The sequence below is a fragment of the Salmo salar genome, chromosome ssa13 (genome assembly GCF_905237065.1).
Source record: "Salmo salar chromosome ssa13, Ssal_v3.1, whole genome shotgun sequence".
NCBI lineage: Eukaryota > Metazoa > Chordata > Actinopteri > Salmoniformes > Salmonidae > Salmo > Salmo salar.
The window spans coordinates 10,653,070-10,784,082 of record NC_059454.1 but is presented as its reverse complement, the minus strand read 5'-3'; the positions used below and the strand labels follow the sequence as shown (position 1 = coordinate 10,784,082).

The 131,013-nt window shown below is 41.8% G+C and overlaps 8 protein-coding genes across 21 annotated transcripts in view; 6 read left to right on the top strand and 2 right to left on the bottom strand.

Annotated features, from left to right (window-relative positions):
• The window catches only part of LOC106566409 (myelin transcription factor 1), a 137,147-nt gene extending 131,209 nt beyond the window's left edge, over positions 1–5,938 (bottom strand). For 2 of the 7 annotated variants that reach the window (XM_045692923.1, XM_045692921.1), the window contains exons 1-2: positions 5,816–5,938; positions 4,100–4,214 (exon numbers count right to left, since the gene is read on the bottom strand). In XM_045692923.1, coding sequence (XP_045548879.1) covers positions 4,100–4,214; positions 5,816–5,821 — 121 coding nt within the window. In that variant the 5' untranslated portion in view covers positions 5,822–5,938. Of the gene's footprint in view, positions 1–4,099; positions 4,215–4,725; positions 4,867–5,815 lie in introns of those variants that run through there. The other 5 variants (XM_045692922.1, XM_045692925.1, XM_045692919.1 and 2 more) reach the window with 4 other exon arrangements.
• A 3,412-nt stretch (positions 5,939–9,350) lies between these two features.
• On the top strand, positions 9,351–40,907 carry LOC106566410 (TBC1 domain family member 22B). Of its 3 annotated transcripts, XM_045692930.1 has the most exons (14): positions 9,351–9,636; positions 10,045–10,089; positions 11,394–11,450; positions 12,112–12,473; positions 12,668–12,835; positions 12,950–13,020; positions 14,338–14,466; positions 15,414–15,479; positions 15,641–15,755; positions 39,169–39,275; positions 39,388–39,463; positions 39,635–39,762; positions 39,885–39,980; positions 40,236–40,907. In XM_045692930.1, exons 1-14 carry the CDS (start codon positions 9,581–9,583, stop codon positions 40,362–40,364), a joined length of 1,605 nt encoding a protein of 534 aa, XP_045548886.1. In that variant the 5' UTR covers positions 9,351–9,580; the 3' UTR covers positions 40,365–40,907. The 3 variants fall into 3 exon arrangements, with proteins under 3 accessions (XP_045548886.1, XP_013989888.1, XP_013989889.1); XM_014134413.2 differs by lacking the exon at positions 10,045–10,089; XM_014134414.2 differs by lacking the exons at positions 10,045–10,089; positions 11,394–11,450 and having other exon boundaries at positions 40,236–40,905.
• A 3,832-nt stretch (positions 40,908–44,739) lies between these two features.
• On the top strand, positions 44,740–50,560 carry LOC106566411 (zinc finger protein 271). The gene is made up of 2 exons (XM_014134415.2): positions 44,740–44,900; positions 47,328–50,560. Exon 2 carries the CDS (start codon positions 47,343–47,345, stop codon positions 48,843–48,845), a length of 1,503 nt encoding a protein of 500 aa, XP_013989890.2. The 5' UTR covers positions 44,740–44,900; positions 47,328–47,342; the 3' UTR covers positions 48,846–50,560.
• Positions 50,561–51,202: 642 nt separating this feature from the next.
• On the top strand, positions 51,203–56,797 carry ruxg (Small nuclear ribonucleoprotein G). The gene is given in 4 exon segments (NM_001141108.1): positions 51,203–51,288; positions 52,067–52,089; positions 56,360–56,484; positions 56,610–56,797. Coding segments are annotated over 4 exon segments (231 nt in total). The 5' UTR covers positions 51,203–51,256; the 3' UTR covers positions 56,661–56,797.
• A 781-nt stretch (positions 56,798–57,578) lies between these two features.
• plpbp (pyridoxal phosphate binding protein) lies at positions 57,579–71,877 on the top strand. 4 transcript variants are annotated; one of them, XM_014134401.2, is made up of 9 exons: positions 57,617–57,698; positions 58,692–58,797; positions 63,013–63,120; positions 67,813–67,848; positions 67,941–68,016; positions 68,197–68,337; positions 70,258–70,400; positions 70,498–70,596; positions 70,763–71,734. In XM_014134401.2, exons 3-9 carry the CDS (start codon positions 63,070–63,072, stop codon positions 70,916–70,918), a joined length of 702 nt encoding a protein of 233 aa, XP_013989876.1. In that variant the 5' UTR covers positions 57,617–57,698; positions 58,692–58,797; positions 63,013–63,069; the 3' UTR covers positions 70,919–71,734.
• tmed4 (transmembrane p24 trafficking protein 4) lies at positions 71,811–75,766 on the bottom strand. 2 transcript variants are annotated; one of them, XM_014134417.2, is made up of 5 exons: positions 75,514–75,766; positions 75,075–75,175; positions 74,635–74,760; positions 73,989–74,135; positions 71,811–73,457 (listed from the first exon to the last, which is right to left on the bottom strand). In XM_014134417.2, the coding sequence occupies exons 1-5, from the start codon at positions 75,650–75,652 to the stop codon at positions 73,308–73,310; spliced, it is 663 nt and encodes a 220-aa protein (XP_013989892.1). In that variant the 5' UTR covers positions 75,653–75,766; the 3' UTR covers positions 71,811–73,307. The 2 variants fall into 2 exon arrangements, with proteins under 2 accessions (XP_013989892.1, XP_045548873.1); XM_045692917.1 differs by lacking the exon at positions 71,811–73,457 and adding an exon at positions 73,531–73,860.
• Positions 75,767–80,839: 5,073 nt separating this feature from the next.
• si:ch211-207e14.4 (interleukin-17 receptor D) lies at positions 80,840–90,798 on the top strand. Its single transcript, XM_014134418.2, has 12 exons — positions 80,840–81,254; positions 82,340–82,424; positions 85,995–86,153; positions 86,454–86,572; positions 86,842–86,965; positions 87,188–87,226; positions 87,333–87,493; positions 87,576–87,650; positions 87,756–87,822; positions 89,266–89,400; positions 89,520–89,689; positions 90,169–90,798. Exons 1-12 carry the CDS (start codon positions 81,084–81,086, stop codon positions 90,703–90,705), a joined length of 1,842 nt encoding a protein of 613 aa, XP_013989893.2. The 5' UTR covers positions 80,840–81,083; the 3' UTR covers positions 90,706–90,798.
• Positions 90,799–92,671: 1,873 nt separating this feature from the next.
• On the top strand, positions 92,672–107,969 carry LOC106566414 (SRSF protein kinase 1). 2 transcript variants are annotated; one of them, XM_014134420.2, is made up of 16 exons: positions 92,672–92,974; positions 93,680–93,734; positions 97,491–97,627; positions 98,051–98,159; positions 98,348–98,435; positions 98,602–98,796; positions 99,351–99,516; positions 99,656–99,681; positions 99,830–100,064; positions 100,368–100,517; positions 100,611–100,883; positions 101,122–101,222; positions 101,465–101,572; positions 102,168–102,237; positions 105,372–105,464; positions 105,743–107,969. In XM_014134420.2, exons 1-16 carry the CDS (start codon positions 92,962–92,964, stop codon positions 105,925–105,927), a joined length of 2,004 nt encoding a protein of 667 aa, XP_013989895.2. In that variant the 5' UTR covers positions 92,672–92,961; the 3' UTR covers positions 105,928–107,969. The 2 variants fall into 2 exon arrangements, with proteins under 2 accessions (XP_013989895.2, XP_013989894.2); XM_014134419.2 differs by having other exon boundaries at positions 100,368–100,883.
• The last annotated feature ends 23,044 nt before the right edge of the window (positions 107,970–131,013 follow it).

Here is a 131,013-nt window from a genome sequence, read left to right as displayed (position 1 = left end):
CAAAGTCAATACTTTGTAGAGCCACCTTTTGCAGCAATTACAGCTGCAAGTCTCTTGGGGTGTCTCTATAAGCTTAGCACATCTAGCCACAGGGATTTTTGCCCATTCTTCAAGGCAAAACTGCTCCAGCTCCTTCAAGTTGGATGGGTTCTGCTGATGTACAGCAATCTTTAAGTCATACCACAGATTCTCAATTGGATTGAGGTCTGGGCTTTGACTAGGCCATTCCAAGACATTTAAATGTTTCCCCTTAAGCCACTCGAGTGTTGCTTTAGCAGTATGCTTAGAGTCATTGTCCTGCTGGAAGGTGAACCTCCGTCCCAGTCTCAAATCTCTGGAAGACTGAAACAGGTTTCCCTCAAGAATTTCCCTGTATTTAGCACCATCCATCATTCCTTCAATTCTGACCAGTTTCCCAGTCCCTGCCGATGAAAAACATCCCCACAGCATGATGCTGCCACCACCATGCTTCACTGTGGGGATGGTATCCTCGGGGTGATGAGAGGTGTTGGGTTTGCGCCAGACATAGCATTTTCCTTGATGGCCAAAAAGCTCAATTTTAGTCTCATCTGACCAGAGTCTTCCATATGTTTGGGGAGTCTCCCACATGCCTTTTGGCGAACACCAAACATGTTTGCTTAGTTTTTTCTGGCCACTCTTCAGTAAAGCCCAGCTCTGTGGAGTGTACGGCTTAAAGTGGTCCTATGGACAGATACTCCAATCTCCGCTGTGGAGCTTTGCAGCTCCTTCAGGGTTTTCTTTGGTCTCTTTGTTGCCTCTCTGATTAATGTCCTCCTTGCCTGGTCTGTGAGTTTTGTTGGCCGGCCCTCTCTTGACAGGTTTGTTGTGGTGCCATATTATTTCCATTTTTTTAATAATGGATTTAATGGTGCTCCGTGGGATGTTAAAAGTTTCTGATATTTTTTTATAACCCAACCCTGATCTGTACTTCTCCACAACTTTGTTCCTGACCTGTTTGGAGAGCTTCTTGGTCTTCATAGTGCTGCTTGCTTAGTGGTGTTGCAGACTCTGTGGCCTTTCACAACAGGTGTATATATACTGAGATCATGCACACACCACTTTTCCATTTTTTATTTGTAAAAAGTTTTTGAAACATTTTTGAGAATTAATTTTATTAATTTCACTACACCAATTTGGATGATTTTGTGTATGTCCATTACATGAAATCCAAATAAAAAATTCATTTAATTACAGGTCGTAATGCAACAAAATGTCAAAGGGGGTGAATACTTTTACAAGGCACTGTAGAGTACAGTACCACATGGGGGAGCTGAGCCTTGGTCGTCGTCGACCCCTTGCCAACACACACACACACACACACACACACACACACACACACACACACACACACACACACACACACACACACACACACACACACACACACACACACACACACACACACACTCACACACACATACTCACACACACTGATTTATGCAGCGTGAGAGAGAATGCCATCCAAGGGCACTGAGGTGCGAAGCACCACTCACTGCCTTCAACCTGATCTGGAGTCAGTCAGACACCTAAAGTCACCAACACAGTGAACTCACAGCTGGAGCTGACCAGGGGAATTCACCTAGCTATATGTAACACTAGTTTTGGGATACCATCTTATCTATACATAATTCATTTTCAGCCCAAATGGAAACGGAACAAGCAAACACACGTCAGCAGCACACTATGTTCTCCCTCTCTAATACCAGTAATGATGTTATTATGACTGTAGGCAAAAGGCCTCTGAGATAATCCTGTCCTTTAGATTCATCCTGTCCTTTAGAGTCATCCTGTCCTTTATAGTCATCCTGTCCTCTATAGTCATCCTGTCCTCTATAGTCATCCTGTCCTCTATAGTCATCCTGTCCTTTATAGTCATCCTGTCCTCTATAGTCATCCTGTCCTTTATAGTCATCCTGTCCTTTAAAGTCATCCTGTCCTTTATAGTCATCCTGTCCTTTATAGTCATCCTGTCCTTTAGTGTCATCCTGTCCTCTATAGTCTTCCGGTCCTCTATAGTCATCCTGTCCTCTATAGTCATCCTGTCCTTTAGAGTCATCCTGTCCTCTATAGTCATCCTGTCCTCTATAGTCATCCTGTCCTTTATAGTCATCCTGTCCTTTATAGTCATCCTGTCCTTTAGATTCATCCTGTCCTCTATAGTCATCCTGTCCTTTATAGTCATCCTGTCCTCTATAGTCATCCTGTCCTCTATAGTCATCCTGTCCTTTAGATTCATCCTGTCCTCTATAGTCATCCTGTCCTTTATAGTCATCCTGTCCTCTATAGTCATCCTGTCCTTTAGATTCATCCTGTCCTCTATAGTCATCCTGTCCTTTATAGTCATCCTGTCCTTTATAGTCATCCTGTCCTCTATAGTCATCATGTCCTCTATAGTCCTCCTGTCCTTTAGATTCATCCTGTCCTTTAGAGTCATCCTGTCCTTTATAGTCATCCTGTCCTTTAGATTCATCCTGTCCTTTATAGTCATCCTGTCCTCTATAGTCATCCTGTCCTTTAGAGTCATCCTGTTCTCTATAGTCATCCTGTCCTCTATAGTCATCCTGTCCTCTATAGTCATCCTGTTCTCTATAGTCATCCTGTCCTCTATAGTCATCCTGTCCTTTATAGTCATCCTGTCCTTTATAGTCATCCTGTCCTTTAGATTCATCCTGTCCTCTATAGTCATCCTGTCCTTTATAGTCATCCTGTCCTCTATAGTCATCATGTCCTCTATAGTCATCCTGTCCTCTATAGTCATCCTGTCCTCTATAGTCATCCTGTCCTCTATAGTCATCCTGTCCTCTAGAGTCATCCTGTCCTCTATAGTCCTCCTGTCCTTTAGATTCATCCTGTCCTTTATAGTCATCCTGTCCTCTATAGTCATCCTGTCCTCTATAGTCATCCTGTCCTTTAGAGTCATCCTGTCCTCTATAGTCCTCCTGTCCTTTAGATTCATCCTGTCCTTTATAGTCATCCTGTCCTCTATAGTCATCCTGTCCTCTATAGTCATCCTGTCCTCTATAGTCATCCTGTTCTCTATAGTCATCCTGTCCTCTATAGTCATCCTGTCCTTTATAGTTATCCTGTCCTTTATAGTCATCCTGTCCTTTATAGTCATCCTGTCCTTTAGATTAATCCTGTCCTCTATAGTCATCCTGTCCTTTATAGTCATCCTGTCCTCTATAGTCATCCTGTCCTCTATAGTCATCCTGTCCTCTATAGTCATCCTGTCCTTTATAGTCATCCTGTCCTCTATAGTCATCCTGTCCTTTAGAGTCATCCCGTCCTTTAGAGTCATCCTGTCCTTTAAAGTCATCCTGTCGTATATAGTCATCCTGTCCTCTATAGTCATCCTGTCCTTTAGAGTCATCCTGTCCTTTAGAGTCATCCTGTCCTTTAAAGTCATCCTGTCGTATATAGTCATCCTGTCCTCTATAGTCATCCTGTCCTCTATAGTCATCCTGTCCTTTAGAGTCATCCTGTCCTCTATAGTCATCCTGTCCTTTAGAGTCATCCTGTCCTTAATAGTCATCCTGTCCTCTATAGTCATCCTGTCCTCTATAGTCATCCTGTCCTCTGTAGTCATCCTGTCCTTTAGAGTCATCCTGTCCTTAATAGTCATATCTTGTACATTTAAAACAATTTTAAAAGTCATTTAGGAGACGCTCTAATCCAGAGCAATTAGGGTTAGGTGCATTGCTCAAAGGCATTGCTCAGATTTTTCACCTTGTCGGCTACGGGATTCAAACTAGAGATCTTTCGATTACTGGCTCAATGCTCCTAACTGCTAGGCTAACTGCCAGCCTATACCAGTGTCATACTGTAAACACATAAAAGGCAATGGCTTATATAATTAATGTTAGAGAATAGGAAATTTGGACAGATGAGTCAACTAATTTCCACCCACAGAAAGAATACTTATACTTGACACACACATACAAGAAGAGGTCAATACGGTAATATTCAAGTTTTTTTCTTTTTAACCATTTGGGGTTGCAGCTCTTTGTCAGGAGAAACCTATTACCCTATGATCCTTATTGTTGGGTATGTTTACAGTACATCAGCACAAGGATCCTACCTTTCTCTGAGAATTCACAGACCTCCATGACCTTGGCTGAGTCTCTCCGTAGTGTTACAGCTGACACCATAACCTCTAAATCAGACCACTGACTCGGCATCACCGACCGAACCGCCTGATGAGAAGACACGCAAAGTTACCCTACCTCTTCAGTAAACAGTATCTTAAATAAGACATCTCAGTGCTATCCCCCACCACACAACAAAGAAACTGCACTTGTATTTTACTACTACCACTAACTTTGCTTGTAACTTCTTTATTGAGGAGAAATATACTTACTACTTACTGTGATATGTGGTTGTCTCACCTAGCTGAATGTACTAACTGTACAAGGCTCTGGATAAGAGCGTCTGCCAAATGACTAAAATTAACAAATGTAAACATTTAACTCTACTGTTCACAACACCCAACACTGCCACTAATGTGAGTTCTCTGTTTTAAAAAAAAGCGTTCACTTTCTAATACCAAACAAAATAACATGAAAACATCTGACAGTGCCCCCTTCGCCCGAAAAAAATACATTACACTTACAGTAAACATTGTTGAAGTTTAGCATTAAATGTTAACCGAAGGATGTGTCTGTAACTAGATAAAAATAAATGTAACCTTTTGATAAAAAAGCTTACCTCAGCTGCAAAAAAAGAGTTCAAAATGTTATGTGATTTCCTCACTCTTTCTTTACAGTTAACTATTGCTTACAACATGCAGTGTAGTAGCCTAACAGGATAGAAGAAGAAAACGTTCCTATTTCCTGAAAGAATGCTGTCGGAGTGGTTTTGTTGCTACTTAAACATTCATGAAGAAAAAGTCACAATGCTTTTCTTTCAGAGGGGAGCGCCAGAGTAAAACAAGGGGGTCACACAAACCCAAATATGTCTGGGGGCTGTAAAGCTCTCCTCAAAGAAAAAAATATACAGAATACACCTCATTATAGAAGACCAAACACAAATCCCATCCCAAGTCCCAGGGTTTGTCCAAAGTCCACAACCCTGGCTGAACTACACAATAAAATGTGTAATTTAGCTGAGCATGTAACAACTGCTGGTACTGTATCGATTTTTGTCTCTAAACCTCAAAAGAAGATTTGAAAGAACACATCTTGGTTGTGATTCTATGACATTTATGGAACTTTGAAAGGCTTACAAAGGCCTGATTGTTCACATTATATTATACATGTAGGCCTAAATATGTTCTCATAATATGGTCAAATGTCACAGCCCTTTAAAAAATAAGCAGCATGAGTAATATGTCCTCATATTCTTCCAAGACCGTTATAACACATATCCTGTATCCCTCTGAAGTTCAAACTGACTTAGTACGGAGCCTCATTCTGCCTCAGGCACCACTAAAAGTCCCTAATTTCAGAAAACAGAGTTACTTATTGTCATGTCTTGTGACATTCTTCCCAACCATGTTTTTGTTAAGTCAACCCATGCCAAAAGAAAAGAGGGAAAAAGATCACAAGACCTGTTTGAGAGAGAAAAAAAAGTTTCAGAAAGTTTTCAAAAAGTTTACCCAGTTGATTTACATAGAGAGTAGGCTACTGAGTCAGGTAGAGGCACAGTCAAGAAGGATACATAAATTACCCTAAAACACACATAACAAACACATGAGTATTTTTGTTTGCAGGCTACATTAGCTACTCTTCTCACTGTGTACGAGAAATAAAAAGTTATTACAGAAAACATAATACAGTAGGTAGTAAAAACAGTCTACCTGCATTTTGCCAGTTGAAGTTCGTCAGCAGAAGAAAGGGAAGAAGAGGAAGATTGCAGTGATTTCCCTAAGCAACTAGACAGAGGAGTCTACCTGACATTTCCCTAAGCAAACAGACAGAGGAGTCTACCTGACATTCAAATATAAGGTGATGTGGAAAGACCAGCTTATTTATGTATGCGCAATTCTCATTTCCCTACATTTAAATATAAAAGAGCATTGTAAATTACATGTTTTGTGAAAGCTATTGACAAACAATATGCTGTATTAAAGGCAATCGAATAACAATATCCTACAACTCTGTGTAACACTAATCTACACACTATTTACTTCCACTGGCTTCCACTGCTATGATCTCGAGCAAACAAAATGAAGTGTGTGACGACTGAGCTACCCAAGCCAAAACAAATCTACAAATGATTTGGCATATCAACAATTTACAGTAAATAGAGTGGTTCAACTGGTTTCTAGAAAGCTCACAGCTATTTACCATCAGTAAATGTCTGCCCTCTTGTGGAAATAAGAACACAATGCAGAACCTGGAAATGGGGAACAAGGTCAAGAAATTAGTGTTTTTGCTTTGCAATAATCAAAGTCAATGCAACTGATGCTCAGTGTTTCCCCTATATTAACTTAGCAGCGGAGGCCCACTGCTGCCAAATTGTTGCCCACTGCTGTAGAATAATATCATGTACTTTTTAGAAAATACAGTACCAGTCAAACGTTTGGACACCGTTTTATTTATTTTTATTATTTCTACATTGTAGAATAATAGTGAAGACATCAAAACTATGAAATACCACATATGGAATCATATATTAACTAAAAAAGTGTTAAACAATTCAAAATATATTTTTGATTTTATATTCTTCAAACTAGACAGCCTTTGCCTTGATGATGGCTTTGCACAATCTTGGCATTCTCTCAACCAGCTTCATGAGGTAGTCACCTGGAATACATTTCAAATAACAGGTGTGCCTTGTTAAAAGTTAATTTGTGGAATTTCTTTCCTTCTTAATGCGTTTGAGCCAATCAGTTGTGTTGTGACAAGGTAGTGGTGGTATACAGAAGATAGCCCGATTTGGTAGAAGACCAAGTCCATGTTACGGCAAGAACAGCTCAAATAATCAAAGAAAAATGACAGTCCATCCTCACTTTAAGACGTCAAGGTCAGTCAATACGGAAAATCTCAAGAACTTTGAAAGTTTCTTCAAGTGCAGTCGCAAAAAAACATCAAGCACTGTGATGAAACTGGATCTCATGAGGACCGCCACAGGAAAGGAAGACCCAGAGTTACCTCCAAAGCAGAAGATAAATTCAGTTGAGTTACCAGCCTCAGAAATTGCAGCCCAAATAAATTCTTCACAGAGTTCAAGTAACAGACACATCTCAACATCAACTGTTCAGAGGAGACTGTGTGAATCAGGCCTTCATGGTCAACTTGCTGCAAAGAAACCACTACTAAAGGACACCAATAAGAAGAGACTTGCTTGGGCCAAGAAACACAAACAGAGTAGGTGGAAGGATGATCTCTGCATGTGTGGTTCCCACCGTGGAGCATGGAGGAGGAGGTGTGATTGTGTGGGGGTGCTTAGCTGGTGACACTGTGAGTGATTTATTTAGAATTCAAGGCACACTTAACCAGCATGGCAACCACAGCATTCTGCAGGGATACGCCATCGAAGCTGGTTTGTGCTTAGTGGGACTATCATTTGTTTTTCAACAGGACAATGACTCAACACACCTCCAGGCTGTGTAAGGGCTATATGACCAAGAAGGAGAGTGGAGTGCTGCATCAGATGACCTGGCCTCCATAATCACCCGACCTCAACCAATTGAGATGGTTTGGGATGAGTTGAACCGCAGAGTGAAGGAAACTCTGCCAAAAAGTGCTCAGTACATGTGAGAACTTCTTCAAGACTGTTGGAAAAGCGTTCCAGGTGAAGCTGGTTGAGAGAATGCCAAGAGTGTGCAAGGCTGTCATCAAGGCAAAGGGTGGCTACTTTGAAGAATCTCAAATATAAAATATATTGTTTACTACACGATTCCATATGTGTTATTTCATATTTTTGATGTCTTCACTATTGTTCTAGAATGTAGAAAAAAGTAAAAAAACAAAGAAAAACCCTGGAATGAGTAGGTGTGTCCAAACTTTTGACTGTTACTGTATATATTTGTGCCAAGACACACTTTTAAATGGATAGCCGTTGGCTCAATGACAGCTAGCATGTCATTGCGCTAACACTAGTAACAATGCACCCCCCTACCCCACCCTAGCTGGCACAGCTAAAAAGGCATAAAATCTTTTTTTTTTTGTTGCCCTTGCCACCACTGCTGAAAGAAATCCTAGGGGCAAGACTGACACTGTTTTGTTTCTGTTTGGAAAAATAACACCATCCCTTACAAAGTAATAACTATGTAGCATAAAGTATCATCTTATTAGTGATAGAACTAGAAGTAATAGCCTTGTATCTCTATCAATTTCACAATCTAACTTCCCAAATCTTACCAAAACAAATCTGATAAACCTATTTAGACTTTGGCAGAATGAGGCAATGCATGATGTAATAACTTCAGTGTGAGCTATATCTGATCTTCATGTACACAGTGGGCCTAGCAGATCACATAGTCATTAGCCCATAATAAAACTCTTCACAGGTTATTATCCCAAACTGTGTACAGTATGAATGGACGGTAGACCTACGGACAGATTCAGACATGACGTAGTCAGAAAATGTATTGGTGATAACTGCGGTGTAGGGACACTGGCCGAGGGTAGGCCTCAGTAGGCTAGCTCGTTTAATATTATTATACAGTAATAATAACAAAGCCAAATGTTTGTTTCCCCCTTTATCTAAACTGTTGCATGTTTAAGCAATAATGCCCGAGGAGGCGTGGTATATGGCCAATATACCACGGCTAAGGGCTGTTCTTATGCGCAACGCAACCCGGAGTGCCTGGACACAGCCCTTAGCCGTGGCATATTGGCCATATACCACAAACCACCGAGGCGCCTTACTGCTATTATAAACTGGTTACCAATGTAATTAGAGCAGTAAAATACATGTTTTGTCATACCAGTGGTGTACTGTCTGATATACCACGGCTGTCAGCCAATCAGCATTCAGGGCTCGAACCATCCAGTTTATAATGTAATTTAAAAACTGGGGTGGTACGAGGACCTGAATGCTGATTGGCTGAAAGCTGTGCTATGCCACGGGTATGCCAAAACATTTATTGTTACTTTTCTAATTACGTTTGTAACCAGTTTATAATAGCAATAAGGTACCTTGGGGTTTGTGGTATATGGCCAAGGTACCACAGCTGAGGGCTATATCCAGGCACTCAGAGTTGCATTGTGACAAAGAACAGCCCTTAGCCATGGTATATTGGTCATAGACCACAACTCCTCGGGCCTTATTACTTTATTATAACATGTTGGAGGAGGCGTGTTCAGACAAGGTTGACTTCCTTTCACTATAGTATTCCTATTGGTAAGTGTCTATGCACCTGTTAAACCCGTCCGCCAATCACACGTCCATGTCAATGTGTCCAAGATGGCGACCTCCACCGTTCTGTATTATACGGTATCGGCAATTGCAACAAAAGGACATTATTGACACACGTCAAAACTTTGTTGTTGGTTGCTGCAAAGACAATCCGGTTTAGTATATCGGATCTGAAACGCTAAAATCTTCTCCAATGCTTTGTACATGTGTAGAAGTACGCGCGGTGTTAGACTGAGGGGATTTGCATTAACCGAGCATGGCCACCGACAACATAATTCATTTCTGGAGGAAAAACGCAAAGGTTCCAGGAAGGTATGTTTCAGTTCTCCCAGTTCTCATCTTTCCTGATTTTTAAGATTATAAATGTGTATTCTGATAATGAGTTAACTCTGTATTTTAGTGGGAATAATAGCGTTGGTTTTGCGTAATTACAGTGTCATTAAATGTTAATAAAACATATGCTTAACCTTGTTTGCTAGATAGCTAGTTTATGAAGCCGTTATGCGCAGGTTATCATTTTTCGTTTTAAACCTAACCACACTGCTAAGCCGAATAACGAACCCTAACCTTAAATTAAGACCAAAAATCTATTTTCTTCTTTTCATAAATTATAGCAGTACAGTATAGCCAATTTTGACTTCGCAGCTGTTCTATGGAGATATCGCTCAGTTCTGCATCCAGGACAAGACTCATGACAATAAACATAAACCTTCCCTTTAGGCAATACGGAAGTGGTGGTCTTTGTTGCACATTGGAGCTCATGAGGTAATCTTCATGCCTTTGTCTTGGCTACCATATGTCCACACAACATGTCAGGAGGTCTGTAATGGGTGAATGTTGACATCTAGGATAAGCAGGAAAGACTGAGAAAGTACTTCAGAAACGTCCCCAATACAGTATTACCAAATAGATTGGCATATGGCCTTTCTTGTTGAACTCCTTTATGGCTGAGAAAATTGACACAATTGACAGAAATTGACACAATGTGTCTTATCTCTGGAGGAGCCAAGGTAATGTGAGTGGTCTCTAAGGATTGGGTGTTGTCTTTGGTGGTAGCCACAATGCAAACAGGAAGTAACATTGGTCCCAATCCCTGACAGAAGAAGCTATGTAATAAGCTGTTATGAGATACCAACCAGACATGATAGGGTATTGCCATTGTACCAATGAAAAGGTTACTAGGTCATGTCGATATCCTACAATATCCTCCTAAGACCCAGCTGATGAGCCACTTTACTACAACATGAGCTATTATTGTGTTAAAGAGGCAATCCGCAGTTTCTACATATATTCAAGGACTGACAATCCATGATATCGACATTATAGTTTTAACCATGAGGCAATACAGTTTAATGCTATATATATATATATATATATATATATATATATATATATATATATATATATATATATATATATATATTGCCTCATGGTTAAAACTATAATGTTGATATCATGGATTGTCAGTCCTTGAATTTAAGAGTGGTTACATTTCTCCAGCCCAAATCCCTCATCTTTTTACCGAAACAGTGGCGGGGAAGAGGTTTTGTTCTTGTTTCAATTGCTGATTGCCGTTTTAAAGACTCAGTAACTTGACTAATTTAGTCATCTACAACAGTAGGGCTATTTCCTCTCCACCGAGCTTGGTTCCCATCAGAAACACCAAGAGAGACAGACACACGAGGGCCGTTGGACTGTGTTGCAGGTCACAGGTCTTGTAGCATCATCAGATCGGTGGTGAGCGGCTACTCTCCATGCGGTGTCAGTAAGGCTGTCGTCTCCCGTCACATAAGGTGTTACAGCTGTACGCCTACTGTACGAACAACTATTATCCAAAACCCAAACAGAAGAGGTTCATATTTTAGGGGGGGGGGGATAAGAGAAAATGAAGTCCTCTGTCTGCCCATAATGGTTGCTCTGGGGAGTCTATGCTTTATGAACCTGTTGTCAAATTCGTAATGAGTCCACTATAATAGCCAACATTGTCAATGAAACATGAAAAGAGGCCTCAATGAGCCCACGTGCTCCCAGTGAAGTGCTGCTAGGCCACTGCTCTTTCTCCTCTACAGTATACAGCCAGTTTATGGAGCGCAGCATCCTCCCCTTGACCCCAGAATACACCGCACGTAAGTGCTCTGCATGCAGCCCACAGGGATTCTTTTTTCACCCTTCATTCAACATTTATTTTTGTTGTTGTTGTATGCTTACTTTAGATCGTGGATGTTCGTGTCTATATTGCCAAAAGCCCTTGAACATGTTGTGGATGAGAATGGTACTGTTGGTTTGATTGTTCCACGTTAACGCTTCCAAACACATCGACAGCGTCATTGCATTTTGGTACACCAGAATTACATTCATTTCCAATGAAACGCTGCGTTTGTCTTGCAGCGTTACGTTGCAGAGGCAGTTGCAGTGCGCGTTCGGTGTGGTGCATACGATAGATTTATCGAACTTGGTATGCGTCAATCTGTCTGCTCTACGCGGCTTGACAGAAATGGTAAACAGAAGGTGAATGTTGGAACTTGTGTTGCAGACACATCCAGATGATGCGTACTAGTTTGCGTAACGACGCTGTCGGTGTGTCCGAAGCGTAATACATTGGTCTTTCTTTTTACGCTATTGTTTTATTGGCCTTTTTATGCCATTTGGTCAGCTGTTCCTTTTTATATTGTTTGTTGTCAATGTACCATCTTGTCTTTACCACGAGAGTGCTGTAGCTACTCAATGGTATCTTCATTGTATCAGTGACACGTAGATTACATTTTTGTCCCCTTTTTCTCTCTGCAGGTTTCCTAAAGACACTCCCAAGGGAAACAATCTCAAGTCTAAAAAAGCGTCTAGTTTCCACGAATTTGCCCGTAGCACCAACGATGCCTGGGACATTGATGACGAGAACGATGAGGACTTCTTAGCTCCCATTCACCCCTCATCTCTCCCGCCCACCCTGCACTCCACGCACCAGGTGCCTCCTCTTCCTTTACAACAACCCAGTGACACCACCAGGGAGCCAGACACGGGGCCTGCAGACCGGCTGGCTCCCCCAACAGCAGAGGGCTGTCTTCAGCAGGAGGAGGACACAGACTGTGGACAGATCAATGGCAGAGTGGTGGTGAAGTCCAGCAGTGAGGCCCTGATCAACACCAATACAGGTAATGTGGACATTGGACACTAACGTCACGGGGGTGGGGTGGATTTTAGGGAACATGTCTTTGCATTTAGTCTTCATATCCCATGTGGATGTATTAAAGATATTTCTCATTATCAACTAAAAACTGATATTGTTGATAGTCTACTCTCTGCGACTTGCTCCATGATCCTCCACTCTGGGTCTCTTCCTCCACAGTGCGCTCCACCCTGCAGAAGCAACAGTCTCTCCCAGTTCGTCCTATCATCCCGTTAGTCGCCAGAATCTCTGACCAAAATTCCTCGGGGGCCCCAATCATGACACTGCGAGACAAGAGCCGATTGGACAAATTCAAATACCTTCTGTCCTGTCCTAACACCGACCTTGGTGAGAATAAACGCCACCTTATAGATTGAAATAGCTAATGCAAGTAGGCCAACGTTGTGTTTACAATGTATGTACTGTATTCTCATTCTATCTCCTGGTCCTTGTGATCCACAGAGGAGCTCCGGAAGCACAGCTGGTCAGGTATTCCACGAGAAGTGAGGCCCATCACATGGAGGCTCCTCTCTGTATGTACCTTGATGACCTTTGACTTGCTCTCTGTATGTACCATGATGACCTTTGACTTGCTCTCTGTATGTACCATGATGACCTTTGACTTCCTCTCTTTATGTACCATGATGACCTTTGACTTCCTCTCTGTATGTACCTTGATGACCTTTGACTTGCTCTCTGTATGTACCATGATGACCTTTGACTTGCTCTCTGTATGTACCATGAAGACCTTTGACTTCCTCTCTGTATGTACCATGATGACCTTTGACTTCCTCTCTGTATGTACCATGATGACCTTTGACTTCCTCTCTTTATGTACCATGATGACCTTTGACTTCCTCTCTTTATGTACCATGATGACCTTTGACTTCCTCTCTGTATGTACCTTGATGACCTTTGACTTGCTCTCTGTATGTACCATGAAGACCTTTGACTTCCTCTCTGTATGTACCATGATGACCTTTGACTTCCTCTCTGTATGTACCATGATGACCTTTGACTTCCTCTCTTTATGTACCATGATGACCTTTGACTTGCTCTCTGTATGTACCATGATGACCTTTGATTTCCTCTCTGTATGTACCATGATGACCTTTGACTTCCTCTCTGTATGTACCATGATGACCTTTGACTAGGCTGGAGATCACACACAAGGAGTATGACAATTGACCCTCAGAGTATCACCTTTTGCCCTCAGAGCAGTCTCAATTTGTCAGGGCATGGACTCTACAATGTGTCGAAAACATTCCACAGGGATGCTGGCCCATGTTGACTCCAGTGCTTCCCACAGTTGTGTTAAGTTGGCTGGATGTTCTTTGGGTGGTGGACCATTTTTGATACATACGGGAACCTGTTGAGGGTGAAAAACCCAGCAGCGCTGCAGTTCTTGACACAAACCGGTGCGCTTGGCACCTACTACCATAACCAAAGGCACTTAAATAATTAGTTTTGCCCATTCACCCTCCGAATGGCACACATACACAATCCATGTCTCAATTATCTCAAGACTTAAAAATCATTCTTTAACCTGTCTCCTCCCTTTCGTCTACACTGATTAAAGTGGATTTAACAAGAGACATTAATAAGGAATCATAGCTTTCACCTGTTCAATCTATGTCATGGAAAGAGCAGTTTTCTTAATGTTTTGTACACTCAGTGTATTATATATGAGAACTGCACACACATTGGTATTTGTTGTGATATGATCTACATAATCTTGACTGTAGGATTGACCCTTGACTCGTATCACTCTTCTACCCTGTTCCGGTACTGTTCACATCTTCAAGAGAATATCCTCTTTTCTTTCATTGTCGTCCTCTTTGTCATGGTAGGGTTACCTCCCAGCCAACATGGAGCGCAGAGACCTGGTGCTGAAGAGGAAGAGAGATGAGTACTTTGGCTTCATTGAACAGTATTACCACTCCAGGACAGACGAGACTTACAAAGACACATATAGACAGGTAATACATGAGTCACCAAAGTACTAAATCCTAACAACCAATGTTACCCACTCTGGTGAGTCAGAGTTTAAGTAGCCCTGCCTACTGTGGTGAGTCAGTGTTTAAGTAGCCCTGCCTTCTGTAGTGAGTCAGTGTTTAAGTAGCCCTGCCTACTGTGGTGAGTCAGTGTTGAAGTAGCCCTGCCTTCTGTAGTGAGTCAGAGTTTAAGTAGCCCTGTCTACTGTGGTGAGTCATTGTTGAAGTAGCCCTGCCTACTGTAGTGAGTCAGTGTTTAAGTAGCCCTGCCTACTGTAGTGAGTCAGTGTTTAAGTAGGATATGCCTTCTGTAGTGAGTCAGTGTTTAAGTAGCCCTGCCTTCTGTAGTGAGTCAGTGTTGAAGTAGCCCTGCCTACTGTAGTGAGTCAGTGTTGAAGTAGCCCTGCCTTCTGTAGTGAGTCAGTGTTTAAGTAGCCCTGCCTTCTGTAGTGAGTCAGTGTTTAAGTAGCCCTGCCTTCTGTAGTGAGTCAGTGTTTAAGTAGCCCTGTCTACTGTAGTGAGTCAGTGTTTAAGTAGCCCTGCCTACTGTAGTGAGTCAGTGTTTAAGTAGCCCTGCCTACTGTAGTGAGTCAGTGTTTAAGTAGCCCTGCCTTCTGTAGTGAGTCAGTGTTTAAGTAGCCCTGCCTACTGTAGTGAGTCAGTGTTTAAGTAGCCCTGCCTACTGTAGTGAGTCAGTGTTTAAGTAGGATATGCCTTCTGTAGTGAGTCAGTGTTGAAGTAGCCCTGCCTACTGTAGTGAGTCAGTGTTTAAGTAGCCCTGCCTTCTGTAGTGAGTCATTGTTTAAGTAGCCCTGCCAACTGTAGTGAGTCAGTGTTGAAGTAGCCCTGCCTACTGTAGTGAGTCAGTGTTTAAGTAGCCCTGCCTTCTGTAGCGAATCAGTTTTTAAGTAGCCCATGCTTTGTTTTCACAGATCCACATCGACATTCCGAGGACAAACCCGCTAATTCCACTTTTCCAGCAGCCCGCTGTGCAAGAGGTGAGCTTCTCTCTCTCAGCTCTTCATACTAGTTGCCTGGCTTGGATGGACCAATTCCACTTTTTGATATTCTGGAGAAAGGTTTTGTTAACGCGTAATAGACATGGCATATCACTTTGGATTGAATCCTGTCCTGTCTGTGCCTTCATGTGTTCAATCAGGTGTTTGAGAGGATCCTCTTCATCTGGGCTATCCGCCATCCAGCCAGCGGCTACGTCCAGGGAATCAACGACTTGGTCACTCCATTCTTTGTAGTCTTCCTCTCCGAATTTGTTGGTAGGTCGGCTGGAGGATAATGTGTGTGTGTGTCAGAGGAGGCTGGGAGGGGCTACAGATGTAGGATAATAATTTGAACCAGTTTACTACAGCAGGAAAATAATCCTGCAGCAACAGGACATGTGGATTATAATTAATGGACATTTTTTTTGTAGGGTTTGATACATTTTTTTGTTAGGGCAAATCAAGTCTGACATTTTAAAGTGGAAATTACAAACTTTAGAAGTCATTTTAAACCACAAATAAATACACTACAAGTTTGCATTTCCTCCTGTGCAGTAAACAATTCTCAGCAACAAAAGCGATCAAATTAATATGCTATACCTGTAGAGGAGGATGGGCTCAGTATAATGGCTGGAATGGAATAAATGGAATGGTATCAAACACATCAAATCTATAGAAACCATATGTTTGACTCGGTGTCATTAATTCCATTCCAGCCTTTACAATGAGCATGTCCTCCTAGAGCTACTCCCAACAGCCTCCTCTGGTGTGTGTCATAGATTTCTGTCCAACCAGATGAGGCTTGTCCATATGAAAGGAAAATGGCCTCTGAATCCTCATACAGGGTGTCCAATAATCTTGTCTTATATTACATACGGAAGGATTAATGCATACATTTTTCCTGTCTGGTTATTTGTCAGCATTACAAACCAGTCTGCTTCCCTTAGTGCACATGTCAAACTCAAATATATCAATTTTCTTATCAAACCACCCATGGGGCGAATTTAATTGGGTTTGAGTAGTACTTTTTTTTGTATCCCTCCCGGGAAAACGATCTCAATCGACATTGAAATGACTAAAACCAAATGGGAACTGTAGAACTGATAATGGAGCTACATTTACAGTCTCTTCACTCTGTCCAGCTAGATAACAGTCATCTATAATCTCTTCCCTCTGTCCAGCTAGATAACAGTCATCTATAGTCTCTTCCCTCTGTCCAGCTAGATAACAGTCAACTATAGTCTCTTCCCTCTGTCCAGCTAGATAACAGTCATCTATAGTCTCTTCACTCTGTCCAGCTAGATAACAGTCATCTACTGTCTCTTCTCTCTGTCCAGCTAGATAACAGTCATCTATAGTCTCTTCACTCTGTCCAACTAGATAACAGTCATCTATAGTCTCTTCACTCTGTCCAGCTAGATAACAGTCATCTATAGTCTCTTCACTCTGTCCAGCTAGATAACAGTCATCTATAGTCTCTTCACTCTGTCCAGCTAGATAACAGTCATCTATAGTCTCCTCACTCTGTCCAGCTTCCTAACAGTCATCTATAGTCTCTTCACTCTGTCCAGCTAGATAACAGTTATCTACTGTCTCTTCTCTCTGTCCAGCTAGATAACAGTCATCTATAGTCTCTTCCCTCTGTCCAGCTAGATAACAGTCATCTATAGTCTCTTCCCTCTGTCCAGCTAGATAACAGTCATCTATAGTCTCTTCCCTCTGTCCAGCTAGATAACAGTCATCTATAGTCTCTTCACTCTGTCCAGCTTCCTAACAGTCATCTATAGTCTCTTCACTCTGTCCAGCTAGATAACAGTCATCTATAGTCTCTTCCCTCTGTCCAGCTAGATAACAGTCATCTATAGTCTCTTCCCTCTGTCCAGCTAGATAACAGTCATCTATAGTCTCTTCCCTCTGTCAAGCTTCCTAACAGTCATCTATAGTCTCTTCACTCTGTCCAGCTAGATAACAGTCATCTATAGTCTCTTCCCTCTGTCCAGCTTCCTAACAGTCATCTATAGTCTCTTCACTCTGTCCAGCTAGATAACAGTCATCTATAGTCTCTTCCCTCTGTCGAGCTAGATAACAGTCATCTATAGTCTCTTCACTCTGTCCAGCTAGATAACAGTCATCTATAGTCTCTTCCCTCTGTCCAGCTAGATAACAGTCATCTATAGTCTCTTCACTCTGTCCAGCTAGATAACAGTCATCTATAGTCTCTTCACTCTGTCCAGCTAGATAACAGTCATCTATAGTCTCTTCCCTCTGTCCAGCTAGATGACAGTCATCTATAGTCTCTTCACTCTGTCCAGCTAGATAACAGTCATCTATAGTCTCTTCACTCTGTCCAGCTAGATAACAGTCATCTATAGTCTCTTCACTCTGTCCAGCTAGATAACAGTCATCTATAGTCTCCTCACTCTGTCCAGCTTCCTAACAGTCATCTATAGTCTCTTCACTCTGTCCAGCTAGATAACAGTCATCTACTGTCTCTTCTCTCTGTCCAGCTAGATAACAGTCATCTATAGTCTCTTCCCTCTGTCCAGCTAGATAACAGTCATCTATAGTCTCTTCCCTCTGTCCAGCTAGATAACAGTCATCTATAGTCTCTTCCCTCTGTCCAGCTAGATAACAGTCATCTATAGTCTCTTCACTCTGTCCAGCTTCCTAACAGTCATCTATAGTCTCTTCACTCTGTCCAGCTAGATAACAGTCATCTATAGTCTCTTCCCTCTGTCCAGCTAGATAACAGTCATCTATAGTCTCTTCCCTCTGTCCAGCTAGATAACAGTCATCTATAGTCTCTTCCCTCTGTCAAGCTTCCTAACAGTCATCTATAGTCTCTTCACTCTGTCCAGCTAGATAACAGTCATCTATACTCTCTTCCCTCTGTCCAGCTTCCTAACAGTCATCTATAGTCTCTTCACTCTGTCCAGCTAGATAACAGTCATCTATAGTCTCTTCCCTCTGTCGAGCTAGATAACAGTCATCTATAGTCTCTTCACTCTGTCCAGCTAGATAACAGTCATCTATAGTCTCTTCCCTCTGTCCAGCTAGATAACAGTCATCTATAGTCTCTTCACTCTGTCCAGCTAGATAACAGTCATCTATAGTCTCTTCACTCTGTCCAGCTAGATAACAGTCATCTATAGTCTCTTCCCTCTGTCCAGCTAGATAACAGTCATCTATAGTCTCTTCACTCTGTCCAGCTTGGTAACAGTCATCTATAGTCTCTTCCCTCTGTCCAGCTAGATAACAGTCATCTATAGTCTCTTCACTCTGTCCAGCTAGATAACAGTCATCTATAGTCTCTTCACTCTGTCCAGCTAGATAACAGTCATCTATAGTCTCTTCACTCTGTCCAGCTAGATAACAGTCATCTATAGTCTCTTCACTCTGTCCAGCTAGATAACAGTCATCTATAGTCTCTTCCCTCTGTCCAGCTAGATAACAGTCATCTATAGTCTCTTCACTCTGTCCAGCTTGGTAACAGTCATCTATAGTCTCTTCCCTCTGTCCAGCTAGATAACAGTCATCTATAGTCTCTTCACTCTGTCCAGCTAGATAACATTCATCTATAGTCTCTTCCCTCTGTCCAGCTAGATAACAGTCATCTATAGTCTCTTCACTCTGTCCAGCTAGATAACAGTCATCTACAGTCTCTTCACTCTGTCCAGCTAGATAACAGTCATCTATAGTCTCTTCCCTCTGTCCAGCTAGATAACAGTCATCTATAGTCTCTTCACTCTGTCCAGCTTCCTAACAGTCATCTATAGTCTCTTCACTCTGTCCAGCTAGATAACAGTCATCTATAGTCTCTTCCCTCTGTCCAGCTAGATAACAGTCATCTATAGTCTCTTCCCTCTGTCCAGCTAGATAACAGTCATCTATAGTCTCTTCCCTCTGTCAAGCTTCCTAACAGTCATCTATAGTCTCTTCACTCTGTCCAGCTAGATAACAGTCATCTATAGTCTCTTCCCTCTGTCCAGCTTCCTAACAGTCATCTATAGTCTCTTCACTCTGTCCAGCTAGATAACAGTCATCTATAGTCTCTTCCCTCTGTCGAGCTAGATAACAGTCATCTATAGTCTCTTCACTCTGTCCAGCTAGATAACAGTCATCTATAGTCTCTTCCCTCTGTCCAGCTAGATAACAGTCATCTATAGTCTCTTCACTCTGTCCAGCTAGATAACAGTCATCTATAGTCTCTTCACTCTGTCCAGCTAGATAACAGTCATCTATAGTCTCTTCCCTCTGTCCAGCTAGATAACAGTCATCTATAGTCTCTTCACTCTGTCCAGCTTGGTAACAGTCATCTATAGTCTCTTCCCTCTGTCCAGCTAGATAACAGTCATCTATAGTCTCTTCACTCTGTCCAGCTAGATAACAGTCATCTATAGTCTCTTCACTCTGTCCAGCTAGATAACAGTCATCTATAGTCTCTTCACTCTGTCCAGCTAGATAACAGTCATCTATAGTCTCTTCACTCTGTCCAGCTAGATAACAGTCATCTATAGTCTCTTCCCTCTGTCCAGCTAGATAACAGTCATCTATAGTCTCTTCACTCTGTCCAGCTTGGTAACAGTCATCTATAGTCTCTTCCCTCTGTCCAGCTAGATAACAGTCATCTATAGTCTCTTCACTCTGTCCTGCTAGATAACAGTCATCTATAGTCTCTTCCCTCTGTCCAGCTAGATAACAGTCATCTATAGTCTCTTCACTCTGTCCAGCTAGATAACAGTCATCTATAGTCTCTTCACTCTGTCCAGCTTCCTAACAGTCATCTATAGTCTCTTCACTCTGTCCAGCTAGATAACAGTCATCTATAGTCTCTTCCCTCTGTCCAGCTTCCTAACAGTCATCTATAGTCTCTTCACTCTGTCCAGCTAGATAACAGTCATCTATAGTCTCTTTCCTCTGTCCAGCTAGATAACAGTCATCTATAGTCTCTTCACTCTGTCCAGCTAGATAACAGTCATCTATAGTCTCTTCACTCTGTCCAGCTAGATAACAGTCATCTATAGTCTCTTCACTCTGTCCAGCTAGATAACAGTCATCTATAGTCTCTTCCCTCTGTCAAGCTTCCTAACAGTCATCTATAGTCTCTTCACTCTGTCCAGCTAGATAACAGTCATCTATAGTCTCTTCCCTCTGTCCAGCTTCCTAACAGTCATCTATAGTCTCTTCACTCTGTCCAGCTAGATAACAGGCATCTATAGTCTCTTCCCTCTGTCGAGCTAGATAACAGTCATCTATAGTCTCTTCACTCTGTCCAGCTAGATAACAGTCATCTATAGTCTCTTCCCTCTGTCCAGCTAGATAGCAGTCATCTATAGTCTCTTCACTCTGTCCAGCTAGATAACAGTCATCTATAGTCTCTTCACTCTGTCCAGCTAGATAACAGTCATCTATAGTGTCTTCACTCTGTCCAGCTAGATAACAGTCATCTATAGTCTCTTCACTCTGTCCAGCTAGATAACAGTCATCTATAGTCTCTTCACTCTGTCCAGCTTCCTAACAGTCATCTATAGTCTCTTCACTCTGTCCAGCTAGATAACAGTCATCTATAGTCTCTTCCCTCTGTCCAGCTTCGTAACAGTCATCTATAGTCTCTTCACTCTGTCCAGCTAGATAACAGTCATCTATAGTCTCTTTCCTCTGTCCAGCTAGATAACAGTCATCTATAGTCTCTTCACTCTGTCCAGCTAGATAACAGTCATCTATAGTCTCTTCACTCTGTCCAGCTAGATAACAGTCATCTATAGTCTCTTCACTCTGTCCAGCTAGATAACAGTCATCTATAGTCTCTTCACTCTCTATAGCTTCCTAACAGTCATCTATAGTCTCTTCCCTCTGTCCAGCTAGATAACAGTCATCTATAGTCTCTTCACTCTGTCCAGCTCGATAACAGTCATCTATAGTCTCTTCACTCTGTCCAGCTAGATAACAGGCATCTATAGTCTCTTTCCTCTGTCCAGCTAGATAACAGTCATCTATAGTCTCTTCCCTCTGTCCAGCTAGATAACAGTCATCTATAGTCTCTTCACTCTGTCCAGCTAGATAACAGTCATCTATAGTCTCTTCACTCTGTCCAGCTTCCTAACAGTCATCTATAGTCTCTTCACTCTGTCCAGCTTCCTAACAGTCATCTATAGTCTCTTCCCTCTGTCCAGCTTCCTAACAGTCATCTATAGTCTCTTCACTCTGTCCAGCTTCCTAACAGTCATCTATAGTCTCTTCACTCTGTCCAGCTAGATAAAAGTCATCTATAGTCTCTTCCCTCTATCCAGGTAGATAACAGTCATCTATAGTCTCTTCCCTCTGTCCAGCTTCCTAACAGTCATCTATAGTCTCTTCACTCTGTCCAGCTAGATAACAGTCATCTATAGTCTCTTCTCTCTGTCCAGCTAGATAACAGTCATCTACAGTCTCTTCACTCTGTCCAGCTAGATAACAGTCATCTATAGTCTCCTCACTCGGTCCAGCTAGATAACAGTCATCTATAGTCTCTTCTCTCTGTCCAGCTAGATAACAGTCATCTACAGTCTCTTCACTCTGTCCAGCTAGATAACAGTCATCTATAGTCTCTTCACTCTGTCCAGCTTCCTAACAGTCATCTATAGTCTCTTCACTCTGTCCAGCTAGATAACAGTCATCTATAGTCTCTTCCCTCTGTCCAGCTAGATAACAGTCATCTATAGTCTCTTCACTCTGTCCAGCTAGATAACAGTCATCTATAGTCTCTTCACTCTGTCCAGCTAGATAACAGTCATCTATAGTCTCTTCCCTCTGTCAAGCTTCCTAACAGTCATCTATAGTCTCTTCACTCTGTCCAGCTAGATAACAGTCATCTATAGTCTCTTCCCTCTGTCCAGCTTCCTAACAGTCATCTATAGTCTCTTCACTCTGTCCAGCTAGATAACAGGCATCTATAGTCTCTTCCCTCTGTCGAGCTAGATAACAGTCATCTATAGTCTCTTCACTCTGTCCAGCTAGATAACAGTCATCTATAGTCTCTTCCCTCTGTCCAGCTAGATAGCAGTCATCTATAGTCTCTTCACTCTGTCCAGCTAGATAACAGTCATCTATAGTCTCTTCACTCTGTCCAGCTAGATAACAGTCATCTATAGTGTCTTCACTCTGTCCAGCTAGATAACAGTCATCTATAGTCTCTTCACTCTGTCCAGCTAGATAACAGTCATCTATAGTCTCTTCACTCTGTCCAGCTTCCTAACAGTCATCTATAGTCTCTTCACTCTGTCCAGCTAGATAACAGTCATCTATAGTCTCTTCCCTCTGTCCAGCTTCGTAACAGTCATCTATAGTCTCTTCACTCTGTCCAGCTAGATAACAGTCATCTATAGTCTCTTTCCTCTGTCCAGCTAGATAACAGTCATCTATAGTCTCTTCACTCTGTCCAGCTAGATAACAGTCATCTATAGTCTCTTCACTCTGTCCAGCTAGATAACAGTCATCTATAGTCTCTTCACTCTGTCCAGCTAGATAACAGTCATCTATAGTCTCTTCACTCTCTATAGCTTCCTAACAGTCATCTATAGTCTCTTCCCTCTGTCCAGCTAGATAACAGTCATCTATAGTCTCTTCACTCTGTCCAGCTCGATAACAGTCATCTATAGTCTCTTCACTCTGTCCAGCTAGATAACAGGCATCTATAGTCTCTTTCCTCTGTCCAGCTAGATAACAGTCATCTATAGTCTCTTCCCTCTGTCCAGCTAGATAACAGTCATCTATAGTCTCTTCACTCTGTCCAGCTAGATAACAGTCATCTATAGTCTCTTCACTCTGTCCAGCTTCCTAACAGTCATCTATAGTCTCTTCACTCTGTCCAGCTTCCTAACAGTCATCTATAGTCTCTTCCCTCTGTCCAGCTTCCTAACAGTCATCTATAGTCTCTTCACTCTGTCCAGCTTCCTAACAGTCATCTATAGTCTCTTCACTCTGTCCAGCTAGATAAAAGTCATCTATAGTCTCTTCCCTCTATCCAGGTAGATAACAGTCATCTATAGTCTCTTCCCTCTGTCCAGCTTCCTAACAGTCATCTATAGTCTCTTCACTCTGTCCAGCTAGATAACAGTCATCTATAGTCTCTTCTCTCTGTCCAGCTAGATAACAGTCATCTACAGTCTCTTCACTCTGTCCAGCTAGATAACAGTCATCTATAGTCTCCTCACTCGGTCCAGCTAGATAACAGTCATCTATAGTCTCTTCTCTCTGTCCAGCTAGATAACAGTCATCTACAGTCTCTTCACTCTGTCCAGCTAGATAACAGTCATCTATAGTCTCTTCACTCTGTCCAGCTTCCTAACAGTCATCTATAGTCTCTTCACTCTGTCCAGCTAGATAACAGTCATCTATAGTCTCTTCCCTCTGTCCAGCTAGATAACAGTCATCTATAGTCTCTTCACTCTGTCCAGCTAGATAACAGTCATCTATAGTCTCTTCACTCTGTCCAGCTTCCTAACAGTCATCTATAGTCTCCTCACTCTGTCCAGCTAGATAACAGTCATCTATAGTCTCTTCACTCTGTCCAGCTAGATAACAGTCATCTATAGTCTCTTCCCTCTGTCCAGCTAGATAACAGTCATCTATAGTCTCTTCCCTCTGTCCAGCTAGATAACAGTCATCTATAGTCTCTTCACTCTGTCCAGCTAGATAACAGTCATCTATAGTCTCTTCACTCTGTCCAGCTTCCTAACAGTCATCTATAGTCTCTTCACTCTGTCCAGCTTCCTAACAGTCATCTATAGTCTCTTCCCTCTGTCCAGCTTCCTAACAGTCATCTATAGTCTCTTCACTCTGTCCAGCTTCCTAACAGTCATCTATAGTCTCTTCACTCTGTCCAGCTAGATAAAAGTCATCTATAGTCTCTTCCCTCTATCCAGGTAGATAACAGTCATCTATAGTCTCTTCCCTCTGTCCAGCTTCCTAACAGTCATCTATAGTCTCTTCACTCTGTCCAGCTAGATAACAGTCATCTATAGTCTCTTCTCTCTGTCCAGCTAGATAACAGTCATCTACAGTCTCTTCACTCTGTCCAGCTAGATAACAGTCATCTATAGTCTCCTCACTCGGTCCAGCTAGATAACAGTCATCTATAGTCTCTTCTCTCTGTCCAGCTAGATAACAGTCATCTACAGTCTCTTCACTCTGTCCAGCTAGATAACAGTCATCTATAGTCTCTTCACTCTGTCCAGCTTCCTAACAGTCATCTATAGTCTCTTCACTCTGTCCAGCTAGATAACAGTCATCTATAGTCTCTTCCCTCTGTCCAGCTAGATAACAGTCATCTATAGTCTCTTCACTCTGTCCAGCTAGATAACAGTCATCTATAGTCTCTTCACTCTGTCCAGCTTCCTAACAGTCATCTATAGTCTCCTCACTCTGTCCAGCTAGATAACAGTCATCTATAGTCTCTTCACTCTGTCCAGCTAGATAACAGTCATCTATAGTCTCTTCCCTCTGTCCAGCTAGATAACAGTCATCTATAGTCTCTTCACTCTGTCCAGCTAGATAACAGTCATCTATAGTCTCTTCACTCTGTATAGCTTCCTAACAGTCATCTATAGTCTCTTCACTCTGTCCAGCTTCCTAACAGTCATCTATAGTCTCCTCACTCTGTCCAGCTAGATAACAGTCATCTATAGTCTCTTCACTCTGTCCAGCTAGATAACAGTCATCTATAGTCTCTTCACTCTGTCCAGCTAGATAACAGTCATCTATAGTCTCTTCCCTCTGTCCAGCTAGATAACAGTCATCTATAGTCTCTTCACTCTGTCAAGCTTCCTAACAGTCATCTATAGTCTCTTCACTCTGTCCAGCTAGATAACAGTCATCTACAGTCTCTTCCCTCTGTCCAGCTAGATAACAGTCATGTATAGTCTCTTCACTCTGTCCAGCTAGATAACAGTCATCTATAGTCTCTTCACTCTGTATAGCTTCCTAACAGTCATCTATAGTCTCTTCACTCTGTCCAGCTTCCTAACAGTCATCTATAGTCTCCTCACTCTGTCCAGCTAGATAACAGTCATCTATAGTCTCTTCACTCTGTCCAGCTATATAACAGTCATCTATAGTCTCTTCCCTCTGTCCAGCTAGATAACAGTCATCTATAGTCTCTTCCCTCTGTCCAGCTAGATAACAGTCATCTATAGTCTCTTCACTCTGTCCAGCTTGATAACAGTCATCTACAGTCTCTTCCCTCTGTCCAGCTAGATAACAGTCATCTATAGTCTCTTCAGTCTGTCCAGCTAGATAACAGTCATCTATAGTCTCTTCACTCTGTATAGCTTCCTAACAGTCATCTATAGTCTCTTCACTCTGTCCAGCTAGATAACAGTCATCTATAGTCTCTTCACTCTGTCCAGCTAGATAACTGTCATCTATAGTCTCCTCCCTCTGTCCAGCTAGATAACAGTCATCTATAGTCTCTTCCCTCTGTCCAGCTAGATAACAGTCATCTATAGTCTCTTCACTCTGTCCAGCTAGATAACAGTCATCTATAGTCTCTTCCCTCTGTCCAGCTAGATAACAGTCATCTATAGTCTCTTCACTCTGTCCAGCTTGGTAACAGTCATCTATAGTCTCTTCCCTCTGTCCAGCTAGATAACAGTCATCTATAGTCTCTTCACTCTGTCCAGCTAGATAACAGTCATCTATAGTCTCTTCACTCTGTCCAGCTAGATAACAGTCATCTATAGTCTCTTCACTCTGTCCAGCTAGATAACAGTCATCTATAGTCTCTTCACTCTGTCCAGCTAGATAACAGTCATCTATAGTCTCTTCCCTCTGTCCAGCTAGATAACAGTCATCTATAGTCTCTTCACTCTGTCCAGCTTGGTAACAGTCATCTATAGTCTCTTCCCTCTGTCCAGCTAGATAACAGTCATCTATAGTCTCTTCACTCTGTCCTGCTAGATAACAGTCATCTATAGTCTCTTCCCTCTGTCCAGCTAGATAACAGTCATCTATAGTCTCTTCACTCTGTCCAGCTAGATAACAGTCATCTATAGTCTCTTCACTCTGTCCAGCTTCCTAACAGTCATCTATAGTCTCTTCACTCTGTCCAGCTAGATAACAGTCATCTATAGTCTCTTCACTCTGTCCAGCTTCCTAACAGTCATCTATAGTCTCCTCACTCTGTCCAGCTAGATAACAGTCATCTATAGTCTCTTCACTCTGTCCAGCTAGATAACAGTCATCTATAGTCTCTTCCCTCTGTCCAGCTAGATAACAGTCATCTATAGTCTCTTCACTCTGTCCAGCTAGATAACAGTCATCTATAGTCTCTTCACTCTGTATAGCTTCCTAACAGTCATCTATAGTCTCTTCACTCTGTCCAGCTTCCTAACAGTCATCTATAGTCTCCTCACTCTGTCCAGCTAGATAACAGTCATCTATAGTCTCTTCACTCTGTCCAGCTAGATAACAGTCATCTATAGTCTCTTCACTCTGTCCAGCTAGATAACAGTCATCTATAGTCTCTTCCCTCTGTCCAGCTAGATAACAGTCATCTATAGTCTCTTCACTCTGTCAAGCTTCCTAACAGTCATCTATAGTCTCTTCACTCTGTCCAGCTAGATAACAGTCATCTACAGTCTCTTCCCTCTGTCCAGCTAGATAACAGTCATGTATAGTCTCTTCACTCTGTCCAGCTAGATAACAGTCATCTATAGTCTCTTCACTCTGTATAGCTTCCTAACAGTCATCTATAGTCTCTTCACTCTGTCCAGCTAGATAACAGTCATCTATAGTCTCTTCCCTCTGTCCAGCTAGATAACAGTCATCTATAGTCTCTTCCCTCTGTCCAGCTAGATAACAGTCATCTATAGTCTCTTCACTCTGTCCAGCTAGATAACAGTCATCTATAGTCTCTTCACTCTGTATAGCTTCCTAACAGTCATCTATAGTCTCTTCACTCTGTCCAGCTTCCTAACAGTCATCTATAGTCTCTTCACTCTGTCCAGCTAGATAACAGTCATCTATAGTCTCTTCACTCTGTCCAGCTAGATAACTGTCATCTATAGTCTCCTCCCTCTGTCCAGCTAGATAACAGTCATCTATAGTCTCTTCCCTCTGTCCAGCTAGATAACAGTCATCTATAGTCTCTTCACTCTGTCCAGCTAGATAACAGTCATCTATAGTCTCTTCCCTCTGTCCAGCTAGATAACAGTCATCTATAGTCTCTTCACTCTGTCCAGCTTGGTAACAGTCATCTATAGTCTCTTCCCTCTGTCCAGCTAGATAACAGTCATCTATAGTCTCTTCACTCTGTCCAGCTAGATAACAGTCATCTATAGTCTCTTCACTCTGTCCAGCTAGATAACAGTCATCTATAGTCTCTTCACTCTGTCCAGCTAGATAACAGTCATCTATAGTCTCTTCACTCTGTCCAGCTAGATAACAGTCATCTATAGTCTCTTCCCTCTGTCCAGCTAGATAACAGTCATCTATAGTCTCTTCACTCTGTCCAGCTTGGTAACAGTCATCTATAGTCTCTTCCCTCTGTCCAGCTAGATAACAGTCATCTATAGTCTCTTCACTCTGTCCTGCTAGATAACAGTCATCTATAGTCTCTTCCCTCTGTCCAGCTAGATAACAGTCATCTATAGTCTCTTCACTCTGTCCAGCTAGATAACAGTCATCTATAGTCTCTTCACTCTGTCCAGCTTCCTAACAGTCATCTATAGTCTCTTCACTCTGTCCAGCTAGATAACAGTCATCTATAGTCTCTTCACTCTGTCCAGCTTCCTAACAGTCATCTATAGTCTCCTCACTCTGTCCAGCTAGATAACAGTCATCTATAGTCTCTTCACTCTGTCCAGCTAGATAACAGTCATCTATAGTCTCTTCCCTCTGTCCAGCTAGATAACAGTCATCTATAGTCTCTTCACTCTGTCCAGCTAGATAACAGTCATCTATAGTCTCTTCACTCTGTATAGCTTCCTAACAGTCATCTATAGTCTCTTCACTCTGTCCAGCTTCCTAACAGTCATCTATAGTCTCCTCACTCTGTCCAGCTAGATAACAGTCATCTATAGTCTCTTCACTCTGTCCAGCTAGATAACAGTCATCTATAGTCTCTTCACTCTGTCCAGCTAGATAACAGTCATCTATAGTCTCTTCCCTCTGTCCAGCTAGATAACAGTCATCTATAGTCTCTTCACTCTGTCAAGCTTCCTAACAGTCATCTATAGTCTCTTCACTCTGTCCAGCTAGATAACAGTCATCTACAGTCTCTTCCCTCTGTCCAGCTAGATAACAGTCATGTATAGTCTCTTCACTCTGTCCAGCTAGATAACAGTCATCTATAGTCTCTTCACTCTGTATAGCTTCCTAACAGTCATCTATAGTCTCTTCACTCTGTCCAGCTTCCTAACAGTCATCTATAGTCTCCTCACTCTGTCCAGCTAGATAACAGTCATCTATAGTCTCTTCACTCTGTCCAGCTATATAACAGTCATCTATAGTCTCTTCCCTCTGTCCAGCTAGATAACAGTCATCTATAGTCTCTTCCCTCTGTCCAGCTAGATAACAGTCATCTATAGTCTCTTCACTCTGTCCAGCTTGATAACAGTCATCTACAGTCTCTTCCCTCTGTCCAGCTAGATAACAGTCATCTATAGTCTCTTCAGTCTGTCCAGCTAGATAACAGTCATCTATAGTCTCTTCACTCTGTATAGCTTCCTAACAGTCATCTATAGTCTCTTCACTCTGTCCAGCTAGATAACAGTCATCTATAGTCTCTTCACTCTGTCCAGCTAGATAACTGTCATCTATAGTCTCCTCCCTCTGTCCAGCTAGATAACAGTCATCTATAGTCTCTTCCCTCTGTCCAGCTAGATAACAGTCATCTATAGTCTCTTCACTCTGTCCAGCTAGATAACAGTCATCTATAGTCTCTTCCCTCTGTCCAGCTAGATAACAGTCATCTATAGTCTCTTCACTCTGTCCAGCTTGGTAACAGTCATCTATAGTCTCTTCCCTCTGTCCAGCTAGATAACAGTCATCTATAGTCTCTTCACTCTGTCCAGCTAGATAACAGTCATCTATAGTCTCTTCACTCTGTCCAGCTAGATAACAGTCATCTATAGTCTCTTCACTCTGTCCAGCTAGATAACAGTCATCTATAGTCTCTTCACTCTGTCCAGCTAGATAACAGTCATCTATAGTCTCTTCCCTCTGTCCAGCTAGATAACAGTCATCTATAGTCTCTTCACTCTGTCCAGCTTGGTAACAGTCATCTATAGTCTCTTCCCTCTGTCCAGCTAGATAACAGTCATCTATAGTCTCTTCACTCTGTCCTGCTAGATAACAGTCATCTATAGTCTCTTCCCTCTGTCCAGCTAGATAACAGTCATCTATAGTCTCTTCACTCTGTCCAGCTAGATAACAGTCATCTATAGTCTCTTCACTCTGTCCAGCTTCCTAACAGTCATCTATAGTCTCTTCACTCTGTCCAGCTAGATAACAGTCATCTATAGTCTCTTCCCTCTGTCCAGCTTCCTAACAGTCATCTATAGTCTCTTCACTCTGTCCAGCTAGATAACAGTCATCTATAGTCTCTTTCCTCTGTCCAGCTAGATAACAGTCATCTATAGTCTCTTCACTCTGTCCAGCTAGATAACAGTCATCTATAGTCTCTTCACTCTGTCCAGCTAGATAACAGTCATCTATAGTCTCTTCACTCTGTCCAGCTAGATAACAGTCATCTATAGTCTCTTCCCTCTGTCAAGCTTCCTAACAGTCATCTATAGTCTCTTCACTCTGTCCAGCTAGATAACAGTCATCTATAGTCTCTTCCCTCTGTCCAGCTTCCTAACAGTCATCTATAGTCTCTTCACTCTGTCCAGCTAGATAACAGGCATCTATAGTCTCTTCCCTCTGTCGAGCTAGATAACAGTCATCTATAGTCTCTTCACTCTGTCCAGCTAGATAACAGTCATCTATAGTCTCTTCCCTCTGTCCAGCTAGATAGCAGTCATCTATAGTCTCTTCACTCTGTCCAGCTAGATAACAGTCATCTATAGTCTCTTCACTCTGTCCAGCTAGATAACAGTCATCTATAGTGTCTTCACTCTGTCCAGCTAGATAACAGTCATCTATAGTCTCTTCACTCTGTCCAGCTAGATAACAGTCATCTATAGTCTCTTCACTCTGTCCAGCTTCCTAACAGTCATCTATAGTCTCTTCACTCTGTCCAGCTAGATAACAGTCATCTATAGTCTCTTCCCTCTGTCCAGCTTCCTAACAGTCATCTATAGTCTCTTCACTCTGTCCAGCTAGATAACAGTCATCTATAGTCTCTTTCCTCTGTCCAGCTAGATAACAGTCATCTATAGTCTCTTCACTCTGTCCAGCTAGATAACAGTCATCTATAGTCTCTTCACTCTGTCCAGCTAGATAACAGTCATCTATAGTCTCTTCACTCTGTCCAGCTAGATAACAGTCATCTATAGTCTCTTCACTCTCTATAGCTTCCTAACAGTCATCTATAGTCTCTTCCCTCTGTCCAGCTAGATAACAGTCATCTATAGTCTCTTCACTCTGTCCAGCTCGATAACAGTCATCTATAGTCTCTTCACTCTGTCCAGCTAGATAACAGGCATCTATAGTCTCTTTCCTCTGTCCAGCTAGATAACAGTCATCTATAGTCTCTTCCCTCTGTCCTGCTAGATAACAGTGATCTATAGTCTCTTCACTCTGTCCAGCTAGATAACAGTCATCTATAGTCTCTTCACTCTGTCCAGCTTCCTAACAGTCATCTATAGTCTCTTCACTCTGTCCAGCTTCCTAACAGTCATCTATAGTCTCTTCCCTCTGTCCAGCTTCCTAACAGTCATCTATAGTCTCTTCACTCTGTCCAGCTTCCTAACAGTCATCTATAGTCTCTTCACTCTGTCCAGCTAGATAAAAGTCATCTATAGTCTCTTCCCTCTATCCAGGTAGATAACAGTCATCTATAGTCTCTTCCCTCTGTCCAGCTTCCTAACAGTCATCTATAGTCTCTTCACTCTGTCCAGCTAGTTAACAGTCATCTATAGTCTCTTCTCTCTGTCCAGCTAGATAACAGTCATCTACAGTCTCTTCACTCTGTCCAGCTAGATAACAGTCATCTATAGTCTCCTCACTCGGTCCAGCTAGATAACAGTCATCTATAGTCTCTTCTCTCTGTCCAGCTAGATAACAGTCATCTACAGTCTCTTCACTCTGTCCAGCTAGATAACAGTCATCTATAGTCTCTTCACTCTGTCCAGCTTCCTAACAGTCATCTATAGTCTCTTCACTCTGTCCAGCTAGATAACAGTCATCTATAGTCTCTTCCCTCTGTCCAGCTAGATAACAGTCATCTATAGTCTCTTCACTCTGTCCAGCTAGATAACAGTCATCTATAGTCTCTTCACTCTGTCCAGCTTCCTAACAGTCATCTATAGTCTCCTCACTCTGTCCAGCTAGATAACAGTCATCTATAGTCTCTTCACTCTGTCCAGCTATATAACAGTCATCTATAGTCTCTTCCCTCTGTCCAGCTAGATAACAGTCATCTATAGTCTCTTCCCTCTGTCCAGCTAGATAACAGTCATCTATAGTCTCTTCACTCTGTCCAGCTAGATAACAGTCATCTATAGTCTCTTCACTCTGTCCAGCTAGATAACAGTCATCTATAGTCTCTTCCCTCTGTCCAGCTAGATAACAGTCATCTATAGTCTCTTCACTCTGTCAAGCTTCCTAACAGTCATCTATAGTCTCTTCACTCTGTCCAGCTAGATAACAGTCATCTACAGTCTCTTCCCTCTGTCCAGCTAGATAACAGTCATCTATAGTCTCTTCACTCTGTCCAGCTAGATAACAGTCATCTATAGTCTCTTCACTCTGTATAGCTTCCTAACAGTCATCTATAGTCTCTTCACTCTGTCCAGCTAGATAACAGTCATCTATAGTCTCTTCACTCTGTCCAGCTAGATAACAGTCATCTATAGTCTCCTCCCTCTGTCCAGCTAGATAACAGTCATCTATAGTCTCTTCCCTCTGTCCAGCTAGATAACAGTCATCTATAGTCTCTTCCCTCTGTCCAGCTAGATAACAGTCATCTATAGTCTCTTCACTCTGTCCAGCTAGATAACAGTCATCTATAGTCTCTTCACTCTGTATAGCTTCCTAACAGTCATCTATAGTCTCTTCACTCTGTCCAGCTTCCTAACAGTCATCTATAGTCTCCTCACTCTGTCCAGCTAGATAACAGTCATCTATAGTCTCTTCCCTCTGTCCAGCTAGATAACAGTCATCTATAGTCTCTTCACTCTGTCCAGCTAGATAACAGTCATCTATAGTCTCTTCCCTCTGTCCAGCTAGATAACAGTCATCTATAGTCTCTTCCCTCTGTCCAGCTAGATAACAGTCATCTATAGTCTCTTCACTCTGTCCAGCTAGATAACAGTCATCTATAGTCTCTTCACTCTGTCCAGCTAGATAACAGTCATCTATAGTCTCTTCCCTCTGTCCAGCTAGATAACAGTCATCTATAGTCTCTTCACTCTGTCAAGCTTCCTAACAGTCATCTATAGTCTCTTCACTCTGTCCAGCTAGATAACAGTCATCTACAGTCTCTTCCCTCTGTCCACCTAGATAACAGTCATCTATAGTCTCTTCACTCTGTCCAGCTAGATAACAGTCATCTATAGTCTCTTCACTCTGTATAGCTTCCTAACAGTCATCTATAGTCTCTTCACTCTGTCCAGCTTCCTAACAGTCATCTATAGTCTCCTCACTCTGTCCAGCTAGATAACAGTCATCTATAGTCTCTTCCCTCTGTCCAGCTAGATAACAGTCATCTATAGTCTCTTCCCTCTGTCCAGCTAGATAACAGTCATCTATAGTCTCTTCACTCTGTCCAGCTAGATAACAGTCATCTATAGTCTCTTCACTCTGTATAGCTTCCTAACAGTCATCTATAGTCTCTTCACTCTGTCCAGCTTCCTAACAGTCATCTATAGTCTCCTCACTCTGTCCAGCTAGATAACAGTCATCTATAGTCTCTTCCCTCTGTCCAGCTAGATAACAGTCATCTATAGTCTCTTCACTCTGTCCAGCTAGATAACAGTCATCTATAGTCTCTTCCCTCTGTCCAGCTAGATAACAGTCATCTATAGTCTCTTCCCTCTGTCCAGCTAGATAACAGTCATCTATAGTCTCTTCACTCTGTCCAGCTAGATAACAGTCATCTATAGTCTCTTCACTCTGTCCAGCTAGATAACAGTCATCTATAGTCTCTTCCCTCTGTCCAGCTAGATAACAGTCATCTATAGTCTCTTCACTCTGTCAAGCTTCCTAACAGTCATCTATAGTCTCTTCACTCTGTCCAGCTAGATAACAGTCATCTACAGTCTCTTCCCTCTGTCCAGCTAGATAACAGTCATCTATAGTCTCTTCACTCTGTCCAGCTAGATAACAGTCATCTATAGTCTCTTCACTCTGTATAGCTTCCTAACAGTCATCTATAGTCTCTTCACTCTGTCCAGCTAGATAACAGTCATCTATAGTCTCTTCACTCTGTCCAGCTATATAACAGTCATCTATAGTCTCTTCCCTCTGTCCAGCTAGATAACAGTCATCTATAGTCTCTTCACTCTGTCCAGCTAGATAACAGTCATCTATAGTCTCTTCACTCTGTCCAGCTTCCTAACAGTCATCTATAGTCTCTTCCCTCTGTCCAGCTAGATAACAGTCATCTATAGTCTCTTCACTCTGTCCAGCTAGATAACAGTCATCTACAGTCTCTTCCCTCTGTCCAGCTAGATAACAGTCATCTATAGTCTCTTCACTCTGTCCAGCTAGATAACAGTCATCTATAGTCTCTTCACTCTGTATAGCTTCCTAACAGTCATCTATAGTCTCTTCACTCTGTCCAGCTAGATAACAGTCATCTATAGTCTCTTCACTCTGTCCAGCTAGATAACAGTCATCTATAGTCTCCTCCCTCTGTCCAGCTAGATAACAGTCATCTATAGTCTCTTCCCTCTGTCCAGCTAGATAACAGTCATCTATAGTCTCTTCCCTCTGTCCAGCTAGATAACAGTCATCTATAGTCTCTTCACTCTGTCCAGCTAGATAACAGTCATCTATAGTCTCTTCACTCTGTATAGCTTCCTAACAGTCATCTATAGTCTCTTCACTCTGTCCAGCTTCCTAACAGTCATCTATAGTCTCCTCACTCTGTCCAGCTAGATAACAGTCATCTATAGTCTCTTCCCTCTGTCCAGCTAGATAACAGTCATCTATAGTCTCTTCACTCTGTATAGCTTCCTAACAGTCATCTATAGTCTCTTCACTCTGTCCAGCTTCCTAACAGTCATCTATAGTCTCCTCACTCTGTCCAGCTAGATAACAGTCATCTACAGTCTCTTCCCTCTGTCCACCTAGATAACAGTCATCTATAGTCTCTTCACTCTGTCCAGCTAGATAACAGTCATCTATAGTCTCTTCACTCTGTATAGCTTCCTAACAGTCATCTATAGTCTCTTCACTCTGTCCAGCTTCCTAACAGTCATCTATAGTCTCCTCACTCTGTCCAGCTAGATAACAGTCATCTATAGTCTCTTCCCTCTGTCCAGCTAGATAACAGTCATCTATAGTCTCTTCCCTCTGTCCAGCTAGATAACAGTCATCTATAGTCTCTTCACTCTGTCCAGCTAGATAACAGTCATCTATAGTCTCTTCACTCTGTATAGCTTCCTAACAGTCATCTATAGTCTCTTCACTCTGTCCAGCTTCCTAACAGTCATCTATAGTCTCCTCACTCTGTCCAGCTAGATAACAGTCATCTATAGTCTCTTCCCTCTGTCCAGCTAGATAACAGTCATCTATAGTCTCTTCACTCTGTCCAGCTAGATAACAGTCATCTATAGTCTCTTCCCTCTGTCCAGCTAGATAACAGTCATCTATAGTCTCTTCCCTCTGTCCAGCTAGATAACAGTCATCTATAGTCTCTTCACTCTGTCCAGCTAGATAACAGTCATCTATAGTCTCTTCACTCTGTCCAGCTAGATAACAGTCATCTATAGTCTCTTCCCTCTGTCCAGCTAGATAACAGTCATCTATAGTCTCTTCACTCTGTCAAGCTTCCTAACAGTCATCTATAGTCTCTTCACTCTGTCCAGCTAGATAACAGTCATCTACAGTCTCTTCCCTCTGTCCACCTAGATAACAGTCATCTATAGTCTCTTCACTCTGTCCAGCTAGATAACAGTCATCTATAGTCTCTTCACTCTGTATAGCTTCCTAACAGTCATCTATAGTCTCTTCACTCTGTCCAGCTTCCTAACAGTCATCTATAGTCTCCTCACTCTGTCCAGCTAGATAACAGTCATCTATAGTCTCTTCCCTCTGTCCAGCTAGATAACAGTCATCTATAGTCTCTTCCCTCTGTCCAGCTAGATAACAGTCATCTATAGTCTCTTCACTCTGTCCAGCTAGATAACAGTCATCTATAGTCTCTTCACTCTGTATAGCTTCCTAACAGTCATCTATAGTCTCTTCACTCTGTCCAGCTTCCTAACAGTCATCTATAGTCTCCTCACTCTGTCCAGCTAGATAACAGTCATCTATAGTCTCTTCCCTCTGTCCAGCTAGATAACAGTCATCTATAGTCTCTTCACTCTGTCCAGCTAGATAACAGTCATCTATAGTCTCTTCCCTCTGTCCAGCTAGATAACAGTCATCTATAGTCTCTTCCCTCTGTCCAGCTAGATAACAGTCATCTATAGTCTCTTCACTCTGTCCAGCTAGATAACAGTCATCTATAGTCTCTTCACTCTGTCCAGCTAGATAACAGTCATCTATAGTCTCTTCCCTCTGTCCAGCTAGATAACAGTCATCTATAGTCTCTTCACTCTGTCAAGCTTCCTAACAGTCATCTATAGTCTCTTCACTCTGTCCAGCTAGATAACAGTCATCTACAGTCTCTTCCCTCTGTCCAGCTAGATAACAGTCATCTATAGTCTCTTCACTCTGTCCAGCTAGATAACAGTCATCTATAGTCTCTTCACTCTGTATAGCTTCCTAACAGTCATCTATAGTCTCTTCACTCTGTCCAGCTAGATAACAGTCATCTATAGTCTCTTCACTCTGTCCAGCTATATAACAGTCATCTATAGTCTCTTCCCTCTGTCCAGCTAGATAACAGTCATCTATAGTCTCTTCACTCTGTCCAGCTAGATAACAGTCATCTATAGTCTCTTCACTCTGTCCAGCTTCCTAACAGTCATCTATAGTCTCTTCCCTCTGTCCAGCTAGATAACAGTCATCTATAGTCTCTTCACTCTGTCCAGCTAGATAACAGTCATCTACAGTCTCTTCCCTCTGTCCAGCTAGATAACAGTCATCTATAGTCTCTTCACTCTGTCCAGCTAGATAACAGTCATCTATAGTCTCTTCACTCTGTATAGCTTCCTAACAGTCATCTATAGTCTCTTCACTCTGTCCAGCTAGATAACAGTCATCTATAGTCTCTTCACTCTGTCCAGCTAGATAACAGTCATCTATAGTCTCCTCCCTCTGTCCAGCTAGATAACAGTCATCTATAGTCTCTTCCCTCTGTCCAGCTAGATAACAGTCATCTATAGTCTCTTCCCTCTGTCCAGCTAGATAACAGTCATCTATAGTCTCTTCACTCTGTCCAGCTAGATAACAGTCATCTATAGTCTCTTCACTCTGTATAGCTTCCTAACAGTCATCTATAGTCTCTTCACTCTGTCCAGCTTCCTAACAGTCATCTATAGTCTCCTCACTCTGTCCAGCTAGATAACAGTCATCTATAGTCTCTTCCCTCTGTCCAGCTAGATAACAGTCATCTATAGTCTCTTCACTCTGTCCAGCTAGATAACAGTCATCTATAGTCTCTTCCCTCTGTCCAGCTAGATAACAGTCATCTATAGTCTCTTCCCTCTGTCCAGCTAGATAACAGTCATCTATAGTCTCTTCACTCTGTCCAGCTAGATAACAGTCATCTATAGTCTCTTCACTCTGTCCAGCTAGATAACAGTCATCTATAGTCTCTTCCCTCTGTCCAGCTAGATAACAGTCATCTATAGTCTCTTCACTCTGTCAAGCTTCCTAACAGTCATCTATAGTCTCTTCACTCTGTCCAGCTAGATAACAGTCATCTACAGTCTCTTCCCTCTGTCCACCTAGATAACAGTCATCTATAGTCTCTTCACTCTGTCCAGCTAGATAACAGTCATCTATAGTCTCTTCACTCTGTATAGCTTCCTAACAGTCATCTATAGTCTCTTCACTCTGTCCAGCTTCCTAACAGTCATCTATAGTCTCCTCACTCTGTCCAGCTAGATAACAGTCATCTATAGTCTCTTCCCTCTGTCCAGCTAGATAACAGTCATCTATAGTCTCTTCCCTCTGTCCAGCTAGATAACAGTCATCTATAGTCTCTTCACTCTGTCCAGCTAGATAACAGTCATCTATAGTCTCTTCACTCTGTATAGCTTCCTAACAGTCATCTATAGTCTCTTCACTCTGTCCAGCTTCCTAACAGTCATCTATAGTCTCCTCACTCTGTCCAGCTAGATAACAGTCATCTATAGTCTCTTCCCTCTGTCCAGCTAGATAACAGTCATCTATAGTCTCTTCACTCTGTCCAGCTAGATAACAGTCATCTATAGTCTCTTCCCTCTGTCCAGCTAGATAACAGTCATCTATAGTCTCTTCCCTCTGTCCAGCTAGATAACAGTCATCTATAGTCTCTTCACTCTGTCCAGCTAGATAACAGTCATCTATAGTCTCTTCACTCTGTCCAGCTAGATAACAGTCATCTATAGTCTCTTCCCTCTGTCCAGCTAGATAACAGTCATCTATAGTCTCTTCACTCTGTCAAGCTTCCTAACAGTCATCTATAGTCTCTTCACTCTGTCCAGCTAGATAACAGTCATCTACAGTCTCTTCCCTCTGTCCAGCTAGATAACAGTCATCTATAGTCTCTTCACTCTGTCCAGCTAGATAACAGTCATCTATAGTCTCTTCACTCTGTATAGCTTCCTAACAGTCATCTATAGTCTCTTCACTCTGTCCAGCTAGATAACAGTCATCTATAGTCTCTTCACTCTGTCCAGCTATATAACAGTCATCTATAGTCTCTTCCCTCTGTCCAGCTAGATAACAGTCATCTATAGTCTCTTCACTCTGTCCAGCTAGATAACAGTCATCTATAGTCTCTTCACTCTGTCCAGCTTCCTAACAGTCATCTATAGTCTCTTCCCTCTGTCCAGCTAGATAACAGTCATCTATAGTCTCTTCACTCTGTCCAGCTAGATAACAGTCATCTACAGTCTCTTCCCTCTGTCCAGCTAGATAACAGTCATCTATAGTCTCTTCACTCTGTCCAGCTAGATAACAGTCATCTATAGTCTCTTCACTCTGTATAGCTTCCTAACAGTCATCGAAACGAAAGCTAGGCAGCCAGGGAGCATCAAAAATGCCAAAACTCTTCTTTTTTTTTTTGCACATTTTCACGGCAAAGAAAAATAATCAACTTTAAGTGCAGCCCCCAGGACCTCGGTGAAGACCAAATACGGCCCGCAGGGAACTGAGTGACACCCCTGCCTTAGTGAATTGGAAGTAGGGTTGTGTTTCGCTGACTGATCGTTTGGGTTTACATCCACAGAGGAGGATGTGGAGAATTTTGACGTAGCGTCCCTGCCTCTTGACACCCAGAGGAACATTGAGGCAGACAGTTTCTGGTGCATGACCAAGCTGCTGGATGGAATACAGGTTAGTAATGTTAGTCAGTTATTTTTCTCCATCTGCTCTTATGGTCTTACAATCACAAATAAAATCCTCCTCGTGATGTGTTGTTGATATTATTGTTGTTGTGTCTGTACAGGACAACTACACTTTTGCTCAGCCAGGGATTCAGAACAATGTGAAAGCTTTGGAAGAATTGGTCAGCAGAATCGATGGTGAGATATGATCTCCTCATGTTGTTACCGTATCTGAGGTAAGATCTTACCTTTTAATTCATACGAAAATAGATCTCGAGTCTCCCATTATTTTCAGATGGCCTCAGGGTCAGTTTTCATCTCTCTGTGTTTTCTCTACTCACTGTGTGACTGCGTCCTTTTCTCTCACAGAGGACATACACAACTACTTTAAGAGGTATGAGGTGGAGTACCTGCAGTTTGCGTTCCGCTGGATGAACAACCTGCTGATGAGAGAGCTGCCTCTACGCTGCACCATCCGCCTCTGGGACACCTATCAGGTGACACACAAACACATAGATATTTGCATTGAACCTTTGTGTTTAGTTCTGAATGTCTGTGTGATTTACAGAGCTGGTGTGTACGTGTTCTTCACATGCTGACCTGTTGTGTGTCCCTGCAGGCTGAACAAGAGGGCTTCTCCCACTTCCACCTCTACGTCTGTGCTGCTTTCCTGATCGAGTGGCGCAAAGAGATACTCTCCATGGTCGATTTTCAGGTACAATTCATTCTATCCTTTCTTGATTTGTTTGAGTGAACAATACTCGAGTACTTTCCATTTGAAAATGTGTTACTTTTTTTGTATGACCTGACCCCTTCAGTGAAAAGCTTTCATTAAAAAACAAATCTGCATATTTCAATGTTCATGACACTACAGATTGTGACAGAGGCCCACCAGGGTTTATTTACACACTTCCACCCATCCGGTTCCAACATGGTATTAATGTCATCAAATGTGTCTCTGGCTTTCCAGGGTCTTCTCATGTTACTCCAGAACCTTCCCACAATCCACTGGGGGAATGAGGAAGTGGGCCTTCTCCTGGCTGAAGCGTACAGACTCAAGTACATGTTCGCTGACGCGCCCAATCACTACAAGAGATAGGCTTCTATGCAATGGTGTAAAACAGATTCTGATATACTGTCAGGAGGAACGGAAGGTTTCATTCCTCTCTTTGATATGACTGACCGACATATAGCTTGCACACAGGTACAGAATAATTCACTCAAAATGGGAACCCTCGAACCCTATTTCTACAATAGTTTTCTTGCAGGTTCTCTCTGTTTGTTAAGACTTGTATTGGCAAGTTTCATTCCACTGACACTGCAGCGTATTATCTCAGAGCCACTGGCTTAGACATCTCAATAGTAGTCTGTTACAATTCATGCGGTAGGCATCGAGTAGGTTCTGGACATACAACACAGCTAATCCTCAACTGACTAGGTATCCCCCCTTTCCCTTTCCCTTCAACCTAACTCCTATTAACCATAACCTTATATGAGTTCTGGTATTGGAACTCTATACTGTTCTGGTATTGGAACTCTATACTGTCCTGGTATTGGAACTCTACTGTTCTAGTATTGGAACTCTATACTGTTCTGGTATTGGAACTCTATACTGTTCTGGTATTGGAACTCTATACTGTTTTGGTATTGGAACTCTATACTGTCCTGGTATTGGAACTCTATACTGTCCTGGTATTGGAACTCTATACTGTCCTGGTATTGGAACTCTATACTGTCCTGGTATTGGAACTCTATACTGTCCTGGTATTGGAACTCTATACTGTTCTGGTATTGGAACTCTATACTGTTTTGGTATTGGAACTCTATACTGTCCTGGTATTGGAACTCTATACTGTCCTGGTATTGGAACTCTATACTGTCCTGGTATTGGAACTCTATACTGTCCTGGTATTGGAACTCTATACTGTCCTGGTATTGGAACTCTATACTGTCCTGGTATTGGAACTCTATACTGTCCTGGTATTGGAACTCTATACTATTTTGGTATTGGAACTCTATACTGTCCTGGTATTGGAACTCTATACTGTCCTGGTATTGGAACTCTATACTGTCCTGGTATTGGAACTCTATACTGTCCTGGTATTGGAACTCTATACTGTCCTGGTATTGGAACTCTATACTGTTCTGGTATTGGAACTCTATACTGTTCTAGTATTGGAACTCTATACTGTTCTGGTATTGGAACTCTATACTGTCCTGGTATTGGAACTCTATACTGTCCTGGTATTGGAACTCTATACTGTCCTGGTATTGGAACTCTATACTGTTCTGGTATTGGAACTCTATACTATTTTGGTATTGGAACTCTATACTGTTTTGGTATTGGAACTCTATACTGTTCTGGTATTGGAACTCTATACTGTTTTGGTATTGGAACTCTATACTGTCCTGGTATTGGAACTCTATACTGTCCTGGTATTGGAACTCTATACTGTTTTGGTATTGGAACTCTATACTGTCCTGGTATTGGAACTCTATACTGTCCTGGTATTGGAACTCTATACTGTTCTGGTATTGGAACTCTATACTGTTCTGGTATTAGAACTCTATACTGTTCTGGTATTGGAACTCTATACTGTCCTGGTATTGGAACTCTATACTGTTCTGGTATTGCAACTTTTTACAATACTGCATAAATGAATGATATTTTAGTCCAGAGGGGATAAATACTTGGCCATCGGTTTATGGTCTTTTACATTCAAATTCATACTGGCATTAATCAGTATTGGTTGTCTCAGAAGTTTTAACATACACTTGAAAGAACTCTGAATGGATGATGAATGTTTAAGTGATCATCGTTCAAGTTTCAGAGAGAATATATTTGAGTTATTTCGTTTTTTGACTAACAGAGTTTTGTGGTAAAGCTAGTCCACATATTTTACCACTTTGTCCCCAGTTGTTCTCTTCATGGCTATATTGAGTCCAGTAAAAGGCCAGTCTGAATATCTACTGAAGAAATTGTCCAATGTAGTACAACATGATACAGGAGGTGTCACAGCTGTTACTAATTGCCGCTCTGTAGACCAGGAAAAGGTACTTTATTTCAGGGCTTATCTATAGTGGTGCCATATTGAATCCCAAGGCCTCAATGTGAATAGGATGAGAATGGGGACCGTGTGTTTTTAGATGGTGTATTATTGTAGCTACATTTTCAGTTAAACATAACCTAAGCTCCAGATTATCTCAACTGATTACTAGCTATTTTGCTTTGTAATTCTCAGGCTTAATTTTCACATTCAGATTAGTCACACTTTCTTTTTAGATTATTTGAAACTGTGGCACATATGAAAATTGCTAAGTTGTTTTAAAATTAAGTTGTCATTTGAAACTGATGAGACCTGTTTACCCTTCAAGTAGTGTACATTTAAGAGTATCTGACACTTTACCAAATGTATATTTTGTATGTTTGCGGTGTCCGTAACATGCGCTGAAGGTTTTGCATTGTCTATTTCCTCTTTCTGAAGATATATACAAAGCAACCAGTGCAATCTAAATCAACAATCTGCAACGCAATGTAACGACCATCCAGGAAGTTCTTCAGATAGTAGAGAAGATGACTGTTGTACTTCCCTGTCTGTTGTTTGCAACAGCATCTACTCTTATTTAGTATGGTTAACTTAAACAGTTGTCTGTAAACTTTAATAATATAGAAGTGAAAATTGTGTATATTAAGAATTCAAATGTTTGTTTTTCAGTAAATGAATGTGTTTTGACTTGCCTTTGAGGGTTGTCTGCTAATGCTAATGTTGATATTCAAAGGCATCTTTTAGTAGCCCTCCCGAGTCCCTACACAGTTACTTGATCTGTTGGAAACTGTGATATCAACACAGCTGTATTTCAAGTCTGTAATGATGCCTTTGTTATAAGCATTTGTAAATGCACTTTGACTAGCATAGAAAAGCTGAAATGTTATCATTTGCCCTGTTTTGTTTGTACATCATTTGTGTTTCAATGTAAAATATTGGGGTTATGTAGTAGCTTACCTGCTGTGACCTCACTTAGGTGACGTAAAGCAGGAATAGTAATTACATTTAAACAATGGAATGTGAATATTTATGTTATTATTTCACCAACCTTCATAACCATTTCTCTGCTATGGTACGAAAGGTTTGACAATCATTATTTAGATTTTATAATTATTGTATTGGCATTGAGGTTCAAGTTTGTGAAATTGACATGTGGATATGGCATTGAACAATATGGAGTAAATTTGTTTTGTCAGGTTTTAGTGACCCTATGACAACCTAAAAAAAAATAATGTTTTAACTGAAGTTCAGTTTTTTTTATAATCAGTACTAGGACAGTGACCTTGGTGGTATTAGACCTGTAATGATATGAATTAACTTCATGATACTGAGGAAACAGAAATGCCATAACTTCCGTACCAGTATTATTTTCATATTGGTTTTCAAGATCAACATGTAGTTCAATTAGGATTTTTCTGCAATTTAATCATCTAATTTAATCATTCAACTTTTGATTTCTGCATGTTCCCAGTGCACATTTTACCATGTCTTCTCAATTCAGTTCTCAATTCAGGGTTTTTGTAGGACAAATTCAGACTCATGTTCGTTGTTGGCATTTTCAAATATATAATGATTACTTTGTGTATTTTAATATTTACCTTTCAGCCTTAAAGTAAACTATGCTCCGTCCACATGTGTTTATTTGCTCCCAAAAATGTATGACTTTATTATTTCAATTGAATTCATTCTACGATTGTATTATTCAATCCATGTCCCATGTTGTTTTATGGTCATTCAAAGATTTCACTGCATTTTGGTTTTAAAAACAGGATGTACAGTAACAGGACTACGAAACCTGAATTCATTGTCTGAAATTCATCTGTAGTCATTCAGTTTTCATTTTCTTATCTTCAATGCCAAACTATTTGGCCAATAATGTTTTCATTCAGTTCAATGCTTCTGTAGTCAATACTGGTTTTAGCCTTAAATGGAGGAAATATTACAGTAATCTGCTGTATATAAACGTTTTGTTTATATTAAACGATTGTTACCCTTTGTTTTGACTGAGTCATGGTGTTGTGCATAAGGGGGGTTAGTGGGAGAGGATGCATACCTCACCTCATTGAAATACATGTGATAAACTCAGATGGATGGAGGTAAGTGAGCAGATTTTTTTGTTGTTGCATTAAATGCCCACATTGATTTCCACATACAGAGCAGAGTTAATTTGAATTGCCATGCTAAATCTGATCCTTTGCAACACTTTGAATGTACATACTAAATCTGGTGTTTTTATATACTCTCTGGAAAAATCTAATATTTTAATATTTTACTGTCCACTTCATTCTCTAATCATATAAACCATGGGTTTCAACTCTACCATTATTACCAACTTTCCTGAAGCCGTTTGTGTTCTTGAATGTCTCATTGGTCGAAAAAGAAAGTACCAGAATGCAAAGTTTTGTAGTCCTACCAAAGCTTAAAGTACACAAACAACTTGGCTTCACTTTGGAACACATGGCTACGGTGCTGCAGGGAAATGAAAACAACGTTTTGGTATCCAAGTATTTATCTTTAAAAATTACTTCCATTAACTGGTTGGAAACTGACATGTCGCCAGTATTCGGATTTGTTTGACCAAAAAAAAGGTAGGCTAATTTCGTTGCATGTTTTAACATTCTGTCTTGTTTTAGCTAGCTAGTTAGCCGATGGCTAACAGTATCGTTAGTGTGGGCGGACTGGAGTTCCCGACGTCACGAAATGTTTTTATTAAAGAAAACTACTGATTTGAGCACCAAAAGAATAGTCCGCAATTACGAATAATAATGTCGTGTGTAATTGCCGGCTATTCTTTGTGTGCTCAAATCAGTAGTTAAATTTTTTTTTTAAAAGATAAGTATACAAACGTAAATTTGTGACATCCTAAATCGTGGAGTTGAGGTTAATAGCTGGTAGCAATAGCGATTTCCTGCATAATGTTTCATTCGATTTGCTTCATTACCACGTTATCACTGCATGTCAGCCTATTTTGCTATACAGGCGGTAAATCTTTTCAGTCGTTTTAGAAATGGGGGAAATGCCTACACTCACCTACCACACAGTTAGCCATTACATTACACACAAGTCATTGGACGAAGGCGTTTCTTTAAGAGCCCCGACGCTCGGTCTGAACATTATAACGCATCGCTTTTGGAAACATAAGGTCCTTATCTTTCATGTCAGGGAGAAATCATAAAAATAAAAAAAACGAAAGGATAAATTGATAACACACCATTTTTATAGGGTTCCGACACGGTTATATTTCCGTTTTTATAGCACTTGTTGACAGAAAACAGACTGAAGAAAGTGGACTACCTGGACTAATGAACTATCTACGTCTCAGAACACCTGTGTGTTATCAGAGTATGTTCTTCACAAATGTGTTGACACTGAAAAATACTGTCGGCTGCAACGCTGTTAAAACAGTTTACAACAAGTGTGTATTTTGCGTTTGTGAAATTATTTTGATGGAATATGAAAGTAGAAGGATTATGTTTCTAGAGCCGTACCGCAATTGACAATCAATTCACATTTAGATGAAGTATTTGGCAGTTTTGGCATTGAGTAAATTCGCCTTTAAACAAAACATGTAATGGTCTTCCACTATAAGGAGTAATGTTAGACTAAAGAAGACTATCATTGGGCTACCACCCAGCTAGCCACATTTGCAGTGGCAGCTGGGATTACATTTTTACCTTGTGACAAACAATGTCAGTAGCTATACAACAAGTTATTGCTCACCTATACCCTTGAATCATATCTCAGTGGAAAGCTTAGATACACATTTCCAGAATGTTCAGGTCAACAGAAATGTAACTGTTGATCTCTAGGGTACATATCAGAATTACCTGTATAAAAATGGCTTTAAAAACGGAAACCCTGATACACTCCTTCCGATGGGTGTCAAACCCTTGTTTGACAAGTGGTTCTAACTTCTGAAATTATATATAATATAACCAACTTTGAAAGCATCCGCTACAATAATTGTTTAAAAATCAGCCCCATATTGTGACATTAAAATGTTGGATGCTTAGCCATAGAATTCCATGTAATGGGGAAGCTATATTTTTTGGAATTTCAACTTTGGTCACAGAGGCACCAGATTGCGCTCACAGCTAGAACAGAGGTTTAAAACGATTTGTAGATATAGGGCCATCACAGAATTCACCCATTAACGTTCCCTTAATCCCACAGAAGACTTTTCCCAATATGGCTGCCAAACATCTCAAGGGGGTCTTATTGGATAATTTCACATGACCATACCTGTATGAAATATAATTGTAGTATGCACAGAATTTCTTAATGTTCATATAGTGATGTAGAATACACAACCACATGAGCCAGGTATGCCAGATATATAAAGTTATCAAATTATTCACTGAATTAGTTTTTTTCTTTGAGGACTATAAACCATGCCCCGTACATTCCATTGCAATGTACAGTAGTAAAATCCAATGTTGGGCCTGTTGAGGCCAATAATATTACTTTTAGTATTGTAGTAACAGACCTATCTGCTATGCCCCCATAGTAAGAATACGTTTTCATTTAGACTAACTATGTGTAATGGTTTGCTGCTCTTACAATCAGATGAAAACTTATTGGCATTACTATGGATTTTTACATTGTAATCTATGCAGCAAATTTCTAGTCCTCTGCCTTTTTTGACACATTCTTACCAGAATTCTGTGAATAATTTAACATCCTTAAAAGTTGGGGTTCTGGCTTATGGACTAGCATTGGTAGCTATGTGTCAAGGAGGAATATACCATTTAGCAGACGCTTTTATCCAGAACAATTTAGTCACGCGTGCATAGATTTTACGTATGGGTGGTCCCGGGATTCGAACCAACTATCCTGTCGTTGCAATAGCAACTGAGCTACAGAGAGGGTGACAGATATACAGCCTGTCTCTGCAGCCAACCATTGGTGCTATAAAAAAAGAGGCCAGGGAAATGTTTTGTAGGCTATAGCTTAAGTTTTTCCCTCATCAGAATGATGAACATGTCTAATAGACTGCCCTCTGTACCTCCAAATAGGTGCCTTGGTTGAAGATGGATGCAGTACCTTGCCGTTGGAACACCACAAGAGTTCAGGAGTCGTTTGCTCAGACTAAGCCTGCCTCAGACACTCTAACAAAGCTGGCAAAACTTGTGGCACAAAAGCAAGAGAGTCAAAGCCAGAACCAACTACTGCCTGATGTGTGCCCGTGTGTGTGCGCAGAGTGCAGCCAGGGATTCTCTGACATGGCTGAGTTATTGCACCACCAGCAGGGGGAACATGCCTTACGTAAGTGTCATCGCTGCCTTTCCTGTGGCAAAGAGTTTTCTCTCCTATCCTCTTTGCAGTTGCACAAGTGCATTCATGATGCTGCTCCTTGTCAGCTCTGTTGTGGTAAACCACAGCTAGGTGCTCCATGCAGTGCATGCAAGGCTTCAACCTCAGACTCTCAGAGTGTCCAGGATAAGTCCCTTCATCACCAGTCCCACCATCATGATAACAGATCATATGCCTGTGCTCCGTGTGGTAAAAGCTATAGCCAAAAGCAAGCTTTGCTTCACCATCAGCAGGCTGGCTGTAGTAAATCTGCCTCACGAACTGCAAAAGTTGTCAGCCCTCCCGCTGACTCTCCCTCGCCGGAATCTGCCATCTTGGACTCCTCTCCCTCTGACTCTCCCCCCCCTGATGCCACTAGTGCCCCAGATCCTGACAGGCCAAGCCAATGCCCACTTTGCGCCAAGAGGTTTCGCTCAGGGGCTGGCCTTGCATGCCATCAGCGATCCACCCATCGGAAGGAGTGGATCATCTCTAAGTATCCTCTACTAAAAGGAGGATGCACAAATGGGGTTAATAGATTATCGAAGCAGATGGCTGGGCCATCCCAACCAAAAAGAAGAGGCAGAAAGAGCCAGCTCCTCTCCTGTCGTTCCTGTGACAGGGTCTTCCTAAGCACTGCCAAGCTGTACTTGCACAGACAAGAGTCCCACAGCAGAGAGAAGGATATCAGAAGCGATCCAAGGCCACTGATTAGCAAGCGGAGGAAAAGAGAGACTTACCCATGTGACGTTTGTGGTAAAGTGTTCTTGCACCACTTGTCACTTAAAGCACACGTCAAGAATCATAGTCAAGAACCACCAAGCCATGTGCAGCAGGGTGGGAAAGCAGCCAAGGAGACCAAGTTAGGTGAGAAGATGCCAAAAAAGCCTAACAGCAACCTAGCACGGAAGATGGGAGGAACATTGGTCAAGGCTAGCAGGGGGAGACCAAAGAAAGTTCCAGAAGAAGAGGGAGAGTTTCCTTGCCCGTCTTGTGCTGAGGTGTTTTCTTTGCAGTCTGCCCTGAAGGAGCATGAGGAGCTGCATCAGCCTACAGGGAGTATGAGACAGTGCAGCGTGTGCAGTCAGGGCATGGGTATCTCTAAGAAGCCTAGGGCCAAGCTTCGGAGGTCCTACCATTGTGTTCCCTGCTTGAAGGCTTTTGTAACACTGGACACTTTCTTACAACACTGCCAAGATCACCTTGTTGTCAGTGGCGATGAGGAAGGGAGAAATGTATGATCCTGACAGCAAAATGTGAGATGATGTACTCTAACTTTTTTTTTTTTAACAAGCTGTACTGAGTTCCCAAGAGAAATGTGTTCATGTACATTTAAAAATATGTTTAGACCACTCACCAGAATAGCTGTTTGAATGTAATTCATATCAACATGCGATTCAAGTTGCAACATTTTTTATTTTTTGTGTGTGCGGTTTGATACCATTAATTTTGTGACTGACCAACAGTGGTACGCTGTGAAAGCAGTACAGAAACAGTCTTACTAGGCCTAAATCCTCTTGATCATAAATCCTCTTGATTTTAGACCTTTTATATATTCCTTTACAAATGTTGATCGGATCCAACCATCCCATTTGTCGATATGGTTTAAATTAAATGAATATACGCAATAACTAATTTAGTATGTTGCTGCAGCATTAAAGGTCCAATGCAGCATTTTTTTTTTTATTTATCTCAATATCAAATCATTTCTGTTTAAATTAAGTACCTTACTGTGATTTGTTTTCAATTCAAATGGTCAAAACGGAAACAAAAAATTGCTTCTTAGTAAAGAGCTATTTCTCAAGCAAGAATTTAGCTCGGACTGTCTGGAAGTGGTCTGAGTAGGGAGGGGAAAACTGAAAGCTGTTATTGGGATTGAGGTTTGAAACTCTTTGTTATTTGCTAATTAACTAATTTACTCCACACAAATTTACTCCATGACACCAAAATAGACATTTCAGGCTGTCTTTTCAAACAGCTCTTACACTAAAAAGGCATTATCATAATTTTCAAAATTTCACAGTATTATTCCAACCTCACAGTGTGGAAAGATATACTGAGTATAACGAACATTATGAACACCTTCCTAATATTGAGTTGCCCCTCCCCTCTCCTTTTGCCCTCAGAACAGCCTCAATTCGTCAGGCCATGGAATCTACAAGGTGTTGAAAGTGTTCCACAGGGATGCTGGCCCATGTTGACTCCAATGCTTCACACAGTTGTGTCAAGTTGGCTGGATGTCCTTTTGGGTGGTGGACCATTCTTGATACACACGGGGAAACTGTTGAGCATGAAAAACCCAGCAGCGTTACAGTTCTTGACACAAACCGGTGCGCCTGGTACCTACTACCATTTTGTGACAAAACTATTGGTAGAGTTGAAAATGCGGTGGAAACGCATTGAACTTTTCAATTTTTTTTATTTGTTAGAGGATTTTTATTTTTTATTTTTTTTTAACTCTTGATGACATTTGACTTATGTAAGTGTGACACTGATTTAGCATTAATTTCCTAATTATTTATCTCTGTCTGTTTGTGTGTGAGATGCATACTCATGGAGCCAGTTAAGACAATGTGATGTAACATAACATGGATATTATGCAAAACAAGCAGTGATTGCAACCTTGCTGCTACTGTTGGTTAGAAATGAGTTTACCAGGTTATGCATTTTCTGCGGTTTAGTAAACCAAAAACAGAAGAACATTTAAAAAAATAAAAGACTTAAAGGTAGATCTTGTGCTTCAACACTCTCTTAGTTGTTTTGGAAATTGACTCACTATTCTGTTTTACTTTCTGCATAACATTGTCATATCGCTGAGTCTACCTTTTTAAAAGAAAGTCATATTTTATTTTGGGGGAAAAAAGGTTTTTAAGTTTCTATTTCAGGGAAGTGCCTTTTGTGTCCGAGTTAGCAACCTTTTCTTATAACATACCTCATTAAAAGTATTCTCCCATGATGTTTTGTGTTGACTCCATTAATCTTGTTACAGAAAACAACAACATTGCTATATTATTAAATTGACACAACACTATCTATATATACACAATAACCATTACAACATAAGAAATGATCTTGGGTTTGAAGAGTTGTTCATATGTGGAACTGCCCTGCAATCGAAAATATGATTTGTTGATTTACGTGGCACATTTTTACACTGATGCAGATTGTGAAACTACCCTCAAATCAATAAATAATTCAGATTTATAGAGAGAAATGTTATGACAACGTAAATAGGCACACATTTCGAAAAACTTTTCTGTCAAGGTAGTTCTGCAATTTATATGAGAGAGAGAGAACTCCTCAATGATCTACTCCCATACAGTAGAGCAGCGACGTGCCCGCTTATGTTAGAGGAAGTTTGCATGACGTTCTCCGGTGTATGGTCATTGAGGTTTGGGGGATGGGAGAGGTTATTTGAAGTACAGAGTTAGTTCGGAGGATTTAGAAATGCGGAGCTACTGTTGTAAACCGCAATTGACCACACACTCCAGCACAGTAGGTGACGGCATGCACCTTAAACGTTAGTTTGCGGAACGCCATTATATCGTAGAAGAAGAATACTGTTTCCGGATCCGCTCGTTGCGCGTGCTTTCCGCTTTTTTTCACAAAAGGAAGTCTCACGAGCTGAGGGCCCGAAACAAAAAGAAGAAACATGAGTAAAGCACACCCACCAGAGTTGAAAAAGTGAGTTATTAAAAAAGACATTCATAGTTGGTCTTCGATCCAGTGTAATTTCTAATATTTCGCTGTTCATTTTAGATAATGTGGATAGCAAGCTAACATAGGTAGCTACGCGCTAGCACAAAGCTACCGGTAGTCGGTAACTAGTTAACACTGTTGTGGCTAGTAAAATTGCTAGCTAGCTATTGAATGAAACGGTTAGATAACCAAACCATGTATTCATTGTCATTTAATTTATGTACGAATATCATGAAGTGTCAGTTATGAACGAAAGCGATTTGAACGGCTCGACGACAACGAGTTGCCTCTGCGCTCTGTCGCATTAAAATGTTAGAATGGAGAACTTCTCTATGCTCAAAAGAAGTGATCCACTAAGTTATGCTGATAGCCACATTTAGTTTCGCACTGTTGTGGGAGCAAGAATGCTAACTTTCGGTTTCAACAGCCAATCTAGTTGGGTCTGGAAGCTATGTCGCGGTGTATTTGAATAATGTTTAGTTTATTCCAATTTTCTCAACGGTTCCCAAGCGCACTTCGCTTCCTTTATTGAAAATTAATGGCATTTCCGTTTTCATCGTTCCCAACGTGCTATATGGATCTCTTGTGTAAAAATTGCCATTTAAAAAACTTTTGATGCTTTAGCGAAAAACTAATTCTGGTCCAGCTCCTAGTGAAAATCAGAGGCATGGACCAGAAACAACCCGTCTCTGGTATAGCCATACAATCGGTGGCGTTGCGATCTCTAATAGCAACTAATAATAACATTTTTGTTTCATTTCAGGTTCATGGACAAGAAGCTTTCGTGTGAGTACTGATTCTGAATGTTTATGGTTCTGCTGAGTTGAACGGACAAACCTCATCTCTTTGCTTGCAGAGTTGAGACTAATGTTGACAAACCAAATTAGGGCTGGGCCAAATGGTCTTAAAATCATATCTAGATTATGGGCAACTCACAATATACACTATGTGGACACCTGCTTGTCGAACATCTCATTCCAACATCACAGGCATTAATATAGAGTTGATCCCCCTTTTTGTTGCTACAACAGCCTCCACTCGTCTACTAGATGTTGGAACATTGCTGCGGGGACTTGCTTCCATTCAGACACGACCATTAGTGAGGTCGGGCACTGATGTTGGGCAATAATAGGTGTTCCAAATTATCCCAAAGTTGTTAGATGAGGCTGATGTCAGGGCTCTGTTAAGGCCACACTGATCTTGACAAAATATTTCTGTATGGACCTCGCATTGTGCACGGGGGCATTGTCATGCTGAAACAGGAAAGGGCCTTCCCCAAACAGTGGCCACAAAGTTGGAAGCACAGAATCATCTAGAATGTATGCTGTAGCGTTAAGATTTCCCTTCCCTGTAATTAATTTAATTTTAATTTAATTTAACCTTTATTTAACTAGGCAAGTCAGTTAACAAATTCTTATTTTCAATGACGGCCTAGGAACAGTTCAGGGGTAGAACGACAGTTTTTTTTTTTACCTTGTCAGCTCGTGGATTCGATCTTGCAACCTTTGGGTTACTAGTCCAACATTCTAACCACTAGGCTACCTGCCGCCCCACTAAGGGGCCTAGCCCGAACCATGAAAAACATCCCAGACCATTATTCCGCCTCCACCAAACTTTACAGTTGGCACTATGCATTGGGGCAGGTAGCGTTTTCCTGGCATCCGCCAAACCCAGATTATTCTGTCGGAATGTCAGATGTTGAAGCGTGCTTCATCACTCTAGAGAACGCGTTTCCAATGCTCCAGAGTCCAATGGCTGCGAGCTTTACACCATTCCAGCCGACACTTGGCATTGCGCATGGTGATCTCAGGGTTGTGTGCGGCTGCTCTGCCATGGAAACCCATTTCATTAAGCTCCCGACGAACAGTTCTTGTGCTGACTTTGCTTCTAGAGGCGGTTTGGAACTTTGTAGTGAGTGTTGCAACTGAGGATATATGATTTTTACACGCTTCAGCGGTCCCGTTCTGTGTGACCTACGCTTCACGGCTGAGCCGTTGTTGCTCCTAAACGTGCTGTTGTTGCTCCAGAGTGGCGTGGCGGTTTAAGGCACTGCATCTCAGTGCTAGAGGCGTCACTACTGACCCTGGTTCAATTCCAGGCCGTGATTGGGAGTCCCATAGGGCGGCGCACAACTGGCCTAGCGTCGTTCAAGTTAGGCTTTGGCCGAGGTAGGCTGTCATGGTAAATAAGAATTTGTTCTTAACTGACTTGCCTTGTTAAATAAACGTTTCCACTTCACAATAACAGCACTTACACTTGACCGGGGCAGCTCTAGTAGGGCAGAAATCTGACTAACTAACTTGTTGGGAAGGTGGCATTCTATGACGGTGCCGCGTTGAAAGTCACTGAGCTCTTCAGTAAGGCCATTCTACTGCCAATGTTTGTCTATAGAGATTACATGGCTGTGCTCGATTTTTATACACCTGTCAGCAACGGGCGTTGCTGAAATAGCCGAATCCACTGATTTTGAAGGGGTGTCCACATACTTTTGTATATGTAGTGCATCTACATAATTTTAAAAAATTAATAAATTGTGCAACAAAGCTTATATAGAGAATAAAGGTCAAACAATCAAGAATAATCTAATGAATGAAATCAGGGCTTGTAGAATTATACCTAGGCTAAATATAAGCCTTCTACAACCATAAGATAAGACCCACTAATAATTTTATCAAAATAGTTTACAGGGGTTGCATTAGCTTTCAGAAATCTGCATTTTCAAAATGCAGGCCTATTTTTAAAACATTAATTTTTTTTATGAAATTCACCTGCATTTTATATAAAGTCAGTGTTATTTAATTTTTTTTTGCTAACAATTGAGTGATGAGGGGCGAGCAACTATATCGTTTTTCTAAACAACTCACTGAGAAGAGTATTTTCATCAGATGACAACAGAAGTGCATCTCTGTTTGGCTTGCATCTATACAGGAGGATATTGGCTTACAGTCAATGTCTCCTGTCAATTCAATGTTCCCTCTAAGCTGCACACCTCCCCCGCCAATTCAATTTTCCCTCTAAGCTTCGCTGGGCTGCCTGGCATAAGAAATAGCATCCTGTGCAGAGAAGCACAAGGTTGAACTCCTCAACTTTCTAGAGTTTTCTCGGTTAACACTATCAACGTTTCCCTTTACTGTGGGTTATTGTGATCAATTCAACGTAATATTAGCCACTTTAAATGCAGCATAACAAAACAAACTATGCATGAGATTTTGTTATAGGCACAATGCATTGGAGTATGATTCTACACAGACCAGTGCGGCATAACCAATCAGAGCTGCAGTAGCCCTATATGCAACTAGACCATTGCCAAATATGGATCTGTGCCGTTCACTTTGAACTGGACTGTGGTTACAGCATGAGCGGTTGTGAGTAGATGCGTGCACATTTGTTCATATCCTTTGCTAGTAGTGAGTTATTAGCCCAGTTATAGATAATATCCAGTCAGCAATGGAGGAGTGATTGCATCGTACATGTTTTGTACTCTTGTAAATGTCTAGACATCTTTAAAAAGCGAGTCCCGTAAAGAGCATTTATTTCTGTCTTAAAGGGACAGTGTTGTATTTTGAGACGGGCTTGAATAAGCTATGTAGCCAATAGGCAGAGGGAGCCATAATTTGTCTGATAATCTGTAATAATGTTATGTGAATAATGCATTTTATAAAGTGGTTTCTTGCATCAAACAACACATTTTCAGTCACCTTGTCTGAAGGACAAGTGGATAAACAGGTTAATGTCAAGCCCTGCATGTTTTTTCAGAAATCTCATGGCATGTAGGCTTACATTGAACACCACACATTGGCTGCTACTGTCGGCTGAATGATAGAACAGCTATTTCCATGTTAAAATGTTATGGGATGCATTTTCTCCATTGTTTCTTATGGTAGGCCACTCTGTTAGGTCTACATTATGATCAAATAGCCACTGTAGCTGTTAACTGTAACTTAAAGGGGGTACAGCTTCAGTGTTCCCAGTAAATGCGCACTGAATTTTCACATTCAAGTTTGAGCTCTGCAGACCTGAAATTTGCCCAGTGCAGGAAAAAATGTGGGAGCATTGCTTACAATGAAAAGGCACGTTTTTTAAATTTATTTAAATGTATACATTTGAATTTTTTGCAAAAATGGTCAGGCCATCATATTTCTAATGTTTATCACAAAGAATGTAGCCAGCTACATTTCCTAATGTTTCGCTTGAAGTTAATTTTGCATTTTAACTTGCTATCGGAAGAAAGTACTGGAGAAAAAATTCCCTACACATCAGTCAGAGCACTTTCTGGTGATCCAATGATGAGGGCAAAGATAAGTAGCATGAAATGTGTCCGTTTCCATTCATGATTTAGCGCGAACTCTGACTGAATCCGAGCAAAATGTACAATAAGAAGCATTTTAGATCTGCCTTTCCTGTTTTGGAAAAAAAATGCAAAAAAACCTTCGTCAACAACGAACCCTGCTTTTTAACCCGCTTTTTGCAATCACTGATCTGGCTTTCAAGTCTGTCTACGAAAATGCTCTTTTTGTTACACATTTTACCAGAACTATAACAATGACTAACTTCTGGTAGTAGGTATTCTAGAACATTAACACTTCTCCCTGCACTCAGCCCCTCCCAAGCTTCATTATGGTACCCCTCATGTCTCTTTTTATAACTAATGATTAATAATAATTAAAGCTCAAAACCAAACCTATCACAACGTAATTGGAGCAGTTAAAATGTTTTGTCATACCCGTGGTATACAGTCTGATATATCATGGCTGACAGCCAATCAGCATTCAGAGCTCGAGCCACCCAGTTTAGAATGACAAATAATTTGTAGACTGCAAGAAGCCCAACAGATATGTTTGACCTAAAAAAAGAATCATTTTAAATCTTGCTTACATTGGTATACAATCACGTGTCTCTCTATGCTTGGGAATACTTGGAACAGATTTCTTAAATTAAAATCACTCGAGCTCATTTCCTGGTGTTTTTACAGTCTTATGTATATAAAGCCGCCAGTTTGGGAACCCTGCCTTACTGCCTCGACTGTTGTTACAGTTATATATATTTCTCCCTCCAGTGAAGCTGAATGGTGGCAGGCAGGTCCAAGGAGTCCTGCGAGGTTTTGACCCCTTCATGAACTTGGTGATGGATGACTGCTTGGAGATGGCCCCTGGGGGAATACAGAACACGATAGGCATGGTGGTCAGTACCAACAGCTTTGTTAACTACACTATCTCTTGGGACAGACATTTTGCTTTTATTCTCAATGTTATCACATACCTTGTTTTTGCAAGTAAATCAAATGTGTTTTTTGTTGCTATCTGTAGGTAATCCGAGGAAACAGTATCATCATGCTGGAGGCCCTTGAGAGAGTATGAGGGGTTGGGGTGGCAGAATCATCTTCAAGAAAGTGGAATAATGGACCTTTTCTTTACGGATACGTTTACAGATGTTTCATTTGGAAATATTTTGAATTGTGAAATCTTGTGAATAAACTTGGATATTTGTTTTCTTTATTTTTGTGTAATTCTGTTTTTTAGCTCTACATGTTTCAAGCACTTGATTGATTATTCTTGACAAGGTGTGCATACATAGGCGTCTATCAGAAGTTACATTTAAAAGGCATTGCGCGAACGCTAGTTGACAACTTTCTTCAAACTGCACGCAGAGACATAAAAATGGTATCCACAAGTAAGAGCTAATTTATTCGAACTGAGCCCGACATTCTACATTGGGTTAGGGCTGGGTAGGCAAAGTTTTTATTTTAGGATATGGACAGAGCTCTGCTATCACTAAATTGATTACTGACATTTTGATGCTGAGCCATTCGCAAAAGTCATATCTGACTAAAATCATAAGTGTCAGAAGGGCTTCAACCTCGTCAAATATAAAACGAGAGATTATTACACAGAAAATAACGTTCCTTGCGTTTTGTCGAAGTTTAGTGACGAAAAGTAGCTAACTGCTCTCATGCCTTGTCATTGAGCAGAGCAGCCCAAGCGGAGCCAGCATTGTTATATGGAGACTCAGACTCAGCATTGTTATATGGAGACTCAGCCGCCATGAGCAAGTGACAGGTGCAGCTAATGGATTTACTTAGGAAGTCAATCATTTCTGGTTTCGGGCCAGTCTCATAGTTCTTCAACAAACACCCAGCTGGATAGTTAGTGTGCACTAGATTGAGTTGACGCGGAATGGTTTATCAATAGTCAACACAAGGCGTCGCCCTCTCACCTCACACAAGCTTTCTATGCTATAGAAAGGACTTTTATTTTGACAGGTTGATCACCTCGCTGTTGCTTACGCACAGTCGGTAGATTGAGGGTATGTGGAAAGTAGGAATGTCGGAGGAGGTTGGAAAAGCGTTACAAGCGGTGGTAGACAGGGTAAATCAAGCCGCGGCACGTCGACCCAAGGTAAATCCAGTTTAATTTAATCTTGGGAAGAACCGGTGTATCTACTTTAGATGGTCATGTCGTGAGAAATGGGCTTATATAAGTGTCGAGGGTCGGTGGACCAGTTATGCAAGGAAAAACACCAACCTTTGGATTGAGGACTCACACCATAACATTCACATTACATACTGATTATTTTACGGCAAACTCTTTAAAGGCGCGCGCTGCATGCATGCAACCGGTTTGCGCGTGGAGGGTTGTAGACGATCTGCTGCTTTTATCATTTTGATGTAAACGTTGCAAAACATTTCTTCCATCAACTTCCGTTCACTCCTGATCGTAAGGGATGAACGTTTTGATTGGTTCATTTGAAACCATCCCACCACCATTCGAAAACACTAGGTAAACTAGAAGTTGGTAGACTCCTTCCAAAATTCAAATTGACGGAATCAGACCACACATGCATAGAAATTAGATGGAGCTACTGTCAATTCCAGCCAGGGTTCATTAAATTATTCAGGCAAATTCACAGCTGCACACTTTTGTTTTTATTTCACCTTTATTTAACCAGGTAGGCTAGTTGAGAATATCTCATTTACAACTGCGACCTGGCCAAGATAGAGCAAAGCAGTGCAGCACAAACAACAGAGTTACACATGGAATAGTCAAACATACAGTCAATAATACAGTAGGAAAAAAGGTCTATATACAGTGTGTGCAAATGAGGTAGGATACTGGAGGTAAGGCAATAAATAGGCCATAGTGGTGAAATAATTACAGTATAGCAATTGAACACTGGAGTGATAGATGTGCAGAAGATGAGTGTACAAGTAGAGATATTGGAGTGCAAAGAAGCAAAAATAGATACCAGTATGGGGATGAGGTAGATAGATGGGCTGTTTACAGATGGGCTATGTACAGGTGCAGTGATCTGTGAGCTGCTCTGACAGCTGGTGCTTAAAGCTAGTGAGGGAGATATGAGTCTCCAGCTTCAGTGATTTTTTTTTTTTACAGTTTGTTCCAGTCATTGGCAGCAGAGAACTGGAAGGAAAGGCGGCCGAAGGAGGAGTTGGCTTTAGGGGTGACCAGTGAAATATACCTGCTGGAGTGTGTGCTACGGGTGGGTGCTGCTATGGTGACCAGTGAGCTGAGATAAGGCGGGGCTTTACCTAGCAGAGACTTATAGATGACCTGGAGCCAGTGGGTTTGGCGACGAATATGAAGCGAGGGCTAGCCAATGAGAGCATACAGGTTGCAGTGGTGGGTAGTATATGTGGCTTTGGTGACAAAACGGATGGCACTGTGATAGACTGCATCCAATTTACTGAGTAGGGTGTCGGAGGCCATTTTGTAAATGACATCGCCGAAGTCAAGGATTGGTAGGATAGTTTAACGAGGGTATGTTTGGCAGCATGAGTGAAGGATGCTTTGTTGCGAAATAGGAAGCTGATTCTAGATTTAATTTTGGATTGGAGATGCTTAATGTGAGTCTGGAAGGAGAGTTTACAGTCTAACCAGACACCTAGGTGTTTGTAGTTGTCCACATATTCTAGGTCAGAACCGTCCAGAGTAGTGATGCTGGGCGGGCGGGCAGGGGTGGGCAGTGATCGGTTGAAGAGCATGCATTTAGTTTTACTTGCATTTAAGAGCAGTTGGAGGCCACGGAAGGAGAGTTGTATGGCATTCAAGCTCATCTGGAGGTTAGTTAACACAGTGTCATAAGAAGGGCCAGAAGTATGCAGGATGGTGTTGTCTGCGTAGAGGTGGATCAGAGAATCACCAGCAGCAAGAGCGACATCATTGATGTATACAGAGAAAAGAGTCGGCCCGAGGATTGAACCCTGTGGCACCCCCATAGAGACTGCCAGAGGTCCGGACAACAGGCCCTCCGATTTGACACACTGAACTCTATCAGAGAAGTAGTTGGTGAACCAGGCGAGGCAGTCATTTGAGAAACCAACGCTGTTAAGTCTGCCAATGAGAATGTGGTGATTGACGGAGTCGAAAGCCTTGGCCAGGTCGATGAATACAGCTGCACAGAATTGTCTCTTGTAGATGGCGGTTATGATATCGTTTAGGACCTTGAGCGTGGCTGAGGTGCACCCATGACCAGCTCGGAAACCAGAGTGCATAGCGGAGTAGGTATGGTGGGATTCGAAATGGTTGCTCATCTGTTTGTTAACTTGGCTTTCGAAGACCTTAGAAAAGCAGGGTAGGATAGATATAGGTCTGTGGCAGTTTGGGTCTAGAGTGTCTCCCCCTTTGAAGAGGGGGATGACCGCGGCAGCTTTCCAATCTTTGGGGATCTCAGACGATACGAAAGAGGGGTTAAACAGGCTAGTAATAGGGTTTGCAACAATTTCGGCGGATAATTTTAGAAAGAGAGGGTCCAGATTGTCTAGCCCGTCTGATTTGTAGGGGGTCCAGATTTTGCAGCTCATTCAGAACGTCAGCTATCTGGATTTGGGCGAAGGAGAAATGGGGGAGGCTTGGGCAAGTTGCTGTGGGGGGTGCAGGGCTGTTGACCGGGGTAGGGATAGCCAGGTGGAAAGCATGGCCAGCTGTAGAAAAATGATTATTGAAATTCTCAATTATCGTGGATTTATTGGTGGTGACAGTGTTTCCTAGCCTCAGTGCAGTGGGCAGCTGGGAGGTGGTGCTCTTATTTTCCATGGACTTTACAGTGACCCAGAACTTTTTGGAGTTTGTGCTACAGGATGCAAATTTCTGTTTGAAAAAGCTAGCCTTTGCTTTCCTAACTGCCTGTCTATATTGGTTCCTAACTTCCTTGAAAAGTTGCATATCACGGGGGCTATTCGAAGCTAATGCAGTATGCCACAGGATGTTTTTGTGCTGGTCAAGGGCAGTCAGGTCTGGAGTGAACCAGGGGCTATATCTCTTCCTGGTTCTACATTTTTTGAATGGGGCATGCTTATTTAAGATGGTGAGGAAAGCACTTTTAAAGAATAACCAGGCATCCTCTACTGACGGAATGAGGTCAATGTCCTTCCAGGATACCCGGGCCAGGTCAATTAGAAAGGCCTGCTCGCTGAAGTGTTTTAGGGAGCGTTTGACAGTGATGAGGCAGTGATCGCTGAGATCCTGGTTGAAGACAGCAGAGGGCAAGTTGGTTAGGATGACATCTATGAGGGTGCCCGTGTTCACGGATTTGGGGTTGTACCTGGTAGCTTCATTGATAATTTGAGTGAGATTGAGGGCATCAAGCTTAGATTGTAGGACAGCCGGGGTGTTAATCATGTCCCAGTTTAGGTCACCTAACAACACGAGCTCTGAAGAAAGATGGGGGGCAATCAATTCACATATGGTGTCCAGGGCACAGCTGGGGGCAGAAGGTGGTCTATAGCAAGAGGTAAAGGTGAGAGACTTGTTCCTGGAAAGGTGGATTTTTAAAAGTAGGAGCTCAAATTGTTTGGGCACAGTCCTGGATAGTAAGACAGAACTCTGCAGGCTATCTCTGCAGTAGATTGCAACTCCGCCCCCTTTGGCAGTTCTATCTTGTTGGAAAAGTTTATAGTTAGGGATGGACATTTCTGGGGTTTTGGTGGTCTTCCTAAGCCGGCAGAGTGTGCTAAGGCAGTGAATAAAACAAACTTAGAGAGGCTTCTAATGTTAACATGCATGAAACCAAGGCTTTTACGGTTACAGAAGTCATCAAAAGAGAGGGCCTGGGGAACGGGAGTGGAGCTAGGCACTGCAGGGCCTGGGTTAACCTCGACATCACCAGAGGGACAGAGGAGGAGTAGGATAAGGGTACGGCTAAAGGCTATAAGAACTGGTTGTCTATTACGTTCGGAACAGAGAGTAAAAGGAGCAGGTTTCTGGGCGCGGAAGAATAGATTCAAGGCATAATGTACAGACAAAGGTATGGTAGGATGTGAATACAGTGGAGGTAAACCTATGCACTGAGTGACGATGAGAGAGATAATGTCCCTAGAAACATAATTTAAACCATGTGAGGTCACTGCATGTGTGGGAGGTGGAACTAAAGGGTTAACTAAAGGCGTATTGAGCAGGGCTAGAGGCTCTACAGTGAAATAAGGCAATAATTATTAACCAAGACAGCAATGGACAAGGCATATTGACATTAGGGAGAGACATGCGTAGCTGAGTGATCATAGGGGTCCAGTGAGTGGTTCGGGCCGGAGACTTGGCGATTCAGGCAGCTAGTGGGCCGGGGCTAGCAGGCTAGCAAAAGGGCCTTAGAGAGACGTCGCGGCGAAGAAAGTCTGTTGTAGCCCCCTCGTGCTGTTACGTCTGCAGACGAGTCGTCGTGGATCAGCAGGGCTCCGTGTGGTAAAAGGGTCCAAGCCAATTGGTGGAATAGGTATAGTGGCCAAAGAATTTGTCCGATGGGCCTCTTAAGCTAATAGTCCGATATGCTCTAGACAGCTAGCAGATGGGCATTCAGGGGAAGTTGAGACGGAGGAGCCAGTTGATAAAGCCCCTTGGGCGAATTACGTCGGGAGTCCAGTCGTGTTGGGTCGGCGGGGGTCCAGGCCGACTGACAAAATAGGTATTATAGCCCAAGGAGTGGCTGATGGACCTCTTCGGCTAGCCGGGAGATGGGCCTAGCAAGGCTAGCTCCAGGCTAATTGGTTCTTGCTTCGGGACAGAGATGTTAGCCAGGAGTGGCCACTCGGATAGCAGCTAGCTAGCTGCGATGATCCAGGTGAAAAGGTTCAGAGCTTGCGGTAGGAATCTGGAGATATGGAGAAAAATACGTCAGATTTGCTCTGGTTTGAGTCGCACTGTGCAGACTGGCGAGAGTTGTCTGGGCTAATGGTAGCTGATGACAGCTAGCTGGCTAGTAGCTAGTTAGCTGGCTAGCTTCTGTTGGGGTTCCGGTTCAGAAGTAAAGAAATAGCAGATCCATACCACATTGGGTGAGGAGGATTGCAGGAGAGTATGTTGAGGTTAAGAATTATTTTTATTTTTTTTAAATATATGCAAAGAAAAAATATATATACATGGGACACGACAAGACGAGGACAAAAAGACATTGACTGCTATGCCATCTTGGACAAACAATGAAACATAATACAGTGTAGACAGACAAAGACGACCCTTTCAGATTTCTGTCATCTTGATTGTAAGGAAATGCCAGCATGCTAAAATAAGTGCATTTGGACAGCATATCTGGGTTGCGTTCAGGAGTGTACAATATAGTTTTCTACATGAGGCATACCTGTTCTGTATTGTGTGCCCCAATATGTCTTCCTGAATGAGCCTCAGATGTCGGCTGGGTTCATATAACACATCATTTATTTACAATATATTTTATTGCTTTTCTTTTTCCTCTGCTCTCCCACTCAAGACGTTGCCCGTGGTGCCGCCCCGCCTGGTAGCTGTAAGTAAGACGAAACCACCTGACATGGTGATCGAGGCATACCGAAAAGGACATCGCAACTTTGGTGAAAACTATGTGAGTGTTTTACTGAGTATTGTACACTGACTGGTCCTCTGTAGCTCATTTAGTAGAGTATGGTCCTCTGTAGCTCATTTAGTAGAGTATGGTCCTCTGTAGCTCAGTTAGTAGAACATGGTCCTCTGTAGCTCAGTTAGTAGAACATGGTCCTCTGTAGTTCAGTTGGTAGACCATGGTCCTCTGTAGTTCAGTTGGTAGAACATGGTTCTCTGTAGTTCAGTTGGTAGAACATGGTTCTCTGTAGTTCAGTTGGTAGAACATGGTTCTCTGTAGTTCAGTTAGTAAAACATGGTCCTCTGTAGTTCAGTTGGTAGAACATGGTTCTCTGTAGTTCAGTTGGTAGACCATGGTCCTCTGTAGTTCAGTTAGTAGAACATGGTCCTCTGTAGTTAGTAGAACATGGTCCTCTGTAGTTCAGTTAGTAGAACATGGTCCTCTGTAGTTCCGTTAGTAGACCGTGGTCCTCTGTAGTTCAGTTGGTAGAACATGGTCCTCTGTAGTTCAGTTGGTAGAACATGGTCCTCTGTAGTTCAGTTGGTAGAACATGGTCCTCTGTAGTTCAGTTAGTAGAACATGGTCCTCTGTAGTTAGTAGAACATGGTCCTCTGTAGTTCCGTTAGTAGAACATGGTCCTCTGTAGTTCCGTTAGTAGATCGTGGTCCTCTGTAGTTCAGTTAGTAGAACATGGTCCTCTGTAGTTAGTAGAACATGGTCCTCTGTAGTTCAGTTGGTAGAACATGGTCCTCTGTAGTTCAGTTAGTAGAACATGGTCCTCTGTAGTTCAGTTGGTAGACCATGGTCCTCTGTAGTTCAGTTAGTAGAACATGGTCCTCTGTAGTTAGTAGAACATGGTCCTCTGTAGTTCCGTTAGTAGAACATGGTCCTCTGTAGTTCCATTAGTAGACCGTGGTCCTCTGTAGTTCAGTTAGTAGAACATGGTCCTCTGTAGTTAGTAGAACATGGTCCTCTGTAGTTCAGTTGGTAGAACATGGTCCTCTGTAGTTCAGTTAGTAGAACATGGTCCTCTGTAGTTCAGTTAGTAGAACATGGTCCTCTGTAGTTCAGTTGGTAGAACATGGTCCTCTGTAGTTCAGTTAGAAGAACATGGTCCTCTGTAGTTCAGTTGGTAGAACATGGTCCTCTGTAGTTCAGTTAGTAGAACATGGTCCTCTGTAGTTCAGTTAGTAGAACATGGTCCTCTGTAGTTCCGTTAGTAGACCGTGGTCCTCTGTAGTTCAGTTAGTAGAACATGGTCCTCTGTAGTTCCGTTAGTAGACCGTGGTCCTCTGTAGTTCCGTTAGTAGACCGTGGTCCTCTGTAGTTCAGTTAGTAGAACGTGGTCCTCTGTAGTTCAGTTAGTAGAACATGGTCCTCTGTAGTTCAGTTGGTAGAACATGGTCCTCTGTAGTTCAGTTGGTAGAACATGGTCCTCTGTAGTTCAGTTGGTAGAACATGGTCCTCTGTAGTTCCTTTAGTAGACCGTGGTCCTCTGTAGTTCAGTTAGTAGAACGTGGTCCTCTGTAGTTCAGTTAGTAGAACGTGGTCCTCTGTAGTTCAGTTAGTAGAACATGGTCCTCTGTAGTTCAGTTGGTAGAACATGGTCCTCTGTAGTTCAGTTGGTAGAACATGGTCCTCTGTAGTTCAGTTGGTAGAACATGGTCCTCTGTAGTTCAGTTAGTAGAACGTGGTCCTCTGTAGTTCCTTTAGTAGACCGTGGTCCTCTGTAGTTCAGTTAGTAGAACGTGGTCCTCTGTAGTTCCGTTAGTAGACCGTGGTCCTCTGTAGTTCAGTTAGTAGAACGTGGTCCTCTGTAGTTCAGTTAGTAGAACGTGGTCCTCTGTAGTTCAGTTAGTAGAACGTGGTCCTCTGTAGTTCCGTTAGTAGACCATGGTCCTCTGTAGTTCAGTTGGTAGAACATGGTTCTCTGTAGTTCAGTTAGTAGAACATGGTCCTCTGTAGTTAGTAGAACATGGTCCTCTGTAGTTCAGTTAGTAGAACATGGTCCTCTGTAGTTAGTAGAACATGGTCCTCTGTAGTTCAGTTAGTAGAACATGGTCCTCTGTAGTTCCGTTAGTAGACCGTGGTCCTCTGTAGCGCTCAAACTCTAGGTGGCATTCTGTCTTCTCCCTACAGTTTTAAGCCATTAGCTTTGCCCCCGACTGACTCATGTGAACTACAATCACGACGCTCTGTTTTAACATTTAGAAACGGCAATAATAATCACTTGCGAATGCGGTTTTGCTTTCGGAATATATGGCCCTCATCTTTCATCAGCGAGAAACAATCCTTCAAATAAAAAAGATACACTTTTTGTAGCAGTTACAGATCCATACAGCTATGGAGCCTCCATTTTACTAAACTACACTCAGGGTTGGGGAGTGACGGATTACATGTAATCTGTTACATGTAAGGGATTACATAAAACAGTAACTATAATCCGTTACGTTTCCAGCAAAAAATATTGTAATCAGATTATAGATACTTTTGAAAAACTAGATGATTACTTCTAGGATTACTTTTAAATTCTGAAAGGATGTTTGGGGGAAAAAAAATCTTTGACACTTCTGTTTTCTCAATGACATTCAAATCAGCATTGAAAAAAAGGCGCAAGTTTAAGTTTGTTCCACCTGAGGGAGTCTGAACACAAGTCAGAGACCACTATGATGACACACCAAATGTGTTTGATGGATCGTGGGAAAAGAGCAGGAGTAGGCTTTTGTAGGCTACAGTCCAAGCTATGTCTTTCAATGGTGTGACTGCTGTCGGCATCCAACTTGAATAAACGCTTGGAGGTAAGAATGACAGCAGTGGTTTAGTCTACGACAATACTGACATCACTATTATTGATATCTACATAGCGCGTTGATGTGAATCACGCTGCTGCTCTCCAATTTAGCTATTTGCGCCTTACGGATTGTGGTTGTGGATGGCTGTTCACAAATGTAAGTGTGTATTTGAACCCAATAATGGTTGAATTCAAAGAGTTTAAGCTGCCTATCGATAATTGTTTTTGAAACCCGTGGACAGCCAGTGAAAAATGCTCTCTTGCGACAGCTGCATAGTGCAGATCCCAGCCTGTGGGATAAAAGTGGGGCTTTTATTGCTCAATCTAATTCATGCTGATAAAAAGTCCTAATGGACACATGCTCAAACTTGTTGTAATGGCCGTCGTCAGAATTAGAGCAAGGTGCAGCGGAGGATGTGTTCATCTTGAATGAATTTTAATACAAAAAGAGAACACTTGACAAAATGACAGCTGACAGTTCTGTCAGGTACTAACAACGAAACAGAAAGCACTAAACAGAAACAATCACCCACAAAAATCCAAAGGAAAAACAGGCTACTTATGTGTGACTCCCAATCAGCAACAACAAACTACAGCTGTGCCTGATTGGAAGCCACACGGCCAAAATCAACGAAACAAACCAACCTAGAAAAAAGAACATAGAACGCCCACCCAATGTAACACCCTGGCCTAACCAAAATAAAGAACAAAAACCTCTCTCTATGTACACTTTTGATAAACTTAAAGGGGCAATCTGTAGTTGCTACATCCATTTTTGGATTAATAAATTATATATAATATGGTAAAGATATAATTTAATCCTATAATAGTATGTAGTAGAAAGCAATGGGTTAGAAGAAGCCTACATAACCAACCCATAAAGTAAAATTTAACATACATATATGGCCAGCTATGTAAACTTTAACATTGATTTATCCTGCAATAGATGTTGTTCAGTTGCTAACATACATTTTTGTCTTCTAATGCCTCTTAAGGGGAAGGAAATCTAAAAGTAACTGAATGTAATCAGATTACGTTACTCAGTTTGGGTAATACAAAAGTTATGTTACTGATTACAATTTTGGACAGGTAACTAGTAACAGATTACATTTAGAAAGTAACCTACCCAACCCTGACTACACTGTAGCAGTTACAGATCCATACAGCCATGGAGCCTCCATCTTACTAAACTACACTGTAGCAGTTACAGATCCATACAGCTATGGAGCCTCCATCCTACTAAACTACACTATAGCAGTTACAGATCCATACAGCTATGGGTGCTTTCATCCGACGAAACCACACTTCTACTACACTTCCCGAGTTACACTTCCACACAGGTGGTTGGTAGGATGCTAGATAGCTAATTAGCACAGGTGGTCGCCTCTTCTCTTCTGTCCTTTTTCCGTAAAGAAGTGCTGTAACATGGAGATATGGACGTGTGGGAACACTAACCCTATCAAGGTGTGTATCAATGTAACCTTTTTGTTTTTAGAAAATTATTTATTGTTGATGTGAAACATAAAATCCTTGACGCGTGTTAATGTTCAGATTGAGTGTCGGGGCTCTGAAACAAAACTCCCCCGTACAGAAGACTTCTTCGTCCAGTGAGTCTTATGTGATGTAATGGAACTGAGAGTTTGCATAAAAGTCCTCTGTAGCTCAGTCGGTTGAGAATGTCGCTTTTAATGCCAGGATGGTGGCTTTGATTCCCGGGACCACCCATACGTATAATCAATGCACGCATGATTGTGAGTCGCTTTGGATAATAAAAGTCTGATAAATGGCATACGTTATATACATGATGGGAACATGTTGTACAGTTCCACATAAAACCTTTATTAGTAGTGTGAAGACATTTGCGGCTTGACTTTTTTTTTTTTCATTTTACCCCTCACTTTTAGGTGAATGAACTTGTGGACAAAGCCTCAAATCCTCAGGTTTGTTCAAAGGTTTAAGTCACCTTATTCTTTACTATATGTAATATGTCTATCCAGCAACCGCTAAAAATTATATTTCTGTTCTAACCTAGATTTTAGAATCATGCCCAGAAATCGAGTGGCATTTTATTGGCCATTTACAGAAGAATAATGTCAACAAACTTTTGGGTAAGTAATATGTCACATCTTGTGCAACATGTTATACCTCCATATCTCTAAAGCTGTTAACATCAACATCAACTCCCTGTACCCAGCGGTCCTTGTCAAAAAGCAAGCTTTTGAACAGCATTCCGTAGAAGCCTTTAGTAACACCGGCATATCTTAACTCTACTCACACACTTCCCACAGGTGTACCAAACCTGTTCATGGTGGAGACAGTGGACTCTGTCAAGTTGGCCGACAAGGTAAACAGCTCCTGGCTGCGGTTGAGAACAGCTAGTACGCAGACGTTAAAGATCATGGTTCAGATCAACACCAGTGGGGAGGAAAGTAAGTGTTCATACCAGGGGTTGGAACCCTAACATTTTTTTTCTTCGTTTTGTTCTGAACAGAACCATCATTTTTTGTTGTTGTTGTTACGTTACACTGTTCCGACCAGGAAAATAAAGTTCTGAACGGGTTCGAACCGTCAAAAAAGTACCACTTTATATCTTTCCTTTCTGTTCCTTTTTAAACCTCTGAAATATACATGTATTTTTACATGAAGCTCGTTATTAAATTACCAATCAGTGCAGATAGAGCAGTTTGCTGTGGAGTGGATAAGCGATTTAATCTGTATAGGAAAGCCGTTAAGAATACATTTTGCAGTGAAAGCATGGTTTAATCCTATTGAAAGACAAACACACACTGTGCTGCCAGTCACAGTGTAGGACATGAGATGCATCAGAAATGTTAAGGGTGAGGATGGAGGAAGCTTGCCTAGAAGCGCTGGGCATCTTGTTATGACAAGCATTATCTGAATTAGGCCCACAGAATTATACCTACGGAGCAGCGGCTTCTATGGAGGAACTTTTAATATCTTTGAACTACCTAGTTGGTTTAACGTTGGACCAGACAGAGCTAGCTAGCTAACAAGCTTGTGTGTGCAGAGCGGCACCAGAATTTGAAATAAAACATTTACCTTTTTGTAGTTAATAAATCCAATGTGAAACATGGTAACTATAGTATCAAATAGCATTGAAAAAGTAAATTCATCTCTAATTAAACATCTCTCTCTAATTTCTGAATTACACTTTGTTAGTAGGCTACAGTAACATATTCTTACATGGGGAGGGGCAGGTAGCATATACACAGACCGACTGGCAAAGATTTCTAACTGGCAGGCAGATGCTGGAATAAGTTTCTTTGTAACAGAGTGAGGGCTTTGCATAGGTGCTTTGTTGCGATTTTTGTGGGACTGGAATAAAATGCTCGGAATGTGAAATAATGTTACTAACCGGTTCCCATGCTTTTAAAATAACGGTTCTGTTCCAGAACAGCATAGATCACTTTCGTTTTCGGTTCGGGTTCTGTTCCTCAAATAATTTTGTTATTTTCCGGTTTTTGGTTCTGTTTTCTGAACCGGTTTCAACCCTTGGTTCACACACATGCAGGTTGGCATTTATTGAGATGACTCATGTACTGGAGGAAGCACTGCAGAGGTCACTAGCTGGCACAGCCACAATGTCATAAAATCAGATTTTTAACCTTAATCCTAATGCCTAACCCTGACCTTAAAATAAGACCAAAAAGCCAATTTTTTATATATTTTTTTAAACATTTCTATCTAGACAATTTTGACTTTGCAGCTGGCCCATTTAGTAGAAATCACTCAGTTCTGCCTCAAGGACAACAATCATGAAGTCAACCTGCTTCACAGACAGATACATGAACTACTGTTCTACACGGAGTGTACAAAACATTAAGAACACCTTCCTGATATTGAGTCCCCCGCCCCCATTTTGCCCTCAGAACAGCCTCAATTCTTCGGGGCATGGACTCTACAAGGTGGTGAAAGCGTTCCACGGGGATGCTGGCCCATGTTGACTCCAATGCTTCCCACAGTTGTTAAGTTGGCTGGATGTCCTTTGGGTGGTGGACCATTCTTGATATGTGAAAAACCCAGCAGCGTTGCAGTTCTTGACACAAACTGGTGTGCCTGGCACCGACTACCATAACCAAAGACAGTTAAACCTTTTTTCTTGCCCATTCACCCTCTGAATGGCACATATTCAAGGCTTAAAAATGTCTCAAGGCGTAAAATTCCTTCTTTAACCTGTCTCCTCCCCTTCATCTACACTGATTTGATGTGGATTTAACAATTGACATCAATAAGGGATCATAGCTTTCACCTGGATTCACCTGATCAGTCTAAGTTATGGAAATAGCAGGTGTTCGTAATGTTTTGGACACTGTGTATATTACCTCTAGGTAAACATGGACTGCCTCCTGATGAGACCGTGACCACAGTGAAACACATTTTATCCAAATGCTCTGCCCTACACTTCTCCGGACTCATGACCATTGGTCGCTATGGCTACGACCTAGCTGATGGCCCTAACCCAGATTTTCAGGTATTTGACTGTTATGATTACCCTAATGTTTTATGTTAAGGCTTTTGGTAAAGATCTATAGGTGTGTGTGTTAAGTCTGTTGCGCATCACCCACCAGGCTTTGCTGAGTCGGCGACAGGAAGTGTGTGCCAGTCTACAGCTGCCGCTTGAAGATGTGGAGCTTAGTATGGGCATGTCCACTGACTTCGAACACGCGGTAAGTTCCATTGTTCCAATTTTCTCAATGGCTAATACAATATGTTCTTAACATATTGTATTATCAGATATTGATTAGGCTACCCATTTGCAACTCGAATGCTCATGCTGTTTGAATAAGTTATACCCTTCTGAGGTATATCTCCTCTTCCATTTCCTCCTTTTAGATTGAGGTGGGTTCAACCAACGTGCGAGTGGGTAGTACTATTTTTGGGAATAGGGATTATCCCAACACTCCCACTCCCAGTCCAGAGAAAAAGTCCAAGGTTCCGACAGAAGAGACAGCTAAGAAGATGGAGCGTCTCACTGTGACAGAACAGTGACGTTTCTCCTTCCTACACTCACAACGGGCTGAAAAGAATTTAGTATTTTATGAGATTTTCTGGAGAGAAAAAAACAACAGCAAGTTTCCACAGTATGTCTTTATGATGTCTTTGGTTGATGTAGTAGTTTTCTACAAAACCCATTCATTTATTTGAGCATTTTTAGATGACGTTCGATCTTTTAAGTTGACATTACAAACTTCTTCTCACATTAGACATAGATTCTCATTAATCAATTGATGGTATTGGATATAAGAAGTTCCCTACCTCACATCTTGATATTGTGCCAACCCTAGATTCAATAGATACCGTTTTACACGATAACGGAAATAGAGATCATTTGGAGAGTCAAGCAGAGGTCGACTCTCTCGACTCTTATCATGACGTATGGTATTATGAGTCGATTAAATTGTTTTGTATGGTGTCAGAAATTTGACGTTTTTATAATTGATAAACCAAATTAGAAAACGGCAGGTAAAGAGTGATTCATACCATATGTTTACGTTGCCGTATTATTTCATTTTGTGTGATGTCAGTGATTCTTCTGGTCTGAATTATTTGTTGGTGCAGTAAAAGATTTAAGAATGAACCTATGCAAAGAGGAAATAGTTTAGTTTGTTCTGTTATGAGATTTTCTATCCTATAGTTATTATGGAACAATAATGCTGTAGTTACCATCAATGTAAAACTAAATCCATAACTAAGGGTGATAATGATCACATTCAGTGAATTGTATTGCAAAACATTCACTTAAACAAGATACAGGGTTAAATTGATACTGAGGAAGGTGACAAGCAATAAAATATTTATTGAAAAGAACTGTTGTGTTAAATTTTTAATAGGAAATGTAAATGAATGTTCCATAAACAAAGAACCACAGATGGGAATCAAATACTTTTTCCATTTTTATTGAGTACATTGAAATGACAGCCAACCAAAAGTAAAAACCTTAATAATGACAAATGAAAACCTTGTGACTTTATTCCTTGTTATAACACTACAGTATTGTCATTAAATATTGTATTCGCATCTTACTGATATCTAGATTGTAACCTAAACCCCTGTTCAGTTTTGAATAACTCAAGGGTATTTTATGATGGGCATTCATTTCACAACATTCAAATTTAATCTGCGCCTGATTTAATGATTAGTTGGTCTTTAAAATTTTTACAAAAATGGGGCTGTTTGGACCTCTAGAAATATAAATAATGGCATGTTTTCTGGAATGATACAGCTCTTCAACAGAAGGTAAGGTTGTGGATGCAATTCTACTTGTGAACTGGTGTTTGGACGTGAACAGGTTAGTCATTAAGATATCCCTATTATTAGCTATGTTACAATCATGTTTGTAGACTAAAACACAATATAGTCCAAATACAAGTGTTTAAACCAAAAGTATACAATTTTCAGAAAGACCAAGATCTACAAAATACTAGTAATATGGATCTTACTGCTTAGTCCAAAGTGACACAAAATGAAATTTTACTTTTGCCACTGCTTATATGTACAGTCCAACAAGGTTTATACAACAACTACACAGCAGTAGACCTAATACAACAACATGGACACAGGTGCTGCTTACTTATCACAATAATTAAAATCACTGAATAATAATGGACAATACAAAACACACTGGATGGCCTCAATTCATTTGCTTCCCAGGTTTAAAAAGGGGCAATCTGCAGTTGCTACATACATTTTTAGACTTGGAAATTAATATGTACCCATTGATTCTTGAAGAATAACTTACAAATGCCTCATGAGTTTAGTTCAACTGTTGTACCCTATCAGAACCTAAAATATAAGCTTGTTTTATGCCAATGTTTATAAACAAAGTAAATGTAAACAAACAATTTTGATCTCATAGTTGGTCAGTCCTTGAATTTATAGCTGTGACTAAAAGTTTGAGTGGTTAAATTTCTCCAGCCCTATATCCCTCAGCTGCAGATTGCCCATTTAAAGGGCAACTCCACCACTTCTCAACCTCATTCATTATCTCCAGCACAATACCAGTGTTAACATATGTGAAATGGCACATTTCTATGTTTACTAAAAAAAAATTAAGTAAAGTTCTATCCGATGACATCAAAAGTTAAAACATTTTTTAAACTTTTCAAACAGATTTGTAGTGACATGGGGAGCAAGAAACTCATTGCAGGTTTGGAAAATCACATTTTTAACTTTTAATCCACAGAAAAGCATTTTTTTAGGACCTTATCTATTTAACCACAAATGCGCTGGTTTCACACATGTACACTGAGGTTGAAAGTGGCGGAATTGCCCTTTTAAGCATCTCTACTAAATCACATCAACACCATGTCTCTCTGCCAGTCAGCTCTGTATGGGTGTGATGCCTGTCTTGAACTCAATCAGTGATGGCCTGTGAGCATTACACCAACTTCTTGGCCTCAAAGAAGCTCTTGAGGTGCTTCATCTGCCAGATGCCAGTGACGATGAGGATAAGCGTCTGAGCTATCGACCACCAAAGCACACGCTGGTTGGTGCTCTCACTTGTCATGCGGAACCGCTCCTCACGATACTGTTAAAAGAGAGACAGTCACGAGAGCATTGAAAGACAAGGAGAAGTCCTCACTATACTGTGAAGAGACACAGACAGTCACTAGAACATTGACTGTCTCCTCACAGTATAGTGGACTCCTCACTATACTGTGAAGAGACAGTCACTAGAACATTGAAAGATAAGGGGAAGTCCTCACTATACTGTGAAGAGACAGTCACTAGAACATTGAAAGATAAGGGGAAGTCCTCACTATACTGTGAAGAGGACAGTCACTAGAACATTGAAAGACAAGGAGAAGTCCTCACGATACTGTGAAGAGAGACAGTCACTAGAACATTGAAAGACAAGGAGAAGTCCTCACGATACTGTGAAGAGAGACAGTCACTAGAACATTGAAAGACAAGGAGAAGTCCTCACGATACTGTGAAGAGATAGACATTCCACAACACAGATTTGTATGACATGTTTAAATACATTTCAAGATGTATTATCATATATGTTGTGGCTTAGTTATTCAACTCAAAATGTAGACTTTATCTTTCAACTCACCCGCTGATAGTTTTGCTCTTTCTGGATTTGTTCTACCTGGTCCAGTAATTGTCGAGCTCTTAATTGCAGCTCTGTGAGCTTGTCTTTTGCTGCGATTTCAGGGTAGTTATTGGTATGTTCACCAACCTGAATATCCAGGTGGACTCTCTGTAAGATAGAACACAAGGTTATAATGTCAGACTTTTGTGTATGTATGCCGTTCAGAGGGTGAATGGGCAAGAAAAAAGATGTAAGTGCCTTCGAACAGGGTATGGTAGTCGGTGCCAGGCGCACCGGTTTGAGTGTGTTAAGAACGGCAACACGGCTGGGTTTTTCACACTCAACAGTTTCCCTGTGTGTATCAAGAATGGTCCACCACCCAAACGACATCCTGCCAACTTGACACATCTATGGGAAGCATTGGAGTCAACGTGGGCCAGCATCCCTGTGGAACGCTTTCGACACCTTGTAGAGTCCATGGCCTGACAAATTGAGTCTGTTCTGAGGGCAAAAGGGAGAGGGGGGGTGCATCTCAATATTAGGAAGGTGTTCTTAATGTTTTGTATACTCAGTGTATTTACTGCTTTATGGGAGGTGTTTTTGTTGTTGTGAGCAGAAACCTTTTCTGAACAACCCATTCTATATGAGCAACACATCCCACTCATACCAGTTTGCCACCAGCAAACAGGGCCATCTTGGTGGAGTTGGAGTGCAGGCAGATCTGATGCTCGCCTGGTGTATGGGATGTGAAGGTGAACCGTCCATCTGACCCGTACTGACGAGACAGGATGATCTAGAATAAGAAGGGTTTGGAGAGAAATAGAGACATGCCGATGAAACATACGTGGAGGCATTGTGTGCATGAAGATGTGATATTTCGATTTTTTTTCTTGTGTATATGTATTGTGTGATGCAAAATTAATTGCCTCATTGAGGGTCATTCAAGTTTTATGAATATACAAACTGTAGTGACTGTATACATTTGAGAGTGTGGTAACTTCATTTCTAATCTCTCATGGACTGACAATGTAAATTACGCTAAATTGTTGTTCTGGGTTAACCCGAGATTACATTACATCTAATCTCTTTTCTCATTGATGGACTGACCTTAGTATCTGGATCTTTGATCTCCACATGCATTCCAAGGCCAGGGGTGGCTGGGAGGAACGATCCGGTCTGCTTGTCCCACAGCTGGGTCCTGTATTTCCCTAATAATAGAGAGATGATATTTGACAAATAAAATAATTTTATGTAAACTATTCCTCATATCCTGAATAGGTGACATACTCCCATCTCAAATAACAATACACAGCACTGGCTCAACACATTAAATCATCTTCTCATCTTTTGTAGCTAGCTCAAAAACTATTTTTTATTTATTAAGAACCATGTGATAGATATTTTTCATCCATCCGACAATGACAGACAGACATGCACTAACTGACTGAATAAAAATAGCCTATGAGCCAGAAGCAGCTAGCTAACTAGCTAGCTAACGTTAACCAGCTATAGCTAACGCTAAAAAAAACATAGCTAGCTAACTTACCAATAACCATAGTTTCATCTGGAATTTCCTCTATAAAGCATTTTTTCTCCGTCTCCCCAATGTGAAAATAGAGAGCGTAACTTGGAGAGAGCCAAGCAAATAATATGATAATTCCGGCGCCAGGTACAGTGAGCATCATGTCAAAACAGCTTTGTTGTCACCATCAGCAGAGTCAGCGCAGTAGATGGGTCGTTCGCGAACAAACGGCTCTTTTTGGACGGATCTCTTTTGGTGAACGTTGGGAACCGAACCGCATCGATGAAAGAGCCGTTCATTTGGTTCCCTGATTTGCATACTGCTACTACTGCTTTTTGAGCACAAAACAAACGTTTTTCTGTAGATAATTTACAAAAGAATGATCGAAAGAGGATGAATCCTCACTGCAGATACAATAAATAGTGGAGAGAGAGCTTCAATCTAATCCGTTTGGGAGCCAAACGAGCCGGCTCTTTTACGTGAACGGAGCCGATTGAGCCGGCTCACTAAAAAGAGTCCGAATGCCCATCACTAGTAGATGCAAGCAGCTGCTGCTGTACTTTTATTTTGAAACCCAGCCGGAAGTGTTTTTTTTCTTTTCTTTTTTTAAACAGGATCGCACACTACCCAGAATGCACTTCACCGAGACAGATATTGCTGGTGTTATGAAACGAGGATATCTCGGTATCTACGAGTGCATTTTGCGGTGGGACATTATAAAGCGGTGTTTGGTTGTTGCAAAGAAAATTTGTCTGTGGCATTTAGCTACTTTTTTTTCTGATTCAAAGATATCGTCATGGCTCAGTACAAAGCAGCAACAAGCGAGGCTGGAAGAGCCATGCAGCTGATTAAAAAAAAAACGTTAATATTCTTGCATATCCAATGCTTTCCAGTTACTGAAAGCCTTCAACGTTACAGCATTACCTATTTCCACCCCTCTTAACTATCCGAATGTCTCCTGCAGGACAACATGGTCAAGTCCAACACCAATTAAAGTTCTTGGCTAAGGTGTATGTAATCTTCAGACTTCAACTGTACATCAGCTGCTCCACACCAGTAGCTCTATGAACAACATTGGACAAAACGAGGAGGTGAGCAGAACCAAGCATGAACTAGTGAGATCCTGTTGACACTTTATAGCATTTATTTGCATATTTCCGTTAGGGAGCGCCTACTCTGAAGTGCGTAAGTGCAATAACCAAATTCGTCCTGGCACTCTTTCTAAACAAATTCATTACTGTTTAGAAAATTTGACTAAGGGTAATCAACAAAACACAGTCAACTGTTTGTTACAGATTATAGTTTTGGAAACAAAACAAAAAAAATATGGACATCAAATGTTTCATTGATGAGAAACTTAGCAGAATGTCGGACAAAATTAATCTCTTCCCACTTCCGGCCACTGGGCTTACGCACACCACCATATCTGGCAAACCGGATGCTTCACATTTACACATCCTGTGAAATATCTGGCTCACCTTAGCCAAATACATTAAAACTCAGTTTTTCACAATTCCTGACATTTAATCCTAGTAAAAATTCCCTGTCTTAGGTCAGTTAGGATCACCACTTTGTTTTAAGAATGTAAAATGTCAGAATAATAGTAGAGAATTATTTCTTTCAGCTTTTATTTCTTTCATCACATTCCCAGTGGGTCAGAAGTTTACATGTCCTCAATTAGTATTTAGTAGCATTGCCTTTAAATTGTTTAATTTGGTTCAAACATTTTGTGTAGCTTTCCACAAGCTTCCCACAATAAGTTGGGTGAATTTTGTCCCATTCCTCCTGACAGAGCTGGTGTAACCGAGTCAGGTTTGTAGGCCTCCTTGCTCGCACACACTTTTTCTGTTCTGCCCACAAATGTTCTATGGGATTAAGGTCAGGGCTTTGTGATGGCCACTCCAGTACCTTGACTTTGTTGTCCTTAAGCCATTTTTCCACAACTTTGGAAGTATGCTTGGGGTCATTGTCCATTTGGAAGACCCATTTGCGACCAAGCTTTAACTTTCTGACTGATGTCTTGAGCACCCCCACAACATGATGCTGCCACCCCCATGCTTCACGGTTGGGATGGTGTTCTTCGGCTTGCAAGCGTCCCCCTTTTTCCTCCAAACATAACGATGGTCGTTATGGCCACAGTTCTATTTTTGTTTCATCAGACCAGAGGACATTTCTCCAAAAAGTATGATCTTTGTCCCCATGTGAAGTTGCAAACCGTAGTCTGTCTTTTTTTTATGGCGGTTTTGGAGCAGTGCGCTTGCTGAGCGGTCTTTCAGGTTATGTCGATATAAGACTTGTTTTACTGTGGATATAGATACTTTTGTACCCGTTTCCTCCAGCATCTTCACAGGGTCCTTTGCTGCTGTTCTGGGATTAATTTGCACTTTTCGCATCAAAGTACGTTCATCTCTAGGAGACAGAACGCGTCTCCTTCCTGAGCGGTATGACGGCTCCGTGGTCCCATGATGTTTATACTTGCGTATTATTGTCTGTACAGATGAACGTGGTACCTTCAGGCGTTTGGAAATTGCTCCCAAGGATGACCCAGACTTGTGGAGGTCTACAATTTTTTTTCTGAGGTCTTGGCTGTTTTCTTTTGATTTTCCCATGATGTCAAGCAAAGAGGCACTGAGTTTGAAGGTAGGCCTTGAAATACATCCACAGGTACACCTCCAATTGACTCAAATGATGTCAATTAGCCTATCAGAAGCTTCTAAAGCCATGACATCAATTTCTGGAAATTTCCAAGCTGTTTAAAGGCATAGTCAACTTAGTGTATGTAAACTTCTGACCCACTGGAATTGTGATACAGTGAAATAATCTGTCTGTAAACAATTGTTGGAAAAATGACTTGTGTCATGCACAAAGTAGATGTCCAAACTGACTTGCCAAAACTATAGTTTGTTAACAAAAAATGTGTGAAGTGGTTGAAAAACGAGCTTTAATAACTTCAACCTAGGTGTATGTAAACTTCCAATTTCAACTGTACCTCAAAGAGGATTTGATCATCCCCACATGTGTGCTGCTGGACTGGTTATTCCTTGATAGTTAATTACAGCTCTTCTTGATCTTAAATTGAACAATTATCTCTCTATTTTCCTGTACGTCGCAGTTAATTATCGCTCGGTGTTTTTCTTTTAGCATCACTGTTTCTATGACTTCATTGTGATGAAAGCTTGAGGCAAAAACATCAAACAAATGTGCGGTATATTGAAATATGTACATTTGTGTAAAAATAAATATGTAACTTTATTCTACCATAGGTCCACTCTTCAGCTTCGATGTCCACAAAGCCATTCGGCTGGTGAACGACGCCACCGTTGAAAAAGACAAGGTCATGTTATCTGTATTTGTTTAATCACAATTAATATACTATTCAAGTGCGTTTTTGTTACTTTCTTTGAATCAAATGTATTTGTCAGTGCAGCTATAACACTGGTGAGCCTCCTTGGTATGTCGTAGTCTGACACAGGTAAAGTGGTGCTGAGGAGCTGGTATGAGAAGAACAAGCACATCTTCCCTGCTAGTCACTGGGAGCCCTACGACCCGGAGAACAAATGGGATAAATACACCGTGTGTAGTATGTCTCTAACCTTAAAACACTGGCAATATCTATGTAGGAATATTATGATTGCTTTCTTACTTTTATCACGCTACAGTGCTGTGAAAAAGTATTTGCCCCTTCCTGATTTTTTTAAAAACTTTGTTTCTCATCTGTACCTGAATTTCTTTGGATGGTGGCATGATGTCTTGCTTTTTGAGATCTTTTGGCCTACTTCACTTTGTCAGACAGGTTCTATTTAAGTTATTTCTTGATTCAACAGGTCTGGCAGTAATCAGGCCTGGGTGTGGCTAGTAAAATTGAACTCGGCTTTCCAAAAAATGTGATTAACCACAGTAAATTCATGATTTAACAAGGGGGGGGCAATTACTTTGTCACATAGGGCCATGAAGGTTCGGATAGCTTTTTCCCTTAATAATTAAAATGATAACTTAACTGCATTTTGTGTTTACTTGGGTTATCTTTGTGTAATATAAAAATGTGTTTGATGATCTGAAACACTTAAGTGTGACAAATGTGCAAAAAAAATAAGAAATCAGGAAGAGGGCAAATACTTTTTCACAGCACTGTATGTGATTGGTATAGTAGGTTTTTATTTACGGCTCTCTGGCTGTTTCTCTTTTGTCTCTCATTTTCTCACACGCCCAAATTAATAATCAAAAGAATGTTGCATCAATTGCTCGATTTTTTTTTTTATTATTATCATGCCTCGTGGCTATAGCCGTCTTCAAACCGCAACAACAGGATTGCTTCATAGGCATGCTCCACATGACGACGAATGGGTGTCCGTTTTTAAAGTGCTGCATGCATGGGCCTGTTCACTTTCAGTTAGTTCATAAAACATGTCAGAAATGGCTGAGGCAACTCGAAAATAGGCCTATTTAATAATTGTAGTGAAAATTGTGTTATTAGGTAAAAAAATTGATATAAAGTTGGGAGGTTGATTGTAAAACGTGCAGTAATTTCTTGTTTTTTTTACATCTGCTGAAAATATTGCCTTCAGGATCATTCTGGAGCCAGATTTTATTTTCGTGTTTTACTATTAATGTTTTTTATTTTTTTATTTTTTTCCAACCTTTATTTAACCAGGTAGGCAAGTTGAGAACAAGTTCTCATTTACAATTGTGACCTGGCAAAGCAGTTTGACACATACAACAACACAGAGTTACACATGGAGTAAAACAAACATACAGTCAATAATACAGTAGAAAAATACGTCTATATACAATGTGAGCAAATGAGGTGAGATAAGGGAGGTAAAGGCAAAAAAGGCCATGGTGGCAAAGTAAATACAATATAGCAAGTAAAACACTGGAATGGTAGATTTGTAGTAGAAGAAAGTGCAAAGTAGAAATAGTGGGGTGCAAAGGAGCAAAATAAATACAGTAGGGGAAGAGGTAGTTGTTTGGGCTACATTATAGATGGGCTATGTATTGTCAGATGCATTCTCCTTTCAGATGAATACATTGCATTAACTTTAAAACATTAGGTTACTCTTCATTGTTACTCCTCTACCTTTTAATTTAAATTCCCCAAAGTGTTGTTGCCTAAATCATGAAACCATAGTGATCTCTTTACCAATAACATAACAGTTCTGTTGAAGAAATATTCCCATTTGAAGTCCTATGAAAATATGTGATCCTATTTATTTAAAAAAATACAAATAAACCTTCACTTGGATGCTGTCCACTGTGTTGATATAAATTAGATTATATCAACTTGATTTATTTATATTATTAAAAAATATATATTTTAATTTGTCCTTGTCTGTTGTTTTTAAGTGTCTTGAATGAGAATATGGTTTGATTGGCTCTTGGAGATAATTTTAAAACAAAACAGTTAACTTGCAGGTGGAGCTACCTGTGTTTTCTTTCCCCTTTAGCTTCAAGATACCACACCCATGTCTCTTTCACTCTCTCTCACGTGCTCACCCTGATGTGTCTGAGCGTCATAGTGTTCTTCATGCTGTACATACAAGGATCAGACAACACCTATTGTGTCACAGAAAACGGGTATACAGTTCGATTGGGAGATGTTTGAGTCCAAGTGCTTTGCTTTAGGGCACTGCTATGTATGCTTTAGCAGCATGCGGAGAGCCATGCTCATCTTGCTCCAGGTCCTGACTCTGAGTCAGTACCCCTGGGCCCAGGAGGACCTAACAGCCATCTCACCACAGGACTGCAGTCTGGAATGTGTCCTGCAGGTGAGCCTCCACACACACAGTAATTAAGCCTCTGTCACTACCTGACTTTCTTTATCGTTCACAAAATGTTTGGCTAATTTTCACTGCTATTGTTGAACACTGAAGGGTAGGAATCAGACTGGGTTATTAGGAAAGGGGGATACCTAGTCAGTTGTACAAATGAATGTATTCAACTGAAATGTGTCTTCCGCATTTAACCCTCTCTGAATCGGAGAGGTGAGGGGGGCTGTCATAATCGACATCCACGTTTTCGGGGCAGAACGACAGATTTTTAGCTTGTCACCTTTCAGTTACTGGCCCAACGCTCTAACCAGTAGACTGCGACTTGTACCAACAAAGTTGATTTGATTTTAAGGAAATAATCTGGCAGCTGCAAAGTTTCCTGCACCTCAGATGAGGAATACTGAAAGGTAAAATGCTTTGTTTTCTGCCGCTATACACTTACTTTACAAATCGTGTTGAAAAGAGTTCTTGACAATCCTGATATGTCATGTTTACTACATGCATAATATACATTTTCTGGTAAAGAAAAAATCTAAAATAGTACCAAGGTAACTGACCAGCGAAGGCCTGTGACATGCAGGATAAAAAAACAAAATGGGCTAAATTAAGGACAGCATCTTTAAGTGGATTACAGAAGTACAAAATTATTAATCCCAGTAAATAGTCACTGAAGAGTAGATTTAAAGTAGTACAGTGATTGACCGTGGGAAGTTTTGCCCTAGTACAGTATGCACATTTCTCCCGTCTGACTTAGGAAGTGATATATGCCGTTAACAAGCAGATGCTTTTATCCAAAGTGATTTACAGTCATCCATGCAAAGGTAGTAGGCAAGATGGAGGCCTTTAACCTACCTAGTATACTACCTACCTGACAAGTGAGAGCCTGGGCTCTCTGGCTGTTTCTGTTTTCTCTCATTTTCTCCAGCGGTGTGTTGTTCTCTCTTAGACTAGCAATGACTCCTGAGTACACAGCCTGAAGGAAAGAATGAGAACATTGGGCTCCTCCACCACTGTGTTTACCTGTTCACTGTGTCACATACAAGTCCTTTATGCATACCCTGTCCTCTCACGCACCATCTTAGGGGGGTCCAGGATGTGAATACTGCAGAATCAGCAGAGAAGATGTTGGAAGAACCCTAGGCATTCGCTCTGTCGAAGCATTTGGAAGTAAGTGTGTTTCAGACTGGTCTGACTAAACCGGTTCTCATCCTACAGAAATTATTCACACGTCTTTTACTTTTTTCCCACATTTTGTTGTTGTTACAGCCTGAATTTAAAAGGGATTCAATTGAGATGTTGTGTCACTGATCTATACACAATACCCCATAATGTCAAAGTGGAACATTTTGAGAAATTAATAACATTTCAGCTGAAATGTCTTGAGTCAAATATTCAAACCTTTTGTTGTGGCAAGCCTAAATAAGTTCAAGAGTAAAAATGTGTTCAAATCGCATAATAATATGTTGCATGGACTCATTCCGTGTTCATTAATAGTGGTTAACATTAATTTCGAATGACTACACCATCTTTGTACCCCACACACACATTTATCTGTAAGGTCCCGCAATCGAGTAGTGAATATCAAGCACAGATTCAACCACAAAGACCGGGGAGATTTTCCAATGCCTCTCAAAGAAGGGCACTGATTGGTAGATGGGTAAACATTTTTAAAAAAGCAGACGCTTAATATCTCTTTTAGCATGGAGAAATTATTAATTAGGCTTTGGATGGTGTAACAATACATCCAGTCACTACAAAGATACAAGCGTCCTTCCTAACTCAGTTGCCAGAGAGGAAGGAAACTGCTCAGGGATTAAGTTAATGGTGATTTTAAACACGTTACATAGTTTAATGCTTGTGATATGAGAACTTAGGATGGATCAACAACATTGTCGTTACTCTTCAATACTAACCTAAATGACAGAGTGAAAATAAGGAAGCCTGTTCAGAATAAAAATATGCCAAAACATGCATCCTGTTTGCAACAAGACACTTAAGTAATAATGCAAAACATTTGGCTAAGAAATTAACTTTTTGCCCTGAATACAAAGTGTTATGTTTGCCGCAAATACAACACAAAACATCAATGAATACCTCTCCTGATATTTTCAAGCAGGGTGGTGGCTGCATCGTGTTATGTTACACTGGCCATCAGCAAGGACTAGGGAGTTTTAGAGGATAAAAAGAACCCGGAATACAGCTATAAGCATAGACAAAATCCTAGAGGAAAATCTGATTCAGTCTGCTTTCCAACAGTCCATTGACTGAGAGACAAATTCACCTTTCAGCAGGACAATAACCTAAAACACAATGCCAAATCTAATCTAATGCCAAGACGACATAGAATGTTCCTAAGTGGCCTAGTTACAGTTTTGACTTAAATCGGCTTGAAAATCTATGGCAAGACTTGAAAATGGCTGTCTAGCAATTATCAACAACTTGACAGAGCTTGAATAAGTTTTAAAAAGCTTTGACAAATATTGTACAATCCAGGTGTGCAAAGCTCTTAGAGACTTACCCAAAAAGACTCACAGCTGTAATCGTTAATGTAGATGCTACCATGATTACAGATAAACATGAATGAATTGTGAATAATAATGATGAGTGAGAAAGTTAGAGGCATAAATACCATGCCCCCACAGTAGTGTCAAGTTGGCTGGATGTCCTTTGGGTGGTGGACAATTCTTGATACACACAGGAAACGGTTGAGCATGTAAAACTCAGCAGCATTACAGTTCTTGACACAAACCATTGTGCCTGGCACCTACTACCATACCCCTTTGAAAGGCACTCATATTTTTGTGTCTTTCCCATTCATCCTCTGAGTGGCACACATGCAATCCATGTCTAAATTGTTTCAAGGTTTAAAAATAGTTTTGTAACCTGTCTTCTCCCCTTCATCTGCACTGATTTGAAGTGTATTTAACAGGTGACATCAATAAGAGATCATAGCTTTCAGTTGGATTCACCTGATCAGTCTGTCATGGAAAGAGCAGGTGTTATTAATGTTTTGTATACTCAGTGTATACAGTACATTCAGAAGGTATTTAGACCCCTTCTCTTTTTCCACATTTTGTTACATTAGTCTTATTTTAAAATTGATTTAATAAATGTTTTTCGTCACAATACCCCATAATGACAAAGCGAAAAGAGGTTTTTAGAAATGTTTGCAAATGTATTAAAAACAGAAATACCTATTTACATAAGTATTCAGACCCTTTGCTATGAGATTTAATTGAGCTCAGGTGCATCCTGTTTCCATTGATCATCCTTGATGTTTCTACAACTTGATTGGAGTCCACCTGTGGTAAATTCAAATTTTTATTTTACTAGGCAAGTCAGTTAAGAACAAATTCTTATTTTCAATGACGGCCTAGGGACAGTGGGTTAAATGCCTCGTTCAGTGGCAGAATGACGATTTGTACCTTGTGAGCTCACGGATTCGATCTTGCAACCTTTCAGTTACTAGTCCAACGCTCTAACCACTAGGCTACGCTGCCGCCCCCGATTGATTGGACATGATTTGGAAAGGCACACACCTATCTATATAAGGTCCCACAGTTGACAGTGCATGTTCGTAGAGCTCCGAGACAGGATTGTGTCGAGGCACAGATCTGGGGAAGGGTACTAAAACATTTCTGCAGCATTGAAGGTCTCCAAGAACACAGTGGCCTTCTTATTCTTTGAACCACCAAGACTCTTCCTAGAGCTAGCCGCCCAGCCAAACTGAGCAATCGGGGGAGAAGGGCCTTGGTCAGGGAGGTGACCAAGAACTCGATGGTCACTCTGACAGAGCTCCAGAGTATTTCTGTGGAGATGGGAGAACCTTCCAGAAGGACAACCATATCTGCAGCACTCCACCAATCAGGCCTTTATGGTAGAGTGGCCAGACGGAAGCCACTCCTCAATAAAAGGCACATGACAGCCCGCTTGGAGTTAGCCAAAAGGCACCTATGGACTCTCAGACAATGAGAAACAAGATTCTTTGGTCTGATGAAACCAAGATTGAACTCTTTGGCCTGAATGCCAGAATAACGACCCTAAGCACACAGCCAAGACAATGCAGGAGTGGCTTCGGGACAGGTCTCTGAATGATACACATCTCTGAAAAAAAATAGCTGTGCATTGATGCTCCCCATCCAACCTGACAGAGTTTGAGAGGATCTGCAGAGAAGAATGTGAGAAACTCCCCAAATACAGGTGTGCCAAGCTTGTGGCGTCATACTCAAGAAGACTCGAGGCTGTAATCTCTGCCAAAGGTGCTTCAACAAAGTACAGAGTAAAGGGTCTGAATACTTATGCTACCGTTCAAAAGTTTGGGGTCACTTAGAAATGTCCTTGTTTTTTAAAGAAAAGCATTAAAATAACATCAAATTGATCAGAAATACAGTGTAGACATTGTTAATGTTGTAAATGACTATTGACCTTACAGTGAAATGCTTACTTACAAGCCTTTAACCAACAATGCAGTTTTAAGAAAAATAAGTGTTAAGTAAAAATGGAGGTAATATGTACATGTAGGTAGAGTTAGTCAAGTGGTCTGAATTTTTTAAATGCACTGTGTGTGTATGTGTGCATATATCTCTATCTCACTGTATAATAAACACCGCTTTAAAATACAGCTGTGTGTTCTATGTTAATCATTGCTATTATTATTATTATCATCATCAATTTCCCCAGGTTGTGTTCTGTGTTAATCATTGCTATTATTATTATTATTATCATCAATTTCCCCAGGTTGTGTTCCGTGGCCATGTTTTGTCTTTCTGGGTGGACAGAGCTCTGACGTGTGCCAGCATTATGTCCATGCTCCACACGATGTGACTGTAGAGTTCGTAGCTGATGAGAACACTAAATATGACACTATCGTTGTCTCCTGGCAACCCAGCCAGTTTGGTAAGGGCAAACATAAGATAAACATTTTCCTGTAATCATCAATCGTCCAATGTAGTGGTCATTATAATTTGGTTGTTTGTGATGTCACTTCAATGGAATATGAATTCATAGAATGAAAAGTTGCAGGCCTAGATGGTACCAATCTGAATTTAAAGTAATAATGGTGACTGTCATCGTGTATTGCCCTAAAAATGATTTTGTACAATGCATGCATTCATGTTAATGAATAGAATCACCATGCATTCCTGTGTATGTTAACTCACTCACTCTTTACTGGCCTTGTCCCTGTGTTTGTTCCAGGGATCGCCTTCCTCAGAGGGTTCCAGGTCTCCCTTCAGGCCTTGGGAGGATCTCATATGGCCTGTCAGCTTTTTCTTTTTCAAATCAATATTTCTCTCTCTGCCTCACATGCCCAAACGGTAGGACACTTTGCTAACATGACACCATTCCCCAAAATTTGTCAGAATCTTTTTTTCAAAACACATCTATGAAAAGGTGGATAAAACCCAGTACAACCTCAATACAGAACTTGTATATACTATTTTTCACTGAAAGGTAGTGAAAGGGAAAGCTACTGAAAAGTGAAACTGTTTTAGGGTAAGAATGTTAGACATTATTAGACCAGTAAAGCAGGGTTTGTCTTGTCAAGATTCCTACAACGTCTAATGATGTTTATTGGGTGTTGTAGGTGTACCAGTCAGACACCTTCTCCCGTCTAACCCTGGGGGCCCAGTATGCTGTCACTGTGATGGCCCTGCCAGTTCCTGAGTTGTGGGATCAATTCTATCACAGCACAATGTTCTCCACACGCAGTAAATCTTCCTTCTCAATATACAGTACCACATCAATGGAACACAAGAACATTGTTCACTAACACTGTTGGCTTCATCTATGACAAATGTTTTTTATTTTGTAAATGTACAATCAACCATAATAAATAAATGAATCAACCATGAATAAAATAAATAAATAAATACATTTAAAAAAAGCTAATCTATTGTATATAATGTGTGAATTCCCTTGCTGTTTTGCAGCATGCCCAGAGAAAAACGGACTTGAACATTGCAAGAAAGGTGAGAAATAAAACTTTGCAGCGTTTTAATGTTTACAATCTTATGAACCGTTCTCTGTACGGCATTGGTTCATTTTGTTTGTAAATGTTTTTGTTTTCTGTTATAGATTGGTACCCAAAACATATAGAAGTTCAGCAGGAAGAGCATGACGTTATTGTGACGTTCAACCTTGCTCCCCCACGTTTTGGAATCGACCGATACTTCTCATTATGCTACGGAGAGGGGCGGCAGGGAGGAGGTGGCCCGAAGAGATACATCATTAAACCTGTGAGTGACAGCTTTTGATCGACTATTTTACACGTCTACGTGGAGAATGATTTCTACCTTTTTTTATTGTTACTTTCTTTAGAATCCCACAGAAAACAGAACTCACTACAGTTATCATCTCCAAGGCCTGATGGTAGGGTTTAACTACACATGTGAGGTGAGTCATTGAAAATGTTACACAACGTATACTCTATACAAACAAAACTTGTAGTTCCAGCCTACATTTCCATAAATCTTTTTTTATTTATTTTTTAAATCACAGATCGCAGTTGATGAGGTAGACGCTGTAAGAAAAACATTCAATGTTCAAGTGATGCAGATTAAGCACGGTATGTTCCAATCAAGACCAACATTTATACAAGTTATAACTCCCTTTCTGAAAATGAGAAACAGTGTAGTGTGTATAACAGTATAGAGCATATCCAGCTATTTATACTGAACAAAAATATAATCATAGTATGTAAACTGTTGGTCCCATGTTTGATGAGGTAAAATAAAAGATCTCAGAAATGTTCCATACGCAGAAAAAAGCTTATTTCTCTGTTTTTGCCGCAAATTTGTTTACATCCCTGCTAGTGAGCTTTTCTCATTTTCCATGACAATCCATCCACCTGACAGGTGTGCCATATCAAGAAGCTGATTAAAGAGCATGATCATTACACAGGTGCACCTTGTGCTGGGGACAATAAAATGCCACTCTAAAATGTGCAGCCATGTCACACAACACAATGCCACAGATGACTCAAGTTTTGAGGGACCGTGCAATTGGCATGCTGACTGCAGGAATATCCACCAGAGCTGTTGCCAGAGAATTGAATGTTAATTTCTCTACCATAAGCCACCTCCATTGTCGTTTTAGAGAATTTGACAGTACATCCAACCAGCCTCACAACCGCACACCACATGTAACCACGCCAGCCCAGCACCTCCACATCTGGCTTCTTCACCTGCGGGATCATCTGAGACCAGTTACCTGGACAGCTGATGAAACTGTAGGTTTGCACAACCAAAGAATTTCTGCACAAACTGTCAGAAACCGTCTCAGGGAAGGTCATCTGCGTGCTTGTCGTCCTCTTCAGGGCAGGCTGGAGAAGTGTACTCTTCATGAATGAATCCCGGTTTCAACTGTAACGGGCAACTAACACAATTGAATTTTATATATGGCAATTTGAATGCACAGAGATACCGTAACGAGATCCTGCGGTCCATTGTCGTGACATTCATCCATCGATCACCTCATGTTTCAGCATGATAATGCACGGCCCCATGTCGCAAGGATCTGTACACAATTCCTGGAAGCTGAAAATGTCCCAGTTCTTCCATGGCCTGCATACTCACCAGACATGTCACCGTTTGAGCATGTTTGGGATGCTCTGGATTGATGTGTACGACAGAGTGTTCCAGTTCCTGCCAATATGCAGCAACTTTGCACAGCCATTGGAAATGAGTGGGGCAACATTCCACAGGCGACAATCAACAGTCTGATCAACTCTACGCGAAGGAAATGTGTTGCGATGCATGAGGCAAATGTTGGTCACACCAGATACTGACTGGTTTTCTGATCCACGCCACTACCGTTTTTTTTAAAGGTATCTGTGACCAACAGACACATATCTGTATTCCCAGTCATGTAAAATCCATGGATTAGGGCTTAATATTTTTTTCCATGGACTAATTTCCTTATGAACTGTAACTCAGTAAAATCTTTGAAATTGTTGCACGTTGCGTTTATATTTTGGTTCAGTGTATATAGTCTATCTTGCTCCCCTCAGACCCACCTGCCACTCCATTCCCGACCCTGCTGCTCCCTGTTGGCGTTGCCCTGGCAGCCATGATAGTGGTGTTATTACTGGCTGTCATCTGGAAGAATCCCAGGCAGATTAGGAGGAAGACGGAGATAAATCCAGGTCGGCATTTTTACATTTCACTAACGATACCAATGCTTTCTTTGCGTGTGCAGGTCAAACAAACGTTTTCCTCTGACAAGAACATGGTAATACTATACATATTTTTTTGTGGTTTTCAGAAATAATCGAGCAACATCATGGCAAGAATGGGAACGAGGAACATGTGTCACTGACCAGCAGGTTAACTCCGCCTCGACTACTGATTTGCTACAGCAGCGATGACGGCCATGCCCACGTCCGAGCGGTAATGCAACTAGCAGTCTTCCTGCAGCAGCACATGGCAACACAGGTAACACAGGAAGGAGAATATCAGTACGACAGAATGGTGTGCAACGTTTGATTCAACACAAACGGTACTGTACTGAACGACCAGTTGAAGAATGTTGTGATTATAGTGGCCCAGAGAGTGATTGTGTATGCCATGTTGGACGTGATTTCAAATGGTCACATCCATATTGATCAAGCCACCCCTCGCCACACCCACCAAACAGGAGCAAACGTTCCTCAAAGGCTGTTGAAGACTGGTACACACTGTTTGGGGGGGGGACCTGTTATTCTGTTCAAACCGTTATGAAACAGCAATCTTTGAACCGAATGGAATGCACCCCTGCCCTGGTCTGTGTTAAATAAGTAGAAAATAAAAAATGATTGGTTGAAATTGCATTTTAAATGGACAAATGTAAATGTTATTTATAATATCTTATATTATTTGTATTATTATAATTATTATATTATTATTTCTTGTTGTCTGTTGCATTGTTGCGCCAGGTGTTTCTGGACCTGTGGGATTCTCTAAGCTTGGCAGAGGAGGGGACCATGGGATGGCACTGCAGAAGGATCCAGGAGAGTGACTTTGTTCTGGTCGTCTGTTCCCGGGGACTACGGAGGCGGCCAACGGAGAGAGATGCGGGGGAAAGCAGAAGCTCCGCTGCAGCTGTAGTATCCCTGATGGGAGAAGAGCTTGGCCGTGCCAAAGCCAAGGGGAGAGACATCTCCAAGTACATGGCTGCCATATTTGAGTACTCTGAGGAGAAGGACATCCCTGCCGAGCTAGGGTTTGTGTCACGCTACACCCTAACTAGAGACTTGCCTTTGCTCTTCTCCCACATCCATGGTGTGGCCCTACATAAGCCTGGGGGTTATCTGAGAATAGAACACATTACAGAGGAGGGTTACACCAAACTGCCAGCCGGTGCTGCTCTACAGTGGTCTATATATGAAGCTGGCATGGCATTGACTAATCATCAGGAATCATGTGATGAATGGGAAGGTAAATCTCAAGACAATCATGTGGAATGTGTGTGAGCATCCCAGTTGGGCCCTGCACTGCAAACTCCGGGGCAATTGACTTATGACGACTGTATTACCAGTATCATTAAAACACTTCTTTCCAAAGTGGTCCTCGATGGAGAACTATTCTGTGACTACTGAGCCGCGATAAGCTTTTAAAAATGGCCTTGCTTATACAATATGTTAGGAGGATTATATTATTGGTGTGTTATATGTGCTGTGGTTAGGGTTGGCCATGGGCTATGGTGGATCATTTTAGATTCACTACAAATAATCTGCGAATAACACCAGACACAATCTATACATTTTGATTAGGTGTTTTGGGATGTAAATATTTTTGTGATTAAATTACCACACTAACATATCACACAAGCAAACACCTGAGGCTGTCCAGATCTCTACACCTGATGTAGATGGGAAATTATTTTTGAAATGGGGAAATATAGGCTGAGGAAATTCTGATTGTGAAAATGTTTGATGCCATGCGATCTTAATTAACTAAATACAAAATCCAGATGTATTTGCTTCTGGCACGGGATAATATTTATTTACATGAATGATCTGTATGTAGAATGCTATAGCCTGATCAGCCGCTAGTGGTCGCAGTTTACCTGTCTATTGACGGTCTCACTATCTGCAGACTAGGATATAAACTAAGAGATAGAATATAAACTAATTTGACAGTCATTTTATTCAGTCCAGAAAAGAGGTTGAATCAAATTAATATAGTTTTTATTTGCAATAGGCTACATTTTATGTTATTCCATATGTTATTTAATGAAGAAAGCTGCGGAATGGGAAACAGGATTTTGATTGCCTTGACAGTTGAATAGGTTTTCTCATCTCCGTTCTGCTAGCAGCAGGAAATTATGCTGGATTTTTTTTTCTCTCAAAATAAGAGTCCCCCTGCAAAGACATGCTAAACATTGGGGAAATCGATTTTTGAAGCACTATAGTGCAGTGAAACTTGTTGCACAGCATTGCAACAATCTAGAAAAACTAGATATACCAGCATTTATTTTGAAAGTTGACACAAATACTGGTATGTTCAACTCTATTTAAATAGAGGGGTATGAAGTGCTCCTGGATGTGTATGAGAGTCCCCCTCAAAGCCTGAACATATTTGGTTAGTAGAGACCCTACTGAGCATTTTCCATCAAGCTTTTTTGTTGTTGCTATAGCCCAATGTGTAATACGCTGTATTCAGTGACGACCCATCATTCAGTCTGCCCCACCTGTTTTGAGATCCACATCTTTTGCAAAAAAAAAACAAATGTTTTTTTGGGGGGGCTTGCATGTTATTTGGGCATTAATATGTGTCACATATCAGTTTGCAAACAATGTAAAAAAATAAATAATGTAAATAATTAATTTAATAAAGCTGCATACAACCTTGGTCTCTTGTTTGTTTTCTTGAGTAAGGCAGCTCCAAAATGCAGGTGTTTCAACCCAGCTCAGTGCTTTCTGTGGTGGTGGGGCGGGCCAGCAGAAAATAGGAGCATTGCGCCGTGATTGGCTCAGTATTCTGTCATTCATGGGGACCTTACGCAATCGCCTAGCTTCAGTCCTTTAGTAATGGTAGACATCCAAAATTTCAGCCCTTTGGCTCCTACCATGGATTTATATTACAAGTGCTCTTCCAAGAAGGCTCAAGGTCATTGGCAACAGAAATGACGTCAAATCACGTTATATGTACAGTAGCTTTGATTGGACTGATCATGTCAACATTGTACTTTCACTTAGCTAGCAGTCATCATCGTGAATCAAGTCTACTGGCAAATCCTTTTTAATCCTTGTCATATGAAGAGAAATAATGAAGAGAAAATATAGATATAACTAGCAGTTATTGGCAGAGAGGTTTGGAACTCTTTGTTATTGGTCTATTAACCAATTTATCACATGTCGATGTCACCATGAAAAGCTGAAACTCCCGCCCATGTAAACCTGGTGATTTAGAAGGGCCTGTGTAGATTGTATTTTCAACCAGCAACTACTGTATCAGCAAATAACACTGAACTTTTTCACGCTTTTACAGTGTTAGTTTTATCAGCTGCTGTACAATATGACATAAAACACAGGAAAAACGAATTTTGACTGCACTGGGCCTTAACATTAAAAAAAAAATGTTTTTGGATAAAATACATTTATTTAAGTCAGTTATTGACGTTGAAACGCGGGCTTTTAATCTGAAGGTTTCCTCATTGCCATACGAGAGTGACGTCATCGTTTGTGCTGCTGGCAGAACAAACGTCTCTGAACTACCCGATCAACATGGAGAGAAAAGGTAATCTTCATAAAGATACAAAATACAAACGTTTAATCAGTAAGCAGTTGTGTGTTAATATATTATTAACAAATGTCAATTGATGTCGTTTTTAAAGTTACAGTTCATTATAACGACGTAATCTTATGTGCGAAGTGTTTTGTGGAACTGCATCTCTTGCTAAGCTGAACGCCAGGCATGCGTTGGCTCAGCTAGCTACCTTTTACTAACTAGTTAGTACCATCAACCTGGCCCCTACAATCATTGCTAACTGCTTCCATTTCATGTGCTTTTCGTGAAAAAGTAATTGAGTAAACGTGGAGGGAATAATGCAGTATTTATAAGACAGATCTTCATTGAGTGGTGGTTGCACGAAAGCTTGCTAACTAACGTTAGCTGGCCAAACATCACAGTAACTCTTCCTGTTTAAAAGAGGACGTTACTGAATATTTTCACTATCTCACTTATGTTATACGGCCAGAATTTGATTCCTGTCTGTTTTCTGCGACAATAGCTAGCTAGTTAACAACTGTGGCTAACGTTAGCTAGCTAACTAATCATTTATTTGATACCTCAGCCAGCTTTCAAATGTCTTTGGCTAACTAACTTAGCTAGCACATAACGTTCAACCCAGTGAGGAAACATAGCTCCTAAAATACTGGTTAACCAGAAATGGGTTAGTTAGCTAGATATTGAATAAATGTGTTTTTATCATTGCATTTACAGTTCTAGCACTTCAAGCAAGGAAGAAGAGGGCGAAAGCAAAGAAGTCGAGCAAGAAGTGAGTAATTCTGTAGGGTACTGTTAGCATAGTTAGCATGTCTCGCTACGTTTGACACAGGGCATTTCGTTTGACCATAAGCATTGAATAAAGTTTCCGTAGGGTCCTAAAAAGGACTGACTGGTCCAGTATGTCGACGACAGCCACATTACTACTAGACTACACTTGCGGCAGATGTACTGATGTCGCAGTACCCCTTGATGTCGTGTATTTTTCGTTTTGATAAATTGTGTAAGTTGCCTGTCAGTCAGTACACCCGTTTTCTACCACATACCATAAACACCCAGTTAATTATTTATTTAGTAATGAAAATATGAGATGTTGTAGAAAAATGCAATGAATGTATTTGTGAAGTTTCAGGGAAAATACTTTAGATGGCACCTGTCCTTCGTTTCCATAGCAGCAGTTGGCTTTGAGTATGTGTGAACTATAACGTCCTCTGTTTGGTTTATTCTCTGTAGTCAGAAGGAATGCAGCATATCTGGAAATGTAATGAGCTAATAACATCAATATTTACATAGTGACACAAACTGCCATCAAATCAGTGTATGGTATCGTGTGACTGTGACATGTCGAAGTTAGATATGGACATCCTGAATGCATAGAGCGCTATGGGGCGACAAAGCACTTCTGGGTTTTGTTTCCGTCAGATTGTTAATTGCACTCAGTTAATTGGTGTCCTAGGCCTACACTAAATCAGTCCCGAATTAGTAGGCAAGATTGAAAGCTGGCAAGAAGTGTAACTGGCCTCGAGGGCCAGATTTTGAGTAGCACCGGCACATAGTTTAGTACAAATGTAGGTGACTCTTGGGCCTGCCCTGAACAAAAATATACCCCCCAAAAATCCTATAACACCCATTTTCAATATTCTGAGTGACGTAGAGTATTTTAGTTCATGTTGGTATAGAATGGATTGAGATCGTTGTGGTTTACCCAACAACAGCCAAGCCAACCCACGCTATGCCAGCAGACATCCTTTCTGTAGGCCCGATATTATGTAATGCCTAGCTGCTGTGCTGCTATTTAGAGCAGCAGGAGAACGATGAAGTCCTCAGCACGGGCCAGCTGAAGCACAACGTTATGGATGAGGGAAAATGCCCTGCCCTTGAAGTTATTATTCGTTTGTCAGTTCCTGCTTTTGCTGACCTAAACAATGCTAAATCATTTATTTTAGTGTAAGAGTGCCTCTCATCAGACATCTATTGCCACCCTAGAAGTGTTTTGTCCTCTGTTTCACATGAATAAATCACATTTTAAACATTACATAAGCAGAATGACTCAAGTTAATGTTGTCCTTCAAAACAATTGATTCACACACTGTAGTCATCCTATGTATACGTGTGAACAATGTTGTTTTTATAGAGGATTATGCAATGGGTGGGTCTAATCCTGAATGCTGATTGGTTAAAACCGCATTCCAGCTGGTGTCTAGTCCACAAATTACAATCGGCTAAATTTAAGGCGTTGAAATGCCTATTTACTCTGTTCAATCTGACTGCGCAATCCACCGTCTCATCAGCCCAGCCAGGCAATTTATAAACTTGATCTCTAGATTAAAAAGCATCTAACATTTTAGTTTTCAACAGCATGGATTTGTATAAACCTTGCTGTCTGACTCTCCAACATTTGCAACATTTGTTTCAATATTCAAATTTGATCTCCGGCTGTCCCACAGTAATAAACATGTTGGGATGAGACATACAGGTAGGCAGAATTTGTCAGCCAGTCATGAATCGGCATCATTTTTATGTATATATTCAAAGAACTATCAATGGAAAACAGGTCAAATTTAAATAAAGTGTAGCTAGTTTGCTGTCCTTCCCGCTTCAGTTTGAAGTGATTGTTTGTTGTGTTGTTGACTAGCTCCTCTGAACAGCAGTGTCCTGACGAGAGAGCACATTTTCTATGCCAGGTGAAATCGCACCGCATTAGTTCATTATTATGGATGTATCCAAATAAATGTCACTAGAAAACAGCTTATGCAAATGCACTACTTTGCTGTTATTCTGGCTGCACTTTTTGACGTGACTAAGTTAGCCCTTGCTTGCTAGCTAGCCAATTATGGCTAAGAACGTTGCCAGCCAGTATGGCAATGGAACATTTAGATTAAACATTTACGTTTACATTACATTTAAGTCATTTAGCAGACGCTCTTATCCAGAGCGACTTACAAATTGGTGCATTCACCTTATGATATCCAGTGGAACAACCACTTTACAATAGTGCATCTAAATCTTTTAAGGGGGGGGGGGGGGGGTTAGAAGGATTACTTTATCCTATCCTAGGTATTCCTTAAAGAGGTGGGGTTTCAGGTGTCTCCGGAAGGTGGTGATTGACTCCGCTGTCCTGGCGTCGTGAGGGAGCTTGTTCCACCATTGGGGTGCCAGAGCAGCGAACAGTAAACGACTGGGTCGCGTCTCTGGCAACCAAACCGATAGAACGAACGACCAGCCGGTTTGGGTAGCAAACCTAGATTTGTGTCGGAACTATATCTTGTGGAAGGATGAAATAGTATGAATACATTTATCAAAATGTTTTTAATTAAAATATGTAAATCATTTTTTGAATATGTAACCCATTGTATAAAAGTCATAATGCCCTCAAAGCCGGTGTTTGGTGGCTATATCAGCATCCCCCTCACATCTGATTGGCTTGAAGGGCATGCATTATTTCCCTTTATAAACTGGGTGGTTAGAGCCCTGAATGCTGATTGGCTGACAGCCGTGGTATATCAGACCATATACCAAAGGTATGACAAAACATTTATTTTTACTGCTCTAATTACATTGATAACCAGTTTATAATAGCAATAAGGCACCTTGGGGGTTTGTGGTATATGGCCAATATACCACGGCTAAGGACTGTGACCAGGCACTCGGGATGCGTCGTGCCTAAGAACAGCCCTTAGCCATAGTATATTGGCCATATACCACACCCCCTCATGCTTTATTGCTTAAATAACACAGTATATTTCACAGTAGATTTCAATGTCTATAGTTCATTCTTACATATTTGAGCTGCTTTTGAAAGCAAAAGCCGAATTGAAAACATTATTGATATTGTTGAATTCAAATTTCATAATGGCAAGCTATAGGACTGATGGTTTGGTTAGCTAAACTAACAAATATGTTGGTTTGGTTACCAAGGCAACTACGGTAGCTATCTAGTAAACATTCTAGCTACTTCAGTAGATGTTGAACACAATGTGTTCGATTATAGCCATGGTATAAAAGGGATAATCACCTCAGGGCTCTATGCGTTCTCTGAAAAATAATGCAACTCCGTGGAATATTGTTCATTATTTTCCGTAAAACGCATAGCCCCCCCCCCCACTGATTATCCCTTACGTAAGTCAGTTAGTGGGCTGTCACTCTACTGTGAGACTGGAAATGGAAAGGGTGACAGTCCTGTATTAAATGTTAGTGTAATTGCCATGCAAGTATCACTCATCTCTGGAAAAATGTAATGTTTTCCCTGGAATGCTGGTTATAGAATGTAGACCTAATACTGTGCTGCTATACAACAAGATGTAATCTTAGTGCCATTAGTAATATACATTAGTAGGTCTGCCAGAAATACCGGAATGTTTTCTCTTGTATTATTTTCTGTGACTAAAAATATATTATTGAAAAGAGTTCCACTAGTGATTTAAGGAAAGAGGGAAAAGTTGAACAGTATTGGCACAGGCTGTGACAATATTTACCAAGTGCTCAGGAAGAAGGTCTCTAACTATTGCTATGCGTGTCCTCCATCCAGACAGCCAGCCCACCCCAGGGGGGCAGCACCCCAGCAGCAGCCCCAGCCAGAGGCCTCTCCCCAGGAGCCAGATGAGCCTGAGGAGATCCTAGGCTCTGATGATGAGGAGCAGGAGGACCCCAATGACTACTGCAAGGGTGAGGGGATGACTGCTGCGGGGGTGAGGGGATGACTGCTGCGGGGGTGAGGGGATGACTGCTGCGGGGTGAGGGGATGACTGCTGCGGGGGTGAGGGGATGACTGCTGCGGGGGTGAGGGGATGACTGCTGCGGGGTGGGCGAGACGACTATGAGGAAGTTACGTTCCTGCCTAATATGGGAATCTTGCCACTGGTTTCAGGCAGAGCCAAGAGTTTAAAGTTGGCAAAGTCAACCAGCTCATTGTATGACTTTTTAAAAGTAGAATGTTATTTCATTATTAGTCCTCTCTAGTTGTAATACATTAACTTGGGAGTCTACATGCTTATTTAGGTTATTTTGGACTTCAAGACTGAGCCAATGACTCGTTTTAATGATGTTTTCTTTCCTACTGTCACTAATCTCACTCTGCTGCGTGTCTAGGTGGCTACCACCATGTAAAGATAGGAGACCTGTTCAATGGGAGGTACCATGTGATCAGGAAGCTGGGCTGGGGACACTTCTCCACTGTGTGGCTGGCCTGGGACATCCAGTAAGATCTCATATCGTTGTCTGTGAAGGCCTGAGACTGCATCACACTAGATTCTGATCAACAGATCTTCACAATAGCAGAAGCACTATTTGTTAAATCAACATTTTATTTTTTTGCTGAAATAATCCTATATTGCATAGAATCAAACATACATTGTCTTCTGTGACTGATTGACTGTTTGTTTGTAGGGTGAAGAGGTTTGTGGCTATGAAAGTGGTGAAGAGTGCAGAGCATTACACAGAGACGGCTGTAGATGAGATCAAACTGCTCAGATCTGTGAGTGACTAACTTAGTCAATCATACTCACCAGCATGACATCAGCCTGATATTTTCATCTGGAAAATGCTTCCTTTTCTTCCCTGTCCCTTTGTTCACCTTTCCTTTCAGACATTTGTTCTGATACGTTTTTTTATTTCCTGTTTTATTTTTTTGTGGTTCGTAGGTGAGAAACACAGACCCTGACGATCCCAAGAGGGAGATGGTGGTTCAACTACTGGATGACTTCAAGATCTCCGGCATCAACGGGACTCATGTGTGCATGGTGTTTGAGGTGCTGGGGCACCACCTACTGAAGTGGATCATCAAGTCCAACTACCAGGGCCTTCCTCTGCCCTGCGTCAAGACCATCATACGACAGGTAATACCACAGGGCGTAGTCCTCCATACCGTGGCTATCCAAACCTAATCCTAGACCTTGTTACTGATCAGGATTGGGGTCAATTCCATGTCAATTCAGCAAGTTAACTGAGATTCATTATTTCCTCTATTGAAAAGCAATGAATTGAAATTGAATTGGCACCAACCCTGCTACTGATCCTTCACCTCATTGACCTTGTAAAGATTCATTTAAAAACAATTCAGTCCTATTTTTTGAATGTCTTACTTATCTACTTAAACTATCACATGGTCTCTGGCTGAAGTGAAATTGATTTCCAGACTTCCTTGACCAAGAGGAATGGCAATATGGGACTAGTATTACGGAGTGGCGCAGCGGTCTGAGACGTCAATACAGCCCCACCCTTTCGGTCCCGGGCTGTATCACAACCGGCCGTGATCAGGAGTCCCATATGGCCCGGCGTCGTCTGGGTTAGGGGAGGGTTTGGCCGGGCGGGTTAGGCAGTCATTGTAAATAAGAATTCGTTCTTAACTGACTTGCCTGGTTAAATAAAATAATTGGTGCCCGTTGTGCAGGTTCTCCAGGGGTTGGACTACCTTCACACCAAGTGTGAGATCATCCACACTGACATCAAGCCAGAGAACATCCTGTTGACGGTGAATGAGCCATACGTGAGGAGGCTGGCCGCGGAGGCTACAGAGTGGCAGAAAGCAGGGGCTCCCCCTCCCTCAGGGTCCGCAGGTAGGGGTTAAGTCTATGAACCCCACATACGCACCGCACAGACGCCGACACACAGACAGCAGCACTCGTGCAAAAGTTCCCCAAAATATGGTACTTTGGTGTACAGCAGTATGTTGATTTGGCTCTGTTCTATTTTCAGTCAGCACAGCTCCAGCTCCAAAAGCAGTAAGTCGCCCCTTTTCACTCATTGCCTTTTCTTACAATTTCAGCCATTCAGTGTTACTGTGCTACTGCAACCACAACCGGTAGCTCTTGTATTCAGTAAACCCTGTTGACGCCTGTCCTGTCTGTCCTGCTTCTTCCTCCTCTCCAGACAACCAAAATGTCCAAGAACAAGAAGAAGAAGTTAAAGAAGAAGCAGAAGCGTCAGGCGGAGCTGTTGGAGAAGTGCATTCTGGATCTGGAGGAGATGGAGAAGGCTCCGGAGAGGGAGGAGGAGGATGATGAAGAGGATCCGGAATCTCCCGTATCTCCCAAGCAGCAGCGGCCATATTGTGCTCCTCTCAGACAGGTCTCCTTACAGGAAGTAGCCAGCCAAGACACAGCAGGTGACTTTCTTTAATTCAATTCAATACTACTTTGTCACTCAAGGGAAAGTTAGTATTTTTCAATCATGGGCCTGGAGATCCACACTGGGTTGTACAGCTTTTTGCTCAGCAGTGATGCACCTGATTCAACTAATCTACTAATTATCAAGCCCTTGATTAGTTGAACCAGCTGAGCTGGGACAAAACCCTGCACACCCAGTTGGGTCTCCCAGATTAGGATTAAGAACACAGAATTAAACTAATTAGAAGGGAACTACTAGTCCAGCCTCCACTAGATCTAATGTTATTTTCTCATTTACCCAGGATGCATTGCCCGTGCGGAGTTGACGCGGTTAGGACCAGAAGGGATAATAACAGACGCAGAAGTGAACTGTAACGGCCTTCATCCCGAGGAAGAGGACGATGAAACAGAGGAGAGGAAGGCACAGTGGAGAGAACAAGACCAACACAACGGTAACGTAGACCAAACAGAGAATTGTCCTCTTCTTCAGGAGTCTCCTCAATCTCAACCCGTGTATAATGGCCTGGTGTCCCCGGATACCCCAGAGAGTGAGGAGGGGAGTGGAGCTCTGACCAGGAAGGTGGCTGAAATAAAGACTAAAGCATCCGAGACTGAGACGACAAGCTTTGGTGGCCGGGAGGAGGAGGAGCTATCGCCAGAGGAGCAGAAGAATCAGGAAAGGAGTCAAGTGGAAGTCACAGAGGAGGCGCAGGGCAGGAGTTGGAAGGAGCAGAACAGGAGTCGTGGGGAGGAGGAAGCCACAGAGGAGGTGCTGGAGAACGTCCAGTATGGAGGAGAACAGGAGAGTCTGAAGGACGGTGAGCAGACAGTCGGGGACGGTCGGGGACGGAGGGCGGGCGGACGGTCGGGGACGGAGGGCGGACGGTCGGGGACGGTGGGCGGACGGGTATCAGATAACAGGCGGATTTTGGATGATTTTGCTAATTAGATTTAGGCATGGGTGTCGACTACAGTACGTTGTTGTATTCCTCCTCTATTTGACGGTCAGATCAGTGTTGTAATGGCAGGTTGCTGAGTTTCTCTCTCTCCTTGCAGCCAAATTAGCAGCGGGGAACCTCCTGGTGAACCCCCTGGAGCCACTCAACGCAGACAGACTGAAGGTCAAGATAGCAGACCTGGGGAACGCCTGCTGGCTGGTGAGTATCTGTGTGTAGATGACCTAAGGCATTTCCTGCTTAACTCTTCCCCGGCATTAATGTTGCCTGCTTGCTTGAGTTTGCCAATGGAATAATCCCCCCAAAAAATCTGAACTCCGCCCCAGCAGGCTCAATCAAACGTGGAAAGTAATTCAAAAAGAAAAAACACTGTTTGAACCCAGTTCTGCAATAGCAGTCTCATTGACCTGGCTCCCTCTTGCCCCTTTCTCTCTCCTCCGCAGCACAAGCACTTTACGGAAGACATCCAGACGAGACAGTACCGTTCTCTGGAGGTGCTCATAGGGTCTGGCTACAACACACCAGCTGACATATGGAGCACAGCCTGCATGGTAAGACTGGACCACAACACACTTTAAGACATTTTAAAACCAGTAAATAGAAAAGTAGAAGAGATTAATTTAGTCATTTCCTTGCTGTAATTGGATGTAGTCTTGGGTGGATCGCGACGCTACGACCACGGACTAGAATTCCCTTTTACTAGCCACGTGAATTACCCCACTTGGGATAATTAAGCAATAAGGCACGAGGGGGTGTGGTATATGGCCAATATACCACGGCTAAGGGCTGTTCTTATGCGCAACGCGGAATGCCTGGATACATTGGCCATATACCACAAACCCCTGAGGAGACTTATTGCTTTTATAAACTGGTTACCAACGTAATTAGAGCAGTAAAAATACATGTTTTGTCATACCTGTGCTATACGGTCTGATATAACACGGCTGTCAGCCAATCAGTATTCAGGGCTCGAACCAGCCAGTTTATAATAGAGGATATTTGACTCTGATGGAAGAAAGAGGGACATCTGTACAAGGAGATCATATTTAGAATGGCTTTACAAGATCTTCCTCCCTACACGTGCACTGTCTGCTTCCTGCCATTCGGCTGTCTGTGTTTTGTTGTTTATTGTTTCCTTCTCTGCAGGCGTTTGAACTGGCCACTGGGGACTACTTGTTTGAGCCCCATTCCGGGGAAGATTACTCCAGGGACGAAGGTAGTTATGCAGCCTACTATTCATCTGCTTGATTTGAATATAACTATGGTAGTCTAATTTTAGGTTGCCTCTGTGCTAATCTTACATGCCTGATTCTAATAATTAGCTGGTTTATCAGCTGGATCCGGTTATTTACAACTGGGGTTGGAGTTAACCTACAGGAGGGTAGCGCTCCAGGAACGGGGTTGGAGTTAACCTACAGGAGGGTAGCTCTCCAGGAACGGGGTTGGAGAGCCCTGCCCTACAGAGAAGAGCTATTTTGGATTCTTGACATTAACCGTTTGCATACTGTGAAATACCTTCTGAAATATTAATAGGTTTTCATTTCAATCTCTTCTTGTCACTTTGGGATTTTACTTGGTTCTAAATATTAATAAATGCATTAATGATTAAAAACCAACAGTTATACTTTGTGCAGTAGGTGGTGTGTACATTCAATGGTACAATACTGTGCAATGCATTTCATGGTACAATACTGATTAGTAGTCTAGTTGACAGTGAAGATTACAGTGATTTTGTAATTGGTTTAATAGCCATCTGGATACATTGTTTTAGCATGTGTCAGCTAGCCTGGGCCTGTTCATTACTGTAGCCAGCTGGTCTATTACTGTCATACCATGTGTTTAATAGGAGAGATGAAGTTGTTGACTCTAGAACGTTGTGTGGTATTGTAGCTGGCTATATGTCAGCTATAGTCAATCTTAAAGGGCCAGTTTCCCGGATTATTTTAAAGCCTTGACTGGAAAGTATGTTCAGATTTTACATTGAAATTGTTTTTAGTCCAACGGAAACCTGCTAGGTGTTTATTATGTACCTATCCACCCCTCGTTTTACAGCTTTCCTGCTACATAATAACCTGCTAGGTGTTATGTACCTATCCACCCCTCGTTTTACAGCTTTCCTGCTACATAATAACCTGCTAGGTGTTATGTACCTATCCACCCCTCGTTTTACAGCTTTCCTGCTACATAATAACCTGCTAGGTGTTATGTACCTATCCACCCCTCGTTTTACAGCTTTCCTGCTACATAATAACCTGCTAGGTGTTATGTACCTATCCACCCCTCGTTTTACAGCTTTCCTGCTACATAATAACCTGCTAGGTGTTATGTACCTATCCACCCCTCGTTTTACAGCTTTCCTGCTACATAATAACCTGCTAGGTGTTATGTACCTATCCACCCCTCGTTTTACAGCTTTCCTGCGACATAATAACCTGCTAGGTGTTATGTACCTATCCACCCCTCGTTTTACAGCTTTCCTGCTACATAATAACCTGCTAGGTGTTATGTACCTATCCACCCCTCGTTTTACAGCTTTCCTGCTACATAATAACCTGCTAGGTGTTATGTACCTATCCACCCCTCGTTTTACAGCTTTCCTGCTACATAATAACCTGCTAGGTGTTATGTACCTATCCACCCCTCGTTTTACAGCTTTCCTGCGACATAATAACCTGCTAGGGTTGTTATGTACCTATCCACCCCTCGTTTTACAGCTTTCCTGCTACATAATAACCTGCTAGGTGATTATGTACCTATCCACCCCTCGTTTTACAGCTTTCCTGCGACATAATAACCTGCTAGGTGTTTGTTATGTACCTATCCACCCCTCGTTTTACAGCTTTCCTGCGACATAATAACCTGCTAGGTGTTTATTATGTACCTATCCACCCCTCGTTTTACAGCTTTCCTGCTACATAATAACCTGCTAGGTGTTATGTACCTATCCACCCCTCGTTTTACAGCTTTCCTGCGACATAATAACCTGCTAGGTGTTTATTATGTACCTATCCACCCCTCGTTTTACAGCTTTCCTGCTACATAATAACCTGCTAGGTCTTTATTGGACATTATTGTTATGAGTAAATGTATGAACATGTGATGTTGAGTACCTAGCTGCATTCCTGTGTTTATTTTCCCCCTCTTAACAATTGGAGTTATATTTCTGTCAACATCCTCTCCAGTTCCCCACACCCTCTACTCATCTGCCTACTCCTCCCTCATTCGCTCTTCTTCTCTTCTCCTCCTCTGATTCTGTGCTAGGCTTTTTGTTCATACTTGTGTACGTTGAGTAACTTTAAAAAAAATCTGTTTGGCACAGCTTGATTTGATTCAGTGGCACGTTTAGGTATTTTCTGAGGTAGGTGGAAGCTAGCCCAAGGCTAGCTGTCATAAGCTACAGCTCCATCTGCTACAGCCACGTGGTGACTGCTCACACCTTGAATCTGAACATCTAGTTATAGGTGGGTCTCAATCAAGGCCAGTTGTGATACAGCCTGGAATCAAACCATGGTCTGTAGCGACGCCTCTAGCGCTGAGATGCAGTGCCTTAGACCGCTGCGCCACTCGGGAGCCCCAAAATATGCTGCCGCTTGGCTCTGTTCTGCTTCTTTCTTCCTCTGCTTCCTCCTTGCTTTCTCTGCTTCCTCCTTTCTTCCTCTGCTTCCTCCTTTCTTCCTCTGCTTCCTCCTTTCTTCCTCTGCTTCCTCCTTTCTTCCTCTGCTTCCTCCTTTCTTCCTCTGCTTCCTCCTTTCTTCCTCCTCCTTTCTTCTTCCTCCTTTCTTCCTCTGCTTCCTCCTTGCTTTCTCTCTTCCTCCACTTTCTCATTTCTCTAGCTCATATATATATATATATATATATATAATATATATATATATCTCTGATTTATTGAGTTGTTGGGGAAAGTTCCCCACCACTATGCACTGAGTGGGAAATTCTCCCAGGAATGGTTCACCAGAAGCGGTACTGTGTCTGGGGGATGGGGGGAGGTAGAGCATGCAAGGTCCTCTGACAGCACCAGGAGACCCAACTGCTACATTCCAAATGTCAACACTTGTATACTACGTAGAATCAGAACCACTTTAAATCCAGTCTCTGTCATGTATAGGTGTTCTCTATTTAGTTTTAGGCAGCTGTCTTTGTACTGTTTGACAGGTAGTTATAAGGATTGTACACCCCAAAATAAATGGGACTTTACACCCAAATAAAAGGCGGGTTCCTCAAAGTGCTGTCGGACTGACCCCCTTCACCCAGGGTGGGCCTGTGACTGACTGGCACACCAAGTCTGACTCTGTTTGTCTCGTCCTCCCCTCTTCTCTTCCCCCTGTCTCTTTCCTCTCATTGTCTGTGCAGACCATATTGCATTGATCATTGAGCTGCTGGGGCAAGTCCCACACAAACTCGTAACAGCTGGGAGATATTCCAAGGATTTTTTCACCAAGAAAGGTAAAGCAAAGCGGTTATGTAAGGTTTTTAAATGACCCATCTCTCCTTTGTTGTAAATCTATGCGTGTATTTCATCGTGCCAATCTTTTATTTTTATTTTCTTGTATGCTGTCATTTAAAGGAAAGCTTTTAGTAACGGTCTTGAGTTGTGTGTGTGATGGTGGTGAGTCTTGCTGTGGTGGTGTAAAACCCTGTCTGACTGGCCGGCTGAGTGCCGTCTCTTTCTGTCTAATCCTTCTATGTGTCTCTGAGGCTGTCTCTTAACTTCTCTTTCCTAGGGGACCTGAAGCACATCACCAAGCTGAAGCCGTGGGGGTTACTAGAGGTGCTGCAGGATAAGTACGAGTGGTCCAAAGAGGAGGCTGATTGTTTCGCTGACTTCCTCCTCCCCATGCTGGAGCTGGTACCAGAGAAGAGGGCCACGGCTGCAGACTGCCTGCGCCACCCCTGGATCGCCCCCTAGTGACGGCCCCCAGTACTGCAATGCAAAACACCTAGGGCCTGTTCAGTAGGCAAACGTATTTGAATGTTGCAGCTAATTTGAATGATTGGAGCTGACTTAACTCATTTTTCTACTTGTCATTGAGGCATGTTTGTTCTCCATTAAGGACTTCTATCCGAACGTTCCATAACGTTTTGCCCTGCTGAATGCGGCCCGGCCTGGTTTGCCCCTGATGAAACCTTCCAACCACTGCAATGTAAAACCCTGGGGCTATGTTCAGGAGTATGTAACGTTACTGAACGTTCAGATAAAAATGTATGGTGTCGAACACATGATCATCTGTCAGAGTAGGCAATCGTGTCTGCTCTTTTCATTACAGTTCTATCTGCAATGTTCCATTTGACATTTTAGTCATTTAGCAGACATTCTTATCCAGTGCGTCTGCTGCTAGACCAGTGTTTCCCAACTCCGGTCCTCCAGTAAGCCCAACTCCGGTCTTCCAGTACCCCTAACAGCCCAACTCCGGTCCTCCAGTTCCCCCAACAGCCCCATGTTGTTGTAGACCTGGACAAACCTACCTGATACAGCTCATTGAGGACCTGATGAGTAGTTGAATCAGGTGTGCTTACCTGAGAATGTGTACTGTTGTGGAGTTAGGAAATACTGTGTGAAATGACTCCAAATGTAAAAGTAGCGTTTCACGTCCCTGAATTATATCCCTAGATGTATCCCCTCTAGTGGAGGCATCTGGCCACTGGGATGAAAATTAAACCTCTTACAAGAGACTTGTTGCAACAGATCACTTTCCAATTGGATCATCTGAGATGGCTATTTATTTTTGGTTTGTATTCTTACAATTTATTCTTATTATCGTCATCAAGGACTCTGTCTTTTTATGTTTGTTTCTCCTTTTTTTCTTTCCTTTTGTACTGATGTTTAAGAAGCCAGTAGACAACACTGACTATAAACCAATCATTTTGGTGGTCCAGAATTCTGTGCTCTGTACACTTCTCACCCATATACACTATATATATACAAAGTATCTGGACACCCCTTCAAAATTAGTGGATTCGGCTATTTCAGCCACAACCAATGCTGACAGGTGTATAAAATCGAGCACGCAGCCATGCAATCTTCATAGACAAACATTGGCAGTAGAATGAATGGCCTTACTAAAGAGCTCAGTGACTTTCAACGTGGCACCGTCATAGGATGCCATCTTTCCAAAAAGTCAGTTTGTCAAATTTCTGCCCTGCTTGAGCTGCCCCAATCAACTGTAAGTGCAGTTATTGTGGAAACGTCTTGGGGCAGCAACGGCTAAGCCGCGAAGTGGTAGGCCACACAAACTCACAGAACGGGACCACGGGGTACTGAAGCGCGTTAAAATCATCTCCTTGGTTGCAACACTCACTACCGAGTTCCAAACTACCTCTGGAAGCAACGTCAACTCCATATTAATGGTTTTGGAATGAGATGTTCGTTGAGTATGTGTCCACATACTTTTGGTTATGTAGTGTAAGATAACTTGTAATTCCCACCACCATCTTGCTTTGTTCTACCCCAGCACAAGACCTGGAGCAGAATAAGATCAAGGAACTGTAGTCACTAGTGCCCTCCACCACTTTTGTAATCCTGTCTCTGTCATATAACTTGATACCACTTGGGTTTTCCTCTGATAAAGGCAAAGAGTACTAATGTGTTACACCTTCACCCATAAGGCATTTTGTTTTGTATTAGGAAGTTGCACATAGGGCAAACGAACATGAATGAACGTGTAGGTTGCACTCCACTCTTCTTTTCTTTTATGGACTGAACTATTTCTTGATCTCCACAGGAAATACATTAGAGGGCTGTCTAGCTGTTCGGGTCAGTAAAACCCATACCACCTTGTTTGTACAGAATCGGTTATTGTATTACCTTGTCATTGATTCATTCTCATCGGATTAGAGACTGATTTTCTACATGTTTTGTGGGTTTCATTAAGTAATATTATGTTCATAAGAGCCCCATCCAAAATAAGAGATTTTGAGAAAAATAAAATTGTCTGTGTGTGTATACCTTTACCAAAGAGTTTGCCTTGTTCTGTATATTACAGCCATGTACAGTTTTTAACAAATTCTAGGGTGTGTCCGAAATGGCACCCGCTTCCCTTTACAGTGCATTCGGAAGGTATTCAGACCCCTTCACTTTTTCCACATTTTGTGTTGCAGTGTTATTCTAAAATGGATTCAATTTGAATTTTTCCCTCATCATACAATACTCCATAATGACAAAGCGAAAGCAGGTTTTTAGAAATGTATCAAATTTACATAAGTATTCAGACCCTTTTCAGTACTTTGTTGAAGCACCTTTGGCAGCGATTACAGCTTTGAGTCCTCTTGGGTATGACGCTACAAGCTTGGCACACCTGTATTTGGGGAGTTTCTTCCATTCTTCTCTGCAGATCCTTTCAAGCTCTGTCAGGTTTGATGGGGAGTGTCGCTGCACAGCTATTTTCAGGTCTCTCCAGAGATGTTCGATAGGGTTCAAGTCCGGGCTCTGGTTGGGCCACTCAAGGACATTCAGAGACCTGTCCCGAAGCCACTCTTGCGTCGTCTTGGTCGTGTGCTTAGGGTTGTTGTCCTGGCATTCAGGCCAAATAGTTCAATCTTGGTCTCATCAGACCAAAGAATCTTGTTTCTCATGGTCTGAGAGTCCTTTAGGTGCCTTTTGGCAAACTCCAAGCGGGCTGTCATGTGCCTTTTACTGAGGAGTGGCTTCCATCTGGCCACTCTACCATAAAGGCCTCATTGGTGAAGTGCTGCTGAGATGGTTGTCCTGGAAGATTCTCCCATCTCTACAGAGGAACTCTGGACTCTGTCAGTGACCATCGAGTTCTTGGTCAACTCCCTGACCAAGGCCCTTCTTCCCTGATTGCTCAGTTTGCCAGGGCGGCCAACTCTAGGAAGTGTTGGTGGTTCCAAACTTCTTCCATTTTAAGAATGAAGGAGGCCACTGTGTTCTTGGACCTTCAATGTTGCAGACATTTGTTGGTACCCTTCCCCAGATATGTGCCTCGACACCATCCTGTCTCGGAGCTCTACTGACAATTCTTTTGACCTCATGGCTTGGTTTTTGCGCTGACATGCACTGTCAACTGTGGAACCTTTTATATAGACAGGTGTGTGTGTGCCTTTCCAAATCTTGTCCAATCAATTGATTTTACTACAGGAGGACTCCAAGTTGTAGAAACATCTCAAGGTTGATCAATGGAAACAGGATGCACCTGAGCTCAATTTTGCGTCTAATAGCAAAGGGTCTGAATACTTTAAGGTATTTCAGTTCTTTATTAAATTTGCAAAAATGTCTAAACCTGTTTTTGCTTTATTATTATGGGGGATTGTGTGTAGATGAGAAACATTTATTTAATTTTTTTAAATTTAATACATTTTAGAATAAGGCTGTAACGTAACAAAAAAGCATCTGTAGAGAAGAATGGAAGAAACTCCCCAAATACAGGTGTGCCACGCTTGTAGCGTCATACCCAAGAAGACTCGAGGCTGTAATCGCTGCCAAAGGTGCTTCAACAAAGTACTGAGTAAAGGGTCTGAATACTTATGTACATGTGATACCAGTTTTTAGATTAAGACATTTGAAAACATTTCTAAAAACCTGGTTTAGCTTTGTCATTATGGGCTGTTGTGTTAAGATGGATGAGGGGGAAATAATCAATTTAATAAATTTTAGAATAAGGCATCAACGTAACAAAATGTGGAAAAAGTCAAGGGGTCAGAATACTTTCCAAATGCACTGTATAGTGCACTACATGGGAAGAAGGGTGCAATTTGGAACGGACCCTACTATGTCTTAGCTAAAATGATTTAGCTGGGTAGTGATGTTTTAATAACGCATTTGGAAGAAGTGTGCAAGGTCTTTTGTACGCATGTCCATCAGCTGTTAAATAGCACTGTCTCCTAGATGTCTGAACCAAGAGTTTGACATTCATGTAAGAAAAATGGTGTGATATCACTTTGATTTGTCTTGCCTTCCGGGTTACCAACTTGGTCATTGGGTAAATATATATTATTTTCTGGAACTACTACATGTACCCATCTCATTGCTTTTAAGTTATTAGAGATGCACATGGTCATGTGAGGTGAAATGTGTATTTTGGGATGTGAGCACTGTTTGTTTGACCTGACGAAGATCTGTTTCGGATCGAAGCGTTGTCAATAAAGATGTGAATTGAGAGCTTTAACAGTGTGTGTGGGCCTTCTTGTTCTGTACTAGTATTCTTTATTAGCCCAGAACCTATGTTTTTAAGTATGTGCGTAGGAGCACAAACATAAAATGTGTATTGATGATTATACAGTTATATTGTATACAGAAAACATTGCTAAATAACAACATGATGAAATAAAACTGCATTAAATGACCAAGGCTCGAAAAAGGGTGAAAACCATATGAAAACAGGGTACCATTGGATACAGTAAGGTCCAAACAACTGTCCTCTAGCATAATGAGTAATAAAACTGTCCTCTAGCATAATGAGTAATAAAACTGTCCTCTAGCATAATGAGTAATTAAACTGTCCTCTAGCGTAATGAGTAATTAAACTGTCCTCTAGCATAATGAGTAATAAAACTTCACTTTAGCATAATGAATAATACAACTGCCCACTAGCATAATGGAATAGTCTAGTCAAAGCCCAGACCTCAATCCAATTGAGAATCTGTGGTATGACTTAAAGATTACTGTACACCAGCGGAACCCATCAACCTTGAAGGAGCTGGAGCAGTTTTGCCTTGAAGAATGGGCAAAAATCCCAGTCGCTCGATGTGCCAAGCTTATAGAAACATACACCAAGAGACTTAATTGCTGCAAAAGGTGGTTCTACAAAGTATTGACTTTGGGGGGTGAATAGTTATATACGCTCAAGTTTTCCTTTTTTTTCTTATTTCTTGTTTGTTTCAGAAGAAAAAATATTTAGCATCTTCAAAGTGGTAGGCATGTTGTGTTAATCAAATGATTACAAACCCCCCCAAAATCTATTTTAATTCCAGGTTGTAAGGTAACAAAATAGGAAAAATGCCAAGGGGTGAATACTTTTGCAAGCCATTGTACGTGTCAGAATCTGGACTGAAACAGAATCCCTTTGGGCTGGAATCCACAGTGTTATTGTCATCGAGTGAGTGCTTGAGTCCACAGTGTTATTGTCATCGAGTGAGGGCTGGAGTCCACAGTGTTATTGTCATCGAGTGAGGGCTGGAGTCCACAGTGTTATTGTCATCGAGTGAGGGCTGGAGTCCACAGTGTTATTGTCATCGAGTGAGGGCTGGAGTCCACAGTGTTATTGTCATCGAGTGAGTGCTGGAGTCCACAGTGTTATTGTCATCGAGTGAGGGCTGGAGTCCACAGTGTTATTGTCATCGAGTGAGGGCTGGAATCCACAGTGTTATTGTCATCGAGTGAGGGCTGGAGTCCACAGTGTTATTGTCATCGAGTGACAATAGCACTGGATGCATGCCACCTCTGAAACAGGAGAGATTTCACAGACTGGACAGGGTAGGTTGGTCATCTCACCTCTCCTGGACAACAGGGATGACAACTTCAGTCACTGGGGTTGACAGCCAGGGGCCTGTATGACTGTTCATGAGCTAAGGTTGCCTAAAGGCTGGATAGAGAGGAAGGCCAGCAAGGGCATTTTGAAATGGCCTCTTTGTCCGCCCCTAGGCTATACATGTTGGCTCAGCAAACACGGGATGCTATACATTAAAATGTGCAGGTTAGTTAAGATAGATTCTTCTAATCTCACATGATGCAAACTGCATCCACCCACAGATCTTGTTTACACTCCCGGTGTTAAAACCAGAACAGAGTGAAACAGACCATACAGCACACAGCAGCATGGAGGTACCCACGAAGAAGAGGGCTGTTCTAAAGGGATGGATGTGAAGTCCAGAGAACTTCCTTTATGAAGAAGAAGGAGGGATGAGGGGGATGAGGGGGAGGAGAAGTAGAAGACATTGTTTTTCAGCACTTACTGTGAGTCACTGTCTGTTTGAGTTTCTCTTCACTGCCATCTCGTTTTCAGTCTCCATTTGGTCGTCTGCCAGACAATTCCAAGCATCCAGATGAACTTGTCATATGAAGTTATAACTGAATGAAAAAGAAGTCACACTTAAGTCCACAAAACAAATCCTTCCTAATTCAAGTCCCCCGTCTATTGAGAGCTGAGGTTATTCCCACTGGGTACACACTGGTTGAATCAACGTTGTTTCCATGTCATTTCAATTAAATTACTTTGAACCAAGGTGGAAAAGGTGTTGAATTGACCTCTGTGCCCAGTGGGTTCTCTCTGATTTTCTTTGGTTTGTGCTGAAGTCAGTGAGAAAATCAATGTTCTGCTGGAGCTGGACATCGGCTCAACATTTCAGAACCGAGGACCGCGCGCCTTCACAAAGATGGTGGATAAATGAAGATGTCTTACTCAGGCTGTTTACCATTGAAAAACAACAACACCGTTCCTGTCTCTTTAAGCTTTGTCAAAATTGACTTTTCATAGCAGGTTTAGGAGAAGTTACGCAGCAGGTTAGGATCATTTACGTAGAAGGTTAGGGGAATTAGGTTAAGGTTAGGAAAAGGGTTAGGGTTAGCTAAAATGTAAAGGAGTCCAAGAAATTTGACTTTGCTTGGGAAGTAATCTTATACAATGTCTGCCTCTGTCACTATCAATTGATCTGTTCACTTCCTGTAAAAGATAATATGCATTCATGGGTTGCACCTCCGTCATGTCGTTACCATTGTTATCAATATTCTACAGATGCCGCAGCATATTGACGTCCGACTGAAGGTTAATGCTTAGTCTTTCTGAACAGGAAGCTAATGACTCATCAACATTACACAATAGTGCCCTGGAAATATGATGACATTGCTAAAGTAGACACATAATTAGTAGAAAACAACTTCGTCGACATTACGATGTTGTCAAGTTAACTTTGCTAGCTCATGGCAATATTGCAGACCGCACCACCCTCTGGAGAGCCCTGTGGTTGCGGGTGGTGCAATTGCCGTACCAGGCGGTGATACAGCCCGACACGATGCTCTCAATTATGCATCTATAAAAGTTTGTGAGGGTTTTAGGTGTCAAGGCAATTTTTTTCTGCCTCCTTCTTCACCACCCGGTCTGTGTGGGTGGACCATTTCAGTTTGTCAGTGATGTGTACGCCTAGGAACTTGAAGCTTTCCACCTTCTCCACTGCAGTCCCATCAATGTGGATAGGGGGGTGCTCCCTCTGCTGTTTCCTGAAGTCCATGATCATCTCCTTTGTTTTGTTGACGTTGAGTGAGAGGTTATTTTCCTGGCACCACATTCCCAGAGCCCTCACCTCCTCCCTGTAGGCTGTCTCTTCATTGTTTGTGGTGTATTTAATATAGTGACATCGGTCCTAAAACGAACGTTCAAAGCAATATTGTGACGAAACATATAAACCATGAATAATTAAATTGACAGTTCTTCTACATTATCATAATAAAACATATTTGCTAGCGGAATAACATTTGGGAAAATCGGGTCTATAATTTATTTTCCTAAGCCATTATTATTATTATTATTATTATTATTATAATAAAATTGCGTACCTAAAAGTAGTCAAAAGTATAATTAAACTACGTAGAATTGCAGGAAATTATCTTCAAAACAATCACATTTTCCTAGGTCCTTTAAATTAAACAAAATCAAGCTGGCGGTTTATTTAATATAGTGACATTTTTCAAATGTGAAAAAGGGGGGGCCCTGGGAAAAAAAAGTTTGGGAACCCAGTCAACTGTGTGGGACTTCCTATTGCTTAAGGAAAGATCACATAATTCCATCCAGGTCACCAGGGGGGCTGAACCAATGAATTATACTCATAAGACAACATTCCGTAACTGCAGGTGGCATTAATCGCCACCCTTGGCTTTATACATGTTTCAACAACACCCTCCAGGGGGCAGTATTCAGCCTTTCAGTTTGTTTACCAACTCATAGAAGTAGTAGTAGAAGAAAATGAAATACTTTCAACTGAGATGGCATTAGAGGCACTGCTCTCACAGATGCCATGCAGGGGTGGGAAACTACAGTCCTCAGGGGCGTGGTTGGTGTCACACTTCTTCTCCGTCCCTAACAAACACACCTGATTAATCAAATTACATTCTATACTGAAGATCATGATTAGGTGATTATTGGAGTCTGGTGTGTTAGCTGGGCCTGGGGCAAAACTGTGACACCAATCAGGCCCCGAGGACTGGAATTCCTTACCCTTGCGTGGAACAGATACAATGATGTGATGTCTGTCTAAGTCTATGGTCTTTTCTGCTTAGTTCACTGACCGAAAATGAACAAGAAAAAAGGAGTATGTGAGTTGTCTCACTTCCTCTGCCGTCTCTGGCCTTTACCCGTCTGATGATACAATGTCTCTGGTCAGAGTGAAGATGATTTTTATGATGATATTTGCATGATTTACAACAAGTAATGGTAGTTTAAAACAGTTTTATAAAACTGTATGTTTCCTAGGTTTAATCATGCTAAGTGCTACTTGTTAAGAGTTGGTGTGTCTCCTGTGTTGGAGACAAGCGTCATGCCAGTACAGGTGTGAGGAATTGAATTATTCAAGGTAAGGAGATGAGAGGCGGTAGGAGTAAGGTGACAGAACATGTTGCATAGTGGAACCAGATACACCTAGCTAGGAGTTATTCTTTTGATTGATTTATAAGACTTCTGACTATGTATTAAACGTGTCAATTCTCCAATTCGATGTGATAACCTCAACATTGTTTACAATTTTTTTTTTTTTTTTTAAACATGACTGTAACTATATTAAAATGTTCCTTCTTCTGTGCTTGTGCATGTATTTGGGTTTGTCCAACACATGGACATGGATATACTGTAACGGCAGTCCAGTCAGGAATCTCACACTTGAAGATGTAATGAACGAATCTGATCTGTGTAATGCATCTGTGTAATGCATCTGTGTAATGGATCTGTGTAATGGATCTGTGTAATGGATCTGTGTAATGGATCTGTGTAATGGATCTGTGTAATGGATCTGTGTAATGGATCTGTGTAATGGATCTGTGTAATGCATCTGTGTAATGGATCTGTGTAATGGATCTGTGTAATGGATCTGTGTAATGGATCTGTGTAATGCATCTGTGTAATGCATCTGTGTAATGGATCTGTGTAATGCATCTGTGTAATGGTTCTGTGTAATGGATCTGTGTAATGCATCTGTGTAATGCATCTGTGTAATGGATGGAATGTTTTCCTGTGTGGAATCATTTTTGCTGTAGTTTTCTAAAAAAATGACCTAATGGTCTGACTAAAGCCACATGTACCTGATACTGTACTTTATGTCCCTGGGTGTTATATTGAGGATGTGGTTATATTTCACTATCTGATATAATATGTGTACTTGTACTGTATGTGTGTTTTCCCCCCACTACAGAAGAACGGGGAGGAGATATGTGCCAGCAGTGTGGTGTAGTCGGCTGCCACCGACCCAAAGGCACCAGTCTGCCCCGCTGTGTCCCCCATATCTGCCAAGAATCAGTGCTCCAAACGGGTACTCACACAGTGTTTACACGCATGGTTGGACACACACACACACACACAGAGAGAGAGACGAGATATAAGGGATTTTACTGTAGCCTACTTGAATGAGAGGACCATGTAAACAAGACATGGACAACAACCCCCTCCAGTGGACAGATGTGGTAGCACAACTACTACTACTAGACATGGAGGGAAAGATTTTGCTCTCTTCTCTAGCACCTGCTCCGAATGCTATCCTAACTGACCATGTTGACAGTGATGAAAGGGTGTCATAGAGATGTACACAGCCAATCTGTAAATAGCACACCCAACTACCTCATCCCCATATTGTAATTTATCATCTTGCCCTTTTGCACCCGAGTATATCATCTGCACATCTATCACTCCAGTGTTAATGCTTAATTGTAATTATTTCGCCTCTATGGCCTATTTATTGCCTTACTTTCCTACTCTTCTACATTTGCACACACTGTACATAGATGTTTCTATTGTGTTATTGACTGTACATTTGTTAATGTGTAACTCTGTGTTGTTGTTTTTGTCACACTGCTTTGCTTTATCTTGGCCAGGTCGCAGTTGTAAATGAGAACTTGTTCTCAACTGGCCTACCTGGTTAAATAAAGGTGAAATAAAACAATAAAAACTCCTATGGTGAATTTCAATGACAACAACCATAGGAGTTGTCAAGACAACACAAACAGATCTGGGACCAAGCTTTATAGTCCGTGGTGGAAATAGTTTGACTGATAATTGAGATAGTGTTCTGATCTAACTCTGTCCTCAATCAACACTCTTCCCTCTTCAAAACCTGTATGCCACCTACTACCAAAGTAAGTGTGCAAGTGGTCTGAAGTGTAAGGGAGACATCACCAACACCAACTTTACCAGCTGAGAAGACTCCAACGCCAAGAAGCCCAACATCAACTGAGACCAGCATCAAGATGACTTCCTGGTTAATAAAGGTTAAATTAAAATGATCTGAAGTCACATGACTGTGACCAGTAACCACACTGACTGACCGAGAAGAAAGGATGCTATACTCAATGAATATAAAGAATCTCTCTCTCTCTCTCTTACTCTCTCGCTCTTTCTCGCTTTTCTCCTCTCATCCCATTGCACCAGAAATAAAGCTCTCCAGCTTTTAGTCCTAAAAAACAGAAATTATTTAGCATTTTCTACCTCTGGTTTGTTGGGCATTCCTAGGGGGAAATGACTGGAGAAAATAATGGGGTTTTGGGATAAAAACAGAAAAGAAGGACTGAGGTTAACACAGACTTAGGACATCTTGAACAATGAAGCCTTTTTGTACTCAAAATAAGTCTGTCGCTAAAGAGTCGCTGTCTGTCAGAGAAATGGAACCGCTACATTAGCCGCAACATTTTCACACCACTACTTAGCTAAACAAGATAGTTAGCGTTCTGCTTACCAGCTAAGCCTGTGTTTAACACAGACCTTTAATATCCCAATAGGCTTTGCCCAACGGGCAATTGTGTCCACAAAAAGACCCCATTACTATTGCTCTCTATAGGGCAGCAACAAAATATTTTTTTGCATTTATTTAACCATTATTTAACTAGGCAAGTCAATTATTTACAATGATGGACAATGAAGGATCTCAATTTAAGTGGTGAAATTAAACTATTCTATAAACTCTGATTATTCAAACTCAAGTCATCCATCCAAAGCTATCTGTGGTTGGACATCAATGGATGCAGTGGGACATTATACCATTAAATGTTGATTGATATTTTCACCTGTGTAGCTCAGTTGGATGTTGTTTCTTTAGATAAAAGCGGCTGCTAAGTGGCATATAAATTCACCATTCTGTATGTTCTGTCTGCTTGTGGTGTTACCGTGGACACCAGATTCCCTGGCTTGGCTGATTGGCTATTCAATTGGCTCATAAATCAAGTGTCTTTTGTTAACACATTTGAAAGATTGAATATCTGCTCTTCCTAAACAGATTTGCATATGACACCAGTGCAATGGATGCGTTAAGTTAAGTCTGATTAACATATCGGGCTGGAGTTATATTTGAATGTAAATCACTCACATCACTGTAATGTTGCAGAGGAAACAGCTATGAATAGAAATGATACAAACCTCAAAGACATTAAACAAACACAATCAGTACACTGCCAGAAGTGAAAAACGTGATGTTTAATCTTCACATACAGTAAATAAAGCATTAAGATGCTGCTCAGAACTAGAACTGACTCTTTCCATGGCTCTCGAACCTTTAATGCATTCAAATCCCCCATGCTTCCTATTTTATCTTTTAACTGATAGTATTTCAACCACTATGACACTATGACATAGTGACCCAGCGTCGACCGGGTTTGGCCGGGGTAGGCCGTCATTGAAAATAAGAACTTGTTCTTAACTGACTTGCCTAGTTAATAAAGGTTAAATAAATTTAAAAAACAAAAATTAAATGCTGCCCTACCAAGCAAAAGGCAGTAACTGCTCATAGTGTGGAACTGAGAAAAATGTATTTTATTTACCTTGGTTTCACAGTAACTTCATGCAGTTACTGCTAACATGACCGCCATTTTCTCCTAAACACAATACAATAGAGGTAAAATAGTTGTCCACATGATTAAGCATGTATTAATGTAGCAAAAATGACATTAACAAATTTTCGACCAAATGAGCAGTTACTGCCTTTTTGCTTGGTAGGGCAGTGTGATGTGTGTATATGTCAACTCTCAATAAACCACTGTGGGAGCATAATGAGAGTTGTGTGGACTTTTTTCACACTCTGGGGGATCGCTCCATAGTAAGGCCACAACCTTCAGGGGCCTCCCAACCTTCAGGGGCCTCCCAACCTTCAGGGGGAGGCGCGGGAGGTTCGTAACACCCAGCGCTGGTGCTTACGTGGAGAGGTAAGGGAGGCGTTACCCATCCTGGTCTGGCACCTCCGAGGAAATCTAGAGGTGGGAGATCCAGGCCAGATTAGCCTAGAGAGCGTGTACCCACCTGGTGCCCCCACCCTGGGGACACAGTTCTGGGCAAGGGGCCTGGAGGTGCGGACTGGGCTCCCCGTAGTGGCTCCCTGCAGAATACAATGACATTTATTTATAAATCCCCTTTCTACATCAGCAGTTGTCACAAAGTAGCCTGGCGGGGTGGAGGAAAGTGTCACTGGGGCTGGAGGGGTGCAGCACGGACAGAAACCATGGGTCCATCTGAGAGAGAGAGAGAGAGAGAGAGGATAGACAGATAGATGAGAGAGAGAGAGAGAGAGAGAGATGATAGAGAGAGAGAGAGAGGGATGGATGGATGGATAAATAGATAGATAGATGAAAGGACGGATGAGATTGTGTTTGCTACCATAGCACTACAACATAGACATGAGAATAACACTGATGGCTGGTGGAATAAGTCCAATAACAAGTATCAAAAGAACTACACAATAAAATAGAAAAATGTAAAAGGTGGCCCCACAAGAGAAAAGTGGGAAGGAGGTGACCCAGATCCCCCTGAAGTATTCAGACCACAAACAAATCAGTATGTGTGACAGGTGGGCTTTGATGGCGCTGTAAAGAGGGTTAGGCCTTGGACTGCCCTGTGATTGTGGGGGATTGTGTGTGTGTGACAGGCAGGGCTGTTTTGATTGCCTCTACTGAGGGCCAGGCCTAGGCTATAGCTATTTGCTGGTTTACTTCGCTTCTCCATTGTCTGGCTGACAGACTTGCCAACAGCAGCTACAACTCACTCACCCACCCAGCTACGACTCACTCACTCTGCTACAGCTCACTCACCCTGCTACGACTCACTGACTCACCCTGCTACGACTCACTGACTCACCCTAATACGACTCACTGACTCACCCTGCTACGACTCACTGACTCACCCTAATACGACCCCCTGACTCACCCTATTACTACTCACTGACTCACCCTGCTACGACTCACTGACTCACCCTGCTACGACTCACTGACTCACCCTAATACGACTCACTGACTCACCCTAATATGACTCACTGACTCACCCTATTCCAACTCATTGACTCACCCTAATATGACTCACTCACCCTATTACAACCCCCTGACTCACCCTAATACCACCCCCTGACTCACCCTAATACGACTCACAGACTCACCCCAATATGACTCACTGACTCACCCTAGTATGACTCACTGACTCACCCTAATACCACTCACTGACTCACCCTAATACGACTCACTCACGTAACCCTGACTCACCCTAATACCACCCCCCGGCTCACCCTAATACGACTCACTGACTCACCCTAATACAACTCACTCACCCTATTACAACCCCCTGACTCACCCTAATATGACCCCCTGACTCACCCTAATATGACCCCCTGACTCACCCTAATATGACTCACTGACTCACCCGTGCTGCGACTCAGTTATTTTGGGATGATCTAAGAGTTCTACTTTTTGACACCTTTATTGAATGTATTGAGAATAACAGTCTCAAGCCCACTTTGAAACAAGGTATAATTACATTACTACCCAAACCTGGAAAAGACAGTAGATATATTGCTAACATTAGAACTATAATTTTACTAAATAACAATATAAACTATTTTCACATGTGTTTGCCAGCAGATTAAAAGAAGGCAGATTGTAAATGAGACTCAATCTAGCTTTTTGTAAAATAGGTCCATTTTGTGGACCTATTTTGGACCTGATAGACTATGGGGAAATGATAGAGGATGATAGGTTGCTATCCATTAGTCCTGGACCTGATAGACTATGGTGAAATGATAGAGGATGATAATATAAAAATATAAACACAACATGCAAGAATTTCAAAGATTTTGCTAAATTACAAAATCCCCCTCCCCAACAGGGACTATTGGTCATGTTTCATGAGCTGAAATAAAATATTGCAGAAATGTTCCATATGCACAAAAAGCTTATTTCTCTCAAATGTTGTGCACAAATTTGTTTACTTGTTCCTCCCTGAACACGTGCCTCAGGCAATTTTATGGATTAGTCTTCATTATTGCGTCTGTCTCTTTACATGGTAGGATGCTCTTTTGATTCTAATCTGATCCCAGATCCGTTTGTGTTTTGACAGACCAATTAGATCTGATTCACTCTGGCTACGTTTACACAGGCAGCCCAATTCTGATCATCAAATGACCAATTAGTGGTAAAAAAATATCAGAATTGGGCTGCCTGTGTAAACGTAGCCCCTTTGTCTTTTGTTTTATAGTGGTTTAATCATTTTAATTGGGCTGCTTATGAAGTAGATTTTTAGCCATTAATAAGCTATCAGATGATGATAATTGAAATCTGTGAATAAAGGCCAATTTCACATAACTTCACTGGACAAGTGATGCATTTATAGCTTTGTCAAAACATCTTGTCACAGCATACGTTTGAGATCTAGATGTATAACACCAAATGAAAGTTTAGTGATCAAACATTTATGGACAGAATAAATCATGTCATTAAACGTTCTCTCTGGCATTGATTTCTTATAAATGGACAGGCTCCCTGACTGGGAAATACATAGCTACATCATATCTTATACCAGCAGACGTCCGAAATGGCACCCTATTCCCTGTATAGTGCACTACATTGGACCAGGGCTCATGGCACCCTATTCCCTATATAGTGCACTCCTTTTGACCAGGGCTCATGGCACCCTATTCCCTATATAGTGCACTACTTTTGACCAGGGTTCATGGCACCCTATTCCCTGTATAGTGCACTACTTTTGACCAGGGCTCATGGCACCCTATTCCCTATATAGTGCACTACTTTTGACCAGGGTTCATGGCACCCTATTCCCTATATAGTGCACTACTACGGGTTAACAGTTGTGCACCATAACGGGAATAGGGTACCATTTAAGATGCATCCTGGGTAATCCAATAGAAGGGCAGAAGCATTAGAAAATGCCACCTGGCACAGTGGTAGTTCTAATAAACATGGCAGCTTTATTACATTTACAGGCCAGCTTTCCTCAAGCAGAGCTAGGCTAATTTATCTGTGTGATTGAAGACTCCAAATGTTGCATAATCAGTTGCTGTGTGGTCACCTTCGGATTTCAGTCATTGATCTCCTCACAGTGACAGTTTCCCATCCAAACAACAATCCCACGCTTGTTTATCCATGTGGTTAAGAAACACTGACATATCATCATCAGTCTTCCCAATCCCATTCAAGGCTTTTTAACATTGCACCAGAGTAGTAAACTCAAGAACAGAATAGCATATGAGGAGAACAGAACAGAACAGCATATGAGGAGAACAGAACAGAACAGCATATGAGGAGAACAGAACAGCATATGAGGAGAACAGAACAGAACAGAACAGCATATGAGGAGAACAGAACAGAATAGCATATGAGGAGATCAGAACAGAACAGCATACGAGGAGAACAGAACAGCATATGAGGAGAACAGAACAGAATGTGAGGAGAACAGAACAGAACAGCATATGAGGAGAACAGAACAGCATATGAGGAGAACAGAACAGAATGTGAGGAGAACAGAACAGAACAGCATATGAGGAGAACAGAACAGCATATGAGGAGAACAGAACAGAATGTGAGGAGAACAGAACAGAACAGCATATGAGGAGAACAGAACAGCATACGAGGAGAACAGAACAGAATGTGAGGAGAACAGAACAGAACAGCATATGAGGAGAACAGAACAGAACAGCGTATGAGGAGAACAGAACTGTATATGAGGAGAACAGAACAGCATATGAGGAGAACAGAACAGCATATGAGGAGAACAGAACTGTATATGAGGAGAACAGAACAGCATATGAGGAGAACAGAACAGCATATGAGGACAACAGAACAACATATGAGGAGAACAGAACAGCATATGAGGAGAACAGAACAGAACCGAATGTGAGGAGAACAGAACAGCATATGAGGAGAACAGAACAGAACAGCGTATGAGGAGAACAGAACTGTATATGAGGAGAACAGAACAGCATATGAGGAGAACAGAACAACATATGAGGAGAACAGAACAGAATGTGAGGAGAACAGAACAGCATGTGAGGAGAACAGAACATCATATGAGGAGATCAGAACAGAACAGCATATGAGGAGAACAGAACAGAACAGCGTATGAGGAGAACAGAACTGTATATGAGGAGAACAGAACAGCATATGAGGAGAACAGAACAGCATAAGAGAACAGAACAGAACAGCATATGAGGAGAACAGAACAGTATATGAGGAGAACAGAACAACATATGAGGAGAACAGAACGGAACAGCATATGAGGAGAGCAGAACATCATATGAGGAGATCAGAACAGAACAGCATATGAGGAGAACAGAACAGAACAGCGTATGAGGAGAACAGAACTGTATATGAGGAGAACAGAACAGCATATGAGGAGAACAGAACAGTATATGAGGAGAACAGAACAACATATGAGGAGAACAGAACAGAATCTGAGGAGAACAGAACAGAACAGCATGTGAGGAGAACAGAACATCGTATGAGGAGAACAGAACTGTATATGAGGAGAACAGAACAGCATATGAGGAGAACAGAACAGTATATGAGGAGAACAGAACAACATATGAGGAGAACAGAACGGAACAGCATATGAGGAGAGCAGAACATCATATGAGGAGATCAGAACAGCATATGAGGAGAACAGAACAGCATATGAGGAGAACAGAACAGCATGTGAGGAGAACAGAACAGCATGTGAGGAGAACAGTACAACATTTGAGGAGAATATAACAGATAAGTCATCGGATTTTAAAAGTGAGAGAGCAGAAAAAGAAATGAGAGAAATTAATTTGAGTGCAGCAGCCACACATCTATCCCCAACATCCCCCAGCAGGGTACACCAGGGTTCCAGAACTAAATGAATTAATTTGAGTGCAGCAGCCACACATTTATCCCCCAGCATCCCCCAGCAGGGTACACCAGGGTTCTAGAACTAAAATATAGAAATCCAGGTACAGCCCATTACTTCCTAGGGAGGGAATCTGTATCACCAACCTCCTGGGGCTCCGTCCCAAATGGCACCCTATTCCCTACACATTGCACTACTTTTTACCAGGGCCCTTAGTGCCCTAGTCAAAACGTAGTGCACTATGTAGGGAATATAGTGCCGTTAGGGACGCAAGCCTTCTAGTAGAGACCCTGTGTAGAGAACCTGTACAGCCAACCTCTTAAGTCCAGAGGGGCTATGAGAACGTAATAATTCACTATATATTCTATATTTAATTCTATAGTCTACTCTACATCTAAAGAATCAAGGTCCCTATAGAGGGCTTGCAGTTGCATCACAAATCACCTAGCAACCGCATCAAGCGCCATGTTGGAAGACCAAACTCAGTCTGTTGAAAGTCCTCCAATCAATCGTCCACATGGCTGGCTGCGTTCTGCTACCTTCAGAAACTTTGGGAAGATTGTCCATTATTTAGTTTTTCTAAGGAACCAGAAAATGGAGGCAGTGAGAGAACTTGTTCAAGTAAGTAAATACATGTTGAAAGTGATCCAAAATGATATATTATTAGCTAGCTTGCTACAGAAAGGCTAACTCAAATGAGCTGCTAACGTAACGTTCGCTAGTTAACTAACTTTACATACTGGATAGCTAGTTAGCTACGTGAAATAAATATCACCGGCTTGCTAAAGTCATATCAGCTAGTTAGCTATCTTGATGCATTTATCTTTGTTACTCCAAATGCATTTGTAGCTAGGTAGGTAGCTATCTGACAGCCATGGAAGAGGGTGAAAGGTTTAGCTAGCAGTTCCAGCTGTCAGAGAAGGGAGAGTAGGGTACTCTGGATAGGGCAGGTAACTTTGTGGGAGGACATTATGAAAATATTCTCCAGTTCCAGTCCCTAGCGAGAAAAACTGAGGACAGAGAGAGATAGCAACATAATATTCAGGGATGTCTAATTTTAGCATAAGCCTGTTTCTTTGTGATGTTTTCTGACCTCAGATACAGAGAGCAAACCCTGTCAGCAGAAGACGAAGTCCCAATGAATGTCTCAAGAGAAGAAGGGTACATCGTTGTATACCATGGATGTTGAAATCATGCACAGAACGTGCAGCATGGCTAGTGGCATTGTCGTGCTGGAGGGTCATGTCAGGATGAGCCTGCAGGAAGGGTACCACATGAGGGAGGAGGATGTCCTCCCTGTAACGCACAGCATTGAGATTTCCTGCAATGGCAACAAGCTCAGTCCGATGATGCTGTGACACATCGCTCCAGACCATGACGGACCCTCTCCCTCCAAATCGATCCCACTCCAGAATACAGGCCTCGGCGTAACGCTCATTCCTTTGACGATAAACGGGAATCTGACCATCACCCATGGTGAGACAAAACCGCGACTCGTCAGTGAAGAGCACTTTTTGCCAGTCCTGTCTGGTCCAGCGATGGTGGGTTTGTGCCCATAGGCGACGTTGTTGCCGGTGATGTCTGGTGAGGACCTGCCTTACAACAGGCCTACAAGCCCTCAGTCCAGCCTCTCTCAGCCTATTGCGGACAGTCTGAGCACTGATGGAGGGATTGTGCATTCCTGGTGTAACTCGGGCAGTTGTTGTTGCCATTCTGTACCTGTCCCGCAGGTGTGATATTCGGATGTACCGATCCTGTGCAGATGTTGTTACACGTGGTCTGCCACTGCGAGGACGATCAGCTGTCCGTCCTGTCTCCCTGTAATGCTGTCTTAGGCGACTCACAGTACGGGCATTGCAATTTATTGCCCTGGCCACATCTGCAGTCCTCATGCCTCCTTGCAGCATGCCTAAGGCACGTTCAAGGAGATGAGCAGGGACCCTGGGCATCTTTCGTTTAGTGTTTTTCAGAGTCAGTAGAAAGGCCTCTTTAGTGTCCTAAGTTTTCATAACTGTGACCTTAATTCCCTACCGTCTGTAAACTGTTAGTGTCTTAACGACCGTTCCACAGGTGCATGCTCATTAATTGTTTATGGTTCATTGAACAAGCATGGGAAACAGTGTTTAAACCCTTTACAATGAAGATCTGTGAAGTTATTTCGATTTTTACGAATTATCTTTGAAAGACAGGGTCCTGAAAAAGGGACGTTTCTTTTTTTGTTGCTGAGTTTATGTTTGCAAATGTTGGGAACAAAAACGCAGTTTAAAAGTTACTCAATGTATAAACCTATTACATCTGCAGCAGGCCAACCCTGCTGGCTGTGCAGGCTTCTGTTCCAACCCAGCACTAACACACCTGATTCAATGTATCAAACCTAATGAGTTGATAGTCAAGTGTGCTGTTACTGGGCTGGAATAGAAGTCTGCTCCCCCAGTAGATCAGTCATCAGTGGAGCAAGGTTAGACACCAAATTCAGGATATCAGCCATGTGAACCCATTTTTCAGCTGATAATGGCATGCAACGCCACTGCAGCCATTGGCCTACAGCAGTGGTTCCCAAATACAGTCTATGAGTACCCACAACAGCCCAACTCCAGTCCTCCAGTACCCACAACAGCCCAACTACAGTCCTCCAATACCCCCAACAGCCCAACTCCAGTCCTCCAGTACCCAAAACAGCCCAACTCCAGTCCTCCAGTACCCACAACAGCCCAACTCCAGTCCTCCAGTACCCACAACAGCCCAACTCCAGTCCTCCAGTACCCACAACAGCCCAACTCCAGTCCTCCAGTACCCACAACAGCCCAACTCCAGTCCTCCAGTACCCACAACAGCCCAACTCCAGTCCTCCAGTACCCCCAACAGCCCAACTCCAGTCCTCCAGTACCCCCAACAGCCCAACGCCAGACCTCCAGTACCCCCAACGACCCAACTCCAGTCCTCCAGTACCCCCAACGGCCCAACTCCAGTCCTCCAGTAAGCCCAACTCCATTACCTCCAACAGCACCATTTTGTTGTAGCCTTGGACAAACCTACCTGATTCAGCTCATTGAGGATCTGATGAGTAGTTGACAAGTTGAATAAGGGCTACAATAAAACTGTACTGTTGGGGGGGGTACTTGAGGACCGGAGTTGGGAACCACTGGCCTACAGGATGATGGCATTAGCCTTATGGGCATTTACAAAGCAACCCTTGACATTGTGCATCTGAAGCAGAGAATAGCTTAACTCACACATTGTTGACATATTGTTCAGCTATATGTTCTCAGTTTAAAAATGATACCAGTAGACAATGTATAGCAGACCCGTTACTGACAGTTGTCTGTGTTCAGGTTTTGACGGGCAAAAAGGTTTCTTTGCTTTTCCGACAGCTCTTGAGTCTCTTCTTGGTGTCACCAATGGGGTTTCATGATTGCGGAGAATCTGAAAACATGCAATTTGGGTTAGCCATTCGGCTGTTGTCAGGAGAATTAATGCGGTGGTCTTCCAACATGGCCGCCAGGAGGCATCGTACGTAAACTGCAAGCCCTCTATTGGAATTCAGAGGACCATCTCTCTAACCCTGCAGAAAATAATCTTGACATTGTAGAGACATGATCTGATCAGTATGTACTCCTATTATCTTGTATGTATGATCACGTTAATAATTCAGAAAGCACACAATACTCCCACGGGTTGGTGGAAAGGTAAGCCTGTTCTACTCGAGAATATAGTGGAAAATCTACTGTTGAACCATCAATGGCCTGTACTCACAGACCATGCCAAAATTAATCTTGAATCAGCACTATGGACAGCACCCCGCAAAGCTTAGTGGGCAGCACCCTGCAGAGCTTAGTGTGCAGCACCCTGCAGAGCTTAGTGAGCAGCACCCTGCAGAGCTTAGTGTGCAGCACCCTGCAGAGCTTAGTGGGCAGCACCCTGCAGAGCTTAGTGTGCAGCACCCTGCAGAGCTTAGTGGGCAGCACCCTGCAGAGCTTAGTGGGCAGCACCCTGCAGAGCTTAGTGTGAAGCACCCTGCAGAGCTTAGTGGGCAGCATAAGCTTAGTGTGCAGCACCCTGCAGAGCTTAGTGGGCAGCACCCTGCAGAGCTTAGTGGGCAGCACCCTGAAAAGCCAGATCTCATGTACTGTATTTGTTGAGGCTGAGGCTTGTCTGAACGTTTGAGAGTGAGGCCTGTCTGTAGCGATGAGGCCTGTCTGTAGGGTTGAGACCTGTCTGTAGGGTTGAGACCTGTCTGTAGGGTTGAGGCCTGTCTGTAGGGATGAGGCCTGTCTGTAGGGATGAGGCCTGTCTGTAGTGTTGAGGCCTGTCTGTAGGGTTGAGGCCTGTCTGTAGGGTTGAGACCTGTCTGAGGGTTGAGTCTGAGGCCTGTCTGTAGGGTTGAGACCTGTCTGTAGGGTTGAGACCTGTCTGTAGGGTTGAGACCTGTCTGTAGGGTTGAGTCTGAGGCCTGTCTGTAGGGTTGAGGCCTTTCTGTAGGGATGAGGCCTGTCTGTAGGGTTGAGGCCTTTCTGTAGGGATGAGGTCTGTCTGTAGGGTTGAGACCTGTCTGTAGGGTAGAGACCTGTCTGTAGGGTTGAGGCCTGTCTGTAGGGTTGAGGCCTGTCTGTAGGAGTGAGGCCTGTCTGTAGGGTTGAGTCTGAGGCCTGTCTGTAGGGTTGAGGCTGAGGCCTGTCTGCAGGGGTAAACTTAGAAGGATGAGTACAGCTGTGACTGTGGAGAGGGAGAGAACAGAAAGAGAACAGAAAGAGAACAGATAGAGAACCGATAGAGAACAGATAGAGAACCGATAGAGACCAGCAAGAGAACTGATAGAGAACAGATCAAATCAAATCAAATCAAATGTATTTATATAGCCCTTCGTACATCAGCTGATATCTCAAAGTGCTGTACAGAAACCCAGCCTAAAACCCCAAACAGCAAGCAATGCATGTGAAAGAAGCACGGTGGCTAGGAAAAACTCCCTAGGAAAAACTCCCTAGAAAGGCCAAAAACCTAGGAAGAAACCTAGAGAGGAACCAGGCTATGAGGGGTGGCCAGTCCTCTTCTGGCTGTGCAGGGTGGATATTATAACAGAACATGGTCAAGATGTTAAAATGTTCATAAATGACCAGCATGGTCAAATAATAATAATCATAGTAGTTGTCGAGGGTGCAACAAGCACGTCCGGTGAACAGGTCAGGGTTCCATAGCCGCAGGCAGAACAGTTGAAACTGGAGCAGCAGCACGGCCAGGTGGACTGGGGACAGCAAGGAGTCATCATACCAGGTAGTCCTGAGGCATGGTCCTAGGGCTCAGGTCCTCCGAGAGAAAGACAGAAAGAGAGAAAGAGAGAATTAGAGAGAGCATATTTAAATTCACACAGGACACCGGATAAGACAAGAGAAATACTCCAGATGTAACAGACTGACCCTAGCCCCCCGACACATAAACTACTGCAGCATAAATACTGGAGGCTGAGACAGGAGGGATCAGAAGACACCCCTTAAAACCTCTTATAAAGTGGGGTTTGGAGCATAAACTGGGAATTTGATATTTTCGACAGATATTGTCTGTTTGTTTAATATCTGCAAAATAGTTAAAACGCTGTCAGTTCCACTTTAAGCACTTACTAATTCATAACATACTGCATGAATTGGAATTTGTAACATATCATACGAATTGAAGAAAACAAGATTTTTTGTTGTTGTTGCAGGATGTAACATATCATAAGAAATGAATGCCATAGTACACAATTGTACACGATTTTTGGCGACTCGTTTTGGCTCGTGAGCACTACTTTTGAAATGATACAAAAGCTCTGGAGCATCACTTTAAGACATTTAGAAGTAAAAAAAATTCATAAGTTCTCTTGGAGTAATGTTTTGACCTCGTTTTGGAAATACAAAGACAATGTCTGAGAGGAGAAATGTTTAAGATTTTATGGTTACTGTTTGTGAGTTTAAAAAAAACGAAAAGATAAGTTTGGAATGCATTTTTTTAATTTTTTTTAAATTTTCTCCCACCTTTATTTAAAACCAGGTAGGCTAGTTGAGAACAAGTTCTCATTTGCAACTGCGACCTGGCCAAGATAAAGCATAGCAATTCGACACATACAACAACACAGAGTTACACATGGAATAAACAAAACATACAGTCAATAATACAGTAGAAAAAGAAAACAAAAAAGTCTATATACAGTGAGTGCAAATGAGGTAAGATAAGGGAGTTAAGGCAATAAATAGGCCATGGTGGTGAAGTAATTACAATATAGCAATTAAACACTGGAATGGTAGATGTGTAGAAGATGAATGTGCAAGTATAGATACTGGGGTGCAAAGGAGCAAGATAAATAAATAAATAAATACAGTATGGGGATGAGGTAGATAGATGGGCTGTTTACAGATAAGCTATGTACAGGTGCAGTGATATGTGAGCTGCTCTGATAGCTGGTGCTTAAAGCTAGTGAGTGAGATATGAGTCTCCAGCTTCAGTGATTTTTGCAGTTCGTTCCAGTCATTGGCAGCAGAGAACTGGAAGGAAAGGCGGCCAAAGGAGGAATTGGCTTTGGGTGTGACCAGTGAGATATACCTGCTGGAGCGCGTGCTACGAGTGGGTGCTGCTATGGTGACCAGTGAGCTGAGATAATATTAGCTCTATTTATACATCCTCTTCCCTCTTTCATGGTATCTGAGTGGCGCAGGGGTCTAAGGCACTGTTTCTCAGTGCTTTGAGGCGTCACTACAGACAACCTGGTTTGAATCCAGGCTGTATCACAACTGGCCCTGGTTGGGAGACCCACAGGGTGGCGCAGAACTGGCCCAGTGTTATCCGGGTCTGCCCGGTGTAGGCCGTCATTGTAAATAAGAATTTGTTCTTAACTGACTTGCCTAGTTAAATAAATAACAAAAATAGGCTTGTAATGTGTACTTCACAATAGATTTACTGTAAAATTGAACTTGCATATCTAGTACTGCATTCTTATATCAATTTGAATTTTTCCAACACCAAATGTCTAGCAGTGTATTCATTTATATCAATCATAATCATATCAACACACCATTAATGGCGAATATGGCTGTTGATAAGTAGAGGAGTCATGAATCTCTTTCAGTAGCAGAAATCTTAATTCCTCAGGCAGACCAGCTGTGAATTACACAGATGGGATTCAGTCAAAGCTGGATGAGTCAGAGCCCAGCAGTTCCCTGTGCGAGCTTCTCTCTCGCTCCCCCCCCTCTCAATCCCATGGCTGTGTTTGCCTGTCACAGACATCAGGACCCTCCTGTGAACACTCTCCCTGACCCAGTCTGTAGATGGGCATGCTTAGCCCCCTCATGTACTCCCTGTTCACCCACGACTGCGTGGCCAAGCACGACTCCAACTATCATTAAGTTTGCTGACTACACAATGGTGGTAAGCCTGTTCTCCGACGACGATTTGACAGCGTATAGCAGGGGTGTCAAACTCATTCCATGGAGGGCCTAGTGTCTGTGGGTTTTTATGTTTTTCCTTTCAATTAAGTCCTAGACAACCAGGGTGAGGGGAGTTCTTTACTAATTAGTGACCTTAATTTATCAACCATGTAAAAGGGAGGAGCGAAAACCCGCAGACTCTCAGCCTTACCTTGGAATGAATTTGATACATGTGGCCTATAGGGAGGAGGTCAGAGAACTGGCAGTGTGGTGCCAGCACAACAACCTATCCCTCAACGTCAGCAAGACAAAGCAACTGAT

Bases quoted from the DNA above. Each gene is read 5' to 3' on its own strand.
- tmed4 (XM_014134417.2), bottom strand. From the start codon at position 75,652: ATGATGCTCACTGTACCTGGCGCCGGAATTATCATATTATTTGCTTGG. The intron at 75,176-75,513 runs GTAAGTTAGCTA...CTCTATTATTAG, and splicing joins AGATGAAACTATGGTTATTG to GGAAATACAGGACCCAGCTG. The intron at 74,136-74,634 runs GTATGAGTGGGA...TCTATCTTACAG, and splicing joins TGTTTGCTGGTGGCAAACTG to AGAGTCCACCTGGATATTCA.
- plpbp (XM_014134400.2), top strand. From the start codon at position 57,609: ATGTGGAAAGTAGGAATGTCGGAGGAGGTTGGAAAAGCGTTACAAGCG. The intron at 68,017-68,196 runs GTAAGTAATATG...CACTTCCCACAG, and splicing joins TAATGTCAACAAACTTTTGG to GTGTACCAAACCTGTTCATG. The intron at 70,401-70,497 runs GTATTTGACTGT...ATCACCCACCAG, and splicing joins GCCCTAACCCAGATTTTCAG to GCTTTGCTGAGTCGGCGACA.
- LOC106566414 (XM_014134419.2), top strand. The intron at 98,160-98,347 runs GTAAGATCTCAT...GTTTGTTTGTAG, and splicing joins TGGCTGGCCTGGGACATCCA to GGTGAAGAGGTTTGTGGCTA. The intron at 102,238-105,371 runs GTAGTTATGCAG...TTGTCTGTGCAG, and splicing joins AGATTACTCCAGGGACGAAG to ACCATATTGCATTGATCATT.
- si:ch211-207e14.4 (XM_014134418.2), top strand. From the start codon at position 81,084: ATGTTTGAGTCCAAGTGCTTTGCTTTAGGGCACTGCTATGTATGCTTT. The intron at 89,401-89,519 runs GTCGGCATTTTT...TGTGGTTTTCAG, and splicing joins GAAGACGGAGATAAATCCAG to AAATAATCGAGCAACATCAT. The intron at 89,690-90,168 runs GTAACACAGGAA...TTGTTGCGCCAG, and splicing joins AGCAGCACATGGCAACACAG to GTGTTTCTGGACCTGTGGGA.
- LOC106566411 (XM_014134415.2), top strand. From the start codon at position 47,343: ATGGATGCAGTACCTTGCCGTTGGAACACCACAAGAGTTCAGGAGTCG.
- LOC106566410 (XM_045692930.1), top strand. From the start codon at position 9,581: ATGGCCACCGACAACATAATTCATTTCTGGAGGAAAAACGCAAAGGTT. The intron at 9,637-10,044 runs GTATGTTTCAGT...CCTTCCCTTTAG, and splicing joins AACGCAAAGGTTCCAGGAAG to GCAATACGGAAGTGGTGGTC. The intron at 39,763-39,884 runs GTGACACACAAA...GTGTCCCTGCAG, and splicing joins GCCTCTGGGACACCTATCAG to GCTGAACAAGAGGGCTTCTC.